This window comes from Budorcas taxicolor, chromosome 1 (genome assembly GCF_023091745.1).
Source record: "Budorcas taxicolor isolate Tak-1 chromosome 1, Takin1.1, whole genome shotgun sequence".
Lineage (NCBI taxonomy): Eukaryota > Metazoa > Chordata > Mammalia > Artiodactyla > Bovidae > Budorcas > Budorcas taxicolor.
In genome coordinates, this window is record NC_068910.1 from 42,582,411 (window position 1) to 42,726,589 (window position 144,179).

The 144,179-nt window shown below is 47.5% G+C and overlaps 1 protein-coding gene across 1 annotated transcript; it reads left to right on the forward strand.

Annotated features, from left to right (window-relative positions):
- Nucleotides 1-45,080: 45,080 nt before the first annotated feature.
- Nucleotides 45,081-102,045, forward strand: LMCD1 (LIM and cysteine rich domains 1). Its single transcript, XM_052636626.1, has 6 exons — nt 45,081-45,416; nt 74,478-74,566; nt 80,700-80,955; nt 85,560-85,889; nt 99,080-99,295; nt 101,394-102,045. Exons 1-6 carry the CDS (start codon nt 45,375-45,377, stop codon nt 101,550-101,552), a joined length of 1,092 nt encoding a protein of 363 aa, XP_052492586.1. The 5' UTR covers nt 45,081-45,374; the 3' UTR covers nt 101,553-102,045.
- The last annotated feature ends 42,134 nt before the right edge of the window (nt 102,046-144,179 follow it).

A 144,179-nucleotide genomic window follows, 5' to 3' on the forward strand; every position in this document is an offset into this window, starting at 1 on the left:
TCAAAGGATACCAAGAAAGACTGAGAAGAGGGGCAGAACCCTGGTCTCGGTGTGGGAGGGGACGAGGGGTCACACAACTTTCCTGTCTCTGCCTTCTCTGCAGCCTGTCCAGTGATGACATGACGGGCTCTCGGGGAGATTAACAGGATGCCTTCTGCTAAGGCTACCGCACTGTCTGAATACAGCAGCCACTTGCCACATGAATATATTAAATATGTATTATTTGAAATTAAAATTTAAAATGCAGGTCTTCGGTTCCACTGGCTTCTAATCCCAGCTCAGGGATTTGGTTTAGGCAAGTCCCATCTCCTCACTGGAGAGTCCTCATCAGAAAATAAAGGAGGGGAGGGCCTGACCAGAGGCTGCAGGGCCTCTTCCAGCGGCAGCATTCTCTGCTCTGCAGTCTTTCTTGGAGGAACTCAAGAGAAGCCCTGTGTGGAGTGATCAACAGACCACAGCACCCTGTAAATCCAGCCAGCATGTGGCTCCACAGACCCAGAGCTGTGCTCCCCAGATCCACCTCCAGAGAAGGGTGCTGTCTCTGGCTCCTGGCTCATGGGGAGCAGTCTGCCTCAGTTGCAGAGGGCTGTTCCCAGGAGCTCCGGCCTCCAGGAGCAGCCCACGACTGAGTTAAGATGCGTATAAAGGCCTGGCCCTTTCTGCATCACAGGGAACACCTCCTGAACCCCTGGGGGGATGAGGGGCTGAAGGGCCTGGAGAGCCATTCATCTTTCCCTCTGCTCCCTGCCCATCCTCTCACTGGTGCTGGCCCCAAAGGAAGGTCACATACACCTGTAAGCACCTCCACATCTGCTACCAGAAAACCCCATCCTGTGTGCGATGGAATTGCAGGGCTGGCGAGGCAAAGTCAGACAAGTAGAATGAACAGATTCTGTGAGATCTGGTGAGATAATGATACCAATAAATAACAACTGTAGGAGCTAGCAGTTACAGGGCACTAACCAGGCGCCAGGCACCGCTCATGTGCTTCACACATGCTCACACATTTAGTGCTCATCACGGTCCAGTGAATTAGGGGCATGGTCACGGATCAAGAAATGCAGGTATGGAGAAAGCTCATGGCCAGGACGCAAGCCCAGGCAGGCTGGCTCCAGAGTCAGTGCTCTCATTACCGGTCTTAAGTATTCACCTCCCTGGGCTTCAGTTTCTTCTTTTGTGACCCGAGGCTTGGCCACAACAACCGCCAAGTGCTACTTCTCCTCCCTGTGTCCACCGTCACGCAGGGCCAGGCTCGGAGTCCCAAATGCCACTGTCGCCCTGACACTCTTGGCACCCCCCTGGTCTGGCTCCAGAGCAAGGGAGGTGGCAGAGGAACAAGAAAGGGCTCTGACACTGCTCCACTCCCAACATCTCTCATTAGGTATCTACCTATGCTTATGCCCATTTTACAGATGGGAAAACTGAGACTTGGAGATGTCAGCCTGTGCAAAGAGGTGGCAGAGTTTGGACCATGCAGTCCATGTGTCTCTCACCACTGGAGTGCCCCTGCCAGGCCAGGCTGCCCCCACACGGTGCTCCAGAGGGAGTGGCTAGGTCCTTTCGGCTGTTACGGAGGCTCATTCCAGAAGTCTCACTCCATCTCATGATCTGACCCTTTGTCCTCTGACTTAGAACTAACTTCCCTCGGAGAAGGCCCTCTAGAACTATTTTCCATGGAATGCCCTCTTCGAGCTGTTGGAAGGATCTGCGTGAGACTGGTTGTCACCCAACACTCTGTTGACATTTCCTTTTTAAAGAACATAACATACATTCTTGGGCTGAACTCAAACATTCTTACACCGTGTTTTGTGTTTTTTTTTTTAAACATTTATGGACAAACGCAGTCATTGGAAATGCTAGGTGGAAGTCCTTAGTTCTGTCTTCCTGTTATGAAGGGCAGAGATTGTCAGTGGTCAATAATCGTAGGAGAAACACTCCCTTTCCAGCCCGAGTTCAAAGGAGGGCTACCAAGCTTCATAATAATGACTGAGAATGTAAATTGAGCATCTAGTGTATTTTAGCTGCTGTGGAAAGCATTTCATGGGCATTTTTTCCATTTAATTTTCATAAGACAGAGTATTGCCATCAGCCCCATTTTACAGATGTGAAACTATAGTTCTTGAGCATTAAGAACATCTCCCAAGATCACAAGTAAATGACAGAGGAGAGCTCTTAACCAGCTAAGGGAATTTAAGTAACTACAGAAGGACTAATCCACCAAAAAACAGTCATGAGAGGCCACTGCCAGTACCCACCAAGTAAGACTGGGGATGGGACTGGCTCTGCAAATATCCTCACAATTATTCACTCATTCATTGTTTATTCAACAGACATGTACTGATCACCTGGAGTGCCAAGCAAAGCCAAAGGAAATGGGGATACAATGGGAACCAAGACTAACACAGTCCCTGCCTTCTCAGGAGCTCACACTTGAGCAGCAGACAGCAAATCAATAGACAATTACAACTGAACAGGAGAAATGAAACATTTAGGTTAACACAAAGGAACTATAGCAATCTGGGAGGAGACTGATATGGACTAGAAGGAGGGAGAATATAGTCAAGGAAGGCTTCTTGGAGGAAGTGACAGCAGGACTAGAAGGAGGGAGAATATAGTCAAGGAAGGCTTCCTGGAGGAGGTGACAGCAAGCTGCTATCTGAAGGACAAACAGAAGCCTGCCAGGTGAGTGAAGCTGGCTATGCTAACTGTCCTATACAGAAACAGTGGCATGTCTGGAGGAAACAGAGGGGGAAGCAAGAATGGGGAGCTGCAAGACCAGGTTGGACAGACGGTGGCAACAGAGGCCTCAGTCTTGGCGGTTGGGTGACAAGCATCATCACAGTCATGCAATGGAGAACTAAGCCTCCTGGTTGTGGCTCCACCCCCAAGCTCAGTCAGCTCCTCTCCAGTTATCACTGGCTTCTAATGAAGATTTGTCTATAGGGAGAGAATGTTCAGATGGGAGTTAAGTTTCAAATGTACATTAATAAACTGACTCCAATTCTTTTTAATACCTAATGGATCTTAAGCGAATCTGGTCATCATCAGGAAGTCAGTCCCCTGGGTCTCCCAGGTGTCCAAGGTCACATAATGAAAAAACAGACACGGAACATGGTGCCCTCCAGAAGATCTAAACAGACATTTCTCCAAAGACACAGGTGGCCAACAGGCACATAAAAAGATAGTCAACCTCACTGATAACTAGAGAAATGAAGTCAAAACTACAATGAAGTATCACTACACAGCAGTCAGAATGTGCTCAGTCACTCGGTCATGGCCGACTCTGCAACTCCATGGACTGTAGCCCGGCAGGCTCCTCTGCCCATGGAATTCCAGGCAAGAATACTGGAGTGGGTGGCGATTTCCTTCTCCATCACTACACAGCAGTCAGAATAGCCACCATCAAAAAGTCTACAAGTAATAAATGCTGAAGACACCTAACAGTTGGTGGGAATGTAAATTGGTACAGCCACTATGGAGAACAGTACGGAAGCTCCTTAAAAAACTAAAAACAGAGTCAACATATGATCTAGCAATCCTACTCCAGATCAAATATCTGGAGAAAACTATAAATCAAAAAGACAGATGCACCCCTATGTTCATAGCAGCACTATATGCAACAGCCAAGACTCGGAAGCAACCTAAGTGTCTGTCGACAGATGAATGAATAAAGAAGATGTGGGGTGTCTGCATGTACACACACACACACACACACACACACGTATACAATGAAATATTACTCAGCCATTAAAAAGAATGAAATAATGCCATTTGCAGCAATGTGGATGGACCTAGAGATTATCATTCTATGTGAAGTAAGCTAGATAAAGACAAATATCATGATATCACTTATACGCGGAATCAACAAAAAGAATGACACAAGTGAAATTATTTACAAAACAGGAATATACTCACAGACATAGAGAACAAACTTATGTTTACCAAAGGAGAAAGGGGGGCAGGGATAAATTGGGAGTTTGGGATTAAAATATACACACAACTATGTATCTAGAATAGATAACCAATAAGGACCTAATATATAAAACTGGGAACTATACTCAATGTCCTGCAATAACCCATAATAGACAGGAATTGAAAAAATAGATACACACACACACATATATATATTTATATATATATATATATATATAAAACTGAGTCAGTTTGCTGTGCACCTGAAACTAACACACCATTGTAAATCAATTATATTTCAACAAAGAAAAATTTTAAAAAGCAAGAACACAGTGCCCTCACTCTCCATGGGACCATCTGCTTGGATCAGATAACCTCTCTCGGAGGAACACTGCTGTCAATTCATGCTGTGTATGAGCATCTGTGCCTATTAGAAATCCTTTTGATTGTGAGCAACAGAAGACACAAGCCAACATCTTCAACAATAAAGCCACTCATTATTCCCCCCATTAGCAAGTGCAGAGGACCCAGAGTCAGTTCAGTAGCTCAGTGATGGCATCCTGGGCCACATTTTCACAACCAACTTTTTGCTCTGCCAATGGTCTCACTATACCTCTCACTGTCTCACATGGAAATACGATTCATCACAAGAAAGGGACTTTTCCTGCCCTACTGTTACTGTTCAAAGAGGCCCCCTCCATGATGATTTCCCTTCATATTTCATTGGCCAGAAATTGGTCCCAAGACCCTTATAATTAGGCAAAAGTAAAATTTTTTTCTTTTTAAAAAGAGAATTGCTTGGACCAGATCCAATATGGGGAATGAAGAAAGTATCACTGTGCCGGGTGGACAGCTCTATGGAAAAGGGCTGGGGTGAATTATTAGGGACTCTGCCAGCCAGGAAAGGCGGGGGCAGGAAAGGAACAGATATCGGTCAATGGTCTGCTGCAGTGGTCATGCCCCGGGCATACAGCAAGAGCTCCATAAATGTTTCCTGAGTGAGGAAAAAGAACAAGCAAATCAAGACGGATACCAAAGGTGAAGTAGCAGAGCCGCTGTGGCCATGTCTTCAACATAACCCTTTGAGTCTGAAGCAATAGGCACCCATTTAAAATAGTCTCGGAGAAGATTAAGTATATTTTACTGGTTCCCATTTTTGAGAAGTCTGACATTGTACTGGCTTTGAGACATGGCTGTATTGTATCCAGGTATTCATATAATATTTTCAGGAACCTGTCTCAGTTCATCTCTGGACTCTGCTTTTCATGGGATGGTCAAAGGCTGCAGGCCCAAGTGCTCCCAGTTCAACAACCCCAGGAGAAAGGACACCATCTTCCCCAATTTTCCAGCCCAAGTGCCTGATCATCTGATGCTCAGTGGCCTGCCTCAGACCAGGTACCATCCCGATCCAACTTCTTTGTCCAGAGGGAGGCTGACTGGTCAGTTCCAGTCACATGTCCACCAGGTCTGGGTCACGTGACTGCCTCCCTTTGGCATTTTCCAACGTTCCTCACAGCTTCCACCTAATTTTTTCCCTGGCAGGTAGGAACCAAGGGACCAGTCTGTGCATTTCAATAGTTTCTCCTCTCCGGGCTGAACAACAAAAATGACTTTCAAGAATCATTCCAAACCAAGAGCAGGGTAGGTGGTTGGGAAAAGAAGTTCATGTTTAATTAACGGAAACTGGCAGTCTTCAAATGATCTCAGTGGTAGAAACCTCATTTAGCCTAGGTTTAGAACAGGAACACTTGAGAGATTATTAATGAAGTTTGCTTTTCATGGCCACAGTGAAAACAGAGGGGGGGTGCGTAATTGATGCCATGTAGTTAAAATGTGGCAATTTAATCACTGGAAGATTTGTTCGGAGGGGAGAGAGTAGGGACAGGGCTAGGGCAGAACCAACCCAGCAGGCACGTTTAAACAGCACACGGCCTAAGGAATCATCTGAGCTGGCTGTCTGCTTGGAGATGGAGTTGGATGAAACACATGACTGAACACATAACACACATGAGTAGGTTTTATGCAACTCAGAACCGACAATCAATGCACTAATTTCAGAAGAATTTCCAAATTGGAGCCATCCTGCATGAGCCTCTACTGGGCATCAAACAGCATCATGTGGCCACATGACAAAGCAAGCACACACTGCGATGTAGCTTTGGCGGGGACGGATTCTTTGACCCAATTTTCCCACCGAGGGACCTTTGCCCTTACTGACTGCTCCCCCGCTCCAGGTGCCCCTCCCCATGATCTCTGTGCAGCTGGCTCATAACTGGTCTTCAGTTGTTGTTTATTCAGTAAGTCGTGTCCAGTTCTTTGTGACCTCATGGACTGTAACGAGCCAGGCTCCTCTGTCCATGGGATTTCCCAGGCAAGAATACTGGAGTGGGTTGTCATTTCCACCTCCAGGGGATCTTCCTGACCCAGGGATCGACCCCATATCTCCTGCATTGGCAGGAAGTTTCTTTACCCCTGAGCCACCAGGGAAGCCCCTGGTCTTCAGACCTCCACCTAAATGTTCATCACAGAGGCCTGACCACAGAGCCAGTTTCCCGATGTGATGTGAACTCTCAGCATCTCGGTAGCTGATGTGTCTGTGGTCTACTGGCACATTCATAGACCTTTTTATGTCCTGGCTTAAGGATGCCCCATACGACAGAGTACTCTCCAGTTCTGGTCGTCATTATGTAGCCAGTGCCTCCACCAGCAACTGGCACTGGTGAAAGATGAATCGATTACCACTGGCATCCCTTAGACATTTTGCCCAGACAGGGACCATGGCTGACTCCTTGCTCCTCTGCTTCCACATCCCTGGACAATCTCATGAATCTTGGCTCCCCACCTTACAGCTATGGGTGCTCTGGAAAACGGTTCACTTCTCTGGGCCGCAGTTTCTTCATCTGAACAGCAATGGTCAGAATAGCATCAACTAACAGAATTCCTGGGACGGTTACATGGGGTCAAGCACATAGAAAATGAAAGGTCCAGCCCCAGCATCTCACTCAGCTCCTTTGGGATTCCAGCATTAATCACACAGATCTGTGGATGTGTGTGTATCAACAGGTTGTGAATTCCTCAAGGGGAGAAAAATATGCAGTTTCTCTTTGTTTTCTAAAGTCTCGCATTTTGCCTCAACCACAGTAGGTGCTCAGTAAATGTTTTGCATTCTGCAAATTAAATTGGTTGCCATTCCAACCTGACCTGGGCATTCGAGGGGCTTCTGTACTCCTTGATATTCAGCTCTCCAGAGAAGGCAAACCCATATGATTCGTGCCTTGAGCAAAACATTAAGAAGAAAGGCTGCCAGCCATAAAAAAGTAATCTTGCCCCCACATTCTCACACCAGAAAGAACTGTTTTCAGTCAAAAGTCTAGTGTGTGCACTCTGACCTCCTAACCCCTGTTTATCAGGGTGATCACACAGAAGGAATAGGAAATGACATTGGGTTGGTTGTTATCTGGGCCTCATCTCTCTCTGAAATGGATGCATCTTCACACCCACTTCTCAAGCAGAGGTCTGTTACCCCTGCCCCCTGCTAAAATTGTCCAGAAAACACAAGACCTAATGTCCTAGTCTTATGCTGCCTCAAATTACAAATGCTTCCCTTGTCTAGCCTCAAGGGCTCTGTCAACTTTAAGATCCTGACTACAGGGTCACAGAGAAGCCAGACATGCTAACAAAATATGATTTGCTTCCCTGGTTTCTGGTGTGTTTGACAGGAGCCTTCAATTCCCAGAGTCCCCCAGACTCCGAAAATTCCTGTCCTGATCCCTAACTGCACCACTCAATGGGGCACCGATCATTTTTTCAGACCCCTAAAGTGGCTCCAGAATCTCATTCCAAGTTCTGACTCCACTTTCCTTTCATCCAACATTATGAATATGCTTCTTTTTTAAAACATATTTTTCTTGGAAAGATCTGTATGTCCTCACTATGGCCTTCCAGATTTCACTGGAGCATAATATGCCCCTTAAAAAGTCAACTGCCACTGCCTGGACAGCTTCGATGCACACGTTTAACAGGGAAGCAACAAGATCCGCTACATTGTTCCAAGATGGTACTGGTGTTGGGAGGGGGAGGTGGTGATGGACATGTGATCCCAGACATGCCATCTGGAAACCATTCTTCATTCAGCAAGTCGTCATTTATTTGGAATATCTGTTCCATGAATTTTAGGCATGTTTTCTCATTCAGTGGGAAAATGGAAGGAATAGGTCATTGAGACCTTTCATTTTTCTCATTCCTGTCATATAAACATGAAGAAACTGTCCTCTCTAAAAATGCTACTAAGTTAGGGCAGCCCAGGGATATTTCAAGCCTGCATTCTAGCCATTTCTCTATGTTTTATGCGGCTTCCTGCTCTCACATTCGATGAAAATAGCTCTTTCCATGGCAACACTACATAGAGATATGGTAGGTTTGGCTTAAAAAAAAAAAATACTGTTTATCTTGAAACTGAACTGAATTCTCCGCTTTTTTCTCTCACTCCACAATCACACCAGTCTTGGCAGACTCTCTTGAGGGCATACGAGGACATATCTTCACCAAGTGATTGTAGTCTTTCTCTAGTCCCCCATACAACATGAATCCTGTGCACGTGTAACTAGGCTTCACTTCTGAGTGCTAGAGTCCAAGGTATTAGCTTGATACTCAAGACCATTTACAACTGACCCTGCCTGCTTCTGCATTTTCATACCCTATCAGTGCCTCTATTTCACTTTACATGCTAACAATACCAAGCTGTTTATCTGGGACCCAAATGTAACCTGGACTTTCACAGGCAGCTTACGATGGCAATACAGTCAAGGTCAACATATCATCACCTTCTCTCAAACACACATGTGCTTATGCACACATATGCACATATACATAGACACACGAATCCACCACCTGTACCAGTCAGACCAAAAAGCGGAATTTTACTGAAGGTCTGTGGAAAGAAGGCCAAAAAGGGGGATTAAGACCATGCATCATTTCACCAAATGTCCCTTAAAAAATATTTTCTCAAAATTCCTTTCCCTATGACAACCACCAACTGTCTCTTTCCCGTCTTGATGCCAAAACTATTCTCCAAGGACTTCCCTGGTGGTCCGTGCCTAAGATTCCATGTTCCCAATGCAGGGGGCCTGGGTTCAATCCCCAGTCAGGGAGCTAGATCTCACATGCCGCCACTAAGACCTGGCACAGCCAAATAAATAAGTATTAAAAAAAAAAAAAAACCTTTTCTCCAACCGAAGTTAACTCCCTCTCCTCACCCCACCCTCAGCTCAAATATTCACTGAACAAAGAGCCAGGCGGCTAGCTGAAAGGTTGAAGTCAGATCATCAGACACACCCTGACACCCAGGCCCTCGTGGTGAAGCCCAGGCCAGGGAGTGACAGGTGTGGACGCTCCTCACTCCCCGTGCAGAGTTCACAAGCACACGAGGCAGCTCCGGCTCGTGAGTGCACGTACCATCCCCTCTTTCCACCACGCCCTTTCCACACTGCCCATTTGACGAACTATTCAAGGCTTCAAGACCTAGGTCAAGAACCACCATCTCTGAGACACCCTGGGAATTTCAGACGTGTTTCCTCAACCAAAGAAGAAATGGAAGTCCCGGAGCTGACCGCTCTGACTTAGCACTGCGGCACGATCCCTGGGTTTTACATTTGTTGGCATGTGCTTTTGCCCTATTATCCCACAGATTCCTTCCAGAAGGAATCCAAATCTCAGCTCAGCACGTAGTATGTGCTCAGTATGTGTTTCTCAGGTGGAAGTGAACTTCTCCCACATAGCTGGGAGATAGGTGGGGTGAGTCTATATAAAAACAGGACTCCACAGATTCTTTCTCCTGTCTGAGACATGGGGTATGCTGCGTGCCCTCTCTAAGCACTCTACCTGCATTCACTCAGTCATCACAAGAATCCTATGAAGTAAATACCGTCATCATGCAGGTTTTACAGATGATGAAGTTGAAATGTTAATTTTCCTTCTGAAGATTTTTATACTGTTCAAACATGTGTCATCTACCCCTGCCTGTAGGAGGATTATATGCTCAAGCATGGCTATGTGACCTGCTTTGTTGTCTGAAAACTAAGACACGGGGTGTGTCATCTCCAAAGCTTTAAGAACACTGGTTTTGCCTTCTTTTCCCTCGGTCCTGTGAACAGCCTCTGTCCTACCACCCTGGGTCCCAAAGAGGACATGCAACGGAAATGCAGCTGACCACTGTGGCCAACGAGAATAAGCAAGAAACACACCTCCGTTGTTGCAAGCCACGGAGATGCTGGGGTCGTTTGTTACCTTCACACACCTCAGCCTGAACTGACTAATGAACTCCACGTACCTGGAAAAAAGTTTACATGTTCCCACATTGATAAAGGAGATTAACATCCATCTACCCACATAAACTATAAATCTGGAATTTATCTCTGGTACCTCTTCGCCTAGCCCTCCTTCCTAAAACAAAATTCGAGTTCTGTCCACCTGCTCCCTGAGTTTCCTGGGAATGGAATGTCTTCACTTCCCCCTTCATCTAACACCGTCTCAGGTCAGGCCACCAGCATTCTCTCCCCGTGTTCTCTCTCTCATCCCCTGAAAAGATGTATCTGAACTCTCCATCCCTACACTGCACCCACCTATTCCTCCCTCCAACTACTGTCCACAGGTGCTCCGCTGAAAGGACAGTGACGATCACATCACCATGGGGCTTGGAAACCTCCAATGCCTCCCCTGGTTCTCGGGAGATGAGTGAAATCCTTAACCTAGAGACAAGTCCCTCCCCACCTGGCTCCCCAGTCTCAACTTATCCCTCTTTCCCAGTTAATCTCAATGGTCCAGCCACCCTGCCCTTCTTTCTACTTTTGGACAAGCATGCTGTCTTCAACCTTTAGAATTTGCATATGCTATTCCCTTACCTGGAGTTTTCCCTCCATTTCAGCCATCATTTTCCATCTTCCATGTTCAAATATCAGTTCCTTGGGGAAGCCGCCCAGGGTCCCCATAGTTTGAGTGAAGACCCTTTATTAAGTGCTTTCACTGGACCATGTACTTCCGTTTCATACAATTTTTTTTTCACAGTGGCAATTTTAGATGTATTTATAGGACTGTTTTCTGAAGCTTCCTCCCCGCCTAGACCAGAAGCTTCATATTAATGAGCATCATGTCACATTCACCTTTCAATCTGGACACCCAACAGTTTCTGAAACACAGAAGATGCTCAAATAACATCTGATGAGTGATGGAATGATTGAATATGGGAAATGGAGACCCTTTCCATTTGGACATTCTAGGGTTCCCTGTCATGCTTGAAAAGTACATGGGCTTGCAACCCCTCTTAAGCCGGAAAAAAGATATCCCTTCCCATTCAATTTGTTGGGTCAGAAAATCCAAGATACTACAGCAGTAATATTTTCGTCCATGTTTCCGATGGTACTTCTTATGTAATCTCATCCACTCAGCCCTCTGGCCGTGAAGATAAGAACTTAAATTCAGGACTGCTCTGGACACTGGCTCTGGATCTAAAACAAACAGATGAATGTGAGTCATGACAAGTAGGGCTATGGATCTGCAGTCTCGAGGTTGACTTGGTCATGAGCTAAAATGGAGCACTCGTTTTTGGAATGGGTACAGATGGTAACCAGAAATGGAACACTCGCTGATATTTTCCCTCAACAAGCAGCCAAAGCTCGGGGCACCGCAGGGGCATGGATGGAACGGTTTCATGTAAACACTATCAGAGGCCCACAGCGGGGCCCCTGTGTTTTTCTAGCCACCGGCGGTGACATTAGCTGAGCCACTGCTCTTACTAATGGCGGTCAGAGGGAGAGGGGCTGAGCCAGCTGCCAAAAGATGCTCTGTAACTGGCAAGGCTCTATTTATTTCACAGGGTTCCAACTTGACTTCTATTAAACAGTCTCGTTGAAGTTCACACAACAGGGGAGCCCAAGCATGAGCGGCATGGTACAGCAAAGAGAACCAAGTTTTGCTCATGTTCCCGAGTTCAAATCCCAGGACAGACACTTATCATTATGTAAAACTGGGCAGGTCACTGCATTTCTCTGAGCCTTAGTATCTTCATCTGTTGGATGGGAAGCAGGGCAAGGATAATTCTTTCTAGGACAATTTAATGCATGAGAAGCACCAAGCACTTAGTAGGTACTCAATAAACATCCACATCTTCTCTCTATCCCTAATCCTTCTACCAAGTATACAGCAAAGTCAAGTCTTCAGCTTTTGTCTATTAAGAAATAATTAAGAGAGTGGCTCTTTGTGCCTCGTACGCTCATTGTCAATGGAAAGAATGAGCTCACAGTTCCTTTAGGAGTATGACAGTCGGGGGTCATTTTATGAAAACCAATGGAACATTATAGGAATGACTAGTAAGTATTTCTCCCTCGGTCACAGAAGCAATTATTATCCATGTGTATATCTTCTTGAGTGTTTCCCAGGGGCCAGGCACTAAACTGAGCAATTGGCATCCTTACCAGGGGTATAACCTTGAGCAAGTTACCCATCTACGCCTTGATGGAATCTAATGTAAAACAAAGATCACAGTGATGCCTTCATCATGAAGCTGCTTTGAAGATTAAGTGAAGTATTCTCTTTCACTTCATATCAGCTTTGATCTGCATGCATGTCAGTCACTCGGTCATGTCCAAGTCTTTGCGACTCCATGGACTGCAGCCTGCCAGGCTCCTTTGTCCACACGGATTCTCGAGGCAAGAATCCTGGAGTAGATTGCCACTTCCTTCTCCAGGGGTTGTTCCTGACCCGAGGATCAAACCCAGTTCTCCCGCACAACAGGCAGATTCTTTACCGTCTGAGCCACCAGGGAGGCCCGTGCATGTTAAGCGGTCAGTAAATGGCAGGCAGTGCTTTCATTCAGAAGCAGGAGCAGGCATGCCGGCCCAAGAGCAGACCGTGTACATTTCCTACCACCTCTGCTCTTCGTGCCGTCACACAGACAGATTCAGGCCCACTGCACGGGGTGCATTTACTCCAAAGTAATCAGCCAACTACAAATAGAAGCTCTTGGTTAGCCAAGAGCTTGTCATCAGCCATTTATCGGAACACCTCTCTAACGATCCTTTCTCTTTTTCCAGTGAAGGAAACAATGCCCTGAAGAAGTAAAGTTACTTACCCAGGGTCACATACTCTGTAAATGGCAGGGTTTGGGGATTCAATCAATTTCATTTGACACCAAATCTCACATTTTTTCCATAATAAATATGGTGACACTTACATTAAAGGAAGAAAAATCACCTTAATAGGCTCCTTCTATATCCTGAGAGTCTTAAAGATAATGGCAATATCTGACTTGTTTTTAATTTAGCTAACACCTTTATAGCAAGCATTTCCTTTTACTCTGAAACAGTGCTTCACAAGTGTGAATGTGTTAAATCCAATGAAGTTGATTTTATTATACTCCCACTTTACCGATGAGATAACCAAGGCAGAGGGAAGCTAAGCAAGTGGTTCAGAGTGACGCAGCAGAACAGGGACTTTACCCGGACATTCTCACTCTAGACTCAGTCCTTGGCCATGAATGGACACTGTGTTTCTGTGTGAACAGGAAGCACTGGTTCAAGCTGCAGCACACAGTCTGCTTCCCTCCTTTGCCCTGGGAACTTTGTGGCCCTTTCTCTTCTCTTCCTTGAAGCAGAGGGGAAATATTTATGGATGCCCCACAGCCACACCACAGGAGCAGAAGTCAGTTTGCTCAAGGGCCTAGCATGTGGAATTCTTCAGTCAGTGAAGTTCTAATTACTCTGTGAGTCTCCATGTTGGAGCAAGCCCTCCTGTGGCTGAAAATGGATGCTGGAGCCTTTGACGGGGCAGCTGGAGTGGGGCATGGGAAAGACCTCCATCACCTCCTCAACTCATCAGGGAAATGTGCAAATGTTCACGAAACTGAAGAAATTGATCATCTTCAATTTGAGGACTGATGTCTTTACCAACTAAATGACCAGAGTGTGTTCAACCCACATGTTTCAGAGGTAAATGAAGCAAGTTCAAAGACATTCCAACTCCCGTCCCTTCTCCCAAGTCCACTGCTGCGACCTCAGCCCAAGCTAATGGTCTCACACTGCCTGGAAGACTGCAGTAGACTCCAGACGGGCTGGTCCTACAGTCTCCCTTGTCTGCCGCCCTAAACTCTGTTCTCTCTAAAGCAACCACACTGAACGTCATCAAGTATAAACTACAGGACATGACATCCCTACTGAAGCCCTCCAGTGGCTGCCCATCACACAAGAATCGAATTCAAACTTTTCTCGTACCCCTGTAGACCCCACAAGATCAGCCCACAGCCAATATCCTCAATTTCATGTCCCTCCAGCTCCAGCCAATGGGCTTTCCCTTTCAGCTCCTCAAACAGGTCAAGTTCCTCTGAACCACAGGCCTTTTGCACTTGCTCTTTCCCTACCTTAATTTTTTTTTTTCTCCACATGATGATATGGGTGGCTCCTTGTCATCATTCAAGGCTCAACTCAAGCACCACTTGCTGGATAACACCTTGCTTCATTGCCCCCATTTAAAGTATTCCTCTGGCGTGTTCCAGCCACATTTTCTTTCCTTCACAGCACTTGTCACTTACTTATACATTTTTGTTTATTGTTTCTCTCCACTACGGAAATGAAAACTGCATGAGAACAGAGACCCTGTCAAGTTCATAACTGTTTCCCCAGTGCCTGAAACAGTGCCCAGGATCTGATAGGTGTTCCATCAGTATTTGTTGAGTGGGGGTGGATGGGATGCACTGGAAGACTGAGATTGATATGCACACATTATTGATACTATGTATAAAATTTAGATAACTAGTGAGAACTTACTGTACAGCATGGGGAACTCAACTCAGTGCTCTGTGGTGACCTAAATGGACAGGAAATCCAAACAAGGGGGGATATGTGTATACATATAACTGATTCACTTTGCTGTACAGCAGAAACACAGCATTGTAAAGCAACTGTACTCCAATAAAAATTAATTTTTAAAAAACAGGAAAAAATGATATCAGTTCAATTGTGGAATGAACTAAAAATACATGATGAAAACAAAACCGGCAAGGATGATGGGCTGTCAGTCCTACACAGCATCATGTGAGACTCTACCTTGGCAGACCAGAGTGAGAGAAGTCGTCTCTCTGCTGCTGGCCGTCCTGTTGTGAGACAGACGACGGTCAGGGGCATGTGGCAAAGGGTCCTGAGAGTGGTAAGGAGCTGAGAGTGGTCCTCCAATGACAGCCAGAGAGAAAACTGGGATCTCATCACTACAACCACAGCAGATGGGCTCTGCCAACTACCCAAGGGAGCTCAGAGGCAATTCTTTCCCGTTGAGCTGATGAGCCTACAGCCCTGGCTGACTCCTGGATGGCTGGCAGGTAAGACTGAGTGTGGGACCAGCGAAGCGGTGCCGGGACATCAAACCCACAGTAACTCTGAGGTAATTAACAACTGTCTTGTCCTAAATAACTGAGTTTGTGGTAAATGGTTTCATAGCAGTAGAAACCTAATACTGAGAAGACTCAAGTCAGTCAATCATTTACAGAACCAAAGTCACCTCCACTAAAGGTGCCTTCTGCAATCACGCCAAACTGAAAGCAATCAGAATTTATAGGGCCTGCAACCAAGAAAGTAAAGAACATGATGCTTTTATTTACTATTAGAGACAAAATCTGTAAACCACTGGCCAACATGACTGTGATGTCCTCTGGTAATCACCATTAAACTGACTTTAATGTCCCTGTGGGAATGTGTCCTGGAGAAGCAGGAGAAAGAAACAGAATTGCTCCACCCCCAGCCAGGCCTGGGAGCCACAAAGTCCCAAAGGATGATGTGTGTTATGGCCAAGGACATAGCAGACTGAGACCCTGAGGTCTACAGGAAAAAGAAGAACGAGAATTTTCTGTTGTGCATCACCCAGGCCCCAGTTACAAAGGGGTGCACAGCCATTAAGGAGCCACTGGTAGGCTCCTGTGTAGTAGCCGCCTCCTCTTCTATCTTTCTGTTTCTCTGAGAACCAGCTGTTAACATCTCCAGATCACTGACTTGCTCAGACAGGAGCTGAAGGACATGCTGGAGCAACTGTCATCTCGGCCACTATGCACTTCAGCCCAGGAGGTTGAGCTGGGCTCGCCGGGAGTTAATGGTGGTGCTGGTGAGTTGGGTTGTGAGCATGAATCAGGTTGAGGTCCAACCACTTCCCCAAATCCCAGGTAAGTTTCACGACACATTTGTTACGGTCCCATGGGGACCATCTTCATCCCTCAGAAGTCATTATAGTCAGTGCCTGGTGTCAGTGGCACCAAACACATGTTTTTGAAGAGAAAGCACAAATACATGCGGTAGCACAGATGGGAAAAAAAGAAAAAAAACTGTCATAACTAGAACCAAGGGGCCTATATACGCCTTGGGATATTTAATATCTCTGTATTGACTAGTTATCTCCATCCAAAACATGGAGTGTTTTCCTCCAGGAGGTTGTGACTCAGCTGCCAAGCTGTGTCTGGTGTGTGTGGCAGGCACACTCCAGCCACACACACTCTGGGTTCTAGTGTCTTCTAGGGGAAATGAAAAGGGGAACACATGTCAAGGAGTTAGAGAGAAGGAGAAGGATTGAACAGCACTCAGGTAAGAAAAGGGGGCACAGAATCAAGAGAGAGATGAGTGGGAATGAAGGAAACAGAACTGGCACGGAATCCAAGGGGAGAGGAATCGCCATCAGTCATACCCATATCCCTTGGGCAGTGGTTCTCACAATGTAGCTCCTGAATGAACAGCATGAGCATTACCTAGAAATGTGTTGAAAGTACAAACTCTGTGCTCCCAGAAATTCTGGAAGGACAGTGTAGAGGTTTGTGTTAACAAGCTCTCCAGGTTAATTCTGATACACGCTGTAGTTTGAGAACCACTGCTCCTAGTTATCCAATGGCCTCACATTGTCTTCAGGCCCCAATCTCTGCCATATCTAGAGGACAGACAGGCTTTATTTATGTTCTGCTCACCTCCTGTCATGGAACTGTATGAGACCTACCTGCCAGGTTCTCCCATTGCTGCTCTTCTTGCCCTAAGCTACCTAATTCACACTCGGGTGTTATTGGCCATTATACACTGAACTAACAGCCCCAATTCTTCACTCCTCCCTGCATTTTATGCCCCTTGCCATGCAGCCATGAAGCTTCTCCACAATTAGACAAATTGTATGACCCTTTCCCTTCTCTTTGGGTTTGGTCATGTGACTTCATTTGGCCAACGGGATGTTACCAGATGCAATACAAGTAGCTTGAAATGTGTTTGTGCAGTTGTGCTTATCCGCTGACATTTGCCATCCCCATGAAGTGGGTTCCCCCAGGGACACATAGACCCCTCCACCTAGCTCCAGAATGAAGCCCTGTGGAACAAAGCCAACCCACCACAACCCAAGTCAATGCACAGAGCTATAAGCTTGTTCTAAGATTCTGGGATTATTTGTTATCCAGAAGAGGTGGCAAGAATACACAGAAGAACTGTACGAAAAAGATCTTCAAGGCCAAGATAATCACCATGGTGTGATCACTCACCTAGAGCCAGACATCCTGGAATGTGAAGTCAAGTGGAACTTAGAAAGCATCACTACGAACAAAGCTAGAGGAGGTGATGGAATTCCAGTTGAGCTATTTCAAATCCTGAAAGATGATGCTGTGAAAGTGCTGCACTCAGTATGCCAGCAAATTTGGAAAACTCAGCAGTGGCCACAGGACTGGAAAAGGTCAGTTTTCATTCCAATCCCAAAGAAAGGCAATGCCAAAGAATGCTCAAACTACCAAACAATTGCACTCATCTCACATGCTAGTAAAGTAATGCTCAAAATTCTCCAAGCCAGGCTTCAGCAATCCGTGAACCGTGAACTTCCAGATGTTCCAGCTGGTTTTAGAAAAGGCAGAGGAAACAGAGATCAAATTGCCAACATCCACTGGATCATGGAAAAAGCAAGAGAGTTCCAGAAAAACATCTATTTCTGCTTTATTGACTATGCCAAAGCCTTTGACTGTGTGGATCACAATAAACTGTGGAAAATTCTGAAAGAGATGGGAATACCAGACCACCTGACCTGCCTCTTGAGAAACCTGTACACAGGTCAGGAAGCAACAAATAGAACCGGACATGGAACAACAGACTGGTTCCAAATAGGAAAAGAAGTACGTCAAGGCTGTATATTGTCACCCTGCATATTTAACTTCTATGCAGAGTACATCATGAGAAACGCTGGACTGGAGGAAGCACAAGCTGGAAGCAAGACTGCCGGGAGAAATATCAATAACCTCAGATATGCAGATGACACCACCCTTATGGCAGAAAGTGAAGAGGAACTAAAACGCCTCTTGATGAAAGTGAAAGAGGAGAGTGAAAAAGTTGGCTTAAAGCTCAACATTCAGAAAACGAAGATCATGGCATCTGGTCCCATCACTTCATGGGAAATAGATGGGGAAACAATGGAAACAGTGTCAGACTTTATTTTGGGGGGCTCCAAAATCACTGCAGATGGTGATTTCAGCCATGAAATTAAAAGATGCTTACTCCTTGGAAGAAAGGTTATAACCAACCTAGATAGCATATCGAAAAGCAGAGACATTACTTTGCCAACAAAGGTCTGTCTAGTCAAGGCTATGGTTTTTCCAGTGGTCATGTATGGATGTGAGAGTTGGACTGTGAAGAAGGCTGAGCGCCAAAGAATTGATGCTTTTGAACTGTGGTGTTGGAGAAGACTCTTGAGAGTCCCTTGGACTGCAAGGAGATCCAACCAGTTCATTCTGAAGGAGATCAACCCTGGGATTTCTTTGGAAGGAATGATGCTAAAAGCTGAAGCTCCAGTAGTTTGGCCACCTCATGCGAAGAGTTGACTCATTGGAAAAGACTCCGATGCTAGGAGCGATTAGGGGCAGGAGGAGAAGGGGGCGACAGAGGATGAGACGGCTGGATGGCATCACAGACTTGATGGACATGAGTCTGAGTGAACTCCAGGAGTTGGTGATGGACAAGGAGGCCTGGCGTGCTGCGATTCATGGGGTCGCAAAAAGTTGGACACGACTGAGCAACTGAACTGAACTGAATAGCTGAACAGCACATTGGGCATCAGTGGATTTTGGTGCCAATCTCCTGGGTAATAGATTTTCCTTACAACAGGTACCTTCTGAAATTCCAGTGTTACATGGCCAAGTAAGACTTTCAGGCCCTTGCAAGGAGACATTGGGTAATACATTTTAAGGGGATCACTTGGGCAGATGGAGAGCTCTCCACTTCTCTCAAGCTGTCTGTGAGCAGGGTCTGCCCTGCAAGACACTGCTGGGTCAGATGATGAGAAAGACACAGAAGGCAGAGTTGGAAACATATTGGAAGGGAAGACAGGAATGAGTTTAAACAGAAAAGAGACAGCAGGTTAGCGAGAGAAAAAAGTGACGAGCAACAAGCATCAATGTATATCTTCACTATGTCCCACTGCCGAGGACCCCCAAAGGGAATCTGTAAGTCTCCCAGCTCCAGGCAAATCCATCCTTGTGTATTCCTGCTTCTGATCGGACCTGCCTGTCATCCGGCTCCTGCTCAGCAAGCCTGGCTACAACAGTGCCAGGACGAGAAACAGTGTTCTCTTGGCAGGAGGCAGCCTGGGACGGTTTGTCTTCAGAGAATTATTCACCCTGGAAGCCAAGCACTCCCACCCAGACTCTTACACCACAATTAATTGTTCCCAAAGCGTTCTCCAGTTGGGGTCATGGCAGTAAAATCCCACACAGTTCTTTGCACTCAGGCCGCATGTGTAACAGGCGAGCTACCAGGGGACAGCCCTGCCCACACACAAACAGCTGAGGTTCCTCCTCGTCATTGGACCATGCTTCCCCACATCTCGAATGATGGTTGCCATGCACACAGCAATGGCAGTTGTTGTATAAGTCAAACCCTGTAAAAGGGGAAGTAACATAATGAGCACTCCCTGGGTACCCAGAGGTGGGGATTTGGCAGTTCTCCACACTGGACTGCCAGTGTCTGAGACAGGCTGTGAACACTCTCTTCTCAACCCCGCTGAATTCAGCTGGTTTGTGCTCTAACAACATTAGCCACCCCGCTCTCATTGCAGGGACAGGGGCTGGCTCCAGCTTCTCAGAAAGAAAAGGGGAAGGGTAACACTGCCGGCTGAGCATGTGCTTTATGCCGGGCAGCACACCAAGGGGTTTACTGAAACTGCTTTAACTCACATCCTCATCCCATGAGGTGGTATCCTCACCCTCATTTTACAAACAAGAATGGTAAATAAAACTCAGGGAGATAATGTCGCATAGCTGTTAAGTGGCTAGCCAGGGCTGGATCCAGACTGAGCTAGAAGCCAGCACCGGCATTTCTGCTGTAACACACTATAGGGATTTGTCTACTGTATTAATAATCATTTTACTATTAACTTCTTAAGAACAAAGACTGGGTCTGTTCTCTCCCTGACCTAAGTTTTACATACACTGTCTCATCTAGTCTTCTCAACACCAGTGTTATCCTCATTTGACAGATGAAAAGGTAAAGCTCAGAGAGGTTAAGCAACTTGTCTAAGATCACACAGCTAAAAAGGGGTAGAGCCAGCATCTGGACACAAGTCTTACTACAAGTCTGAATCCCTAATCAGGTGCTGGTTCCTTGGGTTGTGGATGTCGGTTTGTTATGATCCAACCCTGCCCATTGAGAAATGATTTCAGACGGGAAAAGAATTCTCTAAAGAATGCAGATTTCTCAAAGCCACAAGAGACACCCCAGACCTCTTAGAGACATGTAACCTTGCTAACATCTGCAACTATGGCAACCCTGAAGCTTCAAAAATATTTTGGGAATGAACTTTACCCTCTCACGCAATTGTCCTGACCCAGTCTTTGGAACTCACCTTTGGCAACTGCAAGAATGAAAACAATGACAGCGGTAGGTTTGCATGAGCAGCTATAAAAGCAAGGGCCTTCTTGGATCAGAAACAATATTAAAAATGTATTCCAAAGGGTCACATTTCCCCAGCCTGAAAATATCCAAAAATGGAGATAAAAGAGATAAACTGGAAGAAACACAAACAGCCAGGTTCTAAAACTGTTTTCCCCTCGTTAATCTCAGGTCTTTGTGAGCTCGGAGAGACATACAGGAGTTTTCCACATGGACATGTTAGGGGCTCCCTGCCTGAGCTCATATGATAATAAATGGAACCATTTTTGTTCCTAAAAACTTGCCTTTTAGGTTTGGTTTGATTTTGCCTGCCTAGCATCGCTCCTCCCTTCTGGGAGCACCACTCTCATTTTCTTGGAGGGGAATGACCATCTCCCACTTGGGTTCCCAAAGTCTAGGAGCAGAGAACTCCACTCTCAGTTCCAAGGGCACCTGATGGAGCCAGGTCTCATCTGCTGGCATATTCCGTGGTGCCGACTACAAGAACTGGATCAGGACCTGAAGCTCAGTCAGGCCACTCAGAAGGAGTCCGAGGCTTGTAGGGAAGCTGCCAGAGGAGCGTCCTCCTCGGCTGCCAGTGCAGCTGTGGTAGGTGGGGGGCGGGGATGTGAAGGGGCGGGTGGGGGTGTTGGGGGGGTAGGGGGAGATGGTGCACGGGAAGTCTAAGTCCTGACTCTGTGACCCCTTCTGCCAAATGAGAGGCAACCTCAAGTTCTCCCATGTAAACAGAAGCAGAGACACAGGTGAAGAACACAGGTATGCATACTAGAGGGGTAGGGGGTGGTGGGGTGAATTCGGAGATTGGGACTCACACACATACATATGCTACTGATACTATGTAGAGCCCTCCGTAAAGCTCAGGGAACTCTCCTCAGTGCTCTGTCATGACCTAAAGATGGACTATATGTAACATACAGTTGCTTTACTTCGCTGTAACACGACGCTGTAAAGCAGCTATGCTGCTCTTCAGCCGCTCGGCCGTGACTCTCTGCGACCCCAGGGACTGTAGCACGCCAGGTCTCCTTGTCCCTCATTAACTCCCGGAGTTTGCCCAAGTTCATGTAAAGCAACTCCACTCCAATTAAAAAAAAAATGTTTAAAATGTTCTTACAGCACGTTTGTATGTGAAAAACACACAGCTTGGTTTCTTGTCAGTAGCTACCAGAAACCCCAGCTCACAGAATAATAATGAGATTCTCCTACGTTGCTGATAATTGTGTAAATGGACAAAACCACTTTGGAAAACCGAGACACAGTAGAATGTTCAAAGGCCACACTGTTAACAAGAACAAAAGTCTGGTGATCACCCAAAACCTAGGAGCATATGAGTGAAAGAATCAGCCATGGATATTCCCCCAGTGGATCTGCTATGGCCATCACTATGGATACACCAGGAGAAGGGCGCGATACAGATGACCTCAGCCAGGTATCATGTGGAAACAGCAAGCCCCTCACGTTATACAGCATGTGAGAGCCTGTGATACAAAGGAAAAGAAACTGAAATGAAATACTCATGTGTACATATATATATGTATATATGAATACACATAGAGGCCACACAATTGTATAAACAGACAAAGCTCAGGGTGGTGGGAATGGGGCTCAAAACAATGGTTGTCTCCAAGGGGTGGCACAGGGGCCAGGAGGAGGGACTCCCATGCTGAGGGAGGAGTCTGCGCTTCTTTAAGTTCAGGCCATGAGTGCTCCCTGCGTTGTTAAAATATTTAAGTTTTAGCAGGTTTCGTGAACTCAGAGTCACTGTTAGTCCAATCCTGAAACGCCGAGGACCGATGGCAAAGATGACAATGGTCCCTTCTAGCGGGGACGTGGTGAGGACCCAGCATACAGGCACCCTCTGTGGGGTGGTGGTTGGCGCACACTTATGGTGTGCATGTGGCTGGAAAACAGCTTCAAGTGAGCTAAAGAAAATAAAATTCCTTCCACTCCAACTCCCTCTGCCTCACGGCTCCACCACTGTGAATCAATGCAGCCTTTCCACTCCACTGGGCCTGGTGCTTTTGAACACCACCCAGCTCTTGTCCAGTAGATGACGAGACTCAATTACTTCCAAAATCTTCAGCTGACATTTTTTTGGGTAAAAACACTTTTAAAGGGCTATGACCTGCCTGCACCACTTTCCCTTCTGAAAGAACTCTCCTAGTTGAGTTTCTGGCTCTCTCCTTTTGAAGGATTTCACCCAGCCTGGACATTGGGTTAAAAAGAAAACTGGCTTTCAGCAGGGAAGAGCTGGAGGGGGGCTGGGGGAGCTTGTTGACACCGCTCTCCCAGCCCGCTGTAGGTAAGAGTTTTTCCTCCCACACAACACAAGGAACAGAGAAGTCATTTAAGCTTTTATAAATACCGGCAGGCTTAAAAAGCAAGTCGCCAGCCTTAAAAACATGTCTCTGTTTCCTTTGGCTAATCTGCAAATCCAGTCATATTTTCAGATAAGAAGGTAAACAGAGGGTGGAGGAGATTAAGGAGGCCTATCCCAGGCCAGTATCTTTATGGAGAGACTAGGAGAAGAAATGTTACTGGAGTCTTTCCCTTTCAGGGAAAATGATGGTAGTCAAGCCCATAAAAGCCCCCAAACCCAGAAGGGTTAGTAGAAGTAAAAATCAGGACACTGGTGAATAAGGTGGCAGATCTCAGTCTCGGGGCTTGGAGGCAGAGAATATGGTGAAAGAAGAAACTGGTCCATAGTCTACACAGTCCTAAAATGAAATGAGCTGTCTGGGAAGGCAGCAAGTTCCCATCTCTTAAAAAAAAAATAAATATATATATACACACACACACACACACACACACACACACACACACACACACACACACACACACTCACTTTGTGCTAAGGTCTCTTAGCAAAGATGCTGAGGAATGTTCTGGTGGAAACAGATCAGAAGCTGGAAGTTGGGGAGGAAGAGAGGATGAAATAAAAACTCTCTGAAACTGAAGACAGAAGTTTTCAGGACTGGAATGCAGGCTCACAGCTTCTTAATATTCTCATAGATGTATGCAGCTCAAGATGGCCATTCTCTTACTCTCTGAACATCGCCTGCTGGACCAGTGCCTGCTTCACTTATACCCGACTCACCTGACTGACGGTCCTACATACTTGCCCCAGGCTAGTGACTGGTCTAAGATTAGCCACCATGATGGCTTAACAAAGGGATGCTGAGGGGTATGCGCCTCTGCTCGTTTCCTTGGTAACCTATGAGCCAACCTGACATCAATTTCCCTTATAACTGGTAACCTTCTCCTCCCTGACGCCAGAGCAAAGACTGGCACCACATCCTGCCTACTCTCCGCCACACAGAAGTGTCGCTATGGGATCTTGCTTCAGACATGTAAGCTCCCCCATCCGTTAAACCATGGATGCCTCTGTTGCTGACTCTGGGCTCTTCCTTTGCTCCTGAAGTTGGTCAAGTACAGGGTTTGTAGGCCTGTGGGGTGCAGCTCAAGAGACCCTAAAAAAGTTAAGGCACCAATAGATGAGATAATCTTTGCTCTCCCAACCAAACCCAGGTCCTGGAATTTGATGTCTCTGAATTCAGACTGAAGCAAACAGATATTTCCTAAGACTTAAACATGCACTGAAGGCAGGCTCCGTGAAGCCCAGGATTTCTGCGTTTCCTTCACAGCTGTACCACCACCTCTCCATCAGCCACTGACGTGTACCAGGTACTTGAGGAACATCTGGTGATGCGTGTAGGTGAATGAACCCCAGCCAAAGCCTCTATTTCTTCTTCATCAGTGGCCCATGGACAACAATGTCTACTCTGGCTGGCTGTGGAGGAGGCAGGGCTCCAGTCAACACTCATCTTGGGGTCTCAACTGCACTGATTCAAAGAGTCTCCTCCAAACTTCTAGGGAGGACCATACATCAAACCTAATGTCACCTCCTCATTATTTAATATGATGGGGCAACCCTGAAATGTCTCCACCTCCAAGGAAGGAAGGCATTAACTCTGGTCCCAGACACTAGATTTTTAAAAGGCTTCCACTGTCCTTGACCTCAAACCTTTCCTTGTTGCTGATATTGAAACCTAATTGTGTTGCCGTTGGTCTCTAAGATAAACAAAGCTGTACAGGGGAAATGTTTGGACCTAGAGATTCCTGTTTATTTCAAGTCTGGACTAATGGCCGGAATTGTCAGCACTTCCCTTCATTTCCTTTTAAAGGGCTGTGGCCAGCCCAGAGGAGTGGGTAGCCCCAAACCATGCCCAACGGGCAATTTTCAAAAAGAAATGGTCTCTGGAATACAATCAGTTCTTCCTACCTCTGGAATTTCACCTGGAGGACATGCTGAGGATTGTACCTCAACTAAAGGCTCAAGATCCTAAGAGCTGGGAGAGAAGGGGCAATGATGGCCAGGTTAGGAGAGTAGAGGGAAGGACAAACAGCAGTGGCTAATCTGAACTGCCCTTATAACATGCCCCTTGCAGAATAAAACCTTTTAATTTTGAAAGTGCAACGGCTCATTGACCCTTTACAACAACAACCCTGAGAATCAAGTTTTATTTCCCCCATTTTATTGATTGGAAAACTCAGGCCCCAACAATGACCAAAGTCACCCAGATGAGGTACAACCAAGCTGGGATTTATACTGAGATAAATCTACCCTCTTAACCACCAGTTTGCACTGCCTCTCTTCAGGCCCAGATTCTGCTCCTCTCTCTCATCACCACAGATATCCTTCCCCATCATATAAGGATGGCTTCTGAGTTAAACTGTGACCCCTCAGGCCTAGAGAGAAGAAGGAGTGAACATAGGAAGCGAGGGATTAATATCCGGTGGGATTGTAGAGGCTGGAGAGAGGAGTGCAACTTGACGGGGAAACCAGTGAGCAGGGCAGGGTCTGAAGTAAGGAAGAAGCATGGCCAGGACTGTGCATGACAAACAGTAAGCTGAGGGCTGCGAGCCAGCCCTCACGAGGCCCCAAGCAAGACGGACACCACCGGGCTGAGGCAGTCGTCTGGCCCTGGCTCTTCTGGAAGGGGTGAGCCTGGCAGACCTCAGCCTCGCAGTCCAGCCTAGGGAGCTGATTCCTGTTGGGTTTGGCAGGGAGCCTCTGTGAGCTCAGCAGGAGAGAACACCGAGTGCCCCTGGTTTTCAGAAGAGAAGGGTCTGCGGCACCCCCATCACAGCTGGGCCCTTGCACAGGAGGCTCATCATGCATCCAGCTACCTTTGTTTCTGGTACACGCAGCTTCACATCCAAACTGGAGTCAGGCTCATCCTTACCATGTGGGGCTTACAGATCTGAGGGTGACCCCTACATCATGCTATTTCAAGTGCAGTCCAGAGGCCAGCAGCATCAGCATCACCTAGGAACTCTGATGCAGAATCTTGGGCTGCCCCCAGACTGGCTGAATCAGAATCTTTAAAGTCTGAGAACCACTGCCCTACATGGTACCCCAGCTTGGGGTCAGAATCTCTGCAGCCTCACCTCTCTAATCTGTTTCATGGAGAAACTTCCCAGGTGAATCGGACACAGAATGTGAACCAGGATGGAGGACCTCTGAAATGTCATAAGGACATCATCATTGTGGCATTCAGACCAGATCTTTCAGATGCCTCCCCTACCCAGAAGCATCACAAAATTTTCCTTTGAGAAGACAAGGAAGGTGTCACTGGTTGATGCGCAGCCCATCTATTTCTGGAAAAAGACTGGTGACAGCTTATGAACAGAGCAGGTCAGCTACACCAAGTGACACAATGGACTGCAGGGCAAGTTCCCAAGCCCACCATCCACCAAGCACTTTCTCCACAACTGTACTGTTACACAGAGCTTAAAATCCCACCACTGGTTTATCCTTCTGCTTCTTTTTAAAATCAGAAGCTTTCCTCAGAAGAAAGCACATCGACATTCAGATTCAGCTGCTGATGAGCCTGTTCACAGCCTGCTTCACCCCACGGCAAGCTGTCAGCAAGTCTCGTCACTCAACCTCCAGAGCATAAAATCTTGAAAGTTCCACCTCTCTCCACCTCCAGTGCTGCATCGCAGCTCTGCCAACAACTTCCCAGCTGGTCTCTCTGCTTCCACTTCTGCCTGCCTCTGTTCTCTGCTCCACAAACCACTCAAAGTGGTCACCGAAGGATGCAAGACCCATCAAATCGCACTCCAGCCTGAAGTTAAGCAGTGCCTGTATCCACTTCCTTTGGCTGTTGTAACAGATCACCATAAACATGGTGGTTTATGGAAAAACTTGCCTGCCCCACAGTTCTGAAGGCCAGAAGTCCAACCGTGTTCCCGGGCTGCAGTCAGCGTGGCTCCCTCTGGACGCTCCAGACGAGAATCTGCTCATGGCTTCTTCCAGCCGCAGCAGGCTGTTGGCGCGCCCTGGCTCGTGACTCCATCACTCCACCCACTCCCTGATCGACCACACTGCTTCTCTTCTCCTGTGACAACGCTCCTCTGCCTCCACCTTCTCAGGGAGACGTGGAGTGGCACTCAGGGCCCACCCAGACAATCCAGCGTCACCTTCCCACCTGAAGATCCTTAACTTCACCACATCTGCAAACTCCGTTTCTGTCTGTGACAGATCCCAGGGCCAGGATGTGGATCTCTTTGGGGGACTCACAATTCAGCCTACCACACTGTGCTTCCATCACCCTTGTTACAATCTGACACATTTACTGTGGCTCTTAGCTCCTAGGTGACGCAGCCCCTCCCCGCCCCTAAGATCCCATCTTGCCCCATATTTCCCCTCTACCAGCCCACCCCTCTCGTCTGCTTTTAGATTTTCAAGTAAGTATGTTCCTGCTGCAGAGCCTTGGCTCTTGCAGTTCCTCTTGCTTGGAAAGCTACCCCTGTTGGCCTCATTCAATAAATGAAAGGCTGTCTTGTTCCCAGGAACTCAGGAAAAGTAGAAGCAGCAATTTGAGTAGAGATGAGCTTCGTCTACCTCTCAATACTGCCTAGAGAGTTGTCTGGTTGAAGATGCTCCCATCTAGCCTTCTTTCAGGTGCCAAGTACCCCAAAATGTCCACAGTCCTTGATTACCTGTAGGCTCTCTCTGGCATGGAGTCATTTTAGACAACACAGCCAGAAATGGGATAGGAATAATGCTGGTGGAACCAGTCCAGTCTCCTTGTCCGTGGAGAAAATGAGACCATCCCAGATATAAAAAACCTATTTTGATTTCCTTCTTATGGCGTTTCTTCTTTCAGTGGTCACTGAATACTTGCTGTAGATTCGGGTGGCACCTTCACGAAGGCCACGGCTCATGGCAGCATCCTGCCTTGGAGACAGGAGGCCTGCCCGTGGTAAAATGACCTTTAATTTTCTCCTGACTCTGTGAACAGGTCTATCATTAAATGGAATTTCTAGTGTGCTATTATGATGAAAATGTAAATAGAAGCTCTTTCTTGCCCCCAAAAGAAGGCGTCTTGAGTTTTGTTTAGTTAAACAAACCAAGAACAGTCAGTATATTACAGATAGTGAGTTTCTCAAGAGATCAACTCACTTTTTGCCTAGGTCTTTCTCCATTAGCAGTTTCAGTCTGGCATTCTGGGAAACCCCTTTATCCCAGATAAAATAGAACAAATAGTCACCCTAGTGGTAGCTAAAGGCCTATTCCTAATATTTGAGGAACCCAGGGGAAAGACTACCAGCAGAGGCTTACATATTATATGTCTGAATATACAGAAGTTATAAATCCAGATAACACACTGTTCAATAAAAATATGGTTTATCTTCCTACCATGATAAATGTCTTTAAAACTACCTGGAAGGCTAGGTTTGAATTCCAAACTCTTTGATTCCCCTCTGGCTTCTAGTATGCTTCCATCTTCCTTTCCCTCCCCACACTCTAAGCTGTCTTTACTCACACATGTGCAGATTCTCAAACTCGATCCACACCCCATAAACAACCACCTCCTGGTTCCCTTCACCATTCTCCGTGGAGAACGGCCCCAGAGAAGACACCTGCTCTGCTCTGAAAATGGGATTAAGCTCCTTCGAGCAGTGAATTCTGGGGCCCAAGGAACCTAAACCTGCCCTGGAAGGACTGGGTGACCAGGAAGCCAGGGCGGAGTCCCCAGGACAGGAGCCACTCTTGCCTGTGGGAGTAACCCCTCCACCTTGAAATTAGAAGCCATGGAATGCTTTCCAGTGTCCAAACACACCATCAGGTCCTCCTGAGTGGAGATCAGAGTCAACCAATCCAGGGAAACACAGTATGCACAAAACCTTTTAGATGCCCTTAGACTATTCCTACAAAGAACAAGCTAAAATCCTCAGGAGAGGAAACAAAATTGTAATAATAGTGTGATAAGGGGAAAAAAGTCTATGAGGCAAAAAGAAAGTACTTTGAGAATGGCTCTCTTGCCTGGATATTGATAAGAAAAGTATCACAGAGAGGCTCAACAAGCTCTTCCTGCAGAATCTGTGCTAATCCAGGCTTCTGCTTTCCTTCCGGGGATCTTCTTTGATGGATGAGGCAGACTTAGTTGAAGTATCAGTAGGTTAAAAGTCGTGACCTCTGGAAATGACTCTGCTGCTCTTGCCGCCTTCTTCCTCTGAGTATGGCGAATGCCAAGCCACCAGTATCACATAAACAACAGCACAGAGGTGACTGGATATGAGGTGGTGTAAAAGCTCAGGAAGGTAGAAAGCACCGATGAGGTGGTTACGGTACAGTGTCAAGTTAATCGGGTTTACAAAATACCTCTGCCATTTACCCATGGCTAAGACTCAGGTGAATTCCTTTGCTTATCTGACCCTTCATTTTGCTTCTTCAGCAGAAGAGGGATCCAGATAGCACCCTCCGAATGCGAATGGTACAAGGATGAATAGAGACACAGCATATAAAGAATTCAGCCAGTGGCTGTAACACTAAGTGTTACGCTGTATCACCTGCTGGTACTAACAGGAGGGCAGATGGTGACAGTCACAATACTGCACCAGCAGAGACAGCACCATTGTATGGCGTTTAGGCGGACTAGCTGGATTCTGATGCTCACTGTTTGTGACTCTGGAAAGGAAGGAAGTGTCTTTTTTTTTTTTAATTAAAGTTTAGCTGATTTATAATGTGTTAGTTTCAGAGGTATAGCAAAGTGATTCAGTTATATATGTGTATATATACATATAAACGTGTGTGTGTATATGTGTGTGTGAATATGTGTGTGTGTGTATATATATATTTGTTGTCTAGTTTCTAAATTGTGTCTGACTCTTGTAACCCCATGGACTATAGGCTCCTCTGTCCATGGGATTTCCCAGGCAAGAATACTGGAATGGGTGGCCATTTACATATATATATTCTTTTTCAGATTTTTCTCCATTATAGGCTATTACGAGATATTACATATAGTTCACTGTGCTATACTGAAGGTCTTTATCTCTTTCATATACAATAGTGTGTATCTGTTAATCCCCAACTCCTAATTTATTCCTCTTTAATGGTGAAGCAGTCTCTAATGATGTGGCTTCCCCAGTAGCTCGGTGGTAAAGAATCTGTCTGCCAATGCAGGAGATACAGGTTTGATCCCTGGGCTGAGAAGAGCCCCTGCAGAATGATACGGCAATCCACTCCAGTATTCTTGCCTGGAAAATCCCACGGTCAGAGGAGCCTGGCAGGCTACAGTCCATGGGGTCGCAAGGAGTTGGACATGACTGAGCACACACAGTCTTTAAGGATAGTAAGACATCAGGTAGAAAAATCCCTTTGGGGAAGGGATGATGGATGAACGAAGCCTGTGGTAACTGCAGATACCAAGCCAAAGGGACAGAGAGATATGAGGAAACATGAGCCACTCACATCTCCATCGAGAACATGTGCCCATTAGCAGAGGATCAACTCCCACCACGTGGCGGACACTAAAAGAAGCTGCTGAGCATGCTCATCACTATGTTCACAGATGTAGAGTCTCAAGCTGAGTCACCATAGCGATTCAGTCACATCTCAAGTGATAGAAGGCTGACTCTCGCTGGCAAGCCTGAATCACATCACTACAACTATCTCCATCTCTGGCCAAACTTACATACTACTCAGTGTGTATGTGAATCACTTCTAAATTAAGCACGAAGACTTCCAAATTAGTTCAAACTCATCTAACATCTGGACAGGAGATACATATTATTGAATGGGAGGAGGGGACATAGTGGGGAAAAAATAGAAAGAAGGCTGTGTTCTCTAAGAAAACTATTTTCTTTTGAAACACAGGACTTATTTCTGCAAAAATGACTGACTCACTTTCTTTTTCTGATCATCGAAAAAGCAAGCGTGTGTGTGTAATAGAGTGCTTTACAACCAAATAAAGATGTCATGTGGGCAGTAGGTTCTTACTTCAGTTTGTATTACTCTAGCTACATTTAAAATGCATGCGTGACCATAAGATTGATTTATTTCTGGGCTGGATTGCCTAAGGTCTTTCTGCTGTTACAAACAGCTTCCCGTAAAGACTTCTCAGGTTCTCTGGGATGCAGGAACACAGCTCACCCCAAGATGTTCTCTGACTTGGTCACCGCAAGTCCTTGCTCTTATTCTCATGGGCTGCCAGCCTCACTGCAGAACACTTGGCTCTTTGGGAGTAAGCCAGGAAGGGTCCTCTTTGCCTTGGGTTCTCTTTGCGGTTCTCTTTGCCATGGGTTCTCTCCCTTTATTACAGGATTCCCATTACTGGGCACAAGTAGGAAAAAAGCATCTGTGGTTAGCACCATGTGCTCTGGAAGCAGAGAGAACAGGGCTCAATCTTGGCTCTGCCACTCCACTCTCTGCAACTACAGACAAGTTGCTAACGCTCTTTGAGCCTCAGCTTCTTGATCTGTGAAATGGGGATACTTAAGAGTCCCTAACCCATAGTTACTGCAAGGATTAACTATGACCATCTTTGTTCATCTTAGTTCAGGGCCTGACCACATATCAAAAGCTTCACAAATGTGAGCTCTAATTCTTTCTAGTGGAGGGCTGTCTGGAGTTATTTATTTGTATACCCTGGAAGTTAAGTCACGGGAATCTGATGTTTTAGATGACTGAGAACTGTAATATCCAGCCAAACTGATCATCCTTTCCCCCAGGGCCCTTGCTTTTCCTATTGCAGTGCTCCTCATTCATCACCTTTCGCTGTAATTTCTTGTTTAACGTCTGCCTTTCCCAGCAGAAGATCCTGTGAATTTTTTTTTTTTTAATCACTGTGGGCTGCCCCACACCCGCAGAGCTCTTGATACAGAGTTATGCAATGGCTGTTTGTTGAATGACTGAAAGACTGAAAAATCAATGGACCAATGGAATGAGACCAAATGACCAACTGAACCATAGACCAAATGATTGAATGATCCATCGATTGAATGAATTAATAGACAAATGACTGAAATTCATCATCTACATTCAACTGGATGATCTGAAAATACTTCCCAGCATGACAAAAGACAAGACTGCTAAATACAGCATTTTAACTTGGAAAATCAGGGTCTTTGGGGATGGTACATAAAAGCTGGTTTTGAGTATTTTAAGGAGTTCAATTCTATCCCCTCCATCAGTGATGGGACGGGTGATAATACCCTACTGGAAAACATTACTCATGTAGCCCTCAAACTGCACATCCCTCCCACCCTCCATCATAACCCAGGACCTGCTTGACAGCTTCTGGCTGTGGCATGTCTATCTGTGTCAGATGACATCATGGCCAAACCATGTGTCTTGGGCTGTGAGAACAACTGGGAAAATCAACAGAAAACCCTAGATCTTTCACTGTCTAATTTCTGACAAGGAAGACTCTTCCTTGAAAACACCCCCATCCCTTTTTTTCTAAGTGAACTCATCCCATCTTTCCAAAAAGGCCAGTCAGGGGCAAGGCCTTGCTAGACTCCCTCAGGGGGATTTAGTGTCTTCATACCTTGTTCATCAGCCACAGGACAGGCTCATCTTTCAGAAGCTCTGGAATTCTGCCCACAGACGTCTGGACATCGTGTTGCATTCTCATGGAGCCTCTTAGGCCATACTCAGCCAAAGAAGATGCAAACTGTTCTTAAATGATAACCTGCCTCAAACTAAGGTACTTAACATGACCATCAGACGGTATTTTGATGATCCTATCCTCCTAAGAATCTGTGAGTATAAAGAAAATAACAGAAACACTTACTTAAGGTCACTTTCCTGTTGTAAGGGAGGAAAGTACACCCACATCCAGACTGGGCAAAATCTTAAGGGTCCCTGGGAAGACTTTCTAAGAGAACCAAACATGATAACTACCTACCTGAAACTGAACAAACAATAACTGCCTAATAATTTAATAATAATTACACAGCCACCAGGTATCAAACACCTTCTCCATTCCATGCTCTAGACTGCACGCTTTCTAGACAGCACACTTTCTAGACAGCAGAGCATTTAACCTGCATGGTAGTACTATGACATTGGTATTACTGTTTCCACTTTACAGACAGGTAAACTGAGGCTTCCAGTAGGTGTCAAGCACGTATGTGAACCAGACCTAATTTCAAAGCTCGTGCTCCTACCCCTGCAGAGGCTGAACCACAGCCCACTGAGATAGGAGGGAAAGGTGACTGCCGACAAAGCGGAACAGAAGAGTGGAGTGTAAATTAAGAAGGATAAAGTGGAGCCTAAAATCTAAAGGGGAGAAGGTGGAGAAGACCTCGTGAACACATGACCAGTTTGCTAGCTGATCTATTGCCAACACGTGGGTAAAGGAGAGCCTTCCAAAGAGATTCCAAAGGCTGGAAAGAATAGATGAGTGACAGCCCAGAAGGCAGATGTCAGCCCAAGGTAGCAAGACACCTTGTAACAATGAGAGTTGTCCAAAACTGCTGGGTCTGGTCAGAGAATGGGCTCTCAGACACAGAAAGAGTCCTCGCAGATGGCAGCAAACATCCTGTTGGGTGCCAAAGAGGAGGGGATGGGAGATAGCTCAGAGGTCATGTCCAACTCCCTCTGTTAGCTTTGGGGAGATGCTTAGTAACCATCTGACAAAGTTACCCTCGCAGTTATCTGCCACAGGCATGCAAGTAAAACAGCCTATGCAGAATTGGCCCATTGTGACACTTTCATCGTCCTCAGGACAGAGGAAGCAATGATGGGGAACTGTTATTCTGAATCTACTTGTGATAAACAAAGAACAGGGTGGACATTAGAAGGGACAAAATTCTTGAGAGAGGAAGGAAACTGGGGGTATTACTGTATTGCTTGCAATGGATTGGCTACATTCCTCTATTAAAGGCAGGTATCACCCTCTCAAAGTAGGGTCATCATCATTATCTCACAGCTAGACCAATCTAAGAATTAATTTGCCCATGGCTGCACAGCTCATAATTGGTTCATACTCAGATATGCCTCATTTCAAAATCATCTCTTTTCTCCAAAGTTTTTTCTTTTTCATACTGTGCATGGGAATAACTAAAACCTTTATTAATATGGTTTCCAATAACAATGTGAAAATTGGAATTATCAATTCAATATGTGCTCAAACTACATACTGAACTCAGGGAAGGGGGGATTGGGCACAGCTCTGAAAGCACAGTTCTCAGGACAGGTAGGGTTTGACGAACAGAAAAGGAAAGATAAGGCTGCTGTGTAGAGGAAGACATGGGGAGTAGGTCAGAATGGGCTGCTCAGACAGGTCAATGTAATTACTGAAGAAAGACAAGAAACAGGAAATGGATCAAACCAGACATGACCTCCTTCACAATTCAGTCTCATTTTGGCCTTGAGACCAAGCTATACAACTGGTTCCAAACTGCCCCTCACACAGGTTCACAGACGGGACCTCAGACATTTCAATCTGAATGAAGCCTGCATATGTCAACCTTGCTCCTAAAGGTAACATATAAAAGAACAATTATCTTTTTTTTTAAGAGTATGATTTCAACATGCTAAGAGAAGATATTAACAGGAAATAGGTTCACAAGGCTTTGGAAAATTAAAATGCCAATATGGCAAACTGAATGGAAAACATGATGATGGGAAAAGATGTTAATGGCAGCTTCAACTATACTGATTTTTATCTCCTCTCTGCTCCTTAAGTTCTCCTGGGAAACTTGGGTGCTACAAGGCACCCACCCAACCTCTTGTTCATTAGAGACTTCCTGATGGGCTGAACAGGGCTGAATTTCCCCATTATCCTTAGTGTGTAAAAGTTACTCTAAAATAGATTTTAGGGACTTCCCTGGTGGTCTGGTGGCTAAAACTCTGCACTCCAAACGCAGGGGGCCTAGGTTCGATCCCTGGCCAGGGAACTAGACGCTGCATGGCACAACATAGAGCAAAGATTCCATGTGAAATCGCAACAAGGACCCAACGCAGTCAAATAAATATTTTTTTAAATGGCTAAGTCACTCTGCTGTACACCTGAAACTATCACAGCATTGTTAATCAGCTGTCAGTTCAGTTCAGTCGCTCAGTCATGTCTGACTCCTTGCGACCCCATGAACTGCAGCACACCAGGCCTCCCTATCCATCACCAACTGCCAAAGTCTACCCAAATCCATGTCCATTGAGTCGGTGATGCCATCCAACCATATCATCTTCTGTCATCCCCTTCTCTTCCTGCCCTCAATCCTTCCCAGCATCAGGGTCTTCTCAAATGAGTCAGCTCTTCGTATCAGGTGGCCAAAGTACTTGAGTTTCAGCTTCAACATCAGTCCTTCCAAAGAACACCCAGGACTGATCTCCTTAAGGATGGACTGGTTGGATCTCCTTGCAGTCTGAGGATCTCTCAAGAGTCATCTCCAACACCACAGTTCAAAAGCATCAATTCTTCAGGGCTCAGCTTTCTTCACAGTCCAACTCTCACATCCATACATGACTACTTGAAAAACCATAGCCTTGACTAGATGGACCTTTGCTGACAAAGTAATGTCTCTGCTTTTGACTATGCTACCTAGGTTGGTCATAACTTTCCTTCCAAGGAGTAAGCGTCTTTTAATTTCATGGCTGCAATCACCATCTGCAGTGATTTTGGAGCCCCCCAAAATAAAGTCTGACACTGTTTCCACTGTTTCCCCATCTATTTCCCATGAAGTGATGGGACCGGATGCCATGATCTTTGTTTTCTGAATGTTGAGCTTTAAGCCAGCTTTTTCACTCTCCTCTTCCACTTTCATCAAGCAGCTCTTTAGTTCTTCTTCACTTTCTGCCTTAAGGGTGGTGTCATCTGCATATGTGAGGTTATTGATATTTCTCCCGGCAATCTTGATTCCAGCTTGTGCTTCCTCCAACCCAGCGTTTCTCATGATGTACTCTGCATATAAGTTAAATATGCAGGGTGACAATATACAGCCTTGATGTACTCCTTTCCCTATTTGGAATGAATCTGTTGTTCCATGTCCAGTTCTAACTGTTGCTTCCTGACCTGCATATAAGTTTCTCAAGAGGCAGGTCAGGTGATCTGGTATTCCCATCTATTTCAGAATTTTCCACAGTTCCGCATAGTCAGCTGTACTCCAGTATAAAATGAAAAGTTTTCAAGAATTTTAAAAATTCATGGGGATGACCCACAGAGATGTTATGGGGAGGGAGGTGGGAGGGGGGTTCATGTTTGGGAACACATGTAAGAATTAAAGATTTTAAAATTAAAAAAAAAATAATTAAAAAAAATAAATAAATAAAAATAGATTTTGTTCTAAACAGTTGTCATAATTAGATCATGAGGGTTACTTACAATTAGACAACCACCAGTGTTAAGTGTGTGTTGGGGGTCAGAGGGCTGAAATGCTATTTACATCTATGCTAGGGATTGAGACACTACACTGCAGAGTAATTAAACGTGATGAAATTTAGCTTGACATATGGGGAACAGTCCAAGAAATGGTTGCTGGTTGTTGTTTTGTAGTTTCTATTGCTACCATCTTTGGAGTTTGACATACGTGCGTCCAATTTAAGACTCTGCAACCAGCTACATGACCTTGGGGAAATTATATAACATCCCTGGCACTCAGTTTGCTCTTTGGTCAAAGGGTGACAAGACCACCACCTCAGGAAAGTGTTGTGAGGATGCTGTGGAATGGCTCAGGGACAGAGTCTGGCAGAGTCTTGTTGATGGGAGCTGGAAAAGGGCACTTGGGTTCCATTATCCTGAGCACCTCCCTTGAAGCTGAGCAGCTCCTCCTTGGGTAGGCCATGGCAAACCCTCCCCTGCACCCCCTCCAAGTCCACCCATCACCCAAAGATCAAAATCATTCTCAGGCTAGGAACCCGGAACTGCAGGTTTGCCTCTTCATCACATTCAACAGCCTTTCTCTGGAGTGAGTCATAGCAACACCTCCCTCTCAGGGGGCCAGGCGGAATACAAGTATTTTGCTACCACGCGGTTGCAAATTCCATCGAGGTCAGCGAACTACAGGGGTTTCATCTTAGGAAGAGGGCCCAGATCCGCAAACTGCTCTGGGCTCCCCAGCGTCTCCCGAAAAGAACCTCATCTCCAAAAACTCAAGGCTAGAGTCACGTGAGCTGGGCGGGCATGGGAACAAGGCGCCTTTGGAAAGGCGGTGCAGGCCGCAGCCCCCCATCCACGGCCCACGGCCGCCGTCTTCACACACCAGGTACCGGAGGCACAGGGGAGCGAGGGACGGCGCGCGTCACTGTCGCCCGCCAAAGGAGCCCTGCACGCTCAGTCTTCTCCTCAAGACTCCAGAGCGGCCGGCAGACTTCCGGGGAGAGGGCCGCCAGCTCCCTGTCCTGCTTTTCCAGCTCTCTGGGTTTCCCATCCTAGTGAAGTGCCAAGCCTCAGCGCCTTTTAACTCACTCACAAGCGAAGAGCCAAAATCACGACGTGAGAAACCGCAGGGCGACGCGCATCTCCTCCCGGGGAGGAGTCCTCTCTAAAGCCCCCTTTCGCTCCCGGACGCGTCAGGGTCCTGACTGGAAACACTCGAAGGAGTAACTGAAGCGAGCTTAACGAAAGGGCAGCCAACGAATGAGGAAACAGCAGCGGCCCTGAACCCACTCGGGAGGGGAGGAGGACTCACCCCCGGCTAGCGACCGCGGGATTCCGGGACCCCGCCCGGCCTGAAGGGGCCGAGGGAGACAGCGGCCCCCAGGCCGACAGGAGCTGTGGCGACAGGTGGAGGAAAACGACCATCCAACGCCCAGGCCAACCGGGAGGAAGCCGGGAGATTAAAGACACCCACCTCAGGCCTCAGCCCCTGCCTCCCAGGCCCAGAGCTGGAGGGGGTCACCGGGAACATCCAGAACCATCTCTGACGGCCGGGAGTCCTGTCCCTCCGCCGTCGTCCGGGCTGAGCCCTCTTTCCAAAGCCAGCCATCTCCTGAGGGACCCCACTTGGGTGTGGATCCCAACTAGCTCTGAAGCTTGAGCAGCTCACGTTACACAGCAGAGCTTCACTTTCTCATCTGCAGATAGGATTAACAACACCTGCTACCTGGGGGTGGTCTTAAGGCTTATCCACGTGAAATGCAGACGGCACGGAGCAAATCCCGCGCACCTGTTCTCGTCTTTCCCTGCAATTCAGACATATGCGCGCATGCACGTGCGCAGAAGCGCATGTGCCTGCAGAGAAACGCACGCACGCGTCCAGAAATGCACGTGGGTGCAAACACACGCACACACCGAGGATAGCAGTAAATAGTACACCTACAGAAATTAAATGTGGATATGGTTCAGTCCTCCAGGACAGTAACTAGACACCTGTCCACGGTAAAGGCTGCTTCCTAAAGGACTCACCCAACTCCTGTAACTTAATGCTTCAAGAAGCGCTAAGAACTGAGGGGAGAAGAAGTATTTCTTTTTGAAAAGGGATACCAAACATCTTCACCCCAAGAAATAGCAGATAAGTAAATCTTTTAAACAGATCCAAGAATGAGGATGACAGAATGTAGTTTGTCAATACACTGCATGATAAATTACCACAAGCTTAACAACTTAGAACACTCATTTATCATCCTGCCACGTGGTTGTTGGCAGAATGCACTTCCTTACAGATATCGAACTCGTGGCAGCTCACTTCCTGAAGGCTAGCGGGTCAGAGGTAGAGATTTCCTGACTGCTGGCTCCACCTGTGAAGGGCTCACCTGATTAGGTCAGGCCCACCCAGGAGACTCTCCCTATTAGAGACCTTAATTACACCTGTAAAATCGCTTCACTTTGGTCACAATACTCAGCAAAATCACAGGAGCAGAATCCCACAATCTTTGCCACATTCTGTTGGTTAGAAGGAAGTCACGAGAACCACCCACATTCACAGGGAGGGGACTATACATGGGGCTGGGTAACCTGGCAGTAACTTAGAATTCTGCCCAGTACAGACATATATAAATGAATGTAAGGATATGCTTTGTAAGGTAAGAGGAATAAAGATGGTTAACCTCATTTTTTCAGGGACTTAGAGACTCTTAAATATATTACCCAAATCATAAGCTCGCCTCTGTGACGAAGCTGAAACACACAGGGAGATCTTCTGCACCTAAAATAATGTTCTCTCTCCTCCACTTTTCAAACTGGCAAAGAAGGGAAGCTCTGTTGCACTATCAAGTGGGACACGTAGCTGATGTTCAGAGCTTATTGATCACTTGATCCCAGTAAATGATAAATGAATTGCAAGTGGCCTTGTGCACGATGGCAGCCACATGGCTTTTAGCAGAGCTAGAATCAAATGCAGGGCTCTGGACTCCTGACTCAGTGCTCCTTCACAATGGACAGATCTCATTGTGTCTTTCACTGTCCCTGTCAAAGACAAGCTCGAAGGCAAGAGAATAGCTGGGTCCAGGAATCATGTTTTGTTCTCATCCAGATGATTTGGCCTCACAGGCAAAGCCTTTCTTGATCTAGGAGTCCATCCAAAAATCTGGAGAAAATTAGATAGTTTTTCTAAAATTAAAGTTACTGTAAGAATGGCAGGAAAGAAATAAAAAAATTCAAGTTGTGAACAATTCACATATATATTGTACAAATGATGGGCCAAGCTGATACAAAGTAGAAGGTATTATGTGGTTCATGGTATGTTTATATCAGTTAATACATATTAAAATATACTATGTGGTTCAGGGATTATTGATATCTACCTACTCTTAAGTGTTGGTTGTTTTAAATGAAAACAGTATGCTGAGAACAATCATAACCAAATAGAAGCCATCACTCATGTTTGTGTATTAAAACAACTAAGCCACGCTTGCAACACAGTAAAAACATCATCTTCCTGAGCCATGATGATTGCCGATTTTCTAAACTGGCCTGAAACTAAGAGATCTGGGTTCAGGGTTTTGCTTGGCCGCATATCTAGCTCTGTGATTTTGAGGGAAGCACTCTCCCCTCCCAGCTCACTGCCTGAAACACATGTAGGACACCAGACACTCAGTTGTGGGCCCCCTGCCCCTCAGCCTTACTCTCTCATAAGGAGAGGTTGTTAGTTACCAACTGGGTTTCTCTTAGAACCTCCTGGGTGTCCTTCTTGTGAGTTAACTAGTAAATCAGGTATCCGCACACCCCTGCTTAAAGCTCTGTATAACACCGTGTCACATATGGTAGCCGCAGTCCACACAGAGCTATTTTTTTTCTTTTTAACACTTTTATTTTTTTTAATTTATTTATTTTAATTGGAGGCTAATTACTTTACAATATTGTAGTGGTTTTTGCCATACATTGACATGAATCAGCCGTGGGTGTATGTGTGTTCCCCATCTTGAACCCCCCTACCCACACAGAGCTATTAAGCATCTGCAGTGTGACTGACCTCAGCTGAGATGTCCTGTAAGTATAAACCACACACCAGGTTTCCAAGATGTAGCATGAAAAAAAGAATGGAAAACATCTCAATAATATTTTATAGGGGCTTCCCTGATAGCTCAGTTGGTAAAGAATCCACCTGCAATGCAGGAGATTTGATTCCTGGGTCAGGAAGATCCTCTGTAGAAGGGATAGGCTACCCACTCCAGTATTCTCGGGCTTCCCTTGTAACTCAGCTGGTAAAGAATCCACCTGCAATGTGGGTAGACCTGGGCTAGATCCCTGGGTTGGGAAGATCCCCTGGAGAAGGGAATGTTTTATCGCATGCACAGATGGATATGATACCATTTCAGATATACTGGGTTAAATAAAATATAAACAGGTTACCTTTCTGTAACTGTTTTAAATGTGACTATTAGAAACTTAAATAGTGTATGTGGCTCACATTATATCTCAGAGGGAAAGCACTAATCTACAGTTTCTCACTGTCCTCAGAAAAGAATTTAACCTGCTTAGCAGTATCCAAGGTGATTTGGTCCCCCAGGTTTCGTCACAGACTCTCCTTGTCCCTCATTATTCTCCAACCGCAGTGGCCCTATGATCCCTCAGACACATCAAGCCCATGCCCACCTTAGGGTCTTTTCATGCATGACATCGTCCTTCTGGAATGCTCTTTTCATGGTGCTCGACTCCTTGCCATGCTGACTCAAACTCCCTCTTTCTATTTCATCTCACACATCACCTCAGCCAGGCCTTTCTGGACCACCTGATCTCAAGGGGTCACACAGTCAGTGACTCACTCCTCGTTTCCTGCAAGGTCCTCGCTGCCGCTCTTAGCTACCTCATACGATGATCTGTTCCCCTGCTCTATGTCAGCCTCCCCCCCCGGGGAACAGCAGCTGTGTGAGGGCAGGACGCTTTCTGGCCTTACTTAGTCAGAGTTGGATCTTCAGATCAGGGCTACACCAGTTACGGTTCTCAGCTCAGTGCTTGTTGAATGCATGAATGAACAGGGAAAAGAGCATGAAACTCAGAGTCAAAAATTCCACTTAGGACAAACCCAGTGACATGGAGGATGACACCACCATCTTGCTCCGATTGCTGACTCTTAACCTGTAATCAGTCCACTACAGTCACTATAGGAGGCGGTGTAATAATTAAAAGGACACAGTCTGGAGCTAAAAGCCCTGAGTTTGAATTTCAACTCTGCCACTTGCTGGAGTGTGACGCTGCATGAAGCCCTTGACTGTCCCAAATCTCTATTTTCTCCCAGAGGTATAATTAGAATTATTAGGAAATAATTATCATGGTTGTCTTGAAGATCAAGTAAGATAACAGCAAGACATTCTTGAAGGGGAAGGATTCTTTTATGTACGTGGGTACCCTCAGCACCTAGAACAAGGATTGGTTTAAGGCAGATGCCCCAAAACTACTTGATGGGTGAATAAAATTTCTAAAAATCCCCAGCATCACAAAGCAATGAACCTTGGGGAAATCAGATCTTTCTATTGTTCCAACCTGGAAAAGATACCTTATTTTCTGATACCCCATTTTCCTCCAAACAGAAGCAAAAGGATCCTAGCCATGGAGTGAGGCTTAAGATGTAATAGGTCCTATTTCCTCCATCTTCCAGAAGAATCCCAATTACAATGGCACCCCACTCCAGTACTCTTGCCTGGAAAATCGCATGGACAGAGGAGCCTGGTAGGCTGCAGTCCATGGGATTGCTAAGAGTCGGACACAACTGAGCAAGTTCACTTTCACTTTTCACTTTCCTGCATTGGAGAAGGAAATGGCAACCCACTCCAGCATTCTTGCCTGGAGAATCCCAGGGACGGGGGAGCCTGGTGGGCTGCCGTCTATGGGGTCGCACAGAGTCGGACATGACTGAAGTGACTTAGCAGCAGCAGCAGTCCAGGTGTCCAGACAAAACTGACTATAGATCCCCTGAAACCTTTGTCTTGAGAGTAGCATTTAAAAAGTCAGAGTCAGCATCTTCAGCGGGGGACAGAATAAGTCCCAGAGGAGCAAGGAGCAGCTTTCTGCCCATGACAGGTTCTTTACTAGGAAAAAGGAAAAAAAGACAAGGCCAGAGGGCTTCACAGATAAATAATCCACCTGTCAATGCAGGAGACATAAGAGATACAAGTTTGATTCCTGAGTCAGGAAGATCCCCTGATGGAAAGCATGGCAATCCTCTCCAGTATTCTTGCCTGGAGAATCCCATGGACAGAGGAACGTGGTGGGCTTTGGTCTATAGGGTTGCAAAGAATTGGACACGACTGAAGCGACTTAGCAGGCACGAAAGGCAAGGCCATCCAAGCAGTAGCTTTCGATTCTTACATTCTCAGAAACAGCCACAATATCTGCCTCCTTGATTGAAACTGGGGCCAATGATAAAAATAAGGAGAGGGGAAGAGGGTCTTACTTGGAGCTAATCGTTGTTAAAGCTCATAAAAGTCAAATTATTCCATGAAATGATAATTTTTCAAGATGGGGCAAGGAGTGTGGCTGGGAAGAGAGCGGGAAATGACTTCACTGGGCAGGCTTCTGCCTAGTTTGCAAAGGATAAAGCTTGCCTTTGTTGTTCTCCTGGCTTCTGTTCCCCGTAGCTCTGAAGTATAAAGGCTTCTGGCAGAACATCCCAGTTTCAACACCATTGTTCCTAGGATTTGCTACTGAAAGGGCTATTCACATGGAAACTTCTCCCAGGCCAGGCTTCCGTTGGCTACCATTTACTTACACCCTGGCTTAATCATGCAGCCCACCTAGGAAGTTTGGACAAACCAGACCAGGGATGGCACTTGGCCATCTCTCCAAGTCCCACCTTGCCAACTCACTGCTGATTAAAAGCCAGAAGCCAACCTCCATTCATTCCACTGACATGCTCTGAGCATTGCTCGTGTACTAGGTATTGGAGCTACAGGTAGGGGCAAGTGAGACAAACATTGACGATAGCAGAAATCTATGAAAGAAGAAAAAGATCATTCTTCATGTTGCAAAAGAGGAGTCATACATAGAAAGCCCTTTCTAGAAGGTGAAAAAGGAGCCACAAGCAGGGATCATGGGATCCCAAACTCAGATTTGGGATCACTAAAGATGATGATGTGTTAAGATCCAATTAGAGGGCTTCTGTGTTGGCTCAGTGGTAAAGAATTCGCCTGCCAATGCAGAAGATACAGGTTCCATCCCTGATTCGGGAAGATCCCACATGCCAATGAGCAACTAAGCCCATGAGCCACAACTATTGATAGAGCATGTGGTCTGGAATCTGGGAGCTGGAGCTGCAGAACTCCAAGTGCCCTAGAGTCCGTACTCCCCAACAAGAGAAGCCACCACAGAGAACAGCCCCTGCTCACCACGACTAGAGAAAAACCCACACAGCAATGAAGACCCAGCACAGCCAAAAGAGAAAGAAAGAAAAAGAAGAGAACCAACGGAAGGTGTCTTTAAGGAAAGCACCTCCAAGAAGAGAAAAAGCCCTACGTAGTGACCTGCAGCCCCCCATTCCCTCCACATCGGGCCACGCCATGCATCTGAAGCCACTCTGCAGTCTTACAACCCAGGGTTTAGTCCACTTGAGCCCTGGTTTCCAGCAGAGGGTGACAGGAAGAAAACTTCATGACAGAGTATTCTGTCTGTGAAAAAAGGTGAAAAGGGACTGTGTTTAATCCTCTGTCTAGGCTAGGATAATGGCTCTAGGAACCCAGGTCTGTGGAATTGGCTTAATAGATGTGGGTTTATAGGAACAGTGAGTCCTAGTAGATTTTGACTTATAGGACTTCTGAGATGTTGCAAGAGACTTCATCCCAAGGATATGAGAAAACTTGCTTGTTCAGACCTGCATGACTCAATTAATCTGCAAAAAAAATTTAATTTCTTAGTTTATGGCTCGTTATCCTGAGCACCTCCTACCCAGGTGAAATCTCACCCTCCCTCTCCCCGGTTAAAGCCTCACTGAAAAGCCCAGCTTTGGACCAATGACCCTCTCTGATCCTATTCCCTCATCTCTTAAATGGGAGTGATCATCATCAACATTATCATGTTATAACAACACTTGTGATAATTATGAGATTGTCATGAGAAAATAGGACTCCAGGAGTGAAGATGTACATGTTGGTATTTATAAAATCAGGACAGTGTTCTCTCCCTCCCTGAATCGGGACGATTTATGCGAAAGCAAGTTATAGAAGGCCGATGAATATTTTAGAAACATTAATTTTAAAGAAATCACCACTCACTCGAATCTCACCTCCTCTCTTGTGATTGGAAAAGTTGCTCAGGTTTGGGAAAGGCTAACCAGCTGAGTCAAGCTGCCGCCTACACCACCTACCCACCCCCGCTCCCCTCGCACCCCCCAGGCGACAAGGCAGAAAGGGTGGGCAGGGGAACACAGCTCAGCATTTATTTTTGGACCCAGCTCACTAAAAATACCCCAAGCCTCCCTGTTTGATCACTCTCCCTTTTGACCTGAATGGATCGCGGGGCCCCGGCGGCCCGCCCCACCCTCGACCCGTTGTCCTTTAAAGGAGAAGGGCGTGGGGACGGATTCCTGCCGCTCAGGGACAGATGTGCGCCACCCGGACAGGCGGGGCCGCGGCCTCACTGACGTCAGGAAAGCGCTCAATCGGCCGCAGCCTCCAGGCCGGGCCCGAACACCCGAAGGGTGGGGGGGACCCGCGAGCTGGGATTGGCTGGCCAAGTGCGCCCGCGCCGATTGGCTGGCGAGGTTTTAGAGGGAGTCCCGCTCTCCAATTAAAGGGCCCCGCCGCAACCGGCTGCGCACAGAGCTCCCCCTGGGCCAGCGATCTTGGCCATTCAAGCACAGCTGTCCCCACTGCACGCCCTCGCGCCTAAGCCTGAGCAGCCAGGCGCTGTCTGTCCACCCCAGAAGAGGATGGCAAAGGTGGCCAAGGACCTCAACCCGAGAGTTCAGAAGGTGAGCTGAGATCTGTCTGTACTTAGGCAGACTCCTTTTCCCATTTCCCTCTCCTGTTTGAAGAGGCTTTCCTAGATATATGGAGAAGAAAATTCACTAAATTCCAAGACTTTATAGAAAATAGAATCGTTGGGAATACAGGTTTGAGCCAACAGGCACATACCCCAAATGCTACTCTTAAAAGCCTTTGTGTAAAGTATTTGCAAAGGATCTTGGTTCTTTGATGATGCTAATTAAAATTTAAATAAGGTAAAAAACTTTTTTCTTAAATGTTAACTCTGTGCTTTTGGAGGAGTGGGGAAGGAACCCTACCCTCCTCCTCCAGTGATTGAGGTGAAGGTGGGAAGGGGTAATATTTACTCACAAGGAATCTACCCCCTTTGCTCTCATCCCAGCATTTTCTGTTTTTCACACACACATACAAAGAAAACAGTTTCTTTAGTTGGTGGTGTTGGCAGTGGCGACAGTTCCAGCACACGGGAACTAATTTCTGTCCCCAGGGTCTTCACTTTTCCCTTTCAAGAAGGGCTGGCTGGGAGCCCAGAAGGTCATGGGTGAATGACTGCCTGAGGGGCCTGCAGCTGTGCCTTTAGCCCCAATCCCCGATGGTTACTTACCTGTAGACAGTGGGGGGCGGGGGCAGGGTGAGGGGAGGTTGTCACAGGCTAGGGCTAAGAGGACCTGTGAACTGGAAGGAAGCCCAGAGACAGCCTAGACCAGTGAAGAAACTGAGTCTCAGGGTCACAGAGAGTTGGTTCTGGGAGGCTGTGGAGCCTATGGGAAAGCCTTAGGCATGGAAACCCCAGCTGTGCCACTTTCTAGCTGCACCACAATGACCAACCACGTCCATCACCTTTCTGAGCCTCAGTTCCCTTGTCTCCCATAGAGGGATGTTAGGCCCCGCCTCCCTCACAGCAGCAATAATAGCTACGGTACCCCTTAATGTTCTCTCCCAAAGTAGTTATGTTTAAACTTAAACTCTGATTTCAGGGAAAATCAGAGTTTTGGTCTTTCAAGGCAAAGTCCCCTGTAAACATTTGCTATTACCTGGGCAAGGCGGGATGGAATGAGAGAGGGAAGGAAAAAGAAAAACTATGTCAGAATCAAAATGCAAGTCAGCCACTTAGAGGTGCAGGATTTATGCATCTGATTTATGACTGTACCACTGCAAGGCTGACCTGCCCCAGACTCCCACACAGAGTCCATCGGACCTCTGAATGTGTACACCAGGGCAGACTTCATCCAGAGAGCATCCCTCTGGAATGTTCCTGCCCCCACCCCCACCCCCACCCCCGCTTCACAGTTGCCAGACTGTTCGCAGAATCCAGTCATCTCTCCTTCTCTGGAATTCTCACAACATGTTAGACCTTGGTAAGCTACCTGTCCTGTTAATTTCTACCTACTAGTGAGTCAGGCACGCACTGCTCTTTCTTTTCTACCCATCTTTCTAAATTCCCTGAGGGACAAACCTTTCTTGCTCATCTCTGTTCCGACGCAGGCTGCCATGCACAGCATGACTCAATAAACTATGAGTGAACCAGCTAAGACCATAGTGTTCGCAGACAGTACAGTTTGTGTGTTACTGTTTTCTAACTTGTGGCCGCTCCAACATATTTGTGTATCTGAACTGCCTCCCCAGATTCAGCCAAAGGAAAAGAGTTCAGAGCGAAAGGGGCAGTGTCTCATTGTCCAGTGGCACATCAGATGATTCAGGATTGTTTTATTACAAGCTGATGGACAGTTAATGTGTGAAGGGAGACAGGAGACACGGAACCTCTCTCCTCAGCACAGCCCAGGTCCCAGCTAGGAGGAAGCCTTGTTTTTATTTTCCTTTGCATGGGAGAGTGTGATTATCCGGATTAGAGGTGGAACACAGTCTCCTACTTGTCACCCTCTAGTGCCAACTTCCTTGCCCTGCAAAGGGTTTATTTTCCATTTAGATCCAATTACAGGCTTAGTGAAAGAATGTGGTGGGTATAGATGAAAGGGCGGATATTTTTTACCCCTTGGGACTGTGACAATCAGGAGGAGGGTCACCGTATGGGTGATGAACCCAGGTCCTCCACTCAGAAAGCCGAGGGAAGGGAAGGGAATGGGGGGAAATCTCTCCTTGCTGAGGTGTGTATCGGCGGTTAAATGCTGGGTTGTATCAACAGCATGCTGCAGAGCTTTTATGGCATATTTACTTTTTAAATCTGCAACAGTGGTGGGTTTGCTAACATTTGGCTTCAGGAGGCATAATCACACTTAGGCATTTTGAAGCAATTTCAGAGATTCTTAGAGCTGCAAGAGACCAATTTACAAAATGAGAAATGGTTTCAAATGGCCTCCACGAGGACTCCGCTGCCCTGCACCCAAAGGGAGGGGGGCCACAGGGAATCCCAAGAGCTGGAAAGTCAGAAAACAGTCTTTGAGAGAGAGAACATTAAAATCCCCAAGTTGGGGCAGCCTTTGAGATCATCTCCCCAATTCCAGGCAGACAGGGGTACTGGCCATGGGTCCCATTCTTAGTTCATGGCAGGGTATAGAAACAGTCCCTTCCCTCCTCCCATCTGCACTGAGCCAAATGCTCCCATTGGCTACTCTTGAACCCTGGTTTGTTTTTCAACTGGGAAAGAAGTTTCCTAGCATGGAGTTCTTGTTCCCTGAGAATCAGGAACTAGCCAACATTCCCTGGTAACAAAAAGCCTGGAAGATCAAATGCCCTTTCTCTTGGTGGAATCAACCACCACAGTGGGTGTGTTCTTCTCTGGTTTATTAAGTCATCAATATTCTTGTAACCAGACTGGGGTTTAAATCCCAACTCCACCACCTACTAGCTGTGTGCTCCTGTGTAAACAGATTAACTTCTGAGTCTGTGCCCTCATCTGAAAACTGAGGAGACACTAAAAGAATCTCCCTCCCAGTTCAGTTCAGTTCAGTCGCTCAGTTGTGTCCAACTCATTGCGACCCCATGAATTGCAGCACGCCAGGCCTCCCTGTCCATCACCAACTCCTGGAGTTCACTCAGACTCACGTCCATCGAGTCGGTGATGCCATCCAGCCCTCTCATCCTCTGTCGTCCCCTTTTCCTCCTGCCCCCAATCCCTCCCAGCATCAGAGTCTTTTCCAATGAGTCAACTCTTCACATGAGGTGGCCACAGTACTTAGCTTTCCTTCCAAGGGGCCCGTAGTCATTAAACGAGCTGCTGTATACAAAGGGCTCAGCACCTGAGGGCAAGTAGACTTGGCCTTTGTTATGCTCGGTGGTGGTGGGTATATATTTCAGTGAGCCCGTGATTGCTGAAAGGAGTCTTTTGGTGAATGAGGACACACTTCTTCAGATAACTGGCCCATCTGAAGAGCAACTAATTTTCATTCAGCTGAACAGAAGCCAGCGGCATTGATAACCTAGAACAATGACCGATGACCTTGTCTTCGTTCTAGCCTAACATACAAAATCTGCTTACACAACAGAGATCATCAGTCAGTGAGCATTTCACTCTGGAGTCCTGGAATAGTTAGGCCTGGAAGGAGACATGGAGCTCTTCTCACTTGATAGATATAGAAACTGAGACCCAGAGCAGTCAAGTCCTTTCTCTGAGACTGCTAAGAAGGTGGGCCGGGGCCCGGTAGGCTCTGCAAGAATATAGGCTCTTGGCTGCCAAAGAACCATTTGCAGGAATTTAGAAAGGACTAGAACAAAGAGATCTGAGAACATGTTCACTGCTGCCTGTGTGCCTGCCAGTGGACTGGCTCCAGAGGGTTCTATTTCTCACCCCTCAGCACAATGTCTAAGGAGCATGAAAGGATGGCTCGTCCAAGTGCATTACCAGGGTCAGCTGGGCGTCTCCCTCCACCCTTCTCCACATCACGTCCCTCTTGGCTTTCCTGTCTTCCAGCTTCGCCCTCCCCCCCTGTACTCAGCCCTTCCTGCTTTCACCTCCAGTTCCTGCCGTGTGCAAAGCTGCTGGCACGCTGCCTGGGTGAGCCGATCCAATGTCAACACGGCTCCTCGAGAATTGTCCTTGGCTCCCTCCATCTTAGAAATATATTAAGCTGTCATTTAAAGACTTTAATAGCCAAATCATTGGAGACATGCCCATAGGTGTATAAGCAACTTGGCCCAAAGAGAGCCATATTAAAAAAGAAAGAAAGAAATTATCCAAGTCCTGAAAGCTCTCCCCAGACAGATGGCTGAAGCCATTACTTGTACACTGAAGATGCTTGTCATGCCATACAGACGTATTCGAATATGTGGGGTTAGGGTTGACAATTGATTTGCAGCAATACATCTGCCCCCTGAGGTGGTGGAGGGCAGGGAAAGGTATCTCGCAGATCAGCTCTAGGCTTTACTCTGGCCATCTCTGCTCCAAGACCTTCTCCTGGCCCAGAGCTGACCAACAGTTCTACAAGCAGGACATGGAGTGACTTTGGCATTCCCCTGTGAAGATCCCACAGTTTGATCTCTCCATGTTAACTGGCCAGAGGTGACAAGGGAGAAAAAGAATGAGCTGGATTCAGCAAAGGCTGGGGACCAGGAGGAGGGGCAGATGTGCAGACTCACATGGGCATCTTCCTTTCCTTCCCCTGCCCTGGCTACTTCCGGGGAGGGTTAGATCAGGAGCAGAGAAGTCAGGGAATAGTACCTCTTATAACCCACCCTCTAGGGTCAGCTGGGCTCCAACAGAGAGATGCCATTTGACTTTGCAAGGGAGAATCTTTCTTTTCTACTTGCACATTCAAAATAGTGTGTTTATAATAAAGTGGAAATCAGTCCTGAAAGCACAGACCTTGGCAGTTCTTATCTCCCCCATGTTCATCCAACACCACTGAAATATGTATGATAAGCAGAGTTTTCTGGCAAGGGGTCAAGCTGTCACAGTAACTGCAAGCATTTACTGGTGACTTTGGACAGGTCGCTTTTCCTCAGAAGGGGCGGACTTTGAATGACGGCTGGAAGCTTCGTTCCTCCTGCCGTCCACTGACCTTTTCTGGACCCCAGACTGTCTCCTAAATAACAAATGATTATGGGAAAACAGGACACAAACACCATTCCATTGAGAGCAGAACTGGGGAAGAGCTTTTTGAGACCTCCACAAGGAAGAGACAGCTGCTGCTCTCTAAGTGCCTTCATTTGGAAATAGCCCCCTTTTCCCTTTCATTTGCTGATTAGGAAGATTTGGCTGGCAGCTGCTGCTGTGATCTCACCAGGTGCAGGGCCACCAACCACTTCTACAGGAGACCCTCAAAGTTGTACCATTTCCTTCATTTCCCATGCAGCTTTCAGTCCTGAACCCATTCTTGGAGCTCTGTTGTTCAGTCCCTAAGTCATGTCCAATTCCTTGTGACCCCATGAACTGCAGCACACCAGGCTTCCCTGTCCTTCACTATCTCCCTGAGTTTGCTCAAACTCATGTCCATTGAATCAGTGATGCCATCCAACCATCTCATCCTCTGTTGTCCCCTTCTCCTCTTGCCCTCAGTTTTTCCCAGCATTAGTGTCTTTTCCAGTGAGTTAGCTCTTTGCATCAGGTGGCCAAAGTATTGGAGCTTCAGCATCAGTCCTTCCAATGAATATTCAGGGTTGATTTCTTTTAGAATTGACTAGCTTGATCTCGTTGTTGTCCAAGGGACTCTCAAGCATCTTCTCCAGCACCACAGTTCGAAAGTGTCAATTCTTTGGCACTCAGCCTTTTTTATAATCCAACTTTCACATCCATACATGACTACTGAAAAAAACCATAGCTTTGACTATACGGACCTTTGTTGGCAAAGTGATGTCTCTGCTTTTTAATACACTGTCTAGGTTTGTCATAGCTATTCTTCCAAGAAGCAAGCATCTTTAAATCTCAGAGCTTAGAGTGTATCAATGGCCCAGATCTTCAGAAGCTCCAGAAATGTCTTCTATAAAGCTTTTCAAGAAACAGTGAAATAAGAAGTCTGGTCTCCTATGTGGACCTAGACTATTTTAGTGGCCTAAACTTGTGTTTGGTATTTAGGCCTAAATATTTGATGTGGAATTTCAGTTGGGCTTTCACAAAAACAGAAATAACAGTACAATCACAAAGCTTCATAAAACCCCTAAATCAACCCTTTGTTCACTGTCTGCTCTCCTGTATGAGAAGTGTTGTTACATGTTTTCCCAGGTTGTGTTGGTCTTACTTTCATCATCCATTAGGACTTTTGTCCCCCAAGGATCTGCACAAAGATTCATCTGTTCTCTGCTAGGATGGACCAGTTTGGGGAAAGGCAAGGGAAAGGAAAAAAGAGAGACATCTTTTGAGTACACTCAGGATGCCTGATGTTTTCTCTCGCTTGTCTCATTTAGTCTTTAGGACTACATTGCAAACATAATGATGTCCTTTTTACACATGAGTAAATGAAGACTGAGGGTTTCAGTGACTCGCCTAAGATCATATAATGACAGATTAAGAACTCACACCCATTCTTCTCTGACTCTAAAACTGAAGCTCTTTCCACTGCAGGAAGACACCCGAAGGCTTTTGTCAGAAGCACAAGTCTGGTGGAGAAGGACTAGGATTCCTACTACAGGCTTCACACACAGATGAAGGTCAGCCCACTGCTGACGGTGATTCAGGGATGGCCCAGCATTTGCCAAAGGTTACCAGGCCTCTGTACCTCTCTGATACTTCTTGGCCACAACCAGGTGTATGCTGTCATCCACACCAAGTCAAAGCCATTTCCCAGGTAGAAAAGAAAGACTTCCTAGATCTGTTCCTTCCTGGTTTTCTAGAAGTCTGCTAGAACTGTCTAGAGAGGAAGCTGGTAGAGAGACAATCTAAGGGATCATATAATAGTATCCAGAAATTACTGAAGAAGCAAGGACACTTGACAAAAAAAAAAAAAAAAATCCTAGAGATCCAAGCTCCGGAGCTTCCAGGAAATTCTATCCTGGGGATAAGCTTGGCCTCTGGAATGCATATTCTCTACATGCCTGGTCAGCCTGACTCACGGTCTACCCAATAACCCAGGAATCAGGACCAAGCAAAACACAGCCCGAGCCCCCACTAGGACATGCTTTAAAAGGAAATAAGATTGCTGAGGGAGAAGAAACCAAAGGCTCTATTTGGCAAGTCACTCTTTTCGTAGGACAAAGTTGGCGCCAGGGTCCAGCCCGTGGCAGTTGTTTTAAATCCATATGATATGTGTATGTATTGATTTTTTTCCCCTCCTCTTATTGTAAAATATGGGTTCCTTTGTAAAATAAATCTTTGGAGAAAATGCGAGGCAATCATTAGATAAAAGAGCTGAGAAGAAGCTACTGATCTGCTTGGTCAGTCCCTTCAGGTGGCAGAGGGGACATGGGGGCAATGTTATATCCAAAACTTGCATGTGACGTAGCAGAGAGGCACTGACTCACAGGATCTTGAAAGAATGAAGAAAAGGATATCTTCTCTGTTTCATCACTTCCATGCCCAGGGTCCCCTGACTTCATGTCACCCTCATACCCTGAAAGCTCAGAAGGTCAGGTGAACATTTTGGCTGTGAATGGAGCTTTGGCCACACGGTTTACAGGCCATTTTGAGCTTTTCATAGGTCTGCAACCAAGTTGCTTACTCCTCTCTGGACCTCCAGTTCCTCATCTGAGAAAGAAAGTTAATAATAATTCTATATTTAAGCAATAGTCTAATGAGAAAGTATGTAAAGCACCTGGATGCATAGTATGTTCTCAAAATAACATTTCCTCCTGCTGCTATTGGTATCCTCTTCTCATCAGCCCCAGCACAGAAATCCTATAGGAAGTTAAGTGCTAGAATGTAGAAGACCAAGTTCATCTTACTGATGTCACAGGTGGCTTCTAAGATATCAGATTGCAGGACCTCTTTGTAGCTAAACTTAGACCTGCCCATAAATAGACCCGGGTCACAGCATCTGCAAAAATCAGGACAATGGCAACAATGTGCCCCGGGTGTCCGGTGGCTATGCTTCTAAAAAGTAGTCCTCCTTTTCACGGAGACCATTCGTCGGTCCCAGCTAGGTGGTTTTACCCAGGCACTTGGCCACGCCAAGCCTTGGATGTCTTGCTTTTTAAAACAGCACAGTAGTCACCTTTCTTGATTTAGCAGATATTTATTTAATACCTATTACGTGCCAGGCACTCTGCTGAGCACTCAGTACAAGACAATGAATAAGAAAGTTCTGGGCCCTGCCTTGTAGACTTGAGTCCAGGGGAATGTGTTTCACATGAAAGTATGAGAAGAGGGAAGATCCTCTGGAAAAGGACATGGTAACCCACTCCAGTATTCTTGCCTGGAGAATCCCCATGGACTGAGGAGCCTGGTGGGCTGCAGTCCATGGGCTCACAAAGAATCAGACACGACTGAAGCAACTTAGCACACATGGGAGAGAAGAGCCAAATAATGTCAGTGTTCTTTTTACTCTGTGTTTTCCTTGACCTCCTCCATCTCACAGACACTCAGAGACACACAGACACACCGTTCTTTTTCTCCTCCTTTACTGTCTGCCCTCAGATTTGAGCATTGCACACATCTGAGCCACTCCCAACCCCAGTCATCTCTACAGTATCACAGTGATGTACATATGACAGTTCTGCTCCCAGTTGTTGCATTTTAACAGGGCATTGAGTGAAGAGAAGTCTGGGAAAGGCAATAGCCAGTAAACAGTGGCCCCTTCAGCCCCGTTGCATACACACGTTGGTAGACCAGTTGTCTGTGCTCAGCCCATGTCCTCTGAGGCAGCTCAGCACCCCATGATGTCCTTCATGATGCTGGTGTCAGGGGCACCAAAGGGCAGGAACACAGGGTGAAAGCTCTTGGCTGACTAATGCCCCATAAGAAACCTGCCTTAGGAAGGTAAGCAGCTGTTTGGGCCGTGTGACTAAGAGGCATTTCCACGTACTGATTCACGGCTGACCACCAAGGTGACTGACCCAGCTAGTCCTCTGGCTAGAAGAGTTGGAGGGGAAATGGAGCCCAGCCCTGCCCTCATCCTGGAGGAGAGCCACCCACCTGCCAAGCACACCTGTGCTCCCCACCCCACTTTGGCCCTGTGGTCACCAGTGTCCTTGTTAAGGGGTCTGGCTCTGATGGGGGTAGGGGTCAGCATTTGAGGCTTATTTTAGAGAAAGTGTGGGAGGGAGATTTTGTTTTTACTCTTATTAGTATCAACAGAGGAGAAGGTTTTTTTTTTTTTAACAGGGATCTGTGGATAGAACTGGTGATATCAAGGAACAGAAATGAAGAAAAATAGAGCATCCTTATATACCTAACCTCTAACCAAAATGAAACATTTCTTTTTTTCCATTATAAATGAAAACAAAAGCCCTGGCAGTTTAGCATCCTCTGTGCCTTTTTTTTTTTTTTAAGAAAATAAAGCTATTGAATGTGACATATAAGTTAGAAAAAGATAACTGGCTATAGGCCCTGTGTCCTTCATACTGACAGAAATCTGATATTTTCATATCCTATTACAGCCAAGAGAGATGCTAGGCATACTGCTCATACTCATCCTTGTTCTGAAATAACAGTAATTAAATCCATGACTGGTGTTGTTAATTAATTTAACAAAGGCATGTATGTTACTAAATTACAGATTAGCTTTTACATATTGATATTATTTCAGTAATATTCATTTTCTTTGTAATACTATATATTTTCATTTGTGCTTTTAGAACATGGTTCTGAAAAGGGACACTTTCATATCAGACAAAAGGACGCAAACAGATTAAGACTTCTGTCAAAAAAAAGCTCTGACAATATTCTACATACACACACAAATATTTGCATACATGCACATGTACTCAACCCACATAGTGAGCCTCTTGTATGGAGTAGACAAACAGTTCAAATCCCAGCTCTATCACCTGCTTCCCATTTGGGTAAATCCCATTACCTCTGAGCCTCAGTTTTTTCATCTATAAAATGGGCCTAAAAGTTGTCCTCATGACAATAACCTATAAAGTTCTTAATACAGCATTTGACAGCTCCTGAGTGTGTGTTACACATGAGTTATCATCACTATTGAAAGACCCAATGAAAGTAAAATGTGCAAACATTATTCTGGTGAAACTCATCACCTCCCTCTGATTTGGCCAACTTTAAGAATTCATTCTGTGAAAACACATATTCCATGTAATTATTATAAGTCAGGGGCTGAGCTGGGAAGCAGAGAAGTAAAAGGGAAAGAAGTCCCAGAAGCTGATAGTTTGAGAGATGGAACAGCCAGCCTGGCCACCAGAGGATCAAAGCCTTGATCAGAGGTTCAAATGAGGGAGTGAGGGAGATCAGAGAGGAAGTACTTAACCCAACCTGGGGAGGTCAGGGAACGCTCACCAAGGAGGCGACATCTGAGCTGAATGTTGAAAGACAAGGATGAATGAATATTATACTTGGGTCACAGGCCAGTGTTACGAGTTCCAAGTCTTGACACGCATGTTCTCAGTTTTACTTGACTTCTAACTTGAGAAATATCATCCATCTTCAACTACAGAGAGATACACTCCTACATATCCATCCATCCATCAGGCACATCTTGTAACTTTCTCATCCGAGAACTTGTCCCTCTCGCCTCTCAACCAACACCCTTGGGATGATAGGATAGCACAGCCTGCCAAGCTGGCATGCTTGAGACTCCCAAGCTCAGCAGAGGAGTTACAGCAAGCTCACCCCGACTCCGTTTGAATTTTTACAGGAAGATGTAGATTTGTGTTGTGATTGAAGGGAAAAAAAATAATATCTGAGGATATGCAACATATATGGAAAGAAAGGAACAAAAAGAGAGAGAGAAACACACACACACACACACACACACACACACACACACACACCCTCCCTCTGTGAAATCCAGCATGCTTTGCCTGTGAGCAGAATGTGAAAACACAATTGTGAGGACCACAGGATGGTGTGTGCACCCCAGGTTTTATCCACCTTCCAATTCTGAAGTTATTCAGGTAGTAATTAGAGGAAAAGAAATTCCACAGAGAATTCCTTGGTAAACTGTGAGAAGGAAAATCAGGAAACTTGAGTAAGAATGATCCCTTGCATCAGAACAATTCCTTCAGGTTTCTGACTTGGTCTGAGACTGTGGGGCCCCTTCCTGCCATGATTCTGGGCAGGTAACGCAGCACAATGAAAACCACATGGTTTGTATATTGAAATACCACTGGAATAATTGTTGGCAGTTGCTTTGGGTCAGTTGCAGATGGTATGTTAAACAGGTTGGGGGGGGAGGCGGGAAATGACAGATGATTCCCTGCCAGTTATCTGGAAAATGAAATTATGGGGACAGTCCCTGGGTTTGCAGGGATCTGACAAAGAGGTGAGGTTTGACGGAAAAGCTGGATTTCCTCGTCTGCCCTCTTTCACAGCCTACAGGCGCAAACAGCCCACTGGGAGAACTTACTCTGTAGCAAGATTCACACTAATTAGAAGAGCTGTTGCCGCTTGCCTGGTACCTCCCTTGAACCCTACTAGGTCTCCCGGCAGGTAGGAAGTCACCCGAGAAACACATGCTCTGACCGCAATCTTGACCAACATGTAGGACTTGGACGGTGAATCAGATATGAGAAAAAAGTGGCCACTGCATCCCTGAACTAACGAACTAAGGAAACAGAACCAATGGGTGAGAGGGAGGTTAGGTTCAGAGAGAGATTTTAGCTCGAAACAAGAAAGAGCTGTCCAATAATTAAAGGAATTTTAAAAAAAACTTGATCTTTTGACGATCTCAGTGCTTATAAGTGGCTCTCACAGCATCTGGCCACGTGTTCCATCTCCCATTTAAAGTTGTGGATGGGGTACTTGGACAAAATCATTTTTAAGTCTTTCTGAATCTGAAATGCTAAGACACCCTGAGTTCTAATCCTAGCTCTTCTACCAACGAGCTCTTTCCTGGCCATTTAACTCCTATCCCATGACATCTTTCTTATGCCTACATCCTCCATTCATGAGCTCCTTGAGAGCAGAGGCCAGGCCTTACTTCTCTTCTGTGTCACCCTGGAAAGCCAGGCATGCAGGAAGGGCTCAAAAATATGAATGGACTGAGAAGGAAATGAGATGGAATCAGGATACAGGAGAGAGAAGAGAGGCATCAAAAGAAGTAAGAGCAAGTGGGTTTTCCTTCCTGGCAGAGACAAGGAATCCTGAGGGGTAGACAGGAAGATGGAGAGGAGCAGGGCAGAGGACACGGAGAGACATGGAATAGAGCAGGCTGGACCGTCAACCTCTTCCAGAGCCCCATACACGCTGCTTAATCTAAAACCTTCTGATTCATGGACCACAGTCAGAACTGGCAAGATGGGAAAGTAGCCCGAAGAGTGGGAGGAAGACTCCTAGAGAGTATTTAGGAAGGATCCTAAGATGAAAAGGAACTGAAAGTGAGGGGGAATCAGAAAGGCTCCCTTCCAGACCAGCCTGAATTTTCCATATCTGGTGCCGAATTCAAACTCATCCTCCTTCAAACTCATCTACACAAGGGTACACTTCGAGGTGGCGGATGAGGCAAGCCTTGATTTGCTTCCTGCCTTCAGACAACTAACACAGACCCCCATCTGAACCTTGAAGCGGGCCCCCTGTTTCTGGCGGGAAGCCTCTTGAGAACAAACTCCCATGATTTCCCCGGTCCGGGGAGACAGGTTGGCTGGGATCTCTAAACAACAGCAGCCACATCTCAGAAGGGTTGGCCCTCCGGAGAGATAAGATACAGCAGGACGACTGAAAACTGGCTGAAATTTGGTCCAAACCACTCATAGCTCACATCAATATCTACTTAAAGTTTCTAGTCCTTGATGAATATTTATACCAAAATAGGGCCAGTGGAAATGTTCCATCTGTGTGGATTTTTAAGAGTTTTGCCTTCCCTCAGCCACGTTGACCAAACTCAGGAAAGTGGTGGAATCAATGCCAAGTACGTGCTCTTTGAAGTGCAAGAATAATTCTGAAAAGGCCCTGGACCCATCATATTTCTTCTTATCCTGCAGACTCAGAGTTGGCACTCCCTTCTTTAAAAATGCATAATATCAACACCTCTCAGTGCTTTATAATTTCAGCCAGTCTTTAACACCCTGCTGACTATGACCACTCTTTTGAAAGAGTGGATAAGACTATTCAAAGTTCTGCTGGGTGAGATTGTTTTGTTGGTTGACATTTTCCCCATCTTTTGAAAATCTGAATGGCCCAGTTCATCACTTTAATTCTCCTTTTTACTTTGCTAGTAGAGAAATGGCCCCAGATTTTCTCCTCAGTTTTTTTAGTCATCCCATGCTCCCCAGAACCAAAACACCAGAAACTTGAACCAGTTATGCTCTTGGTATGACGAGCAAAGATAGAAGCCTTGCTCTTATACTTGGCATATGACCTGTACTTACCACACATGGGCTATGTGTCAGGCATTGTGCTACATAGGTTTTTTTCCCCTCGTCTTTACATAAATCCCATTTTACAGATGAGTAAACTAAGGTTCAGAGGGATGAAGTAAATTGCCACTGTGACAGAGCTGATGCGATGAATGGGAATTAAATGTAGACAGTTCAGTCCTCAGCAACCCCCTTCCCTCTAAACCATTTCTCATCTATACCAAACATGTTTATAGGGCTGCACAATGTTGGGCCATGAACTTGTTGGTCACAAGATGAGTGAAGTTGGTACCCAGACATGCATTAACAGTGCTGAACCATGTTAGTCGGAATTTGTCTCCATTTTCAGTTCTCTTACCTTTTGGATTATAACCAGGAGAAAGTCTCCGCCTGGTGCTCATAGGGCTTTAACACCTGCATCACTTGCCCAGTGTCACTTTGAACAGAGAGAGAGCGGTCCTCGGGTTCAGAGCTTTAAAGCAAGAGCATTAGCTAGAATTTAATGGTGTTGGTTCATATTTATTGCATTTTTATTATTACCTCTTATTTTTTCAAAACAAGCAACTTTTTAATGAAATATAGTTGATTTATACTGTATTAGTTTTGTGTGTACAGTGGTTCAGTTATACACACATACGCATATGCATGTGTGTATATACACACACACACACACATATATATATATATACTTTTCAGATTCTTCTCCATTATAGGGTATTACCAGATATTTAATATAGTTTCTTGTGATATACAGTAGGTACTTGTTATTTATCCCTTTTTATATAATAGTGTACGTGTGTTATTTTCAGACTCCTAATTTATTCCTCCCTGCCTTTGTTAACCAGAAGTTTATCTTCTATGTCTGTGGCTTACCTCCTATTTTTTCTAAATTGTAAGGAAAAAGGGTTTTTCAAGAAATATGTTTTTAAAAAGTGATTTTTTTTGAAGACAAATTAAGAGTAAATAACCACAGAGATGGTATACTGAGGATAGGACTCAGGAAAGAGGAACGTAGGGCTTCATAAACATCTAATACTTGATAATCCCTGATCTCTACAGCACTTTACAATTAAATGACCCGCACTGGATTCTTACCACAACCCCATGAAGCTGGTAGGGATTGTGATCCATTTCAAAGATGAGCCATTTAAAATATCAAGGTTCAGAGAGCAGAAACGGCTCACCATGGTCACACAGACAATGAAAAAGCACCCAAGGCTCAGGGTCAAGTCCAAGATCCACGGTGCCTCCCGCAGTGTCCCCAGCACATCATGTCAGGGCAGGAGGGAATAAAGGGGTACTTCAAGGCAAGTAACCAAGGCCCAAAATGCCAGAGAACATCTGTAGAACTTGATGGCTCCCTTGACTGCCTGAGTTTCATAAGTTCCCAGTGATTGTGTACATTCTATTTCATGGACAAGCCTACAGTTGCTCCATTCTAGTTTTGTTTTTTTGTTTTTTGTTTTTTTTTTTACTTTATTTTGCTTTACAATACTGTATTGGTTTTGCCATACATTGACATGAATCCACCATGGGTGTACATGAGTTCCCAATCCTGAACCCCTCTCCCACCTCCCACCTCGTATCATCTCTCTGGATCATCCATGTGCACCAGCCCCAAGCATCCTGTATCCTGTATCGAACATAGACTGGCGATTCGTTTCTTACATGATAGTATACATGTTTCAATGCCATTCTAGTTTTGCTAAAGAAGCCTGACTTTCTCTTGCTAGTGACTCACTTTTTAGATGGTTCCAAAACTGGTTCTCCTGTCAGGAGAACATGTCTAACTTTCTGGGGTACACTAAGGAAGGGATGACACAAACTATAAAAGAGGAAAAGCCAGCTTCTGCCCAGGAGGAAGAACATTTCTTCCAGCAGTTGGCCAGGGTTCAGACTGCAGGGCCAGGTGACTGGATGTGCGGGGAGTCCCTAAATGTGGGACAACCAGTGGGGCTGGATGACCAAGGAGGTGAGTTGGCATTTCCATCAGTCTATCCAGGAAGAGCTTGCAGGAGCTGAACACACTCCTGAGGATGATGCTGTGAGGGAGGGAAGAGTTTGAGCAGATTGATGCATAAGACAGAAGCATCCTGAGAACCAAAGGGAGACCAGAGCCCAGCACTAGAACCCAGGAAAGGGGAGGGCAGCAAGTGAGGGAAGCACACAAGGGCTGGCCAGGCAGGTGGGGTGATCAGGCGAGGCTAGAATTCTGGAAACAACAGGAAACCAAAGTCGATCTTTCTTCTTCCAACTCAAACTACAGACATCAGCTTCAGGTAGAAGATCACGATTGTGTGTTAGCTTTTAATGCACCAAAAAGCAGTGTGCTGTGCTTAGTCGCTCAGTCATGTCCAACTCTTTATGACCCCACGGACTGTAGCCCGCCAGGCTCCTCTGTCCGTGGGGATTCTCCAGGCAAGAATACTGGAGTGGGTTGCCATGCCCTCCTCCAGGGGATCTTCCCAACCTAGGGATTGGACCCAGGTCTCCCACATTGCAGGCAGAGTCTTTACTGTCTGAACCACCAGGGAAGCCCAAGAATACTGGAGTGGGTAGCCTATCCCTTCACCAGGGGGTCTTCCCGACCTAGGAATTGAACCAGGGTCTCCTGCATTGCTGGCAGGTTCTTTACCAGCTGAGCCACCTGGAAAGCACCAAAAAGCAGTGCTCAAAGGAAAAACTGAAATTGTTGTCGAGGAAGCTATTGATCCCCATGTTTACAGAGGCAACACGAGTGCAAGGCACTGCCTTAGGCACTGGTGATGGAGCTATGACCTAGACACACAGGGACCTTGCCCCCAGAGAACTGACAGCCCAGCAGGAAAAAATGACATCAAAGTGTATATACTCACAGGTATACCATCATTAAATGATAATCACAATAGATACAACAAAGAAGTGCAAGATGCAGGCTTTTCTAAGACCCTAAATACCTGCGGGACGAGTAGAAATTTGTTAGGTGAAGGGAGGAGAGAAGGAAGATGGTCCAAGCAGAGGGAAGTGCCTATGGGCTAGCTTAGAGGTATAGAGGAATTTGACATCTTTTCTAGGGCATACAGTTACATGAGTAATTCTAAATTTGCCCCAGAGATAATTTGCTGGCAGGGCACTTGGCTTCTGTATCTCTAATTCTACATTTTCATTCTGTTCCATGAGCTTCAAAGGTGGGACCTGGAAAGTGAGTGACTTGCAAAATGAATGACATCTGCTAATTTCTGTTTCATAAACATGAAAAACTTGGCCTACCTCCTCTTTAAGGTGTTTTCCTTTCTCAGAATCTGTGATTTTCTTGTCTCAGGTTTTCTTAAAGGCTGCATTCAACTCTACAGAGTGTGGACAACTGGTACATTATGCAGGGTTGGAAAATCAAGGAAAGGATGAAATATTTGAAAGTGTATTGACTGTTAGTTTTAGAAACATATGATAGCAATAAAGACAGAAGAGGGAAGTCGTTTATAAGAAGGATCTTGTTTTAAACCAAGAAAATGTCCTGTGAAAGACACCACCCTAAAACACAAGTGCTTTTTTCCATCAAGGCCCCAGTGCTGGCTGAAGGAAACGTTTGTGTCTCAACGTTTCCCTTGTCCTATACATTAACCGTGAGATTCCCAGCAGAATCACTTATATAAGTAAAGCCTTCAGGCTTTTAATAACAGGGCTATACCTTTACACCGCACATTTCCTTTTAAGATATTAAGATTCAGATTGGCAAGATAAAAAAATTCTCCAATATGAGTTGCTAAGTCCCCTCCCACCACCACCACACACACACATTTCCAAAATGAACTCCAATAAAAGTGTATTATCCTTGAAAAGCTCAGTGATGCTGCCATTTCAGGATTCAGATGCACACAGTCACACACACCAAGTTACATCCTTATAGAAGGCTGTTCTTATTTATTTATATTTGGCTGCCCAAGCAGCATGAGCAAAGTTAGTTCCCCCACCAGGGATCAAATCCATGCCCCCTGCACTGGAAGCGTGGAGTCTTAACCGCTGGACTGCCTGGGAAGTCCCGGAAGCTGTTCTTAAGACACCAGGCCTCTAAAATGAGAGATAATAAGTAAACATTGCCAGCCTCAAGCTTACAGTTTTATACTTGAGAAGGAGTCTTTTAAGGGTCCAAACCTAAGAACCATGTAACCAATGAGATCTTCACTTCCAGTGTAACCTCGGGACACCAGGCTTGTTCTCCTTTAGAAAGGGGAGTTGCTAATAAATACTCTATTCAGGGACTTCATTCTCTTTGACCTTGACTCCCCAGGCTACTTGGTAAACCTCTAGATAGGATTCCCAGCAGGACAGGATAACTCCTGGTGGCTTTACTGCCATCTCCCTCAAAGCAGGCAGGGCCTTTCCAAGAAGGAAAAGAGACAACTACAAAGGGGGGAAAAATTGTTGGAGCTTCTGGAAACACTTAGTTGGAAAAGAAATGCCAGGTCAGCTCCTCCTGCTCTGTGGAAATCCCTTTCACAGTGGATGAAATGGTGCCCATGTTCTGGGAACCTGAGTGTCTCAGACGATCCATGAAAGTGTGGGGGTGGCAGAGCAGGAAGGCAGGAGGAACCTCTCCCCTACACACACTGATTAAGCAGGTAAGTGAGCTGCTCAGATGATGGGCAGGCTTTTCTAAAAGTGGGTCATTCTCAAAAACAGGAGAGAAGGGCTGTGCCCCCTGGGCTGTTTTGACCTCTTTGCGCTTTGCGGTGAGCTCTTCACAGTCTCCCGGGCAGGTTCTGCAGCTGGTGCAAAGTGAGCCGGTGTCAAAGGGAAATAAGAATTCAGTCCAAAACAAACACCTATCACTTGAGTCCAGCTGGGTTCCTCATACTGGATTGGCCGAAAGGTTCGTTCAGCTTTTTCCGTAAGATGCTACAGGTGGAAAAACCCAAACGAACTTTTTGGCCAACCTAATACAAAGACTTGTGGACCTGCTTTGGATACAACGTCAGCTATCAACAAGAAGCTGGCTGCCCAAGAGGCTGGTTTGCTTTCCTCCTGGGTCATCATCATTGTCTCTCTGCCAACAGAATATTAAACAAAGGAGTCAGAATCCTGGGTGGGGGCTGACAATGCCCTAGGTTTTCCGTAGCCATCAAGTAGATCCAGCTACCCAGCCATTGGTGGTTCAATTTAGGAGATGGGACTTTTTGCCCCAGTCAGTACTCCTCTTTCTCAAAATGACCCCAAGCCCCATCTCCTTTGAAAGGTAAAAGATACTCTGCAAGTATTTCGAGGCTGCCCCCTTACCAGGGCTCTGGCAGTGCCAGCTGGAGAGGAGCCCGGCCACACCAGTTGTTTCATAGCATTCCTGCAGCCGTTCCTTCTAAACGGCCCTCCTGTCAGGCCCTCCCATAAGCTGCCAACCCTTGGGGAAAACGTCCTGATTTCCGTCTGGTGCTCTCAGCTGCTTTTTTGATGCAAGTGCTAAAAATACAAGAGAGTCAATGTATGGAAAAGGCAGACAGAAAGAAGGAAAAGAAAAAAGGGGTAGATAATCCGCCACCGTGGCTGTCTGAGCACTCGGTGTCCACCCTGCGCTGCCAAGTGATGATGTGGAACAGGCAGACGTTACACACAGACTCGGCCGAGCAGGCTGATAACCGGCACCCGCGACGGCAATGTGTGTGTGCGTGCTCCGTCACTCAGTTGTGTCCGACTCTGCAACCCCTGGACTGTAGCCTGCCAGACTCCTCTGTTGGTGGAATTTTCCAGGCAAGGATACTGGAGTGGGTTGCCATTTCCTTCTCCACCATGATGGCAATAAGACATTTTTAATCAGGGGAAAGCTCCAGGATGCAGCCGGTTAAGCATAGGGTCACCTAGGGTGCAGGGGTGGCGGGGCAGCTGCAGTATCATCAATAGAACCAGCCGCCCCAAAGGCAGGCAGCCTCGGCATTCCTGCTTTTCTGGAACCAACCTCAAATCAATGAGGCTTGTCTGACAAGGGTAGGGGCAGGGGAGGCAAAGGCCGGGTCTTAAACAGAGAAGGCTTTCATCTTATATTTCCCTGGCCACATATGGATTTGCTTTCCGACTTGGTTTTCCTAGCCAGATTAACCCTTATTCACAAGTGATGTGACCCTTGGGAATCTCGAATCATGTCTTCCCCTGGAGGGGAACAGAACCATATAAATTATTACAACTATTAAAAATGTGCCATAAAGGGTTGTGTATGGTGGTTAGGAACTTAAGGGGGGCAGGAGGGAGGACCCAGTCTAGGAAAAAAAGAACCTCCCTGAGGAAGCGATAGGAGGAAATGGACAGTGGTTTCTAGAACTTTCCTGGCACATGCTCATCAAGGAGCCTGAACAGATGACTGGGACGCACTTCAGGGACAGCTGGTGTGGGAGACGCAGAAGCGACAGGCCCCTTCACCCCACAAAGGGTCTGGACCCACCATGGTTTTTGCCTACCTTTCACGTACTTTAGAGCAGGAGTCCCCAACCTCTAGGCCTCAGACTGGTACCTCCTATCAGATCAGCAGAAGCATTAGATAAGGAACAAAGTGCACAATAAATGTCGTGTGCTTAAATCATCCCCGAACCATGCCCCCCACACCCCTGGTCTGTGGAAAAACTGTCTTCCACAGAATTGGTCGCCGGTGCCAGGAAGGTTGGGGACTGCAGCTCTGGAGCATCTGTGAATTCAATTCTCCTTCCTGGCCACCCTGAGTTAAACTTAATTTTACGTGTTAAACATGATGTATTGAGAGAGAAAGGACAGTTCCTGAGCATATATCCAGAGAAAACTCTAATGCAGAAAGATACGTGGACCCCAGTGTTTACAGAAGCACTGATTGCAACAGCCAGGACATGGAAGCAACCTAAGTGTCCGCTGACAGGTGAACAGATAAAGAAGATATGGTACATATATGTGATGGAATATTACTCAGCCATGAAAAAGAAGGAAGTAATGCCATTTGCAGCCATGTGAATGGACCTAGAGATGATCACACCAAGCAAAGCGAATCAGAAAGACATGATATCACTCACATAGGGAATCTAAAAAGTGATGCCGATGAGCTTATTTACAGACTCACACATATAGAAAGCAAGCTGACAGTTACCAAAGGGGGAAGGGGAGGGGGATCAATTAGGGGTTTCGTTCTAGCAGAGAAAAACTACTGTTTATAAAACAGATAACAACAAGGTACTCCTATGCAGCACAGGGAACCATGTTCAGCTCTTTTAAAAAGACAACAATAAAGGACAACATGGTATATTTTGCCCCAAACCCAAATTCATCTAGAGCTGAACCCATACAAACTATCTTAGTGGACAAAACCCAAATGAAACACCATTTCTCACAGGGAGTGAAAAGTACTCTTTAGGGGCATCTGTAAAACTATCTTTGGGACGCCAGACACTCCTAACATCCTAAACTAAAGCCATCAGACTAACTCTCCCAACCACAGCCAGTCCAAGGAATCAATTTCAACACACATATGTAATAGGAAAAATAATTGAGTCTTAACCTAGAATGCAAACTACTCAGCCACTTCTGCAATCAGCTTGTCACCCACCCAATGCTTTCCTTTACTGTCACTTTAAATAGGAATGCTCTTGATAATCAGAAAGAAAAAAGAAAGTTTTCCATGCACAGAATTCTAAGCACTAGATCAGTAGGGCTCATCTCAATTTGTTTAGTCTGTACATTTTTAGCCTCATTACACAATTTAGGAAAAGAGGGTCTAAACCCAAGAGATTTCTTCACATTTGTGCTTGTCCAGACAGAGGAAGAGAAATTCTCAAGGAGCAAACTTGGGGGAGAAACAGTAGATTTCGATACAGCCCCCTGGAGAACATCTCTGCCCCCAGATATGACCTCTAACGTAGACAAGGATGTTGCTTTAGCCTGGGGGAACTCTCTGTGGTTTTAGAAAGCACTTTATCCAAAGTTGTCTCCATGGTTGATACACACGTCATCATGGAGAGCATGGGTGGGACGGCACAGGATGGAAATTTGGAAAAGGGAGCAGCTGCCAGCATTTGGTTCTGCACACTCTCTGCTGCTACCATGTTCTGAGCCAGTCCTCCTAAGGCGGAGGAGGGGATAAAAGACGCTGCCAGGGTCTGGGCTCCACATCCCTGCCTTTCCTCTCCTATTTGGGGAAACAGGGTTCTCATGGCCAAGATCTGAAGCCACAGCCAGGCTGGGCTCCTCCATCTGGCACTGTCACCCGCTCCCCACTTTGGCCCCAGGGTGGGGTAAGGGGAGGACCACCCCTGACCTCAGGCCTGGCAGAGGGTCTCAGGATCCCTGAGAGCCCCTGAGGGGCGTTGGGCCGCCAGTGAAATTTAAAGGAAGAGGAAGGGTGTGGTTTCCCTTCCGTCTGGCTGTGAAGAATGTTACTGCTTTTGGCACAGAAGCCTGTGAGGCAGGCCTGTGCCGGGGCAGATGGGACCAAAATGAAGGGACAACAAAAGTCAGGCAGCCCATAAAACCTCACCCTGGAGGAGTGGTGGTCTGCAAGAGGAGTACAGGATGAGAATACGTTAAGCCAAGGAGCTGAGAGCCTTCAAGTCCAAGTTGAAATAGCCGAGGGCCCAGAACTGAGGCCCGGTTGTTCCCAAACTTGTCTTCATGTTAAAATCCCTAGGGGAACCTTCCGAAATGCCTACAGCCTGTGGCCCATCCCCCAAGATTGGAGCTAAGTTGCTCTGGGATTCAGCCTAGGCTTTGGAAGTTTGAAAAGATCTCTGGCTGATTCTAGGGGCTTCCCTGGTGGCTCAGATGGAAAGAATCCACAGTGCAGGAGACACAGGTTTGATCCCTGGGACAGGAAGATCCCCTGGAAGAGGAAATGGCAACCCACTCCAATATTCCTGCCTGGAAAATCCCATGGACAAAGGAGCCTGGTGGGCTACAGTCCATGGGGTCTCAAAGAATCAGACATGACTGAGCAACTAACACTTTCATTTCATTACCGCTGCTGCTGCTGCTAAGTCACTTCAGTCGTGTCCGACTCTGTGCGACCCCATAGACGGCAGCCCACCAGGTGATTGTAATATGCACTCAGGTTTGGGAACCACTGATGTGACCCCTGGCTACTCAAAGTGTGGCCCCCAGACCAGCAGCACTGGCCTCCTCTGGGAGGTTGGGAGGACCATGGAATATCAGGCTCACTCCAGATCTGCTAGACAAGAATTTGCACACTGGCCAGATCTCAGGGGATCTTTCTGCTAATCACAGAGTCGGGTAACTTGAGAAGCGCTGGTCCACGAGACACAGCCAAATCGTCTTACTCAAGTGCAATCTTGTGGCACACGCCTTTCCTCCTTCCTGGCATCGACTGCACTTGTAATTGTATCAGTATATTCAGGTGAGTTATTACAGAAGCCAGTGTTGTCGTTCAGTCACTAAGTCGTGTCCAACTTTTTGGGACCCCCATGGGCTGCAGCACACCAGGCTTCCCTGTCCTTCACTTTCACCCAGAGTTTGCTCAAACTCATGTCCATTGAGTCAGTGATGCATCCAACCATCTCACCCTCTTTTGTCCCCTTGTCCTCCTGCCCTCAATCTCTCCCAGCATCAGGGTCTTTTCCAATGAGTTGGCTCTTCACATCAGGTAGCCAAAGTATTGGAGCTTCAGCTCATGTATGTGAGTTATTACGGAAGTCAGTGTAAGGGCCCCAGAATACCTAGAGATAGTTTCTTGACACTGCCTATAGTGTATGGGTTAAATTGAAATGTAAACGTGGGTCACAGCATAAGCACCAGCTCCCTGGCCTGGTCCTAGCCATTTGTGACCTGTAGTCATTTCAGGCTTTCAGGACAGGGCAGATAAACTGGGGGAAGCCAGTGCCCAGTGCTTCACTCACACAGGTACTGCCCATGGTTCTGATCCACTTTCTCCTCTGGCTGCCACCTCTCCCACTGAAGCCTGTCTGATGCCCTGAGCATCTACACTTTATTTCGCAGAACAAGGTTGGCTGGTAGAAATCCTGGGACCAGGGTGATCATGACCTTGTCTTACTGCTCCCCGCTCCTAACCCTTCCAGGACATCCCACCCCTACAGGAGTGCTGTCCATCTCTTTGGACCCGCATAGTCCAAGGCCCCGAGTCAAGGCAAGACTCATGGGAGGCTGTCTGGGGTCTGGAGACACCTGGTGTGGTTGGAAGCTGCAGGATCTGAATCCAAAGACATGAGTGTGGATCATGTTCTGAGTGGTGTATCCTAACAGTTCTGGGAGCTTGTTTTGCTCATGAGCCAAATGCTAAATCTTGACATCTTAGGCTGATTGTGAAAACCAAGTAAGAGAAGGGATGTGAATACACTTTGTAACCTGTAAAGTGCTGTGCCTGGGCCGTAGAACATGAGATGAGAGCGTTGTCAAGAAGTGAGGCCTGCCTGGTTTCATGTCCAAGCTCCACCACTCATTGACTGTTGGATTTTGAAGGGGAGGTGAAACCTCTCTTAGCCTGTTTCCTCACCTGGAAACAAGGTTACAAAAAGTGCCTCCTGTGGGTTCATCAAGAAGCTTAAATTAAATATTATGCAAATGCTTGGCATATGCCCCCACATAAGGTATACTCGGTAAATGCTAGCTATAATCATAATCATTAGGAAATATAAAACAGTTTTTTTTAAAGGTATATATCTTTTTTTTTTTTGGCCGTGCCACATGGCATGTGAGATCTTAGTTCCCCGACCAGGGATCAAACCCACATCCCCTGCGTTGGAAGCACAGAGTCTTAGCCACTGGACCACCGGGGGAGTCCCGGAAAAATAAAACACTTTTGCTTGAAGTTGTAATTCAAATAAGGATTGACTGAGGACACCAGCCTTCCCCAGAGGGGCATTCTGAATGGGCAAGGTGCTTCTCCTCTCAGACTCACGGCCCTCGCATCACCTGATGACTGGGAATAATGACTATCCCCCACAGGGCTGGCATCACTGTTAAGGAAGACAGTGGTTTCATAAGGGAAATCGCTTTGTGGGCCGTCGAGCTGTTTTTATTTGGAGGTTGTTGAGGGTAGTCGAGTACCTTTCTGATCATGTTCCTGTTTATGATCTCAGTTCTTCTGGACCTTCTCATAGCTTCACCTTTTCCCCACTCATCTCCATCCTCTCTCCACCTCCTCTCCTGGGACCCTGGGGGAAAGGGATGTTTTTAACAAAGCACGTTGACCAGTAATGTTTTATAACAACACAGGTATGCTTATAGAGTTTACCTGTAAAAGACAAATCAGAGGAGTTGCTTTGGAATAGAATTTAGTATCAGTTCAGAACATCCCTGCTCAAAGAGCAAACCCACAGATAGTCAGGAGGGCATGTGATGGTGTTAAGACATAGTTTTCAAAAAGGTAAGGTCAGCATTCTTGTGCAACTATAAAACGAAACTTAGCAAAGATTATATTCAACTCATGATATAGTGAAGGAACCAGTAAGATATTTAGAGCAGTCCAAAAAGCATTTGAGGAGCTAGGGGTTCATGAGCAATTTAATGTTAGGACAAGATTGATAGGTACAGAACTAGTTGATATCCTACATGACGATGAACCATAGCCTTTGGGGCTGTCTTTTTCAAAATGACAAAAACTATCTGCATGCGTGTCACTACTGGACAAAAATCTACATGGCCAAGTGTAAGAAGAGCACAGAGGGAACCTCCCTAGATCCTCGCGGAGGCGGGATGGAGAGGGAACACTCAGGCTTCACCATGTGACATTAAAGGGTGTGCCACCCCCATTTCTGCCTTACATCCAAGTTTTGGATTTTTTTTTCAACAATTTTGGTAAATACTTTTTTCACTTCACTTACGTGATGCTTATAATGGCCCTGTTGGGGCGAAAAGGTCAGGGAAAACCTGTTTCCAGAGGAGAAAACTGAGTTAGTTACACAGGAGAGAGAGAAGCTGAGCTAGGAGGAGAATCCTGCTTCCTAATTCCGAGTCTGGCGCCCATCCTGAAACTCCATCTCACACTTGGCCTTCTCAGTTCCCCCTCGTCTCAGCCGCGTGTTACTCTCAGTGGCATTTGTCTCTTTTCAGACTTCCCTTGGGCTTCACTAAAGGTAAAGGAGGGAGGGAGGGAGGCACCTGCGGCCCCCCACCCTTTACACCCCAGAGGGCTCCTGGTCTCATCCCAGTCTTTTTAAGTCCCCGACACAATTCAGTGGCACAGCATCAGGTGAACCACATCCTGCTATCCTGAGCCAAAGAAAATTGTCCAGACACTTTATCCCCTGCTCAGGAAAAAGGACAGAAAGGAGGCCGCATTCCAGGAACCCATTTTTTTAAGTGGTGGCTTCTTTCAAGCTCTGCTCTTCTCAGCTACCGTGAGCTACTTTGCTATCTTTCATCTGCAGCTGCATCCACATCAGAGAAACCTACTGTTTACAAACCAGAATGTCTCATTTGAAACACTTGCTCTTCCCCCACATCAACAAACAGGAGACTCATTTTCTGTGTTGGGGGTGAGCTGGATCTGTCTGGCCCCTGGCTGGATGGCATGCCTGCCCTGGACAAATGACTGCTCGCTGTGTTAAACAGGCAGCCAGGAAATTGGCAGTGAGTGTGGTCCAATGGCCCAAATTGGTTTCTTCCTTGCAAGGCCATTTATTTTTCTCACCCACGGACTTCTGTTGCCATAGAAACCATCTCACTAGCAGGATGGAGACACAGGCCAACCCTGCTTTCTGCACCGTCAGAGAGGCAATGTTTATAATCATGAACCGAAGAAGGGAGTAAGAAAGTGTATGGGGTAGGGGCTTCCCTGGCAGTCCAGGGGTTAAGACTCCACACTTCCAATACCAGGGGTGTGGGTTCGATCCCTGGTTGGGGAACTGAGATGCCACATGCTACAGAGCAAAGCCAAAAAAAAAAAAAAAAGGCAACTATACTCCAATAAAAATTAATTTTAGAAAAAGAAACTATATGAGGTGTGCAGTTTAAAAAGTAGTTCCTCTATCAAGTTTCCAAGAACTCTGAAGCAGGTAAAACAATTTTTTGAGAATGTCTGATTCAGAGCATGTTTATACAGGGGTACTGACAACAGCAAACATTCAGAGTATAATAAGTGCATGCTAAGCCCTTGAGTGCATGGCCCATTTAACCCTCTCAGTGACTCCACACACCTGAGGGGTGCTTACTGTCCCCGTGACACAGACAATGAAGCAGACTCTGCAATGCAGTCACTGACCCAAGTCCAGCAGAAGAAAGGGACAAGACTGGGATCAAAACCAGCCCTCTGACCCCAAAGCCTGGACCTCCTGACTTGAAACAGCACCCTTCTCTTCATCTCTCTTCATGTCTCTGTTGTAGCCTCGCTCTTCAAAGGCGTTGGACCCCACTGTCCATCCAGTGTCCGCCATTTTTGTTTGATCATTTCATGCTTTTTGCCTCCAGCCATAAGCCCCTCTGTAACATCCCACACAATGAGGGTTCCACAGAACAGGATACAGGCCACTCCGATCCAGGCCAGTTTTCTCATCTCACAGAGGACTAATGTAGGCTGGGCAGGGAAGAAGTCGCCTCTAGCTGCACAGCTAATAAATGTCAGAGTTGGCACCAGAGGGCCAGCCCCTCGCCCTGCAGGCCAGAACCCGGCTGCAGTGAGCTGCCTTACACCACTGTTTCTAAACTAGACCTCGAGCCAGCAGTTAGCTCTCCTGGCCAAGCACTAGGACTAATCCCCTTGTAGGATGGCTGTTAAATCAGCCAGAATAACAACAGTGCTCAAGCGGGCAGGGTAATTCACCAGAGAGGAAACACTCCCACAGAGCTCTCCTGTTTCAGGCTTTGTTGCCTCGGGGGTCGATCTGAAACCATCCAATGATGAAGCCTGATTCATAAATTGTTTACCTCTGCCCAAAACTTCAAATGACTTAAATATTAAGTGTAAGGGGACCATTGTATTTCAACTAGTAGAATCCAACAGGTCAGAAATGAGAGGCAAGGTTTTCTATGCCAACAGCTTTAGGGAGCAAAGTTACACCCATGAATCAAAGTTCCCTGGCTCAGACAATGAGATGGCAGTGAGCATCATCTTGGTTTTCCATTTTAACATGAATCTAACACCAAATAGGCACAGACATGAGCATGCAACCCTCCAAATACATGCCACATGACTCTTAACTCCCTAAGTTATAAAGGTGTATTAGAACAGCATAGCGTGTGAAGACATGGTGTGTCAAGTCACCAAGCAGGTGGCGTGGAGCTGGGTGTTATTATGAGATGAACTAGTGGGGGAGCAGAGAAATAATGTGAAGAGTAACTGTTTCTTTCCATGTCCATCTTTGAATTCCAACACTAGCAATGATGGTAGCCTCACAACTTGTCTTTTTTCCCACTTAGAAGCAGAGAGGGTAGAGGCATCATGCCCTAAAGAGCATGCTCAGACTGTGACACCCTGCCATCCAGCCCTTTTGTACCTTTCTGCCCTTTCACACCTCCTCCTTCTGCTAGGAATTCTCTTCTCTCTCCTGCCTGCATACATTGCGCAGCCCCAAGTCTGAGCCACCTCCTCCAAGAAGCCTCCCTGATTTCCCACTCAGGTTAACCTTCCTCTGTGCTCCTAAAGTCTATGTGCAAAATAATAGCAGCTACCATCTGTGGTGCCTAAGGTGTTTGGGCACATCACATGCATTATCTCTGTACCCACTTGACAGGTAAGGAAACTGAGGCTTAGTTTGTCCAAGGTTACGCAGCTGCTAAATCATGAAGCTGAGTTTGAAATCCAGGTCTCAGGCTCTGAAGTCCATGTGTTTCTACCACACAATAGACAGCTTCTCTTGCCTCAAACTTACCCCTTCCAGGAAGTGTGTGTTTCTTCATCTCCCACTAGACTGTGTGTCCCTCCAGGGCACCACAAGTCTCACAGTGTATCCCTGTGCCTGGCACATAGCAGATGCTAAATAAATGCTTCAGTGAGTCAACAGTTCGTGGAATGAGAAGCTTATCCCTTTATCTTACTGGTTGATGGAGCAATGCTTCTATAAAATCCTAGTACACATGGCCAGTCCCGCCAAGTCAGTCCCCATCCCCAGCATAGAATCAAGTCAGTTTCTCAGCTGCCAGATCCATTTGCTAACCCACTGCTTCACGTCCTATGAACCTCCTGGAAATTTCCTTCAAATACAGATTCTGATTCAAAAGGGCTGAGACCCTCAGAGGTAGGGCATTTCCTGCAAGCTTCTGGTGATGCAACCAGTTTGAAGATCACATTTTGGAGTCTAAACGCATCAGCCAACAGCAGTCAATGCACTTTGGTTACCTTTGGCTGGTAATGCACAATAAAACCTGTCTCCCGCTTTGTTCTCTTTCCAAAGGATGACCAGATTTCAAATGCTTCTGACTGTCCATGATTTAGCAAAATATTTAAGTTATGCTTTGAGCTATAAACATTTGGCAGCTTGAACATTTGTTTGTGCCTGTAGCTTTGGTTTAATCACACCCTATCAATAAATCACAAATAAATGAGAGAAAAGAAACTCACTAGAAGATTCCATTCCAGTGACAAGTGGATCAAGGGAGTGGGTGAGGGTGGGAGAAAGAAGCCCATGAACCCCCAGTGCATTTTTATGAGAAGGACTCCACCCTTCCACACCTGCCTACCCTGTGGCCACTTTCCCGGCTGGTCTCCTCTGTTCCTGGTAAACAGTAAAGCCATGGCTTATTCATCTCGAGCCCTTTGAACCCCACACAATTGCTTTACCAGCATGCCAAGTCTTTAGAGGTCAAGCATCTCCGGTCCAAGACGTTTGGAAGGAACACACCCTCTTCTCTGTCTCCTTTTCCAGATGTCGCTGGGCCAGCAGCAGTCAGCAAGAGGTGTGCCTTGTCTGAGATGCAAGGGGACGTGTTCGGGCTTCGAGCCACATTCATGGAGGTAACGGAGTTTGTCAGGAAAGGCTCTGCCTGCCTTCATTTCTTGGCTGTCCTTTCTGGGAACCCTGGGACTGCTTATGGTGCATGGGTTGTTGGCTGACTGGCTTGGGAGTGAACGCATTCTTGCTTGGCTTAATTCAGAAATGACAGAAAAGCTCTTGAGGAGCCAAGATGAAGAAGGAGTTCAGGCTTTATAAACCATTTCCAGGTGGAGGCGAGGATGCTCGGGGAAGCGGTGGGCAGTTGTTAGCTGCTGCCTGGTCCACGCTGGGTAGACCCCTCTCTCCTGGGGTTCAGTGTGTGGGCTTCATCCTCCCCTCCTGCACCATCAGCCCCTCGGGATTCTGATCTCAAAGTGCCCTGGGGACCGAAATAAAAGTCCCTGTGTCTGCAGCACTTGAAAGCCAGGGCCTGGTTTCACGTCCATGCAGGAGGGCGGTGAGATCTAGTTTGGACTTGGATTCACGGCATTGTTCGTTTTGTTTCATTATTTTTTCACTGAGGACTCACAACAAGAGGTGTTGCTGCTATTCTGCACAAGCCTCAGGCACTGTTCACATCAGCATCTGTGTAGCTGGCACCCCCTGGAGGTGTGCAGGGCACAGTCTGAGGGTGCCATCCCCCTAGCCCTGGGAGAGAGTGGCTAAGCTCTATAGGGCATGACAGCTTAAAAGGAGCTTTGGTCTCCACTGCCAGAGGGTGGCCTTGGACACTCAGAGAGGGAGCCCATCTCAGGAGGCGTTTGTCTCAGAGAAGTTGATTTCCACTGTGAGGTGGCAGTAACAAAAATATACACTGAGCTGAGCTACATCTCTTCTACTTGAATGTTGAAGTAACCCTGAGCAGGAGGTGTTAGTATGTCCATTTTACAGATCAGGAAACTGAGGGTGGGTAATGAGCGCCTGGCGACTATGGAGCAGACTTCAAACTCAGGTCTGTGAGTAAAGCCCCATGCCATGCTGCCAGCCATTCTGCACAGAGTCCTGACGTCCAAGATTGTTCCTGACTCTACTCCCAGACACTCCCCCACTTCAGAGGAGCTCATATGGGCTTCCAGATGCCAGGGACCATCTAGGTCCTCCAGTCCCGACTCCTGTCCCCTGCACTAATTCCCCCCACAGCTAGGACGTCCTCTCCCCACACATCTGTTTTGGCCATGTGAGCTCTTTCTGGCCTTGAAGAGGGTCTGCCTGCCCGTCGTCTCACCCCGCCGGTCCTGACCCTGCCATCAGGGTGTCAGAGGACGAGGTTGGCGCTTTATCAGTTCTCCCTGAAGACAAGAGATGGTGCCTCCCTTTCAGAGTTCTTGGGGCCAGGGGATAGTGTTCCCTAAATGTACACATGGAGTCAGTTCCTTCCCTTCTTTCAAGGTGCACAGGCCCACACTCCCTGTTGTCAGGCCTCTGAGAATGGGTGTTTGGTATATTCTCTCTGGTTTCCTAGTTGTTTATAGCAGGAGGGCAGTTCTGGACACTGTTCCTCTTGGCTGGGAGTGGAAGCCTCTCAGCATCGTTTCCATCCTGACATTTTCTCATCATCCTACCGGTTCCCAGAACATCAAGTGAACTTTAATTGAGAAATACAAACTTCAGCCTCTAGGTCCTGCCTGTCCAGGACACAAGCCACATGGCCTCCCATGACAACTATTTGACTTGGCCCTGGAGACAGTCTGTCGTGAATGAATGTCATTGTGTTCCAGTCAATCTTCAGTGAGGGCCACTGAAACTCACCTTCCTCACCGTGCTCATGTGTCCCCAAGTAATCGCCTGCTTCCAAATCTTGTATAAAAACTGTTCATAGGCCATAGGGAAGCAGCTGATGGACTGAATTTGCCCAGTGGGCTATACATTGCCAACCCCTGGTGTAGACAAAGCCTGATTTTACAGATAAGAAACTTGGCAGGCGCCTGTGGTAGGCTCGTGTTCAGGCTGAGATTATATCCCAATGTCATGCCTCTTCTGCAACTTCACGTTACCTGCAACAGGCTGAAGAAATGGCCATTGTGGCACTACTGAGGATCTCTCTAGATGCGTGTATTCCTCCGCAACCTGGGTGCCTGGAAAGAGCAGGAATGGGACCAAGGAGGTGTCCTTCTCATCTATAAAGTCCCAGAAATGAGTCTGGCAACAAAAACAGCACAAATAAAGGAGAAATAATGTTGACACAATCAAAGAACATCTCATATTTCTCCGCATTTTCCGTTTCAAGGTATTCTGCATCCCAACACCTCTCATAGCATCTACGTGAACCAAAACTGCCAAAGGGCAGCTTCCTCCCCCAGGCCCAAGTACGGAAGGTGTGCGGATGTCAGAGGAGCCCATGGGACTCCGGGCTTCCCTTCCCTTCCTTCCTCTTCCTCCTCTCTCCACTTCTGGCTCTGCTGCTGCCTCACCCCCAGAGACCAAAAGTGCCCTCACCAGTCTCCTTAAAGAAGGCGTCTCCGCCATGCCTGGCACTCAGAGAATACTATTGGTCACGCATGTGCACACGTGCTCATTTGCTCGTCATGTTCGAGTCTGCATGACCCCGTGGACTGTAGCCCGCCAGGCTCCTCTGCCCATGGGATTTCCCAGGCAGGAACGCTGCAGTGGGTTGCCGTTTCCTTCTCCAGGGGATTTTCCAACTCAGGTCTCACATCTCACTCAGGTCTTTCCACGTCTCCCGCGTCACTTGCGTTGGCAGGTGGATTCTTTACCACTGAGCCACCTGAGAAGCCCGTTGGTCATGAAAAACTGCTCCAATTGCATAAAACAAGCAACCCGTTCTCATGAGAATGAAAAGAAAAGGCTTCTTGCATTTGCTACCTACCATCTTTAGGGTGCTAATTTATCTTTAGAGATAATTTCCCTGAAGTTATCATTGAGCATGTTGATTTTACGATGTCCCAAATGACATGCAAAATGCCGGGCTGGATGAAGCACTAACTGGAATCAAGATTGCCGGGAGAAATATCAATAACCTCAGACATGCAGATGACACCACTCTTATGGCAGAAAGTGAAGAGGAACTAAAGAGCCTCTTGATAAAAGTGAAAGAGGAGAGTGAAAAAGCTGGCTTAAAACTCAACATTCAAAAAACTAAGATCATGGCATCCAGTCCCATCACTTTGTGGCAAATAGATGAGGAAACAATGGAAACAGTGACAAACTTTATTTTCTTGGGCTCCAAAATTACTGCACCACCATCATGCTGATGGTGACTGCAGCCATGAAATTAAAAGACACTGGCTCCTTGGAAGAAAAGCTATGACAAACCTAGATAGCATATTAAAAAGCAGAGACATTACTTTGCTAACAAAGATCTGTATAGTCAAAGCTATGGTTTTTCCAGTAGTCATGTATGGATGTGAGAGTTGAACCATAAAGAAAGCTGAGCGCCAAAGAATTGATGCTTTTGAACTCTGGTGTTGGAGAAGACTCTTGAGAGTCCCTTGGACAGCAAGGAGATCCAGCCAGTCCATCCTAAAGGAGATCAGTCCTAAATATTCATTGGAAGGACTGATGCTGAAGGTGAAGCTCCAGTACTTTGGCCCCCTGATTCGAAGAGTTGACTCACTGGAAAAGACCCTGATGCTGGGAAAGATTGAAGGTGGGAGGAGAAGGGGACGACAGAGGATAAGATGGCTGGATGGCATCACCGACTCCATGGACACGAGTTTGAGCAAGCTCCAGGAGTTGGTGATGGACAGGGAGGCCTGGCGTGCCACAGTCCATGGGGTCACAAAGAGTTGGGCATGACTGAGTGATTGAACTGAACTGACTGAAATGGCAGCCCACTGAATGCAAGCTGGAAGCTTCTCCTCAAATAATGCTTAAAAGGCTGTCTTTTCTTCTCCTGAACACCACACTGTACACCATGTGTTAAAAATAAGAAGCAAGCCTTGCACTGAAGAAACGTGTTTAACCTTCTATAGCCTGCTGTCCTCCAGACTCGTCACCGATGAGCGCTTCCCACGTGCCACATCCTGACTCCCGGGGGAACCGGTCCAGGCAGCAGAACCACCCCAGAGTGGATGCAAGTCGCGTGGCCCACACTGATTCTACCTTGCGTTACAGTTTCCACCCGCTCATCTTTCTCTCTCCCATCCCCACTGCAGTCGCCTTGAAGGCTGCGACGGGGCCTCCTTCTCTTCATCTCAGGCTCCACCTCAGCACTGCCAACAATGGGGGCTGGATGGTTGTCTGCCGTGGAGGGAGCTGCCCTGTGTATTATAAGATGTTTAGCAGTGACCCTGGCCTCTACCCAGACGCCAGAGCACCCCACTGGGACGATCAAAAATGTCTCCGTGGTTTAGTCGCTGAGTCATGTGCGACTCTTCCGACCCCATGGACTGTAGCCTGCCAGGCTCCTCTGTCCACAGGATTCTCCAGGCAAGAACACTGGAGTGGGTTGCCATTTCCTTCTCCAGAATGTCTCCATGCTCAGCCATAAAAAAGAACAAAATAATGCCATCTGCAGCAACAGGGATGGACCTAGAGATTGTTGTACTGAATGAAGTAAATCAGACAGAGAAAGACAAATATCGTATAATGTTGCTTAAATGTGGAACCTAAAGAAAAAGGTACAAATGAACTTATTTACAAAACAGAAATAGAGTCACGGATGTAGAAAACCAACTATGGTTACCTGGGGATAAGGTTGGGGGAGGCATAAACTGGAATACTAGGACTGAGATGTACACACTATGATATATAAAATAAATAACTAATAAGAACCTGTATAGCACAGAGAACTCTACTCAGTACTCTATAATGGCCTATGTGAGAAAAGACTCTAAAACAATCTTCAAAAAAAAAAAGAGTGGATATATGCCCATCCATATGTTGAAACTGATTCACTTTGCTATACAGCAGAAACACAACAGTGTAAATTCACTATACTCCAATAATTTTTTTAAAAAGTGTCTCCAGATATTGCCAAATGCCCCCTGGGGACAGTTCTGACCGTAGTTGCAAACCACTGATGGAGAGCATCAGGGTAAGCTTCCCAGAGCCCCACAATCAAAATTTGTGCTAACTGATTAAATGCATCAGTCTCCTGAGTTTTGAAGAGAAAAGGAGGCTTCCTCTGAGCAGGCCTGGCTGTGAAGTGCTCAGGCCACTGCCCTGACATCTTCCCGCCGAGCCCTGCCCTGTCCCACCACAGGTCGTGGGTCAGCTTACTTGACCTAACCAGCTCTACATCGCGTGTGTTCCAGCATCTGAGATGCAGCCTGCCTAAGGGGACCCGGCCAGGAAGGGAGGGGAGCGCTTTTCCTCTCACTCTGGGAATTCTGGATAGCTAAACCTTAACAGCATGACACAAAGCTGCCAACTGCTTTTGTTTTTAATTGTCAGAGGGAAGCATCAGGCTTTCAAGTCAGCCTATGAAGCCTCCCCAGGACACTTTTTCTTCTTCCAGCCCCAAGACGAAGGCTTGCCAATGGATGTCAATCTCTCTAGCCCGAGGGGTTTAAGCTCATCCTCTTTCCCCCCAGGTCCTGTCCACCAGTTTCTTAAAGAAAATTTCCAGCTGTATTTTAACTTCAGGATGAGTGCTAAAGTGTTTACAAATTGCTGAAGCTCTGAGACTCATGAATCTTGGGAGACAATTTCAATAATTCTTTACAGCAAGAATCAGCAGACTTTTTAAAATAAAGAGCCAGATAGCAGATATTTTAGGCTCTGCAGGCCTCTGACCTCTTTTGTAATTACTCACTTGCTGTTGCCACCCAAACGCAGCTACAGACCACTAAATGAATGGGCATGGCTGTGTTCCAATAAAACTTTATTTACAGAAGCAAGTTGTGGGCCAGGTTCAGCCCACAGGCTGCGAAGATTCCTGACCTAGAACATCTCCAATGATGAACCAGCCTTTGCCACCCCAATGTGGTGGAAAATTTCTCAAGAGAAAAATTGTGCTGTTCTTTTTACCAACAAAAGTCATACCAAATTCCCCAGAGATTGATAGGAAGACATTGAGGTGCTGATTCCAAAGGCCTTTTGGTCTCCGGTTACCATTTGTCTGCTGCTAACCTTTTCAAGTTACTAAAGTTAAACTTTGCGCTTGCTTTCCAAAGCGTAGAGGCTGCCAGTGGGAGACTCTGCCTCTCTTTTCTGGAGGTTGATCTCACTTGTCCCCATCCCACCCCTCAGGAAAATATGCAAGTCATGCAGATGCAGCCAAGAGGACCACTGCTTGAGCTCTGACCTGGAAGACGATCGGAAAATTGGCCGCTTGCTGATGGACTCCAAGTATTCCACGCTCACAGCCCGGGTGAAAGGCGGGGACGGCATCCGGATTTACAAGAGGAACCGGATGATCATGACCAACCCCATTGCCACAGGGAAAGATCCCACCTTTGACACCATCACCTACGAGTGGGCTCCCCCTGGAGTCACCCAGAAACTGGTAAGACAGCTTCCTGCAACCAAGTGGTTATTTCCCTTCTCTTGTAAATAGGAGTCATGCCATGGGTTCCTGAATGTCAAAGACAAGGGAACACAGGTGCAAGGTTATAAGAATGGTAGGAGTAGCTATGGTTTCATAGCTGCTCCTACCTCTGGGATCTTGAAGTGAAAACTATCTGGGCCTCATTTTTCCTCATCCATGAAATGGGTAGAGGTGTTCATGGGAATTCCAGCTGCAGTACACAGTTGCTTATGGTTCCCTTTGGGCTCTCTGCTTCTGAATAGAGGATGCTTTATACTTCAGAATTCTCAGAGTGCTTGTCTTCATCCACAAGTTGTTCATTTTCCCTCAAAGTGGGCTGTGATGTGCCTTTTGCAAGCCTAGGGGAGAACACAGGAACACTCCTCTCTTCTCCCTAACCCCTGGGCTTGGAAGGGAGTTATGCCAGTTTACTTTACATAACTCTGGGGAAATGGCACTCAGAGAAGGACAAGGCCTAGAGAGAGCAGGTGACTTGCACAAGTCACCCCCCTTCAGCTTCCAACTAAAAGGACCCAAGGGAAGTCCCCATGAACAGGCCTCACCCCAGACAATTAAGTTGGTAAGCTCCAGACAGCAGGGTCAGAATCATCAGACATGAGAATTTAAATGAACATCCCACGCAGGTCCCTTCAAGACCCAGAGCAGTGGACTAGCACCCCTCAAATTTCCACAAGTGCAGAAACTATCTGGAGAGCTTGCAGAAACACACCCAGCAGGCTCGGGGCTGGCGTGCCAAGCTCCCAGGTCATGCTGAGGCTGCCAGCTCCTAGACCACACCTGAAGTAGCAAGGACCTGGGTGATTTCTGCAGGTTAATGAGATTTTTAGAAGCCCTACAAGGTTAGCAATGCAGACCCGCCACTGAATCCCATCCCTCCTGGGAGAAAAGAAGTGCCTTTCCAGTCCTGTGTGGCCTGGCCCTGCAGGCACCTCCCGCAGTTCCTGCCATGCCCCCTCACTCAGTACCGGGCAGTGCGCTGACCTGCCTTCCTGCCCTGGACCACTCTAGGCTCCTGCCCTCCCCCGGGTTCGCACATGCTGTTTCCTCTACTCGAAACATCCTTTCCTGGCTCTCTGTATAGCTGGGTCCTTCTGTCAATCAAGTCTCAGACGGGCCTCACCACACTACCCCATCTACAGCTGATGTCACTCATCCCACTAGACATTTTTCTCCCTCTCTCCATTCTCCATGGTCTCCTTAGAAGATCTTTTTTAAAATTTATTTATTTTTTATTGAGGGATAATTGCTTTACAGAATTTTGCTGTTTTCTGTCAAACCTCAACGTGAACAGCCATAGGTATATCCTTAGAATCTCTTATTTCAAGCTGTCCTTGTCTCATGCAAGCCTGTGCTTCATTATCACCCAGAGCATGTGTACATGTGTCCTGTGCATGGTGCATCCTTTGCCTCACACTGCGCAGAGCGTGCAGCGGGCTTGATGAGTATTTGTGCCCAGGTGACCTCCCAGCCAGTTACACACCATGTGTGGTCAGTGAGTGGGCTGGACCTGCTCCGTAAAAATCCTTGTGACTGGCCCACAAACAGAAGCACAGGAATTGAGAATAAATATCAGGAAACCTCTGTGGCAACTGACACCCAAGTGCGTGATGGCCAAACAAAGCTCTCGTGTGCACAGCCTCCCGTGGCCTGAGAACCGTCTCACCAGGCACAGTGAGCCCACAGATCGTCCTGCAATTCAAACCACCCAACAGAACCCCCAAGCAAACCTTGATTCTTTACCATAGAAGGTTCAAGTCTGGAGTTTAAGGGAGGAGGGGTACAGAAATCCCTTCTAAATAAAGCAAAGAGAGACAAAGTTCTGGGTGTTTTTTTTAATCTTTGCTTTTTGAGAAGCATACTTTCAAAGAACACTTCAGCATGCATGAGATGCCTGAGCTTAGCCACCTGGTGAGGTAGGAGTCAGTTTACCTGTGAGGGGACACAATGGTTCACTGCCCTTTGCCACACGAGGGGATAGGCAGGGGCAGGTCAGGAGCCACAGAGGGAGGCATTGAACAACAGCAGTGCCAGGTTCCGGTGGTTCCGAACACAGGTCTGCCTCCAGCACCCGGGCCTGGGTGAGCCATCACTGGGTCTCCAAGATGTTAGTGGAAACTAAAGCAAGAATCTCATAAAAGAGCCGGCTGTGGGCGACAGGAACTGGCTGGTGAAAACCTCAAATGCTTCGGCCCCAGCCTAATCAGAGGAAGGCATCGTCGGGCCGTGATTAATGCCGGCTCATAAAACCGCACGGGATAAAGGCCCTTCTGTCTGCCCTGTGTCTGGCCTGCCTGAGCAAGTCGCATTTCTGAGATTGGATGACTCTCCTCCCACTCACCCTTCCAACTTTTCCTTAAATTACCAAGTGATCGGGACTGACTACATTTTGGAAATGGCCTGAATTTTGCTCTTTATCACCCTTCCCAACCAGAATAAAAACCAGAGAAATTCTTGAGCTTTTAAAGACTGAAGTCATGATAAACCTAATTGCTAGTATTTATTGAGTACATACTGTGTGCCAGGCGCTATGCTAAGAGCTATACATGCATGGAAAGTGTTAGTTGCTCAGTTGTGTCTGACTCTTTACAACTCCACGGACTATGGCCCACCAGGGTCCTCTGTCCACGAGATTTCCCAGGCAAGGATACTGAAGTGGATTGCCATTTCCTACTCTAGGGAATCTTCCCAACCCAGGGATAGAAGAACCCAGGTCTCCAGCATTGGCTGGTGGATTTTTACCGTCTGAGCCATTTGTGGGGGGGGGGGGGGGGGGGTGCATTACTGCTCCCATTTTACAGAGGAGCAAACAGAGGCTGGGGAGGAGTCCATGCAGGACTGGCACTCTCATGTGCCATCATCTACCCCTGAACCCAGGGCGACACCACGGCTCAGCCTCCCACTGCTCAGTTTCCCACTGAGCCCTACTGGGCCTCAGCATCCTTCTCAGCACCTCACTCTAGGCTGCCAGGACTGACCAGGACCGCGTGGAATGTGAAGCCCATTTACCGTCCTTGTCTGACAGCTGGAGAAGATAGAAAAAGGAAAACCAGGACTGGGTCTTCTGACCTTGGAGTCCGTGTGTGTCCTACTGCCCAACCCTGGGAAAGAGCACCTTTCTCCTCCACTTTTCTTTCTGATCTTTTGATTTCTCTCCTGGAAAAGCCTGATTCTGGGAACCTCTTCCCCAAGAATTCTCTACCAGAGAGCAAAGCACCAAATGATTCAGAAAGGTCATCCAGTCTTAAACCAAAGATTGGTTTAGGACCTAAAGCAGTCTTCCCAACTGACCTGAGAAAAGGCCTCTTGCTAAAGGTTTTGGGAACATGACCTTGGTTGGCTTCCTGGAGAGATCACTGATTCTGACCCAATCTCTCTTTCCATTGCCCCCTTCCCACGTCCATGCCAATTGATGGCAACTGTCTGAGAGCTATGTTGAGGTGGGTTCTGAGACCCTCATTGGGGTTGATTATTAATGTCTGCCATGTGTGAGTGAGTACGGAGTGGTAGCATAGGCCTCAAGCCAGCCAGGATCACGAAACACAACCAGATGCTGGGGCCTTGTCAATGCAGAGGCAGAGAGCTGGTACCCAGCTGGGGCTTTAAGCTGCAACAGGAAAAGTAGGTCTCTATCTCCAGGATGCCAGCCAGGCACCCCTTAGCTCTGCAGGTCACACACACAGTCTCAACCACAGGGTTGATTTATAAAGTCAAGCAGGGAGGGGTGCAGGCCCTAGAAGGTGGGAGCCATACAGAGATCCAGGGCCTGGGCATCCTGGCACCAGGCAATGCTTCCACAGAAGGCAGCAGCCACGGCCATGGGCATCAGGCCATCCGGCGGGAGGGTTAGGGTCAGGGTTGGGCACAGAGGTGGAAAACAGAGGATAGACAATTTGCGTTTCACACTTTCTCAAGCTGTGTGGCCTTGACCTTTATCTCCCCATACCTGAGACCCACCCAAGTGTAAGATTTCTACTCATTTTAAAGAAAAGCAAGCCAGAAAACTAATGAAAGGCCAATCAGACAGTTATCCATGGCCATATGTATAGTTAGATGGCCTATCATCTTATCCCAGCCATATCAGTGTGGAAATGTTATTGACCTGAGACCTTGTCGATTCTACTATTAGAAGGGGCCTTTGCATATTTTAAAATTAATAAACCATGAAATGCCTTCTGCCTATAAGGATTTAATTATACTTTGCTAAGAAAAGCGATTTTAAATGAGTTTTTTTTTAATGAGAAGCATTGCCATGAGGTAAATGAGGTAAAAATCTTCAGTTTTTAAGGAAACAAAATCCCTGTTGCAGAGCCAGCAGATGTGAAATGAAAGTCTACTGAAATTATCCCATTCTCATCAAGCATGTGAAGCTGTAGTTACGACTTGGGGGAGAGTGGAAGCTTGTTCAGGCCTCTCATGGCTGTTCCCCAAAGATTCACCCCTTTTCTTCCTTGAGACTAATCCTTGGGTTCTCCAAAACCTGGAGGAGCCCAGGTCTTGCCAGGGCTCAGATTTCCCATGCCCGGCTGCATGGGAATCACGGTGCTGGGCCTCCCCCTCCGCAGGGCCTGCAGTACATGGAGCTCATCCCCAAGGAGAAGCAGCCGGTGACCGGCACCGAGGGCGCCCTCTACCGCCGGCGCCAGCTCATGCACCAGCTCCCCATCTACGACCAGGACCCCTCTCGCTGCCGTGGACTTTTGGAGAACGAGCTGAAAGTGATGGAAGAGTTTGTGAAGCAGTATAAGAGCGAGGCCCTGGGTGTGGGCGAGGTGGCCCTCCCCGGGCAGGGCGGCTTGCCCAAGGAGGAGGGGAAGCAGCAGGAGAAGCCTGAGGGAGCCGAGACCGCCGCCCCGACCGCCAACGGCAGCATCGGTGACCCGTCCAAGGAATACGTAAGTCTGTCCCACCCCTCCGTCCATCCACCCATGCATGCCTCGGGTCTGGATGAAAATGCCCAGGTCGGGGCTGCAGGGTCAGGGCCCCAGCTCCAGGCCCTGTTCCTTCATTCCTGCGTTCATCTATGGTCGTGGTCCAGACGCGGTCACAGACAAGCAGAGCCTACCAGCTCAGAGAGAGGGCATCTCTCCTTGCTCGATGGTGAGGGTGGGCTTGGGGGTGGAGGGGAGGCCCCCTCTGGCCTTGCAAGAGTCACTAGGAGTCCCCTGGGCCTTTGGGCTCTTCATGGGAGGCCTGTGTTGCCTTCAAGAGGTAAGCATGCCCTATAAGAGGTGAGAGTCTCAGAGCATGGCAGTCAAAGGACTGAATGAAGTGCCAGGTGGCGATGGTGTGGTACTGCGGAGCTGGCAAGGTCAGCGGAGGCACATTTCCTGAAGAGTCACGCCCTCCATCCATCCATCACTCAGGGATCCATTAGCCTGTACTGTCTGCCGAGATCCAGGAAATTAAACAAGCAGAGGACCCTGTCCCCATACTGGGATGTCATAGACTTAAGACTTTACTCCAAGGGCCATAGAAAACAGTGGTGGGCTTGAGACTGGGGGCCACATGGGGCTATCTGCTAAGTTTCATGGGACCCCAACCCTAATCCCCATCAGTCAAGAGGCCCTGTGACTCTACGTGACATTTGGAAATACAAGTCCCAATCCATCAAGCAAATCACCTGCCTTGCTGGCAACAGGCAAGAGTCACCCACATGAGCCAGGAACCCCAGGGAAATGCCCACCCAAATGATGCTGTCACTACGTCAAGAAGGGGGTCTCTCTTCTCTGTAGTAACTCACATTTGCTATCCAAAACCTGCGTTCTGTCTTTCCAACGACCACCCGATGGGCACATTCATTTGGGATTGCTATCCAATGAACTCGAAGACAAAAAAATGAAACTGACTTTCGCTAGCACAAAGTAGTGCTGGTGTTGAAAAGACCTGTTTCTCAGGAAGAATTCACACCCCAGGAGTTGATTTTTTAAAATTACATGCAGTGACCATGTTTTCAGAAACCAGCTCCCTCTCCAGCCCTGCTCTCTATCCGCCCTCCAGTAGCCATCGCCTCTTAACAGCTAAGTACTGTGGAATTCCAGATTGAAAGGCAGCTTCTTGAAGTCTGTGACATCTCCCAGTTGCCATTCCCAGGAGAGAAATGCTGATCTGAGAACGTATTTCATCCTGGATTCCACATGTTTGGACAGCGTGGAAGTAGGGCAGAGGCAGCCTAAGATCCCAGGTCCTTGGCAACAGTCAGCTCTAGAAAATAGCTCTGACACTTTAGAAGCTTTTAAACAAGACCAGACAGTAAATAGGGAATCCACAGGAAGGTGATATTGGTGGGTTGGGCTGGTTAGGGAAGACAGACTTTTCCTTCCTTAGTAGTTGTTGTTGAGTCGCTCGCTAAGTCGTGTCCAACTCTTTGTGACCCCATGGACTGCGGCACGCTAGGCTTCCCTGTCCTTCACTATCTCCCAGAGTTTGTTCAAACTCGTGTCCATTGAGTCGATGATGCCATCCAACCATCTCATCCTCTGTCTCCCCATCTTCCTCCTGCCCTCTATCTTTCCCAGCATCAGGGTCTTTTCCAATGAGTCAGTTCTTCACATCAGGTGGCCAAAGTATTGGAGCTGCAGCATCAGTCCTTCCAGTGAATATTCAGGATTTATTTCCTTTAGGATTAACTGGTTTGATCTCCTTGCAGTCCAAGGGACTCTCAAGAGTCTTCTCCAGCACCATAGCCCCTTCCTTTTCCTAAACCTGATCTTTATTAGATAACTAATTGTGTCACTAGTAGACTCACTTCCGTCACCCCCTCTAGACACTGAGGTCCTGTCTTGTCCGTCTCTGTAACCTAGGGCTACAAATCAAACCACCCCATCTCTGCAGCAGGTACCACTGATATACAGAGAAGGTGCTTGATAATTATGTGATGCCTGAATGAACGAATGCTGAAACTAAATTGATCCTCTAAAGATGGGGACCACTTGGGTGGCTGTTTTGCTTGAGAGGACACTGAGATTTCACGTTTACATGCCTTAATCATCTTCTGTGTGCCACATGCTATGTTCAGTACTTTCAGGTCTTGGATTAATTCAGACCGTTACCTGGTGGGTGGACCTCACAAGCCCCCTGTTATAGGTGGGACTTCCCAGGTGTCACAAGTGGTAAAGACTCCACCCGCCAGTGTAGGAGATGCGAGAGAGGCGGGTTCAAGCCCTGGGTCAGGAAGATCCCCTGGAGGAGGGCATGGCAACCCACTCCAGTATTCTTGCCTGGAGAATCCCATGGACAGAGGAGCCTGGCAGGCTGTAGTCCACGGGATGGCAAAGAGTCAGACATGACGCTTTGCACACGTGTTACAGGGGAGGACTCAGGGATTCAGAGAAGATAGGTAGCTTGTCTGAGGCCCCGTTGTTTCTGGCGGGGAGGGGGTGGGCAGACTCCGGATCTGATACTCTTTCTACTGTGTGATGCTGAATATAAAACCCTGCCTGTTATCTGTATTTAACTCAGTGTTTATCTCCTCAAAGCCAAGGAGCAAATTCTATTAAGGTAACTAATATCCTGCCAGGCTGTAGACAGTGGGTCCCTGGCAGCCCCACCCCAGGGGGCAGCATATCAAGGGGACGTGGGTGCTGGCCGGCCTCTGTGCCGGGCTCCTCTTGTTCTCATAAAAGGGCAGCAGGACAGCCTCCAAAGCCAAATGTCAGGCACAAACCTGACTTTCGCTCCCCTGAGGAGGGAAGTGAACTTGGCTAGAAGCCATCGGGGCATTCAACCTAAGAACCCGGGTACAGGGAGGACGCATAGAACTGACATTCGAAATCAGTGCTGCGTGAAAGAGGAGGCAAAAAGAAGGACATGTGACATGTAATACACTGGAGTTACGATTGTAACATACCACGCTTTGTCAGCCTGATGGTGAGCATCAGGACTGTTGCTGGCAGCTGCCATTCAGTGGCCTTTGCTGAACCAAGGACAATGCTAAGCAGGCGAGCATCTGATGTAGAGCTCCCAGCCACCCAGCCACAGGAGGTGAGGCTGTGGGGTTCAAACCAACCTCTGTCAGCCCCCAGGCCCATCTTCCTGTTTCCCAAAGCTTATTGCCCAGAAAGCTCATGGATATGAAGCTATTAAAGGGCCATGTGGCCATGTAAAGGGGACGTCAGAGTGGACAAAATGAACTGGGTTTCTTTCAGGCTGGACTTCTCAGAGCCTTCAGAAAACTATGGCAATGTCTAAAAGCACCTTGCACCCTGGCTAAAATCCAGCAGCCTGGGTCCCACCCAAGACTAGTGGGTGCAGGTGGGGCCTGAGAATCAGCATTTCCAACAAGTCTCCAGGCGGATGCCAATGCTGGGCTGGGGACCACCCTTTGAGAACACTGCTATAGAGGGTTGAAAATGACCTGATGTATAAACTCAGCCAAAACGATACCGCCAATCTGTTAACACAGTGAGGGTCCTCCAGATGCTAACCCAGGCATGTTCTAGACGTGTGCGGCCTCCCCGCTATGCCCGACTTCGGGCGTCCAGCTTTGAGAACACTGTCAGCACTCTCGAGTTCCTTGAACTACCCACGGGGAGTTCAGGGAACACTTGCAGATAATACAGGCCCCCACTCTCTCCCGGCCCTGATCGCCCCAGCTGGGACCTCACAACACTCTGCTCTCAGCAGCCAGAGGCCAAGAGCCCTGCTGTCTGAGCTCCCGCAGCCTGCGCCCCACGGCTGTCCTCCCCGGTGCTCGCTCGGCTCCGTCCTGAGGCTGGGCAGCCTGTTACCGTGACGGCCTTCCTCGGAAACCTTGGGAGGATCCCGGACCGTGGCAACCCCAGGGTCGGACTGCCGACTCCTCCCTCCACCAGACTGACCAGACCAGAGGAGCATTCCCGCCAAAGCCTGTTCCAGGTCATCCTCATCCATATGGAATCCCCGCCCACGGGCTGAGTGCTGGGTGAAGCCGGAGAGCAGCGGCATGGTGGGAGCAGCAGGTCCCTGGAAGCACCACCGTGACGCTGTGCTTAGGAGAGGTGGCAGCATGGGAAATGCCCATGAGTCAGCCCTCTTCGTGAGGAAGAGTCACACAGGAAAATCCCAGGTTCCAGCTTGCCCACTGTCGCTCTCAAAGCAGACCCTTTAAACCACTGAGGCCAAGTAACCCCCCCCCCAATATTCAGCCTCCCTCTCTCTCCCTGAGTTGCCCCACTACATGTGCCTGGAGTGGACAGGAGGGCTGTCATTGCACAGCAGTCTCATTCATCTCTTTGAATCACCCGAACAACCGGTGAGAGAGGGTGGGGTTGTTATACCCATTTTACAGATGTGGAGTCTGAGGCCTGGAGAGGTTAACTGGCTTGTTAGTGAGATCCCAGCCCAGGTCCTTCTGCGTCACCACCCTGTGGGGTCTCGGCAGGGTTGGGACAAAGCAAAGGCCCGTGCACTTCTGTTTGTTGGTGTGAGTGGTGATGTGTGGACTCACTGACAGCCCAGCCAGCAAAGAATTTGGGGGCAAGTCAGGAACAAGAGAAGGGCTTGTCTGGCCCACTCCAATCCCACCTGCAATGGGTTCCCAGGGGTCTTGGGGGCTTTGAAGCATCCCATGGTCAGGAAGCTGCCCACCCCAGCAGCCTGGACTACTCCACAGCCGCAAGGCATGGCCCCACATCCAGCTCCCAACCCCTCCCACCTGGATGGATCCCACAGACACCGGACCTTGATGTGCTGACCGTGAACGGCTCTACCAGACCATTGCCCTGCATTTACAGAGCCTACTGGATATGTTCTCGGAAATTAAATATACAGATTTCCTGGGCATGGTCATCCTGCCCAGGAATTTCCTCTCTTCTCTACACCCCAAACTTGTAACCAAAGAAAGAAGCAAGCAAGCCAGGACATAGCATTTAATGTCATCTCCGCCCTTCCGTATTTTTCATTCTTGCCAGGAGCCCCCCAGCTCCTGCCTCACAGGCCAGACCATGGCCCCAGAGAAGATTAAAAGGAGAACAGACTGAAAGAAGCGAAGACATTTCTGGAAGTCGTAAAGATGTGTTCCTCAGGTCGCAAATGACAGTGGACCTCCCCCGACCCCGTTTCCCCACAAGAATGCACAGAGGAGGGACCGGAGGCCTGGTCCCCTCCCTCCCGTGGGCCAGCCTTGCAGATGGAAACTTACAGCAGCTGGCAGCTCAGCCCAACTCCAGCCCCGATGGGGACATATTTGTGGGCAAGGGACTTCCAAAGCTTGGTCAGAGCAGATGTTTGGCTTGTGGGCTGGCAGGAGAGCCAGTCTCTCTCTGCACACTTGAAACCACCACCCCATGCCTGAGAGCCCCATCTGAGCTGAGGACTGAGGGTCAAAGGCCTAAGAGGCAGCCCTCCCAGTTGCCATGGTTACCCGGCTCCTCCACATCCGCCTGCCTCCTCCTTTACAGCGGAGATATTTTAATGACATTAAAGGAGATTTTTCTTTTCCACAGAAAATTCCTTTCATCCCACTTTTGATACTATAAATACTTCTCCGTGTTGCCACATAAGGCTTCGCAAGTATCTTGCCCCGCCCTGCCCCCCTTGAAGTGGGCTGCGTAATAGTCCATTGACTAAAACAGGGCTTTTATTTTCCTGTTGGAGGTTACTTGGTGACAATGATGACACAGAGGGTGGTGGTGTCTGCCACTCACTGATGGCCTGTGTCGTGCCAAGCACCACACCAGGGGCTTCTCATGGCTGTTTTATTCAATTCTAAGAATTACTCGACAAGATAGACTCCCCCGCGCAGCCAGTCATCTAACTGGTGACCACTGAAGCCGGAACTGGAGCGCGGGCCAGCCTCACTCCAAACCCTGCACAGACTCCAAACAACGGAAGCTCCCGCACTTCCAGAGCTCCCAGGGGCCTGGGCACCACGTGAAGCTGCTGCAATGGAGATGGCCCCATGTGAGCCTCGTCCCCACTCTCCCCCTATAAGGACACGCTTGTCAAAGGGGGGCGCAAGAAGACCCCAGGCTGACAGTCTCTCTTCCAAGTGTGGCATTTAAGAAGGCTCTGTGGCTCCCACCTCCCCCTTCAGCAGACCACCAGTGAGGGAGACTTGGTTACACGCCTGACATTCTACCTTGCTTGGCAAAGCGCCCCCTCCCCAAGGACCTGGCTGAGAAGATGTGGGAGGCAAAGCACGGGGTGGCTAAGCACTTCCCAGCATCAGGGCCCACCTTGTGTCACAGAGGAGGACACTGAGGCTCAGACAGGTGGCTGAGTCATCCAAGGTGCCCCCAGGATGAACCGATGCTGGGACTTCGCACAAAAGCCCGGGACCCTGACCACCGCGCCTGCACCATCCCAAGCAGTCTGCACCTGAAGGAACCCGGGAAGATGCCGGTGTGGGGGCCCAGAGCACAAGGGGCTGAAGATGCCCGCCACAACACCGGGCCAGGAAAGAGAGCAGAGAGATGGGGCATGGAACCAAACTACTCTGGGATGCACGAGGTTGCAAAGCCAAGATGGTGAATAATCGCCATAAGAGGAAATGGGGAGATGCTGTTTATGAATAAATTGTTGAGTATTTGTGTTGGAGGGAACCCAGCGCCTGGACTCAAGGCCCTTGTGTTAATATTTACTGTGTTATAGTGGCGAGCTTTTCACGAGGTAATCTGAGTTTAGACTGGGGAGGCCTTTGGATAAGAGCCTTCCAGAAGGGAAGGGCATGATTGGGGCAGAACTGCTGACCACCCTGACAGAGAGGCTGTGGCTGGTTTGGAAGGTTCTCGGTGTCTGCAGACTCGTCTTCGAAGGCTAGTGTGTCTCGTCCCTGGAGGTAGTTCTCTGGCTGTAGGACCTGGGGCCACTGGCCTGGACCTGCTGTTTCCTGAAACGCTTTGTGTGTTGGTTACTTCCACTTCAGAAGCCTGAATGACTCTGCGTGCCCACGTGTGCTGGTTCTGTTACCTGGGGCCACACAGCAAACCACCCCCACCCCCCCCCCCCGCCCCCGCCAGGAGGCAGCAGCTCAGAGCACTGATGTCTGTTTTGCTCACAAATCAGCAGTTCGGGCAGGGCTCAGTGGGCTAGCCTGTCTCCGGCCATGATGCTGGGAAGACGGAGAAGGCTGGGGCTGGACCATAGCAGGGGCCTTGGCCTCTCCCTCTATCTCTGTGTTTTCTCTGCGTAGTTGCCCTAGAAAGGGGGCCTAAGGATTTTTTCCCAGTCCCCCACCTCTGCCCCGACCAGAACTCACAAAGAAGAGTTGGCGGAAGCTGAGCTGCCTTTTATGTCCTGCCTCGGGAATTGACAACATCCCATCTGCCACATTCGGTTCTACAGAAATGAGTCACTAAGGCAGGACCCGTGTGAACAAAGGAAACAGACACCACAGGTGGGAGAAAGGTCCACAGAGCTGCCAGCATCATTTCCACACATCACAGTGGATGGAACCCAGCCCTACAGGGTCTGAGCTTTGGAGGCAACTGAACCTAGCATGCTCCTGTGCTTTCTCAAAGCAGGTGTTTACAAAGACCCAGAGTACAGAATAGATAAAAGCCTTTCATTGAGACCCTTGTGATAAATACTTTCACCTTTTGAACAGGGACAGGGCGAAACTTCAGCGTGAAGAGACGTTCACGGGAGAAATGTCATGTATGTTCTACTTATGACAGGTCTGGGGACTTCCCTGGTGGTCCAGGGGCTAAGAATCCATGCTCCCAATGCAAGGGGCCTGGGTTTGATCCCTGGTCAGGGAACTAGACCCCCCCATGCTGCAACTAAGGGTTTGCATGCTGCAACTAAAGATTTCAAGGGCTGCAACGAAGACCCAGAGGAGCCAAATAAATGAATACATATTCTAAAAAAGAAAAGAAGAGAAAAGAAAGGTCTGTGCTGCAGCTCCTTTCCCCAAGGGATGACAGTCTGAAAACTAGGTTACATGGCAACCAGTACATGGACAGATTCCCATGAGGAAGCTCTGATTTTAGCCAGTTGGGAGTCTGAATGAGAACCCACTGACATGCCAATGATCAATGTTCTTCTCTGCTCCTTTTAACCCAGTCCCAAAGGACTTCTACTGGACCACGCTGTCTCCTCCAGAGGGGACATCGCCTGGGAATGACTATTATTGAGCTTTCTTCAGAACAGTGTAGAACTGAAGCATCCCAGGAATTCAAACTGGCTTTTGCGCCAACTGAACCTTACTGGTGATGTCATTTTTGCTGAGTTTATATATAAGGTCATGTTTAAATTCTCTATGGCAGTGGTTCGTGAACTGTGGTCCCCTGATTACCCCAGCATCCCCTAGGAGTCTGCAGATTCCTTCCCCACTCCCAGATCTACTCATCAGACCCTGCAGCGTCGGGGAGGTGCCGCACCTCCCTGTCTGGAACCGGAGGGCACGGTCTTAGAGGGGGTACGATGGGAGAGGGAGACGAGCAGGCCTGCCAAGCCAGGCACTGGTTGTAGCCGCGTCTGGGGTAGTGACAGGATGGAAGTCGCCTGACTCAATTCTCTGGCCTTGTACAGAGAAAGAGAACAGACATGGAAAAACACAGAGCCCACAGGTGGGAAGAATGACCTCCTCACACTCCATGTGCTCATGGTCCTACTGAAAGGAACCCAAGCCTTCAAACCAGAAGCAGATCCTGCCTGAGACATCATTGTCATCTTAGGAAATGGATTTAGCTCCTCCAAGCCTCAACTTTTTATAAATAGGGCTGGGTAGGGATGACAGTCGGAGAAGGCAATGGCAGCCCACTCCAGTACTCTTGCCTGGAAAATCCCATGGATGGAGGAGCCTGGTGGGCTGCAGTCTATGGGGTCGCAAAAAGTTGGACACGACTGAGCGACTTCCCTTTCACTTTTCACTTTCATGCATTGGAGAAGGAAATGGCAAGCCACTCTAGTGTTCTAGCCTGGAGAATCCCAGGGACGGAGGAGCCTGATGGGCTGCTGTCTATGGGGTCACACAGAATCGGACACGACTGAAGAGATTTAGCAGCAGCAGCAGCAGGGATGACAGTAGATTTTTAGCTAATTAGTACTAAACCCTTATAAAGTTCATTATTCTAGGATCTCACTTAATCCATGTAACAGGCCTGTGATGTTCTGAATATCATTAGTAGTATTTTCCATTTGACGGATAGAAAAAACTAAGGCACAGAGAGGTTGGTTAACTTGCCCAAGGTTACACAGCTAGCCACCCCCCCCCCCCCCAAAGCATCCACTGCAGTTTAGAAACTGTAATCCTCAGTGCCGAGGATGACAGAATAAGTTTATGCAAAGAAAGGCAGACCCCGGATCACAGGACCCAGGCAGGCTGGGCCTCTGGACTCTTGGTTGCCAAGATGACCCTGGTGCTGAGGGGCCGCCAGATTGATAGCGCCAGGACACTATCAGATCTCTCATCCTTTGAGGCCACAGGGAAGGGGGCATGGGAAACAGTTCAGAGGCAAGAAGAAATTGGTTCCTGACGCATGTTGACAGGACTTACTAATCAAACATCATGTTTTCATAAAATGGCAGTGACACTGTTTGCTTTAAAAAGGATCAGCTTAAAAGAAAAAGGACTGGCTACTGGTAATAATGGGGTGCAGAGCAGGAATGCTGGGGGACAGAGAGAGAAAAGACACTCCCCAAAGAGGCCCTGACAGAGCCCTTTCAGACAGTGCTCCCAGAATTCTCTCCCACGGCATGAACCAGAACTCAGCACTCTTGGCTTCCAGAAGCAGCACGGGCTCCCCATTACCTCCAGAGTGAGGTCCCAACCCACAGTTCAGAGTCACCCGTGATTACCCCAGACTGCCTCTCTGACTCACATCCCTCTGCTTCCTTCAGTGGGTCGCAGGCACCTGCCAGTACCACCACTTCCCCCCGCCCAGACACACCCAGGTGCATTTACATCCCTTCCTCTTCCCACCTCTGTGTTAGCAAAACAGCTGGAAATTAATTTGAAGTTGGGAGCCCCACTGATGTTGCCTGGTGATACCTGACCAGGCATGATGGATGGACAGAAAGCCCTTCTGTGTGGGAGAAAAGGGGCTGGAAACTTCATTCCGTGAAATATGGAAGGACAGATGGATAGGAAACTCACTTGGTTCTCAACAGCCCTCACCAGACAGCTGACACTTCCCAGCCTTGCTTAAGAGATGTGACAGTCAGTGAATGTGGGTCCATTATCTGGGTTTCCTGTGAGGCCGCACAGGTGGCTCAGTGGTCAAGAATCCACCTGCCAGTGCAGGAAATGTGGGTGCAGTTCCTGGGTGGGGAAGACCCCCTGGAGGAGGAAATGGCACCCCACTCCAGTGCTCTTGCCTGGAGAATCCCATGGACAGAGGAGCCTGGCGGGCTACCGTCTGTGGGGTCGCACAGTCGGACACTACTGAGCGGGCATGCACAGGCAGGCTCTGATGAGTTCCAGGTGAGCTGGGGCTCAGTCACGTGTGAAGGGACAGGGTTTCACTCTGGGGAGGAACTCACACATCATTCTTGTGAGCGTAAATGAAACCACAAAGCCAGTATGGTCCAAGGCACGTCGACAGGCAGCCAGGACTAATTAATCAAACACATTCCTATCTGGGCACGCGCTCAGCCACGGCTGTGCTTAGGGACCACTCTCAGTACATGAGCTTATTTTTGTCACTTGGTTTTCTTTCCCTGATTATCACCATTTTAATTTTGTTTCTTCTTCATTTAAAAGAATATATTAAGCATACAATTAAAGCATATAAATAAGACAAAGTGTTTAGGCTTTGAATATATGCCTACTCATCTTTACATAGCAAAAAAATAAATAATCTCTATTTGGGCTGACATATAATTAGTGCTTAGTAAGACAGTATGTTCATTTCAAGCCATGGGTCAACAAGCATTTCTATAGAGGGCCAGGTAATCAATTAATTAGGTGTTATGGGCCAAGAGTTAAAATCAGTGATATCACATAAGAACTTTCTGTGGGAAGAGAGAAAATAAATGTCCACAACTTTTTGAAATTCAAAATAAAGTAGGATAATTAAGACAGGCTTTTACAATACATGTTGTATTAGTCAACTCGGGCTGCTATAAAGAATATCATAGACCAGGGGGCTTAAACAACAGAAATGTGTGTTTTTACAGTTCTGGAGGATAAAAGTTCAAGCTCAAGGTGCTGGCACAATTGGGTTCTGGTGAGAGCCCTCTTTCTGGCTTGTAGAGGGCTACAAGCCCGCCTCACATGGCTTTCCCTGTGAGTACTCCCAGAGAGAGAACAACAGAAAGAGAGCCAGGCATCTCTGGTCTCTCTTCTTCTAAGGACACAAGTCCTGTCTGATTAGAGCCCCACCCTAATGAGCTCGGTTAACCTTAATGAACTCCTTAAAGGCCCTACCTCCAAATACAGTCACACTTTGGGGTTCAACATATTAATTGGGGGAGGTGAATCATTCAGTCTGTAATACAGGTCTGCTCATGAAAAATGGAATTCTTTGGGGGCAGAAAAACATGCCACTAAATTGGAGTTCAAACGTAACATGCATTTGAAGCTGATGGTTCCTACAAGAGCAGGCAGAAGCCGTGTTTGCCGTAATTGGGCCAGCACTGATGGAAGGGCCACATAGTGGAGTAGAAGGAACCTCGGGTTTGGGGTCAGGCTGGGCCTGTGCTGAAATCCCAGCTTTGCCTCCCGTCAGCTGTTGCTGCTCGACAGTGACTGAATCTCTGTGAACCTGGGTTTTGCCGTGTTTGGGGGGTGGGGGGAGGGGTAGGGGGGGAGCAGGACATACAGGTCTCCCTAAAAGGAAAATAACTCGAGAAGGGAAAGTAACTCTCTTGGGTTTCCATAAGGGTGTCCATCAGGAGAGAAAACACCCAAGCATAATACTGGATAGACACCCGCCCCAGGGAGATGACAACCAGTATCACCCTCATCACTGGAGTTCTGGGGAGTGGGCGAGAACTCCAGAACAGCTGGAAAGATGTTACAGGTTGAGGATGCCGTCTGGATAGGATGTGATGAGGACAGCCGTTTACCTCTGTGGTAAATACCAAATATTTGACCAGAACCTCTCCACGGTTATTAAAAACAAGGCGAGTCTGAGAAACCGTCGTAGCCCAGAGGAGCCTAAGGAGACAGGGTCGCTATCCATGATGCAGGATCCTGGATGGGATCCCAGAAGAGGAAAGGGACCTTAGGTAAAATCGAAGCACATGTGGAGAAGGTTTGGACTTTAGTTAATAATAACTTATCAGTACTGGTTACCTGACTGTGACGAGTACACCATATTCATGTAAGAAGCCAAGCAAGCAGGACAGTGGGTGTGGGGTCTGCAAGAATTCTCTGCACTAGCTGCACAGTTTTTTTCTGCAAATCGAAAACTTCTAAAATTCTAAGTTTATTAAAAGGCAACCCTGCACAGGTAAAAGTGCAAGGTGGACCAGTGGGTTTTACTGTGTTGAAAACAGGGATGAAAGGCTGGTTGATATGGTTTCAGACTCTGCATTAACTTGCTTCTGAGGAACGACCACTTGTCAAATTTTGATTAATAGCAAAGAAAAATAGTTCAGTTATCTGGAAGGGCTATTTAAAAATGCCTTCTTTTCTTTTTCAATTCCTCAGAAAACCACATAATGCAAAAGATGAAAAGTTAAAGCCATCACAGGAAGTGAGAAATTCTCTACTGAGCCAGTCATTAGAGGGCTGCAAAAGTGTAAACAAGGCCACACTCTGACTCCATGTTCCTGTTTTGGAAAATACAGTTATTTCTAATTACAAATATTTATATTGACATGTTGTTGGTTTTCTATTTTTAATGAATTAATACGTAGTTATTTAACTTTTTCCTAAGTTATAATTTCCCATATGGTAAATACCATGAGCTGTTAACCCATATGAACAGAAACTCTTGGAGGTTCTCAGTAATAATTTTAAGAGTTTAAAGACCCTGAGAACAAAATATGTGAGAATCATTGCACTAAACAAATATTCCAGTCCTCACAACTCCCTGCTAGGCAGGCAGTATTATCATTCCACTTTGCACATGAAGAGACTGAATAGCAGAGAGGCACCATAACCTGCTCAAGGTCACCCAGGAAGCAGGGGACTGGGGTTGACACTGGCACCCGGGTCATGATGCACTCCTGACGACCTTGTGTCCTGGGGCTCCGCCCCCGCCCTTCCTTCCAGGTCTGTGAGCTCTGCAAGGGGGTGGCGCCCACCGACAGCCCTGTGGTCTACTCAGACAGGGCAGGCTACAGCAAGCAGTGGCATCCCACCTGTTTCGTGTGCACCAAGTGCTCCGAGCCGCTGGTGGACCTCATCTACTTCTGGAAGGACGGGGCGCCCTGGTGTGGCCGTCATTACTGCGAGAGCCTGCGGCCCCGGTGCTCTGGCTGCGATGAGGTGAGGACCTGTGGGGGGTGGATGGTGGGGTAGGCGTGCCTCTGACTGCAGGAGAGGACCCCAAGGCCCAGGAGGGTGTGGTTTCACCAATGATGTGATCCACAGGTAGGAAAACGGGCTCAGAGCCCCCTTCACACTCTTGGCCTCTGTTTTCCCATCTGCAAAATGGGCAGAAATTAGTTCCTGCCCCCAGGTCTGTTGGGATGGGTGGGACACAGAGCACCTGTCAAATCTTATCCTTGGCAAGGGCCCCGGCACTTAGTCAGTGCTCAGAACATCATGGGGTGCGCCCTGAGGCAGACAGAACACGTTCACACCTGGCTCTGCATATGGGCCCCTAACTCCTGTGTCACAGTTTTATCACCTACAAAATGGGAGGGTAACAGTGCCCACCCCGTGCAGTTGCTGTGAGGGCAAACGAGATCATGCCCAAAAATTCTTGGCATGGGCCCGACCTAGTGACTAAAAAAACAGAAGCTGCCGTGAGTCTTAGAATCAGGTAATACACGATGAGACGACAGTACTATTGTACCATGTAGCGTCAACATAACACAAGCCAACAGTCAGAGATGCTAGGAAAGGGGTGCAGCTCTCCAGTATGGGTTTAGACTAGAGGCACTCACAGGTGTGTGAATAGTGACAGTAGCAGTCATGACGGTAGCAGCTACTGTCTGCATGCCCTCGGTGACGGCAAACTCGCTACCTTCGCCTTTGGCACACATAAGGGTCAGAAATGCCTTCTTCACTTTGAGCTAGGATCTCCGCCTCCCACCTTCCACTTGTTGCTCTCTGTGAGAAGTTCAGTTCAGTTCAGTCGCTCAGTCGTGTCTGACTCTTTGCGACCCCATGAATTGCAGCACGGCAGGCCTCCCTGTCCACCACCAACTCCCAGAGTTCACTCAGACTCACGTCCATTGAGTCGGTGATGCCATCCAGCCATCTCATCCTCTGTTGTCCCCTTCTCCTCCTGCCCCCAATCCCTCCCAGCATCAGGGTCTTTTCCAATGAGTCAACTCTTCGCATGAGGTGGCCAAAGTACTGGAGTTTCAGCTTTAGCATCATTCTTTCCAAAGAACACCCAGGACTGATCTCCTTCAGAATGGACTGGTTGGATCTCCTTGCAGTCCAAGGGACTCTCAAGAGTCTTCTCCAACACCGTGAGAAGTTAAGACCCTGTAATCCTCCTACATTGTTAACTGTGTGAGCAAGAGCATTAAGAAGGGAAAAGGGTTGTGAGCAGGCCTGGGCCCCAGCTTACATTTTAAGGGCCACAGTATGCTCGCGGTAACCCCTCCTCATCCTAATGTGCTGTAGACTTTTACGTGATGTGCTGTTAACATCTTACAACAGCCCTTTAGGGGGAGGGAATCACTATCTCCTTTTGACATCTGAGGAAAGTGTAGCTCAGAGGGGTCAGTGCTAATCACACAGCCTTGACCTTGACTCAGTTACCTTTCCGAGTACTCCATCTGCAGCAACACTTGGAACACTCATAAAACCCCCTGGGCTGGGTGGTGTTTATATCCCCACCCTACAGATGTGGAAACTGAGGCACAGGGAAGTTGAGAAATTTGCCCCTAGTCATGCAGCTGTTATATATTTAAATGAACATTCACACCTTGTCCCTGTTTGACCACGAGATGAGAAGGCACATTGAACCAGTTTGCTGTTCTGCTCTCTGGTTCCTCACCAGATCGCACAGATGTTCCAAAGTTTATTTTGTCCCAAGCCCAAGTAACGCTGGGTGTGCCTACTCTTGCAGACTCGCCAATGGCCACTTGGCTGTAGTGAGGTGGTCTTCACCAGCTCAGAGCACAACTGGGCTTTGGATTTGACCCACAGAGCATCACAGATGCCAGATTCATAAAACCTGCCAATAGTGGAGGATTGTTGTGTTTTTTTTTTTCCGTCCGAGATGCTAAGATGCAACCATGATCTTCATCAAATACCATACTTACTGCCTGAGACTTATGTCAGGTTTCTCCACTGAAGCATTTAAAGGACAAAACAAGAATGGGGGAGGAGGGACCACCATCTCACATGCCCTGTCTCCTCGAGATAGAACCTGAGTTGTACGTCTTCTGCTCCCCCCCGCCAGATAATCTTCTCAGAGGACTACCAGCGTGTGGAAGACCTGGCCTGGCACCGAAAGCACTTTGTGTGCGAGGGCTGCGAGCAGCCGCTGGGTGGCCGGGCGTACATTGTCACCAAGGGTCAGCTCCTGTGCCCGACATGCAGCAAGTCCAAACGCTCCTGAAGGGCTGACTGCCCACGGCCGGAACCCACAGGATCCTGCTGAGGAGGGGAACCCAGTGCACCAGGGCCATCCTAAGGGTCTGGCGAGACAGCTAGCAACAAAAACGTCATCTTTTTTCCAGTGGGAATATATATATACACATATGTTCTAGGTTGGGTGGTGATGGATCCTTCAGGGTCAATAGTTTCAAAGCCAAAGATGTTCTGAGAAGTCTTAGGATGCAGTTGTTTTGTTGTTGTTGTTTCCTTGCTGCCAACAAAAGGCATCCTGCCAGGGCTCTAGGAGGAGTTTCCCAGAATGCAACTCTGAGTGATCAAATCCTGTGGCTGTAGGGTGTGCGTGCTTCCTCATGAATGTGGAGGCTCCTCCAGGAGCAGCCTGGGACCCCAACGATCTTTTGCTGCCTCCTTTTCAAATGGAATTTGAATTTTAAATAAAAAACAATGTTGGCATGATAAATATACCAATAAAAGTTTTATGAAGTTCGCATACACCTTAATCTCATTATTTCCATGTGGCCAGCATTTCAGGGTATCTGTTTTGCCCCAAGACCCTGAATGCTGGCGCTGGTGGCAAAAGCCTCTGAAATGCTGGCGCGCCTCTTCTTCAGCTGTGTCTCATCAGACTTCTTTGGGGACTGTAGGTCCTCAGGGCAGGACCCCCATGACCCTGTTCCAGGTAGCCCCAGGGCACTGATGGAAATGAGAGTGCTGTTTCACGGGAACCTAAAAGCAGCCTCCTAGAAACTTAGGAGCAGCAATTCAGTGCTCTCAGAGCTGAGGCAGGTGATGAGTGAGCCCCTCTGGGAGTGAGACCAGGTAGAGTGTTCAGAAAGGGCCACCTAAGCTCAACCGATGGGTGCCACGTGGGACGTGGTGACCAGTGCAGGCCGACCTGAGGAAATGAGGACTTCATGAGAAATCACTCCCTGTTGTAAATGCTGCCAACCAAACAGACTAGCTCATTGGCTAGTCTCTCTTTTATGACCTCGGTGCACTTACAGCCTCCAAATTCAATTCCTTCCCACAGTTCAGTTCAGTTCAGTTCAGTCGCTCAGTCGTGTCCAACTCTTTGCGATCCTATGAATCGCAGCACGCCAGGCCTCCCTGTCCATCACCAACTCCCGGAGTTCACTCAGACTCACGTCCATCGAGTCAGTGATGCCATCCAGCCATCTCATCCTGGGTCATCCCCTTCTCTTTCTGCCCTCAATCCCTCCCAGCATCAGGGTCTTTTCCATTGAGTCAACTCTTCGCATGAGGTGGCCGAAGTACTGGAGTTTCAGCTTTAGCATCATTCCTTCCAAAGAAATCCCAGGGTTTATCTCCTTCAGAATGGACTGGTTGGATCTCCTTGCAGTCCAAGGGACTCTCAAGAGTCTTCTCCAACACCACAGTTCAAAAGCATCAATTCTTCGGCACTCAGCCTTCTTCACAGTCCAACTCTCACATCCATACATGACCACTGGAAAAACCATAGCCTCGACTAGACAGACCTTAGTTGTTTCAGGAAAAAAAAAAAACACATTTCCCTCTCTCCTAGGGATTAAGTGTAAAAAGACCCGAGTCTTAGTAGCTCACAGTCCAGTCAACCCTGGCCTCTCTTTCTTAAACTGCCCATCTGTTGCCCAGTGTCTGTGCCTTCACCACCCAACTTCCACTCACACCCTCTTGGCTGCAATAGCCCCATTCACGGGCTCTGCAAGCGCGATGAAGCTATGGCCATGCCCTTCCCAGGTGGTTCTCTGTGTCTAGCTCCTCTCTCCAGCCACCCTGCTTCTCTTCCATGTCCACCTTTTCAAGGAGAAGCTTCCAGATGCATTCTTCCTGCCTCCCAGTTGCCTCTGAAGAACAAAGTCCTCACCCTGACATGTAAGTCCCTCCAACACTTGGCTTAACTGTCTTTCTGGTCGTAAAACCTTTCTTCCTCTAGATTTCAATTTCCTTCTTTCTCTTAAACATTCAGAAACTCCTCTGGATCAAGACCTCCCCATCTCCCCCCATCCCTTTTCTGTGCTGGTTCCTTGAAAGCCAACTCCTCCCCACTGAAATTCTGTCCTAGAAGGTGCTTCTGAAACATAACCTTCTTCTCAGCCCTTCCTGTAGCACCAATGGAATATTCACTCATACATTCCCTCACTCATTCATTCATTCACAAATATTCACTGAGCACTATAGAGTTCCAATTCCTCTGCTGAGTACAGGTAGGGATGGTGCTCACAGAAAGAACAACACCCCTGGACTTACAGGCTGTGCAGGGAATGGGCCTTGGGCAAATATTCCCACAAGCAGATTTAAAAGTACTGCTGCTATAGATGCTATAGCTTCCCAAGTGGCTCAGTGGTAAAGAAGCTGCCTGCCAATGCAGGAGTCACAGGAGGCGCAGATTCCATCCCTGGGTCAGGAAGATTCCCTGGAAGAGGAAATGGCAACCCACTCCAGTATTCTTGCCTGGAGAATTCCATGGACAGAGCAGCCTGGCAGGCTCCAGTTCATGAGATGGCCGAAGAGTCAGACACGACTTAGCAACTGAGCACGCGTGCACGTACACATGGATACTATAAAGGCGGTGGCGGGGAAATGTGTCTCCATAAAGCAAATGAAAGAGATTGGGCCTAATCAGGGATGTCTGGAAAGGTGCTCCTGGGAAAGCGACATGTGAATTGAGATCTGAAGAGGGAAAGGAAGATGCTAAAGCTGGATGCCTGGGTGGCGTGTGCAAAAGCCCTGCGGCTGAAGCAGCACCAGTTTATTCAGCACCTATTTATTGCTGTTGGAGACAGTGGTGACCACAGTCCATGGAAGGTGTGGCAGGTCCAGAGAGGGAGCACGGATGCTGAGGCACAAGGGGGTCGTCAGCTTTGTGGGCAGCAGACAAGACCCGTCTCTGTCCTAAGAGCAACAGGAAGACTGCAAAGAGTTTTCAGCAGGAGTTGGTGATGGCTGGACAGAGAGACCACGGGATACATGAAGCCCCAGAGCGATGCCTGCCTGAGTTTGTCCTGGCACCTCTGTCCACACTATTATGGACAGGAGTGATGCCCCCCACAGACCCTGGTGGACACCACCCAGAGCAAGCTCCTGCCTTCCCAGTGTCCACTAACGACATTGACCTTGTACTTGAAATACCTGAATCCCCTCTGACACCCCTTTCTGATGGGCACTCAGTGCAGCCCTCTCTCCCATCGCCTCTTCCTTCCATCCCCAAGGCTGTACCTCACCTTGTATGTTTTCTGCCCAGATTGACAATGGTTTCCTAGTGAGTCTTCCTGCCACAAACTCACCCTGTCCACACACTGCTCAGCTAGACCTTTCAGAAACACAGCCTCGCCGTGCAGTCTCCTCTACAAAACAGGGGCACACACAGGAGAAGGTGGAAAGCTTTGTGGGCTTCCCTGGTGGCTCAGCTGGTAAAGAATCCACCTGCAATGCAGGAGACCTGGGTTCAATCCCTGCATTGGGAAGATCCCCTGGAGAAGGGAACAGCTACCCACTCCAGTGTTCTGGCCTGGAGAATTCCATGGACTGTATAGTCCATGGGGTCACAAAGAGTCGGACATGACTGAGCGAGTTTCACTCCTGGCTTTGTAGTCAAACGTCTTAATGTTCCCGGCCCCAACCCACCCTACTTCCCGCTCTCCTTTCGGAAGCCAGATGCACTCACCCCAGCTTCCCCCATCTCTGCTGGCTGCTCCGGCTGCTCGCTTTGCCCAGAGTTCCCCACACAGTGCCCTATTACTGCCCTGTCCATGGGGCTGCCAGAGCTGAACAGGATTCTGCACCAGAATTGGAAGGACATGTGCCCTAAAGTGTTATAACTCATGCATGGTTTATCCCTATGTCAGCAGGAAGAGCAGCTGTCACGCTCACCACTGCCATTCTGCGGCCTCACCCTCCCTACAAGACTGCTGTAGGTGCCCTTCCCCTTCACCTGTGTTCCCCAAAACCTCTAGGCTTACAGCGATCACCGCACTGACTCTGTTGTGCTATAAATGATGGTTAGAGAAAGGCTCCCCTTTGTGCTTCTTCAGACAATACATACTGTCATCTTTGGTCTACAATCCTTAGAAAAACACTTAGCAACTAAATCAAAGAACAAACTGCAGAGGGCCCTGGGATGATTCATTGTTGCTAATGGCTGCTGCTGCTGCTAAGTCACTTCAGTCATGTCTGACTCTGTGTGACCCCATAGATGGCAGACCACCAGGCTCCCCCGTCCCTGGGATTCTCCAGGCGAGAACACTGGAGTGGGTTGCTGTTGCTAATGGCAGTGGGTTCCAAAAGCGCCTAAATCAAATATGGGAACTTCAGTTTGAGGCAGACATTGCTGGCTCCATTTCCTTCTTCTTGGTGGGGACAGCCCATTCCCATGACATACACTCATTCTCCCAGCCTCTTTGGCAGCTGGAGGACAGGCATGTGACTTGTGCCAGGCCAGTGGGGCTTTGCCATAGGGAAGCTACTTAAGAATGCTTTCTTCCTTGAGGAAAAGAGATGCTCTGGAGGAAACAGTCCTACTTTCCTTTTCTTTTGATATAATTTCAAACTTCGAGTCTCAAAAAGAGAACAAAGAACCTGACTTCTTGAACTATGTGAGAGTGTGGCTGACATCATGCCCCGTTGCTCCTGAATCTTATAGTGTGTGATTCCTGCAAACAAGGACATTCTCCAACCTAGGCGTGAAATAACATCAAAAATAGGTATTAACATTCTACCTTCGCATTCTCAGATCTTGGTCACATTTCACCAGTTGTCCCAATAATGTCTTTTATAACAAAAAGATCCAGTCCAAGATGACATACAGCAGTTACTTAACTTGTCCCTTTTAGCCTTCTTCAGTTGGGAAATAATCCCATTTCTTGCCGTGACAGTTTCCATCTTAACATCTTAAATGATTAAAGGTCACTTAATGAGTAGAATGTCCATCAAATTGGGTTTGAGAATTGATATTCTCTTATAATTAGATTCAGGTTATGCTTTTTTTTGGTAGGAAGCCCACAGGAGTGATGCTGTTTTCCTTTCGTTGCATCCTATAAGATAATACAAGATTTTTACTTGTTCCGTTAGTGTTGATATTAACTTCCAACACTTGATTATACTAGATTCTTCCATTATAAAGTTACTCCTTTTCTCTTTGTACTTAATGACTATTTTGTGGGAAGATACTTTGAGACTATGTTAATATCCTTGTTCCTCATCAAAATTCCACGCACTGCTTGTCAGCATCCATTGAGGTTTCTTGAATGATTTAATTATCACTAAAACAGTTGCCAAATGCTGATTTTTTTCTAATTCAATCATTCCTCCCATATTTATCAGTTAGCATTCTACTATAAGGAAAAGCTTTATTTTCTCCCTGTTTATGTATTCATTCATCGTTCTGTCAGTTTGGAGTTGTAGATGTCTATTTTATTAAATTGCTTATTATCTATTATTCTCATTACTACTTTTGATGCTCAAACGGTCCCAAATATGGCCAACAAAAACTTTTACAAGTGGGCTGTTATACTCTTTCGACAGGTTGCCATCATGCCTCGAACATAATTTTACATTCTGGCACCACAAGGAGCTCTCAGCTCATTTTATGCTTTTCCTGCCCCAGCTTTGGATAGCTTTGGATTCAGCCGTTTCTCAGGAAGCCGTTTCTCATCTTCTTAAGTTGGGTGCTGTCAGGTGGGAGCTCCCGGCACCATCTTAGAACCGTGAGAAGACAAGTGAACGAAGTTAATAAACTGAGGGAGATGCAGCTGAGGCTTAAACAGTACCTAGATCCTTGGTTACGTCATCAAGCCAGGGAACTCACATGAGACAATTTGCTTCTACTCTGTGCTGGGCTACACATTCCTTGTCTGATACCTTTCCTCACCATACAGTTTCTCATTAGTGACGTCTTGTTCACTGTAGCCAGAAACCATGTGGCTAGTACCCAAGATGCCTCACGCTCTAGCTTGACTGACACATTTCTGAAGCCGTTACAGCCCCTGGTTCATCCGGACGTTTAGTCAAGTCTGTCCGGGGGGACACAGGCGATAGTGGCATGAGTACTTGACTCTCTAGGTTATCAGACTTTGGCTCCAAAAGCTTAGCTTCAAATCTGAGACAGTTCCATGGAAGCTGAGAGGGGGCCAATGCATGCAGACCGTTCACACTTCCCTGCCTTTAACCTGAGACCGGAGATGATGCTGCTGAAGGCAGACGTGTGCTTGCTCCTTCTTCTCAAGCACGATGTGTGTCCAGCCAGATTCTACTAGTTTCAAGCAAAATGATCTCTTGGACTGATTCCCTCGGTACTATGATGATAGAATCTGAGGGTATCAGCATAATGAGTTTCTTTGGTCTGAGTCTGGAACAGCTTTGGTTCTTGAACAACAGGAAGGATTTGGACTTGCAGACAGAAGAAATATTATCCAGGCCTCTCTCGCAAGTGAGGGAAGTCCAACGCAAACCAGTTGAAACAACAACAATGAAAAGAAAAAAACTGGAGGGAATCCACATTCTAGAATCTACTCTCTAGCTGAGAATCTGCTTCCTTTTTCCATCTCTCACCTCTGTTTTCCTCAGTGTCGACTTCATGCTCAAGCAGGTTCAGCCAGAAGCAACAAAGTTCATATTCGTCCTTGGAGCCAGTTAAGCCTAATGAACGGGCTCCCTTTTCTGGGCTTTCTGGAAATGGCCCAACATGGGTCATGTGACTAATCCCTTGACCAATGACTATGCCCAGACAGGCAGGGAACCTTGATGGGCAGTGCCCTGATTAACCAGCCAATCCCTGAGGGGAAAAGAAGGGATCAGCCACCCCTAAATCACATAAGTCAGGCCCCTGTAGAAAAGACAGGTCCCATTAGAACTGGAGGTGACAAAGGAAATCCTTCTGGGCAAAGAGAGGGAGGGTGGATAAAACTACAGGACCAAAGCACAGAGAAGGAGCACTTCGGGAAGTTAGAAGAGAACCAAGCCAAGGAATCTAAGGACGAGGCCATCCCAGGATTGGGGAATGCAGACTCCTGGGAGGCGTACAGCAAAGGGCCAGGGAGGAAGCCAAGTCACAGAGCTCATCTTGAAGCAATTATCGTGCTACTAAAACTCTCATTTGTCCTGGTATTTTTTTTAATTACTGGCAAAAAAAGACAAATGTTTTCAAAGGGCCAAATAAAATGGTATTCCCTAAAGGAAATGTCTGCAGGGTTTTATTGGGACCTTTTTATTTTTCTTTTCTTCCATGAAAGATGATGGAGACTTACTAAGCTGTTTTTATGGGAAAAGTTTAATAAATGTGAAGGATGTACATCCACAAGCTCAAATATGGAAAGTTTTAAAATAGAAGAGTGACACAAGCAGCTAATGATCCCAATATGCTAGACCATGCAGACTGCTGGCACAGGTTCCGGTTTTTAATCAAATATATAAATTATGAAATATTGTTGCAAAGAACCCCAAGTCTTTGCCCTACAAGGGAATAGTTTGTGCATCGTTTGACAGGAGAGCTCCACGAAGTTCATCTTCAGCTGATAAGGGGAGAGGGAACAGGAGGCGACGGGTGGGCGGACATCCTTGGCCAATGCAAGGGGACCACGTGTGCCAAAGTGGGACAGAGGAATATGCTCCCACCAGAGTCCCAGGCCAAGGAAGACGGTGTTTATTCAATACAGTGCCTGTGTGGTCCCCTCTGCAGGAGAGGTGTCCGTGACATCTGGGCCAGGACTTGCAAACACTAAGCTTTCAGCATTTTTTCCCTCCCCAAATGCCACCCGTCTGCCACCTCCACATCAAGGCTCAGCGGAAATGCTCCCTCCTCCAGGAAGCCCTGCTGGCTCCTCCAGATGTCCAGAGCCTCAGATAACTGTGTGACTGACGTGGCCCTTGACCAGACTCCATGTGTCAGACTCCAGGTTTGTCTTCAGAAAAGGCGACTCACTCACTCATTAGTTCATTCTTTGATCCATTCAGTCACCACGCCTACTAAGAAACGGGCACTGTGCTAGGCCTTAGAAATACAATAGTGGATGAAAGAGACATGGCTTCTGCACTGACAGAGTCAAAATCTATCAGAGGAGAGCCAGCAGTAACACCATTATCCACTCAGACCTGCATCCTAGCAGAATTCCAGCTTGAGCTCCTTGCCAAAGTCTCCCCAGCCTCCTAGAAAACAGGCCAGCAGTAGGCCTGACCCTCCTCACTCAGTCACCAAATAGATCCTACATGTCGGGCAGCTCAGCCTGGCTACCGACAGCACAGGGGTGGCAGCTAGATGCCTCAAAGTTAAAACCACCTCCACTGTGTCGCTTAGATAAGTCACTCCACTTTGTTCCCAAGTTTCTCCTTTATAAAATGGGGGTAGTAATAGCATTTCCTTTATAGGGTTGTTCTGAAAATTAAATGGGAGTATGCACATTAAAAGATGTAGAACAGCTCCTGGTCGACAGTAAGTGCTCAGTAATTACCGAACTAAGTAAGTGTTGCTTGTATTACCCAACAGTGGATCCTGGAAGAAGACGGCTGAACTGAAATCTCCTCTACTCTTAGAAAGAGTGTTTTTTCCTTAATTTTGTATTTTTTTAAAAAAAGTTCATCAGCAAACTTCCTTTTCTTATTTCTAATCTCTGAGACCATCTGGTAAATGCCCAAATAAGACCTGCATCCCCACTGAGAGAGCTATTTTAGCATCCTGCTACACCTGCACACACAGAGTTGTGGATGTCGACACCCCCTCCTTGCTAGTGATGTCTGTCGACCTCTTCAAAGCCAGGTGATGCCGGCCCTGTGCTTGTGTCATGCGTGTTTTAAGAATGGTGAGTGGCAACCATAAAAAAAATGAATGAAGCAACGCCATCTGCAACAACATGGATGGACCTAGAGCTGATCATACCAAGTGAAGTAAGTCAGACAGAGAAAAGCAAAGATCACATGATGTCACCTCCATGTGGAATCTAAACTACGACACAGTGAACTCATCTGTGAACAGAAACAGACTCACAGACACAGAGAACAGACCTGTGGGTGCCAAGGGGCAGAGGCAGGGGAGAGGGGTGGGTTGCGAGTTTGAGATTAGAAGATGCAAACTATTACATACAGAACAGATAAACAAGGCCCTACTGTAGAGCATAGTGAACTATACTCAATATCCTAGGATAAGCCATGATGGAACAGAATATTTTAAAAAATGCAAATGTGGGTATAACTGAGTCATTTCACTATACAGCAGAAATTAACACAACTTTGTAAATTAACTATTTAAACATTAAAGACAAAAACATTTAAACATTAAAATTCAGTTAAACATTAAAAACAAAAACAGGAATAGTGAGTGGCTCTGCTGACCCCCAGACTCACAACGAGTTCCACAAAATCTTAAGGGAATACCTGGGAAAAGGTAGGGGAAACATTCCTCTGAAAATGCCATACATTTTTATGTCTCACCTAACTCAGTCGAGGAGTGAAAACAGCTCAGGAATTGAAATCCCCAAAGGCCTCTGACTTAAAACATGGAGCCCAGTATTCACTGCTTGGAGAAGGAAATGGCAACCCACTCCAGTATTTTTGCCTGGAGAATCCCATGGACAGAGGACCCTGGCGGACTATGGTCCATGGGGTCGCAGAGAGTCAGACATGACTAAAGCGACTAAGCACGCATTCACTGCTAACACCAGGAAGGTGACATTCTTGAGGAAGCCCTCTCGGATGTAGTGTTTAGAAAAATTGCCTGGGGAGATTGTTAAATGTGGGTTCTGATTCAGTTCTGATCGGATGGCATCACTGACTCAATGGACATGAGTTTGAGCTAAGTTTCAGAGACAGTGAGGGACAGGGAAGTCTGGCGTGCTCCAGTCCATGGGGTCGCGAAGAATGACACGACTTAGCGACTGAACAACCGATTCAGTAGTTTTGGGATGCGGCCTGAGACTCTGCCCCTCTAACAAGCTCCAGGTGGCGATGCAGTTGGTCTAAGGACCACCCCTGGTGTAGCCAGGCTGGAGCATGTTAGAAAGGCTGATCTGCGGCCAGGCAACCTGACCCCATGCCTGAGAAGGGAGGCAATGGAAACCATGGAGTAGAAGCACTGTATCAGGGTCACGCTGCAAGCTCAAGGCAGGACCACCACCCAGGCCTCCTGGCTTCAAAGCCAACAGCCTTCCCAGAGCTGCTCACCAGGGATGGGATTCCAGTGCCTGCGGGGATCAGGTAATGAGGCATATCCGTGGAGCAGGCCACCTGCCAACAGCAGGGGCCAAGCTGCTTGTGTGGCTGCCTGTCACTTCCCTTTCTAACACGCCAACAAAACATACCTGTTGCTACAACTGCTCTGAAGGCAGCCAGTTTGCATCGCCCCAACCTAAGGCCAGGATTCAGCAACATGTTTCTGTAAAGGGCCAGACGGCAAGTATTCTAGGCTTTGCGGGCCACATGGCCTCTGTTGCAACTGCTCAACTGCGCCATGGTGTCGGGTGAGTAGCCACAGACAACACGGAAACAAGCAAGCACGCCGGGTGCCAATGAAACTTGACTGGAGGTAGCTGGATTTGGCCAGGGAGCCAGCGTTCACTCAGCTAATTACACAAACAGGGTCAGGGGGCGGGGGGAATGCTCTCTATTTTTCCCAACTATCCCTTCTAAAAGAGGGTTTTTAAAAATGCAACATGCATCTTTCTAGTGGGTAAAGTGCTGTCCTCTGTGAGTGTGCAGGGACAGAGAGTGGAGGCTAACTATCTCGTTTTCTTGGTTCTAAAGTACACATGAAATGAAAAGATGACATTCCTAGTATGGGGACTTATCTCGGGGTGACAAGTGGTCGAGTTCTGCCCTGCAGCCCCGTACAAAGTTGTGAGCTGAGTGAATGGTACGAGCGGTGAACAAAAGCCCCTGGAGGACACGGCAGATCATCGTGGAGGACGCCCTCCGCTGAGGGTCTACTCTAGGCCACGAGGTTCTCCGGCTCTCATCACAGCACAGCAGGGTGTGACGAGCCCGAGTTCTAGGTCAGGGCAACCAGCGCTTTTCCATCTAGGAGAAATCGTATGGCCAAACTTTGGTAAACGGATGGGATTCACGTGGAACCCGAGACTGAGAATTTCATATGCAATGGAATGCAACTCAGCCACGAAAAAGAATGAGATGATACCAATTGTAGCGACACGGATGCAACTAGAGATGGTCACACTAAGTGAAGGAAGTCACAGAAAGACAAACATCATACGATGTCACTCACGTGGAATCTCAAACATGGCACAAATGAGCCTATCCACAACATAGAAACAGACTCACAGACACACAGAACAGACTTGCAGTTGCCCGGGGGGGGATGGCTGGGAGGGAAGGACTGGGGTTTGGGGTTGGCAGATATAAATTATTATATACAGGATGGGTAAACAACACAGTCCTACTGTATGCTGCAGGGAACTACATTCAATACTCTATGATAAGCCATAATGCAAAAGAATATCTGTATGTGTATAACTAAGTCACTTTGCTGTCCAGCAGAGATCGGCACAACATTGTACCGATCAACTACACTCCAATTAAAAACAGAAAATTGTAATTTACTTTCAGAAGTTACATGTCTCCCTGCCAGCAACTACCCGAAACCCCCCTACTATCCCCAAAGTGGTTTCCCTACCATATATGACTGGTGTAACTTTCCTAACTGGAGGAGGAAATGACAGCCCACTCTAGTATTCTTGCCTGGAGAATCCCATGGACAGAGCAGCCTGACAGGCTATAGTCCATGGGGTCACAAACAGTTGGACATGACTGAGCAAGCATGCAACTTCCCTAAAGGGAATCAATTCTGTAGGTGCTGAATTATCACAAATTCCAAATGAGCATATGGGTCTGAGGGAATGAGGCATGATTATACCTATGTATTCATCGTTTTTTAAAGAAAACATTTTTTAAAAATCTAAAGATTATTAAAATAGAGGCCTGGGAGAAAATACCAAGCATTCTAGATGAAACGCCCACAGCCTGAAATGAAAACGCCTCATGCTGGAAGGACGAACAACAGTTTACGTGGCTCCAGAGACACGTCCTCTGAGCTGCCGTGAAGTCAGAACATAGCTGGCAGCCTGCCATGGCCTCAGAGGCCAGTTTTTCCTCTAACTCTGATTTCTTCTTCCATATTCAGAGTCTCAAGTGCCTTCTGATGGGTACACGCGTCTATTTCAGTTTGGTTGTTGTCAGGCTGTCCATCTGTCAGTCAGAGTGAGATCTTCCAGATTCTGCCCAAATCGAGACTGCTTTCTGTTGCCTGGCGAGGGAATCCCACAGGAGAACGCACACGTGGCCCTGAAATCCCGCCATCGGCTTCATACAGAGAGCGACGTGGGGATCCATCTCACGCTGGGGCCGGGGCACTGTTCACTCCAAGAAACTTCCTTCTGTTCCGAAGGCAAACCCAGTTCCAACCATTAGGACACCATGTGGTATCCTCCATGCCAGGAAACTTGCCAAGAGAAAAGGAACAGTATTTAGAATCGGTGAATCTTGTCTGTTCCATTTATAATGGAGAACCAGAGAAATTTTCTATCATTCTTTAAAATTAGATGACTCTTATTTAAAAGGCTAAGTCATCTGCAGGCCCCTGGGCAGCGGTCTGAATGACTACATTAGAGGTGCAGGCCCCAGTGGTCTTCCTGTCAGTGGGGAAGAGGAAGAAGGTTTGTCACCCTGTCCCCACCCACCCCAGGTAACTGTGTAACGTGCGAGGGCATGCTCAATTGCTTAGTCATGTCCGACTCTTTGCAACCCCATGGCTGTAGCTCCTCTGTCCATGGGATTCTCTAGGCAAGAATACTGGAGTGGTTGGCCATTTCCTACTCCAGGGGCTCTTTCCAACCCAGGGATCAAGCCCACGTGTCCTCCATCTCCTGCACTGGCAGACATATTCTTTACGACTGTGCTACCTGGGAAGCAACTTTGTAATAGGGAAGAACAAATCTGACTCCATGTTGAATCTGTTTCTTTTAAAGTTTGTATTCTAATACTTTTGCCTCAGTTAAGAATGCTACCTATAGCCTGAAATATACAGGATAACCCATTCTCAAGGGTATAACACTTTTTCATTCATAAAGAGGTAAAAAGCTGCAGAACAGAGAAAACATTTGTCTTGTTGGAGATTTACAGGAACATCATGACGTGTTCCTAGGTAAACAGCTGCAAGAACAAAGGATTCCAACATCAAGAAACTTGCAGCAACCAACCGTAGCCCTCCCTCGTTCTCCCTTAAAAAGAACTTTGCCGGACTTCCCTGGTGGTACAGTGAATAAGAATCCATCTGTCACTGCAGGGGACACAGGCTGAATCCCTGGTCCAGGAAGATTCCACAGGCCTCAGAGCAACTAAGCCTAGGAGCCACAGCTACTGAGCCCGAGTGCTGCAACCACAGAAGCTCCCATGCATGCAGCCTGCGCCGTGCAACGAGAGAAGCCACCACGACGAGAAGCCCGCGCACTGCAACTCGAGGGTAGTCGCCCCTTGTCGCAACTGTAGAGAAAGCCCACAAGCAGCAACGAAGATGCAGCACAACCGAAAATAGACAGCTGGAGAGATGAAAAGAGCTTTGCTGAAACCCTGCGCAGATTTTGAGCCTTGGAGGGCACAAGCCTCTCATCTCCTTGCATGGGCCTGCAAAAACCTTTCTCTACCTCAAACTCTTGATGTTTCAGTTTATATGAGCTCACTGTGCGTCAGGCACATGAACTTGCATTCAGTAATAACCTGAGGCCAGGCAATGTTGCAAGAAAAAGTTTAGGAAGGGGAAGCACATGACACTCCAGCACCAAAAGACCCATCAGAGGAGTCAGTCCCAGTTGTTACATAGCAAGAGGAAGTTTCTGAGGTTCCTGATGACGAGCACACCACTCTGCACCCATCTCTCTGTGACCTGGGATCTGGGCCCCTGCCAGCAGGCTAGTGCAGGGAGGGGAAAATTCTTTTTCATTGGCTGGGGCCCACCAATCAAACTACTGAAAGAAGGATTAACAAAAGGAAAAAATCTTTTAATTGCATGCCTGTGCCCAGGAGGTGACAAAGATACAGCTCAAAGAGACAGCTAGATGAACAAGATTTCTAGTACACATTTCAGGCTCAACAAAGGAAAGGGGGTTTGGGCTTCGAGATGCAGCAGCTGGTCAAGTTGCAGGAAGGTAACCAGCAAAAGTACAGTAAACTAGGGTTGTTTAGGAGGGTTTGTTAGGCAGGTTTAAGTCTAAGCTTTCTCTGTGAATGAGAGTGATAAAGAGTCCCCCGCTGATAATATAGAGACAGGGAATCATCTTTACAAATAGAAATTTCTTGTGAATCTAAATTTCCTCCTATGCCCTGTTTTTATAGGTTTTCCTGCATTTCCTGCTTCTCTATGAACTTCAGTTCATTTGGGGGTGGTGTATTCCCACAAATGTCATTAACCTAGGCTTTTTCTAGTCAGGGCCTTCTTTTTTGGGGGGGGGGGGGGGTTGGTTCTAGATAGGGGATAACAGGAAACTGGCCCAGAAGGCAGAAAGCTGGAGCTCAGTTCTGGGCTCTCCTGCTCCCTGCAGGCTTTTCTCACCTCAGTATCACCTCCAATACAGGCAGGTGATGGCCGAGAGCATCCCTCCCACCCACCCTCGGCACTGCTGCGGACCGAATGAGAGATGGGATGCGAATGGTCTGTGTATATTGTAGAGTACTAGTAACGCACTGCCTGCTTCTCTGATATTCTCAGAAGAAAACATTGGCTTTCTGCTAATCCGGTTTGAAAAGAACATTCTCTCGGCAGCCCCTGATGGCCTAACTCAGGCATGTGCAAACACTGTCCAAACGCTCTATGTCAATAAAATTTATACAGCTTCCTCATACATGAAATAAAGGAAAGCAGGGCCATAAGCATGAGCAGGGGGAAGGCAGCCAGAGACCCACCCAATCCACGTATGCACTCAACTGACAGCAACTGACGAGGCCTCCTCACAGACCCCAGGGCTCCCAGGAAACACGGGGGCGGGGCGGGGAGGGGCTCTCGACACTAAGGCTCACCCTTGAGGCATGAGCAGAAGCCAGACCCCCCTCCTTCTGGAAGTTCCTTAAGGAAGGGCATTAGGAGAGAAGAGAAAGCAAAAGAGACCATTTATTTGACTACACCGTTCAGGTCTGAGGGCAGGAAAGGGAGGGTCACTGGGGCAGGGGACTCTGACAAGGCCAATGGTCTGAGACAAGGCTGGCAATCTGGGCCCAGGTTGGAAAGGTCACGTTCATGACTCTCCTTCAATTTCTGTCAAACTTAGCCTCTCACTACATGCTGCAAGTGGAAACCACCACCCCAACTCTTGTCCAAACAGCCCACATGGTGATGGATGGGAGGCGAACTGAGGGAAGTTTCCACACGTTCGATTTGCTTAACCAGCCAAGCGGTTGGAGCTGCACTGTGGCCCCAGAGCAGCTGGTTTCCAGGCCAGCTTTAGGGCCCTGCAGGTAAAGGTCGGGGGCCCAGCCCACCCGAGATGCTGACATCAGGAAGGCACCCAGCCTTGAGGAGGACCTGGAGCTTCTCTGGGGGTCCCCTCTTCTGTCTGACCTACCACAGCCTCTGTCAGGAGACAACAGATCCTAGACGCAAAACACGGTGTGTCTCTCAGTCTTAATCACTACAAGGACTAGCTCTTTCCTGCTTTTCCCCTAAACCGACTGACTCTGTGGCTCTTAGGAAAGCAAGCTCAAAACCACTGTGTTTATTTCCTTGACTGTCATTGAAGATTGCCAGATATCCAGTGTGGAGCTGAGGAAGATTATTCTGGGCGAAATGTCAAAACTGTTCAAGTAAGCGGACCTTACTATATTGTATCAATAATACAGCTGAGAAACAGTGTTTCTGGGGACCCTCACACAGCCGGAGTTCTGCCTGCACTGCAGGTTACTCATCTCCTTTTTGCAGATGATGACACTGGCTCAGGAAGGTTATGGAACAAGCCTCGGGTCACTTGGCAGACAGCCGGCAAACCAGGGGTGATGATAACCTGGGTGGAAGGGATTTTACTTGTGAGGAAACTGAGGCCTCGGGACCACACAGCTGGGAAGTAACAGACCTGGGACTGGCCACCCTTTTCCTGGTTCCTTGTCCTGAGGCCTTTGACCTCCTCCGTAAAAGCAGTGCTAGTAACCAGGGAAGCAAGCAGCAATTACTAAGGCTGTTTTTGCCACTATTTTTGTTGTTTTCCTTGTCATTTTTTGCCTAAGGTCAGAGAAGTTAATTGAGGTTGGCCAGCAAAGGAGGAATTGGTCTGGAAAAAACACTCCTATTTTTGTTTTATTGTAACCCTGCCCATATATTTTGCCTGCAGGGCAGGCAGTTTAAAGGCAAACAGAATCCCGCCACCCCAATTAGTTTCAACCACAATGGCCTGATTTCCGCAGGCTCAGAGAAACCCTGTGTGAACCAGGGTTTAACTGCAATTCAATGAACTGAGAGGCAAAGATGACCTCCATTCTCACAGAATCCACGTTAAAATATTGGCTGGCCTGGGAGACACTCGAGAAGTTTAACTGGAGGTCGGACAGACAGATCACGGCCCTAGAAGCGCTCCCCGGCTCAAGGCAGGGGCCAGGGTCCTGGCACTCTGTTCACAGACAGGGAAACTCAGGGTCCAAAACAATCTATCATGGGCTCTTCCCCAGCACTCAGGGTGAAGCCTGACTCTGCCACGTCTCAACAAGGCTCCACAAGGGGCCACTTTAGAAGAAGCTTTGCTGGTTTCAGAGCAGAAGAGAAATGTTGAAGGGAAAGTAGAGCAGGTCAGAAACCCCACAAAGAGGCCGGCGTGTTGGGGGTGGGGGGCTCTGTCCCAGGTTTGTGAGGTCTGGTGTCTTGTGCTGTCTGCTCTCTCTACAGGGAATCCCTGAGGATCCACCCCAGGGTGCCCTTACTGCCCAGGCTAGCACCTGGCACTTGCCTCCCAACTGGTTTGCACCCCTGTCCCCACATGACCCATTCTTCACAGCTGGTGCTGACATGCTGCTCACAGCCTGGTGGGGCCTCCCATAGCATCCAGTCCAGTCTCTTTTCTGTGGTTGGGATAATTCAGTGCCTGCCAACCTCCCGAATCTCACCCTCCCTCACCCCGACCTTCACTCATTAGGTTCCAGCCACACAGGCCTCCCGGCGTTGCTGAGCTATAACAGTCCCAGGACCTTTGCACTTGCTGGGTACAGGGATGCTGCCTCTTCCCCAGGTCATCACACACCAGCTCCACGTTGCCATCCAGCATTGACTCAGATGCCAGCTCTACAGAGACACTGCCCCAACCACCTGATCCATAAGGCCCCTCCCCAGTCACTCTACGTCACATCCCTGCCTGTGACACAAGAACTTCTCTACACCGACTAAGGGAAGACCCTCCTCTGTCCAACTCAGTATGCTCGCTATTCATAGCTCACTTCTGTGACCAGACTCACCCATTCTCTGACACCAGCTGAGTGTCCAACCATTCACTTCTGACACTGATCCCACAGGCTAAAGCCTCAGCCCCACAACACTGCACCCACCCCAGGCACCAATCGTGTGTCCCCAGTCGTCACCTGTACTTCTGACCAATCAGACATAAATCAGGGTTCTCACGACCGCCTCCATGGGTTTGATAATTGGCTAGAGCAGCTCAGAGAACTCAGTAATGCTTACAGGTTTACTATAGGACACGATGAAGGATACGGATGAATAGTCAGAGGGACACAGGGTAAAGTCTGGAAGGGTCCCAAGTACAGAGTTGGAGAACATCACTCCCACCCCGCCCGACACATGGATGTGTTTACTACTCTGCGAGCGCTCCAAACCCCATGATTTAAGGATTTTTATGGAGGCTTCATCACTTGGACCTCATCCCTTATTAACTCAATTTCCAGCCCCTCTCCCTTCTTTCTAGATTGGGGGAGGGAGCTGAAAGCCCCAAGCTACTAATTTGGTCAGGATTTGGGCTTTCTGGTGACCAGCCCTATTCAAGAGCCCAACCAGGGAGGCCTCATTAGAACCAAAGATTTCCTCTCACCTAGGAAATTCCAACGGTGTTAGGAATTTTGTGTCAAGAAGCAGGAGCAGAGACCAAGACACATGTATTTCATATATGACTTAAAAATCTATTTTCTTGTGTACAACATATAGGAGTGGGTCGTGTTTATTTTCTTCGTTTCTTCTTATTTTTCCACCAGAATGTAAGCTTCATGAAACAGGGGCCTTGTTCATGCTTGATCCCTCAGACTGTCAAGAGTGTCCAGCACATAGTAGGCACTCAATAAATCTGGCTGAATGAATGAGGAAATGCTTGACAGAGGAATGAACAGCCTACATTTGAGCTTGCTCCTGTTCTGTGCTCCCATGCTGGCCTGAAATCTTCTCCACAGCAGAACCATGTCTGTTTCATGCAGAGACGGTGTCTTTCTATTAACTGCATTTTCTTACTGTCTGTATTCTTGACTGTCTCTCCCAGGGCTGGTCACTCCTTAGAGATCTTAAACAGCAGGCCCTTGATATGGAAACCAATCTTACCCTGCCCCTCATCTATCACCTTTGATCAGACTCCTGCAATTTGAGACACTACTCCCCTGCCCTAAGTCACCGCCAGGCTGCAAGAAGGGACCCTCCTGTAAGTCCAGAGCTCACATAAAATTCTCCAAACTACCCAGCCCTAGACAGCTCAGCTTATTCACCCTGCCTCTCCCATGCCTTCCTGTGAAAACCACAATAAAGGCCCCTGCCCACTCTTCCTCCTCTCTCTTCCTGCCTCCTGAGGACGCCGGCGTTTCCCTGCATAGCCCCCCATGGCATTATGAGTCCCTCCTCTTGGGAATGAGCAACAGACTCTCTTTTCAAGGGCTGTCCTCTCCTGACCTGTTGGCCTCATGACACATAAATAGTAATAAGACCTACATCTGAATACAGTCTCCTATCCGCAAACACAGAGCCTGTGCTTAGTCGCTCAGTCGTGGCTGACTCTTTGCAACCCCATGGACTATAGCCCAACAGGCACCTCTGTCCATGGGATTCTCCAGACAGGAATACTGGAGTGGGTTGCCATGCCCTCCTTCAGGGGATCTTCCCAATCCAGGGATTGGAACCAGGTCTCCCGCATTGCAGGTGGATTCTTTATCACGGAGCCTACAAACCCCATGCAAAGATCACACAGGGCCAGGAGTCCTGCCTACCCAGCCCACTGCTCTACCTCCAGAGCCTAGCACACTGCCCAGCACACAGCAGGAGCATAAAAAACATCAACTGAATAAATGAATAATTTGGCTGAGGGCCTACAAAGTGTCAGGATCATCCACATCTCAGAGGATAGCACAGTGGGGGCAAGCACCGAAGCCTGGGGAAACCCTGTTCTGCCACGTCCCAGCTGTGCAGACTTGGACAAGTTACTTAACTTCTCTGCACCTCAGTTTACCCACATAAAAAGTAGTACAAAATAATGCCCTCAGAGAATCGCTGTGAGTGTTAAATGCATTCATTTAGGCAGAGAACAGAGAGCTGCATGTGGCAGACGGTCATCACCACAGACGTAAGTACCTGCCCTTGTTTTCTCTGCCAACCAGCTCTAAGAAGGATGGATACTGTTTCTATGCTGGAAGGAAGAGACTGAAGTGAAGAAGTGGCGGGACTGTACTTTGACCACTCACTGTGTGTTAGAATCCAGGCTTCCTCCAGTCAGGATGGAGAGCTGGGCCTCCTCCCACCGTGGGGCCCACAGCCCACTCTTGCTCTTGCCCGGCCCCCTTGGGCTGCACACACAATTCATTCAGTGCAATAACCTGGGTTCCAGGAGTTCAAATTAAGCTACAATTACGCCTTTGAAATCAGGACTGTATTATGCTTGGCATAGAGCTGTCCAGTGGGACTTCAGGCCATAGCACCCCCTCCACACCAGCAAGAGTTTAAGTATTTTTATTAGTTGCCAATGATGAAAAATTGTGAGATTCCACAGAGAATATCTAAACGTCCATATTCTGCAGGAAAAAAAAAAAAGAAGGGCTGCACTTATCAGAGTTCAGAGACCCACCTCTCCAACTCCACTGACCCTTTGTTCACGTTCACTCAGACTGTGACACCCTCAAAGGCTCCTGCTTCCACCCTCTCTAATTCTCCCTTCAGACACCTCCCAAAAAAGCATTTTACCCCACTGCCCGTGGCACAAGACTCTTTAGAAGATATCAGGGTTAGCATGTCATGCCCTTGCTCTAACTTCCTGATTCTTTGTTTCTCTACAACTTCATGTCTACACTCCTCATTGGGACATTCCAGGCCTCTATGGCCCAGCCTCTGGGTACTCTTCCAACCTCATTTCTTTCTATTTCCTTCAGAGCCATCTTAAACTATAATCCTATCCTAACAGGGCAGACAGACAATGAACAAAGAAACAGATGAATGAGACTGTGGAGATATGAAAGAGCTGAACAGAGCAGTGTGATAAGCTATAACTGTGGGTCACCTAGAGGTAGAACAATCTAGGAAGGCTTCTCAGAGGAGGTGGCCTTTGAACCGAAACTCCCATGAATAGAGTTGGTACCAATGAATCTTAAAGACGGATCTTCATCCAGCCTTCATTATGAAGGATTTCAGTCCTTCATGTATCCCTGTCTCCATATTCCTAGCAAGGCAACTTGGCTTCCCTCCAACCAAGGAACAAAGTCTATTTCCCTATTCCTTGAATCTGGACTATCCTTGGGACCTACCTACTTTGGCCAACAGAATGCAAAGACCATTCTTTCCTGGTCCAAATGCTTGGGCATCTTTGTTGAAAATCAGTTATCATACATATGTCTATTTCGGACTCTCTTCCATTCCACTGGTCTATGTGTCTACCTTTCACCAACACGACATTGTCTTGATTGTTCTAATTTTACAGTAAGTCTTGAGACCATGAAGACCTAAGTTTCCCACCTTTGTTCTTTTCCAAAATAGTTTTGGTTGATTCTAGGTCATCCTCATTTTCACAAAAACTTTAGAATCAGTTGGTCAATTCCTACAAAAGTGCCTACTGTGATTTTGATTGGGACTATGTTGATCACTTTGGGAAAAACTGTCATCTCAACAAAAATGAGTATCTCAAACCATGATTATGGTATACCACTCTATTGAGGTCTTCTTTAATTCTCTTCTTGCAGATGACCTCCATTGTAAAAGTCTTGGCTATTTTGATGAAATGTATTCCTAAATTGTTAGTGGTAATATAATTTCTAAAAACTTCATTTTCTAATTGTTTACTGCCAATACATAAAAACACAATTGACTTTGATTAGCCTTAACCGGAAGCCACATACATCTACCCTGAACATGCATTTTCACTGTTCGGCCAGAGACATGTGGAGAAAATGGGGAATGTAGGGGTTCTGCCTCCAGCTCTCTCTCCTGCCCAGGACTTCACTGTCAGTCTTCAGTAGCCCCCCAGAACCAAGCTCTGACTCCCTGGCTAAAGATATGGCAGGATTTCTACTGGAATTTTAGGTACGGTTTATTGCACCATGACTGCACACTACCTTCAAGCTAAAGCCATAAACGCTGCAAACTACTCAATGCTGGGTCACTTCTTCCAAGTTTTGACCCTCTCCAAAATCTACTCACTCTGTGCACTTTACAGAGTCTTCAGGTCCTGAATTTCTATCTTATTCAGAGCTTATAGTTATTCTCTGAAGGAGGATCAGTCTGTTAGGAGCCTAGTCTCCCATCCCATAAGTGCAACTCCTTATTGATTTTAACACCTCTGATAGAACAAAAAAATTTAAAAAGAAACGTATAAAAAAAAGAAAAAGAAAATAACAAGTGTTGGCAAGGATGTGGAGAAACTGGAACCCCTGTGCTTTCTGGTAGGAATGTGAAACGGCACAGCCACTGCTGAAAAGTTTGGCAGTTCCTCAAAAAGTTAAGCATAGAACTATCATACCATCTAGCAATTCTCCTCCTGGGCATATAGCCAAGAGAATCAAAAGCTGAGACTCAAGGAGACACTCGTATACCAATATTGAAAGTGACGTTATTCACAACAGCCAATAGATGGAAATAACCCAGTGTCCATCAACAGATAAATGAGTAAACAAAATGTGGTCTAGATACAATGGAGTAATTTTCAGCCATAAAAAGGAAGGAATTTCTGGTACATGCCGTTTGCTAGAGCTGTCATAACAAAGTACCACAGACTGGGTGACTTAAACAACAAAAATTCATTTTCTTCAGTTCTGGAGGCTTGAAGCCCAAGATCAACGTGTCAGTAGAGCTGATTCTTTCTGAGAGCTGTGAGGAAAGGCTTTCCTTGGCTTTTCGATGGTCTTCCCTCTGTATAAATCTGTATCCAAATTTCCTTTTTCTGTTAGGGACACTGGTGACGCTGGATCAGGTCCCCTCCAGACGACCTGATTTCGGCTGAATTACCTCTGTAAAAGCCCACTCCACAAACACGGTTACTTTCTGAGGCACTGACCGCCAGGACTTCAACATATAAATTTTCACAGATGGAGGGAGGAGGGACACAAAACTCAGCTCTAACATACAACAACATGGACCAAACTTGAAAGTAGTGAATGAGCCAGACACAAAAAGACAAGCATTACGTGATTCCACTCACATGCGGTGCCCCAGACAGTCAGATTCACAGAGACAGAAGTAGCAGAGAGGCTAACTGGGGCTGAGGGGAGGGTGAATGGGGAGTGAGTGTGGAATGGTTATACAGATTGTCTCTGGGATGATGAAAAGTTCTGTAAATGGATAGTTATGATAGTTGTACAATATTTTGAATGTACTTAATGTCACTGGGTTATATGGCTAAAACGGTAACTTTGTTAGGCATGTTTGACCATAATAAAAAAGAATACTTCTATACAAAATCTATAGGAAGAAATTACTACCCTGTGTTTCTTGCACATCTGCAAATGGATGGAGTAGTAGACAGCATTTCTATTTTGCTTGTTTTCTGAGAAGAAATTTTAATTTTCTGTTTTTTCCCCTTTGTACCTCACCACACTGACACCAAGTGACACCATTATTTTAAGACAAGAGTGAAAAGTGAAAGTCACTCAGTTGTATCCAACTCTTTGCAACCCTGCAGACTGCATAGTCCATGAAGTTCTCCAGGCCACAATACTGGAGTGGGTAGCTTTTCCCTTCTCCAGGGGACCTGCTAAACCCAGGGACTGAACCCAGGTCTCCTGCATTGCAGGAGGATTCTTTACCAGCTGAGCCACGAAGAAAGCCCAAGAACACTGGAGAGGGTAGCCTATCCCTTCTCCAGCAGATCCTCCCAACCCAGGAATCGAACTAGGGTCTTCTGTATTGCAGGTGGATTCTTTACCAACTGACCTTTCTGGGAAGCCCTTAAGACAAGAGAGAGGTTGTTAAAAGCAAAATTAGAAAGAGCAAACAGTTTCTGAACAAGTCTTTTTAAAATGAAGTTAAAAGTTAGATCTTCCATTGAAACACTGGGTCCATAGCCCAGGGGGAAATAATTTATTTAATTTCAATAGTTACTTGAACTCTCCCAGGGTGATCAGCTGGGTGTCCTTTCACCCCAGTAAGAGTCCATCTTTTGGACTGCAGACTCAGAAGAATGATTTCTCTCTGGGTCAAATGTCATTGTTACCCATTTAGAACACAAAATGTCGTGGTCCCGGGAGTTTGGCACATGAAGACAAACAATCTGTGTTTTGGACAGGATATCTGGTGCGAGGCATTTTCACTTAATATTCAAAACCACCTCGAGAGAATTATAGCAATCCTTACTGAACAGATGGGAAAACAGGCCTTGGTCTTCCTTCAGGAGCCTACACACAGCAATGGAAAATCAATGTATATTATAAACTATTTGCGGAAAAGTTGTAGCCTTTCCTCTGATGGCTCCAAAATAATTGCCTTTTCTTTCCACTGGAGAAATAAGAGGCAAAGGAGATACATATAATATATCTGTATGTATTGTAAATCTTAAATATTTGCTTCATCACCTTATAAACGATGTCACTTTAGGCAAGTTACCTCACTTTCATACACTTAGTTTTTCTCTACTGTAAAATTAGAGAAAATATTAGAATTTGACTGGAACTTAGGAAGCATTCAATAACTATTAGCTAGTATTATTATTATAAAGGTGGTTATTCTTATGTTCTCAACAGTGTATCAAGGGCCATAAGCATATTATGATGTTTCCTCTCTTTCTACAGAGAGATATCTATCTATCAGCACCGATCTATCTCATCTAACTCAATCATCTCAGCAACTCTGCAGAACTGATTCTCTCAACCCGGTCGTATCACAGGGGAAACCGAGGTTTTGAAACATTAAGTACCTTTCCCAAAGTTTGCACAGCTTATTGGTTTAGACATTCAGGGTCAGGGTTAAGGAAAAACTGTGGCTTTGAAGACCCAGTTTCAACACTGGTTTGTGACTGTCACTGGACCTTCTCCAACCTCTGTTTCCTCTCCTGGAAAATGGGAAACACTGATCCCTCCCTCCTCTACGTCCTTGCTGTGGGCACCATCCGAGACTGGCGGCTGCGACACCAGGGGTCACAATGAAAGAGTACTCAGGCCTCCTAGGAGGCCCACGTCTGTTCCATGCCAGGCAACACTCCCAGTTCCTAGTACCTTGAGTGGGACACAGTAGGCACCCAATTCAAAGAAGCCAGAAAAATGGGCAAATTAACTGTTTTGCTCCAAGCAGAAGATTCCTGAATAAATCTCCAAATCCCAGTGATCCTGCGGTCCTCAGAACAAGAGCCTGGGAGGATGATCAATCACCATGTCTGTCCCAGGTCGAGCTGTGATTCCAAAGAGGAAAAACGGATCCCAAGTTCTGGAGGTGGGGCGTCGGGGCAGAGACCCCTTTATGTGAGCAGCAGTTGTGGCAGAGGGAGGAAGGGTTGCTATCTTTGCAAAGGCCCTGGGTGCTGGTGCCCTGCGTGCTCACAAGGCCCGCTCCACAGAGAGGGGAAGAGTCTCTGGATGCCTCACAAACTGAAGTTCACATTGAAAGTAAGTGCCAGTTTCATTCACGACCTTATTTTGGCAGTTCAGAGCTCAGCCACCCTTTCAAAGTCCACGCTCAGGTCATGTAGAAGAGCATCCTGAGTCACTCACTGGCTGCCCTGTGGCCATCCCTGTGTTCAACTTGGGTTTTTCAACTCCTCTCAGCAGAGATTAAAGTCTCATTTAGTTTCTACTATATCCTGGAGGATGCATGTATCTGACAATGAGTCATGCCTAGAAAAATGAAGAAAACCCTCCAGAGGCAGCCATTTATTTGTTTGCAGATAAAGCTACAAAAGAACCTAATTAAGGCTTTTATTTTTCATTTAGGTTCAATTTTGAAACACTCCATTACCAAGAGCCCAAAGGAATCTGCTTTCAGAGTCCTAAGGACTTGAGCAGCTAGACTGGAAACAAAAGGAGCTGGGAGTCAAAGAAGATGCAGGCTGCCTTGCAGAGATGGGGGCAGAGGTCCTGGAGTTGAAGAAGAGCCCCCTGTCACCAGAAGAGTGACTCCTGGTCACAGAGACAGTCACTCACAATATTATGACACCCACACAGCCCACGGTGCAAACTTTACTGCAAGTTATTTTTGAAAACTGTTTCAGCTGCAAGGTGCTTGGTCCATCAGGCCTCAGTCTTCTCATCCATAAATGGGGATCATAATGCTTGCCTACATCAGAGTTGTTCTCAACAGTCCAGTGATATGATGAGCAACAAGCAACTTTCACAGCCACTGCTGTGACAGAGGTGCTGCTATTAACCCCACTTTACCCATGAAGTAAAGGGGCTTCCCTGGTGCCTCAGATGGTAAGGAGTCTACCTGCAGCGTGGGAGACCCAGGTTCAATCCCTGGGTCAGGAAGATCCCCTGGAGAAAGCAATGGCAACCCCCTCCAGAATTCTTGCCTGGAAAACCCCATGGGCGGAGGAGCCTGGTGGGCTACAGTCCGTGGGGTTGCAAAGAGTTGGACACGACTGAGCCATTTCACTTTTCACCTTACCTGTGAAGTAAGAAGCCTTAAAGAAGGCCTCCAAGCATATGAAAGATTAAATAATTCAAGTCTCAGAAGCATGAATAGAATTCCCAATTATGTAATTTGAAACACACACACACACACACATATATGTAAATTCACACACTGAGATGAGTTTAAGTCAACTATAAAGTTAGACGGTACTGTCCCCAAGAGCACCTTCACTTCTGACACTTCTGACACCAACTGCAAACTCAGGGTGGTTCCCAAAACCCTCATGCTTGCTAGAAGAGCCCACAGAACTCATGAAAACTCAGATTCACAGTTATGGTTTATCACAGGGAGAAGATACAGACTGAATTCAGCCAAGAGAAGGCGTGCATAAGGCAGAGTCCATGAGAAAGGTCAAAGGTGGAGTTTCCACTGCCCACTTTGCACGGGGTCACCGACAGTTTACTCTCCTGACAGTCACATGGGACACCACGCACAGAGTGTCTCTAGCAAGAGACACTCACCCAAGCCGCAGAGTTCGGCATGTTCACTGCGGTGCCATTACACGGGCACAGCTGGCCGGCTGATCTATCGGTTCACTGATTGACTGCCCCACGGTTGGCTAATCTGCAGGTCAGCTAGTAACTGCACGGCCCGAAGCCCGCACTCTGCATCACCCAGTTGGTCTTTCTGGCATAGCCAGCCCCACCCTCAATCACCCTGTTATATCCAGCTGACCCAGGGAAACAAAGATCACCTTCCAGGAGCCAAGGGCAAAGGCCAGACCTCCTTTGGAGCGAGGCTAAACTCTGTACTACATATACACACATATATTTGCTTGTACTTACACAGATAAGTATATAAATGCCTAGAAGAAAGACTAGAAGGAAACTTACCCACAGGGAATAGTCAGAATAGAATGAAGTGTAACCCAAATGTTTCACTGTTGTTGTTTTTTTTCTATATTTCTCTATTTTTTTTAACTCTTTTCTGGTGAGAATATAGTCACATATTACTTATGAGAATAATTACCTTTAAAACTTCAGAGAATAAATAAAAAGAGAAAAGAAAACAAAGTCTGTTGTGCCCGCCGAGCTGGCAGTCTAAGGCATCAGGTCTGAACTGCTTTCATCCTATAAATAGGATGAAATCTGCTGACTTGACCTGGTGTGGAATGGCCTGGGCTGACTGTGTCACAGAGTTTGGAGTTGGGAAATCCTAATGAAATGGTGCACAGCCGGGACCCGGGAGGAAGGTGAATCCACAAGAGAAATGACCTTCGGACAAAGGCCCACTTAACGTGCAGCAAGGCTGCATGCTAACTGGCAGCCGGGCTGGGCTGAGTCCTGGGAGGAGACAAGGGGAGTACAGTGTTTGGGATGGTGGACATGGAATTTAGATCTTGGCCTTAGAAACGGGTGAGAGAGGTAAAGGTCAGAGAGGCAGGAGCAATCATCCCCACCTTGATGTCCTCCACCCCAAATCTGACCCAGGAACCCAGGAGGAGTCAGTGGGAAAGCCCCGAGCCCCTCCTGTGTGGCACCCCATGGCACCGATCTGTCCTCCTCTCTCAGCCACACCAAAGCTCTTCCAGCTCAACACCCCAGAAGCTCCCTGATTTTATCCAACCTCACAGCACAGGTCAGGACAGGCCCCGGCCCACGTGTCCTGGTCATCTTCAGGATAAGCTCCCAGACCCCTGCTCTGTGGGGCCCAGCTGTCCCAAGCAAAGGCAAGGTCTGAAAAGACTTCCTAACAAAACCTAGCAACAAACACAGAATTACATGCATGAGAAACATACACGAAAATCATTTTGAAAACATAATTCAAGCACCCTATGGAATCTATATGGGTCATGTTCTCTAACTCTTTTTTCCCTTTTTAGAAGAGTAGGATTCTTTGAAAGAGTTCATAGTGCTATTAGAGGCATAACAATGAAGTTATAAATATAATGTCTGTTCTATACCGGGTACCACACTAACTCAATTAATCCTCACAATTAAAAGTTGCAAAGTGCTACCCCCATTTTACAGATGTGGAAAACTGAAGTTCAGAGAAGTTAAGAGGTTCAACATCACACAGACAGTGGAAGGGAAAGTCATGATACAAGCCCAAGGCTGATGTGAGAATTTGTACTCTTCCCAGAAGGGCCTAATGGTTCCTGGCTCTCTCAGCTCAGAGGCAGTTCTGGTTCAGTTTATCACAATGAGCTGTAATTTATCAGGCTTTGTTGCCAAACTCAGCAACATCTTGAATCCCAAAATGACCTGGACTGACTTTAAGCTCACCTATTACAGGGACACATTTTCCAAACCAAAATACAAGCTCAGAGTCTAACAGATGAATTATATTCTCCTTCAAGTGTGAAATCAATGTGGGAAGGTGTCATTGGACACCAAAGTATGATGATTCCAAGGACAGGTCAATGGTTTATGAAGAACATAGGGGAGAAAATCAGGCACTGGGATTACCCAGAAACTCCATGTTCCCATAGCATCCTGTGTGCACCTTGGGCCCACCTCTCACCAGATGCTGGTGATTGACATGCGTCTTGCCCAATGGCTTGCAACCTGGAGGACAAAGGCACCTGGGGCAATGTTGAGTTCAGTGAGGGTACTGAAAGACAGGGGAAAAAGGAAAGGAAGTCAGAGAAAGTGGGAAAGGAAGGAAAGATAAGAAAAGTAAACCAGAGAAATGTAAGACCTACAGTCACTCTAGTTATAAAACCACTGAGTCCAGTCCCTGGAAAGGGTTCCAGGGGTAAACAGACCTGTAGGTAGGAGGCTCCCCCTTCCCTGCAGCTGTCACTCCTGAGGCAGCCCTTCCTGGTGACCTCAGCCAGCAGCCTAGAGACTCCAGAACCTGCTGACCAGCCCCCAGGACCACACAGGCAGTGCTGCCTGAGGATCGCCTCCCTCAGGTTCCCAGGGCCACCTGGAGACCCAGTCCTCCACAAAGGTGATGAGGACCACCAAGAGCAGGACGGGTGATCAGGCACAGAACAATCCCCATCCCTGCTTTAACACTGTGACAAGTCACTTGCACAGGGGTCGTGTGAAGACACAGTCTATCTGGATCACAATCGAGCTCCCCCAAGCACCCTGTGAGTGGATCAAGAAATAGGAGCCAGATGATGGAGCCTGTAAGGTGTTGAATGGCCACCCCCTAAAAGGGCACTGACTGATGGCTTCACTGAAGCCTGACAGGGACGCACGTGTCCAATCCCACAGGTCATGCTTCTCAGCGACAGGTGAGCACAGTGTGGGGAGCACAGACCTGAGACGGGCTGCCAACTTCTAAGAGAATTAGGACCCAAAAATATCCAGACAGCTTAGAGCAACAGCATGGATCCAACAAGGCGAAACTGTAATGGGACAGATGCTTGAGAGCCCTGCACTTGGGCCCCGAGATGCAGCTGCCCAAATCCCAGAGGGGGCTCAGCACTTGACAGCCGCGGGTGTGAGGAAGTCGTGGGGTTGGCCATGTGTCAGGAGCAGGGGTGTCTGCCAAGCAGGGCTGTGACGGTGGCTGTGCGAGAGTTGGAATAAACACAGTGCCTGGCTCCTCTGCTCTAAGCAGCGCCTCCGAGGTCCCTCCACTCTCAGAAGGACGGCAAAGAGCTAGTACTCATCCAGTGGAAAATGGTGAAGACAGTGGGGCAGACGGAAGCCATGTCATATAAGCAACAGTAGAAAGAGCTACGTTTAGCCTAGAGAAGCAGCTCGGGGGGACAGGAGAGCAGCTTTCCAATATCTGAGAGGCTTTCCAATACATACGGGCTGCCACAGGGGAAAGGGATTTCAGCAGGTTGGAAGTGGCATCAAGGCAGACTGGGCTGTGCAGAAGTCAGCTGCAGTCCAGCAGTTTGAGGTGTCTCCAAAGAGAATGAGCTCCCCATCATTGGAAGTCATCAAGTACCAGCAGAATGACCACCTCTTGGGGTACTGGGAAGGGTATCAGCCAGCAAAGATGAACCCTGTGGGCCCTTTCACCTCGAAGTTAAGCCTTTCCTGGGAGACCTTAGGAGGAAAGACCTATCTCTCTAGCAGGGTGTCTCTAAGGGCCTTTTCCTTAAATTCTCTGCTAAAGGCAGGAGCCAAGCGCTTTCAACAGCTGCCATCCCACTGATTCCTTTTCCTAAATTAGGCTCCCTGGGGCCTCACACCGGCTGGAGCCCAGAGACAAGGACCCTACGTGCTCCAGAAAGTAACTAAGTCCATGATATCATCAGTGACTTGTCCCAAGAACACCGAAGCCCCAGGGGCAGAGGGCCAAGGTTCCTCAAATTACCATTCTTGTGGCAGATTTTGGCCTTTTGTCCCCATGGGCTGAGGTCTCTGCAAGGCGACGCATGCCAAAACGGTGCCCGAAATAGAGCTGAGAGCCGGGACACAGGCTGGCACCCAGGAAGGGGACATCCATCCAAGGACACGAGGGAGGTAGCCTCTAACATCCCTGCCCACTTCTCCCTCCACTGTTGTCTGCAATTTTCTTTGCAATTAGCCAAGCAAAGTCAGGGATGGGAGACACTCCTCCCCACCAACAGGAGGGGGACAGGAGACACCCTGAGCGGGGCAGGGATGGCGAGTCTTGGGCCTCTGATCAGCTCCCCCAGCGGATGAGCAAGTGCTCTCAATGTGGTAGGCATCCTGCTACAGCTGTCCATTCTACCAGTGGAAAAGGAAAGGGCTAATAAGCCAACAGATACTCTCTTGAGTCGCACTGGAGGCAACTAGAGTCCAGAGAGGTTCAATGACTTGGCCAGGGTCATACAAGGCCTCAGTTCAATTCTTAAACAGAAATGTCAGGTCCGCAAGGCCCAGAAGCACCAAAGAGGCCCTTCTACTATCTAATCCACCAGCTCTCTCATCTCTGGATCCTCTTTTTTCAAGGAATCAGAATGTGTTGGGAATCAAAATTCCTAAATACATAGAAAATGTAAAATCTCTGGGTGCCTAAAAGAGGTGGGTGGGATCTGAAGGGCTGACAATCCCCTGAAGAGATTGGGGCTTCCAAAGACAAATTTAGCTCCTTCTCAAATTTCCATCTCGGGATGACTGTCAATCTCGGGAACATGAGAGAAAAGATGGAGATAGGCAGGGGCAGGAGAAGAACATGAAGTCACTGCCAAACTGGGCACAAAGCCTCAGCCAAACAAACCAACTTTACAGAAATATGTGCATCTAGTAGCAATTGCATTTAGTTCCAGCTAATACACTAGGAGGTATCTGTGGATGAAATAACACAATTCTAGGGTTTCCTTCCAAATAACCTAGTGGGATTAACAGAAGCAGAGGAGGTGATAAGAGATGAAATGAGACTGGCCCTGAGTTAGTAATTGCTGAGTCCGGGCACTAGATATCAGGGGCTCATTATACTTAACATTCTCTCTACTCTTGTACATGATTAAAATTTACCCTAAGATTTAAGAAGGAGACGTTGCCAATATTTTGAGCATCCCTGCTAATGTCATGGCCTAGAAACAGAATCTGTAAAGGATGCAAATATTTTCCCCAAGGTCAATTCTGGTGTCCGTGATTATGTTAGCGCTTATTAGTCTTTCTGGAAGGCATATGAGCACATTCCTACTGAGCAGGGCAGGGACTGAGAAAAGCATGCTCATTAAAGACACAACCAAAGAGCTATTCATCCTCACTTTTTTTCTTTCCAGGAAGCCAATAAGCTGGTTTCAGCCTCCTTCAGGGGAAGGAATTGTCTCTGCGGAAGCTCCTAGAAGGTGTGGGGGGTTTCTCATCCCTTTAATTGCTTCCTGGTGACCTCAGAGCTGGGCTATTGTGCCCTGCCTCCAGTGATGTCACCAGCGAGCCTGCTTTGGAGATTCCAGCAACCCCTCTGCAGAGCCGGGCCTATCCAAACCCAGTTGCTCAGATGCCTTCTCTAAATAGAAGGCTTGTGTGATGAAGCCTCCCATCTGCCTGCTTGAGGAAGCCACCAGGCCACACCAGTTAATCCTGAGCTAATTTTTACCTGTGTCCACCTGTCAACGTCAATTCCCACAGGTCCTGAATAATGCAGTCACGTGGTGTGCTGACGGGACAGCCTGACTTGGAGACAGGACTGTCCATGGTCTGGGGTGAGTTCCACTGGAAGTTCAGGGATGGCTCTGGTGGTCCACAGACCCAGCATGAAAAGACCCAGGCCCACACGGCAAGACATTTACCTCGTGCTACTCTCAATTCTCTCTGTGTCACACGGGTTACTGCAGGAGAAAGTAACCACTGACATTCACTTTGCTGCCATTAAGTCTTTAACAGCCTTCTATTAGATTGGTGCAAAAGTCATTGTGGTTTTTGCATTGTTGAACTTTGCTGTTTGATATCAGAATACATTCCTAAATAAATGTGGTTATGTTACATATCATTTTAATGCATGTTTCTCCCTTCATTTTTTTTTGATAACGACTTATTACTTGCTATTTATGCTTCTTTTAGACTAATGAAATGATGTTAGACAAAAAGGAAATTCAAATGGTTTTCTTATTTGAGTTCAAAATGGGTGGTAAAGCAGTGGAGAGAACTTGCACCATCAACAATGCATTTGGCCCAGGACCTGCTAATGAACACACAGTGCAGCAGGCATTCAGGAAGGTCTGCACAGGAGGCAAGAGCCTTGACGATGAGGAGCACAGCGGCTGGCCATCGGAAGTTGACAGTGACCGGCTGAGAGGATCGTCGAAGCTGGTCCTCTTACAGCTACACGAGAAACTGCTGAAGAACTCAACGCCAACCATTCTACGGTCATTCGGCATTTGAAGCAAATTGGAAAGGTGAAAAAGTTCAGTAAGTGGATGCCTCATGAAGCTGACCAAAATTCCAAAAAATTGTCTTTTGAAGTGTCACGTTCTCTTATTCTACACAACAACAAACTAAATGGTGACATGCGAGAAAAAGTGGATTTCATACAACCACCACGGACAACCAGCTCAGTGGTTGGACCAAGAAGCAGCTCCAAGGCATTTCCCAAAGCCAAGCTTGCACCAAACAAAGGTGATGGTCACTGTCTGGTGGCCAGCTGCCTGTCTGATCCACTACAGCTTTCTGAATCCCGGCAAAACCATTATGCTCAGCAAATTGATGAGATGCACTGAAAACTGCGATGCCTGCAGCCAGCATTGGTCAAGAGAAAGGGCCCAATTCTCTAGGACAACATTCGACTGCACGTCACACAACCAACACTTCAAAAGTTGAAGGAACTGGGCTACGAAGTTCTGCCTCACCCTCCACGTTCACCTGATCTCTTGCCAACTACCACTTCTTCAAGCATCTCGACAACCTTTTACAGGGAATGCACTTCCACAACCAGCAGGAGGCAGAAAATGCTTTCCAAGAGTTTGTCAAATCTTGGAGCACAGATTTTTATGCCACAGGAATAAGCAAACTTATTTCTCATTTGCAGAAATGTGTTGACTATAATGGTTTCTATTTTGACAAATAAAGATATGTCTGCCCAGTTACAATGATCTAAAACTCCTGGTCCGAAATTGCAATTATTTTTTCACCAAGTGAAAGTGAAAGTCTCTCAGTTGTCTCTGACTCTTTGCGACCCCAAGGACTATACAGCTCACGGAATTCTCCAGGCCAGAATACTGGAGTGGATAGCCTTTCCCTTCTCCAGGGGCTCTTCTCAATCCAGGGATCAAACCCAGGTTTCCCACACTGCAGGCAGATTCTTTACCAGCTGAGCCACAAGGGAAGCCCCAAACCAAGAACAAATCTCAGGTTTAGGGTCCTTGCAGGAAACAAGATCTAGCTAAGACTGAATGACTTTGATTTCCATCATGTCTAATTCTGCAGCCACTGCCCGTGTATGGACATGACGCTGGCTTCCCATGGACAAGGAAAAGAAATGTTCAGTTCAGTTCAGTCGCTCAGTCGTGTCTGAGTCTTTGCAACCCCATGAATCTCAGCACACCAGGCCTCCCTGTCCATCACCAACTCCCGGAGTTCACTCAGACTCACATCCATCAAGTCAGTGATGCCATCCAGCCATCTTATCCTCTCTCGTCCCCTTCTCCTCCTGCCCCTAATCCCTCCCAGCATCAAAGTCTTTTCCAGTGAGTCAACTCTTCGCATGAGATGGCCAAAGTACTGGAGTTTCAGCTTTAGCATCATTCCTTCCAAAGAAATCCCAGGGCTGATCTCCTTCAGAATGGACTGGTTGGATCTCCTTGCAGTCCAAGGGACTCTCAAGAGTCTCCTCCAACACCACAGTTCAAATGCATCAATTCTTCAGCGCTCAGCCTTCTTCACAGTCCAACTCTCACATCCATACATGACTACTTGAAAAACCATAGCCTTGACTAGATGGATCTTTGTTGGCAAAATAATGTCTCTGCTTTTCAATATGCTATCTAGGTTGATCATAACTTTCCTTCCAAGGAGTAAGCGTCTTTTAATTTCATGGCTGCAATCACCATCTGCAGTGATTTTGGAGCTCAAAAAAATAAAGTCTGACACTGTTTCCACTGTTTCCCCATCTATTTCCCATGAAGTGATGGAACCAGATGCCATGATCTTCGTTTTCTGAATGCTGAGCTTTAAGCCAACTTTTTCACTCTCCACTTTCACTTTCATCAAGAGGCTTTTTAGTTCCTCTTCACTTTCTGCCATAAGCGTGGTGTCATCTGCATATCTGAGGTTATTGATATTTTTCCCGGCAATCTTGATTCCAGCTTGTGCTTCTTCCAGCCCAGTGTTTCTCATGATGTACTCTGCATAGAAGTTAAAGAAGCAGGGTGACAATATACAGCCTTGACGTACTCCTTTTCCTATTTGGAACCAGTCTGTTGTTCCATGTCCAGTTCGAACTGTTGCTTCCTGACCTGCATATAGGTTTCTCAAGAGGCAGGTCAGGTGCTCTGGTAGTCCCATCTCTTTCAGAATTTTCCACAGTTTATTGTGATCCACACAGTCAAAGGCTTTGGCATAGTCAATAAAGCAGAAATAGATGTTTTTCTGGAACTCTCTTGACTTTTCCATGATCCAGTGGATGTTGGCAATTTGATCTCTGGTTCCTCTGCCTTTTCTAAAACCAGCTTGAACATCTGGAAGTTCATGGTTCACATATTGCTGAAGTCTGGCTTGGAGAATTTTGAGCATTACTTTACTAGCATGTGAGATGAGTGCAACTGTGTGATAGTTTGAGCATTCTTTGGCATTGCCTTTCTTTGGGATTGGAATGAAAACTGACCTTTTACAGCAATAGACAAATGACATTTACAGAATGCTTCCTAAGAGCCAGGCACTCATCAGTGAATCCTCCCAACACTTAACAAGCAGAGATAATCTCACCCAGCCTATCCTGCACATAATGAAACAGACTGGAAAAGGTTAAATGACTTGCTCATATTTACACACCAACTCAGTGGTGGAGTCAGGATTCAAACCCAGGTTTGCCATCAGAGACCAAGCTCTTAATCACTAAATTTTCCTGCCTTTAATGCAATCAACCACTGATCTAGCTTAGACCTTCAGCATGTCTTTCCTCGTTGTCAATATGATTGATACCTGATCAGTCTTCCTGCTTCCTATCAACCACTCATAGGCCCACAGGAACCAGGTCATCCACTGTTCAGTCACCAGCTGGCTCTGTGTAACACTCATTCTGCCCCAGACTCACCTGTCTAAAATCTCCCAAATGGGCTTCACCACTGGATCGTAAAAACTCCCTGCACCTATTAGGGCCCATTGATGGAAAACAAGATAAAGATTCTAGGTCTTCAAGGAAGGAAGAAAGGCAAGGGCAGGGAATATATGGGAAAGACACTAAGTAGCTCACTTATGCGAAGCATGGAGCCAAAGATATAGTAAGCACTCATCCCAAGTTTGTTGGGTGGAAAACTGAAAGACAGAATAGTGACCAAATAGGGCAAGTTGCTTGGTGAACATCATTTGTTTGTAATCCAATTTGGAATTGCTTTAAAAGCCCCTAGCAGATGAGGCTGTGGGCTACACATACCTCTTACCCACTACTGCCATCTGTTTCTGAGTTGGAAGGATTCCCAGAAAACCTTCATAAAATCACAGGTAAAATAAGTAAAGCACCAGCCTAGAACCTAGAGATTTACACATTAGTCCTGGCTCCACCACTCACTGGGTGGCATTCTTGGGCTCAACACGTCTTTTTTCTGCCTCAGTTTCCATGTTTGTAAGATGGTCATGCCTAGTAACTCCAAGTTCTCTGTGCTCAGAGGGGAAAGTGGTGGAGTGTCATTGTGTAAACCCTGAGTAAGTCCAAACACAAGCTCTGCAAATCAACATTCTCAATCATATTTTGGAACTAATATTAAAATAAACTCTACCCAGCCATGGGAAATAACGGGGCCATGATGGCAGCTATAGGAAGAGGGCTTTGTTCGAGGGAAAGGCAGTCCTGGGTTTCCAAAGCTGCTGCTATTATTATAGCTAAGTACATTTACAGCACCAGGGCAGCAGAAGGAAGTTGACAGTTAAAGATGAATGAGCTGGGACATAGCCACCCTCCAGCAGGTAACTGTACAGGAGAACATATATTTTGGATGTGTGTGTGCAGAGACATGAACACATGAGTGTGTGTACACTCAATGGAAAAGGCCCAGCAAACCTTCCAGCAGTGACTCACTCAGAGGAATGTGGAGGAAGCTGAGACTTTGAGGGGTCCTGCTGCTGCTGCTGCTAAGTCGCTTCAGTTGTGTCCGACTCTGTGCAACCCCATAGACAGCAGCCCACCAGGCTCCCCCGTCCCTGGGATTCTCCAGGCAAGAACCCTGGAGTGGGTTGCCATTTCCTTCTCCAACGCATGAAAGTGAAAAGTGAAAGTGAAGTCACTCAGTCGTGTCCGACTCTTCGCGACCCCATGGACTGCAGCCCACCAGGCTCCTCCGTCCATGGGATTTTCCAGGCAAGAGTACTGGAGTGGGGTGCCATTGCCTTCTCCATTGAGGGGTCCAGTATCTGCTTTTTATGTGGTCACTGATTTTTCATCAGTGGTCGCTGCAGCCCAGGGGTCCTGTTTCCACAGCCAGGGTGTGCCTGCTCTCCCGTCAAACCCCCACCCACGAATCCTTTCTACCACACATCCTGCTGCTTCTCCTCCACGGGGACCAGCTGCCCCTCCCCGGTCTGCCGGTGGCGGCTGCCCTGAGTCCACAGGAGGCAGGTGCAGACACGCTCCTCCACGTGAGCACAACACACAGTGTTTTTTGTTCTAAGTGGATTGGCATGAACCCACCCTCAACCTGCCAAAAATCTCCTGTGTGCTTTGGGCTCAAGCCCAAGGTCATCATATCACTTTCCAGGGAGCCACGGAACTGGACCCGGAGAGAAGCAACATCTGGAAAGCAGAAAACGGACACATGTTACTCTTGGAACCAAAGCAGCTTTCACCCACCACACAACAGGCGCCAGGCTCACCTTCAAGACCAATACCAACAGACCAACAGACGCAGAACCTGGGGGAGGGGCCAGGACCTGGGGCAGGGCCAGGCTAGCAGCAGGGGGGTGGGGAGAACAGGCCCTGAAGAGAGGCCTACCAAACTCCCCATAGGCAAAGCTACTTTGAGATCTGCACCTTCCTGGGTGACTGGCAGGACAAACAGGGCTAGTAAAGATTCTCTGCAGGGCCTCAGTATACAGCAAGAGTCTTTTAAAAATGTATATAATGTTGCACACAAACCCTGTACTCACAATTTTGTGTTTCTGCGTTTACATCTGACATCTCCTCTGGTGTCTGATCCTGGATCAGGTGCCCTCTTTTCACTCCAGCTCCTTCGATGCTGCCTTCTCCTTGACGTGTAACCTTGAACCACTTAGAACCTCGGTTTCCACACCAACGAAATGACTACATCCAGTAAACCTCAATCCCCCACTCTCTGTGTGTCTTATGACTCTGGCTGTTCCCAGTCTCTGTGGAAGGAGGACCATCCCATGAAGGCCGAAGGGGTCTCAGCCCCGATGACGTCTCAGAGCCACTCTGGTATTCTGAGATTGCCATGTCCAAGTGACCATGGCCACAAGGGGCAGCAGGGCTGCCGGGACACCCCTGGAGAGCTCCTGTCTGTGTCTGCTGTAACTGAACCCAGCTCTTCGCTCGTCTGAGTGCACGCGATGCAAAACTCAACCCTTTACAGACTGCCAAGAGAAACGCACTGACCCCAGGTGGGTTGGTCAGAATCTGGCAGGAAACAGCCAGGGTGATCAAAACGAGCATCATTTAGGCAATGTTTAATCGAGGGACATTTTGCAAAGGTATGGGCAGGGTGCAGAGACACCCCAGGAGATCATGTGCCTCCCTGCCATCAGCACAACCCCCAGCACAAGGTGATGGGGATACAGGAAAACAAATAGCTTCCCCACTACCACTGCTCTCCTCCATCTCCCTGAAGCCCCGCCCAGACATAAATGGGGGCACCCCACTGGCCAAACCCAAAGCTCCCTGTTGCCCAAACCCAAAGAAAGCCAGAGGGCAAGGAGCCCATTGCAGGATGGCCTCACAGGGCGAGGGAAGTAGAGAAGAGACACTGCCCACCGCACACTGGGGGATTTCTTAGTAAATTTTACTGGCGACTCATGTGTTCACAGGGAAGGCAGGCCCACATCACCCAGCACCCTGGACTTCCCTTGAGAAGCTCCCCTCCTGACTACCTGAATCCTCAGGCCCTCTCCTCTCAGCAGTGCTGTTTCTCCCCCTCTCTCCTGCCCTTCCTCTGCCTGAGGGTCAGCTTTCAAAGGCAGTCACTCCCTCCCCAACTTCAAACCCTAACTTCACACCTCTCCCTCCTTCACTATGCAGAGCAATTTACAGAGCATCCTGCCCTCTGGTCCAAGGGGTCATCCACGTCTGACTTCCCAACCGTACAGCGCCCTCCCTGAGAGGCCATCTGGCAAATCATCTTCTTGTCTCAATTCACGTTTCTGTCATTCGCACTGTGCAGTTCAAACTCATTATCAGCTGCAAAGCCTTGTTTAGGGAGCGTTGCAAGAAAAATAATTTCCCCTAATTGATCTGGATAAACATGTGTCTGTCAATACAAATCCCATCCCTTCACGGATCATTTGCTGTGTCTCCAGCTATCTGCCCCAGGGCAATGCTAAGGAGGCTGGATCCATCTTTGAGAAAGCTCTCTGTGAGTCAAGCTGAAAGAATGGAAAAAAATAAGCAGATGCTTCAAGCCAGGAGGGTTTTCATGCTGGCATGATCAGTTCTGGTCTGCTCCCCTGCAAGAGTCCAGACTCCCTCATCTCCACCAAGAGTCACTGCCCTGGAGCCCCGGCCCACACCTGCCCATCACTGCACCACACTGGCCCCGCAGCCTGGCTTGTCTGCATTCACTCTAAGTGCGGAGGCTGCTTTCTGCTGCACCTGAGGACAGCGTGTGTCACTTAGAGGAGACTGGCCCTCTGTCCTCCTAAGCACCTCCCCCCTTGGAGGCAGATGGACCATCAGTGGATGCTGCTCATGGCAGGAAAGAAGGAAAGTTGGGAGCCTGATTTTCCTCCCAGTTACTTACTGAGCTGAGGCCAGTGTAGACGGAGCACCTCCAGCCCACGCCTTGCATCCTCAGAGGGCATCTGCACCCGGGTCTTCATCAAGTCCATGGGGGACATTGAACAGGCACAAGCTTACTGTCTCTGGGGAAAGAGGTTGGCTGCGGGATGCCTCATGTCCAAGATGTGCACAAATCCTGCCCTGGTTGTTGGTTGGTTGGGTGTATAGATTCCCCAACCCCTTCTGGGAATGGCACCCAGATTTTCCTAAGGGAACCAGCTGTTCTGAGTTCTGGATCCAGGAGGTTTCCACAGGGCAGGTCCTAAGCCCTGGGTCCAGACCTCTCCAATCAGCTCATTTAATCCGCCAGCTGTCAGCTGCTCTGCTCACTCGCAGGAGGCCGGGGCCTCGCCCCGTCTCGCACACACTGAGAAGCACACCGCCCACACCGGCACACCGTCCACACCGGCACACCGTCCACACCGGCACACCTCACGTGCACCCAGGACTGAAAGGCAGACAGCGCGATTCTAACTTTCCTGTTATGTGACTGTGGGTGAGTGATTTAAATTCTCTGTGCCTCAACCTGCTCACCCATAAGACAGGGATAGAAAATGTCCCTCCTTATAGAAAAAAGGGAACCTTCCTACACAGTTGGTAGGAATGTAAATTGGTGCCACCACCATGGAGAACAGTATGGAACTTCCTCAAAAAACTAAAAATAGAGCTACCATATGATCCAGCAATCCCACTCCTAGGCTTATATCCAGAAGACAAAAATTCTAATTTAAAAAGACACATGCAGCCGATGTTCATAGCAGCACTATTTACAACAGCTAAGACACAGAAATGTCCACTGACAGATGAATGGATATAGAAGATGTGGTGTGTATATATATGGAATATTACTGAGCCATAAAAAGAAGGAAATAACTCCATTTGCAGCAACATGGCTGGACCTAGAGATGAGCGTACTAAGCAAAGTAGGTCAGACAGGAAAGACAAATATCACAAGATATCACTCATACTTGGAATCTTAAAAAATGATACAAATGAGCTTACTTTTAAAACAGAAATAGACGCAGACCTGGAAAACAAGCTTAACGTTTACCAAAGGGGAAAAAGCAGGGGAGGGATGAATTACAATGTAAATAACATACACACACTACTGTATACACAGGCCTACTGTATAGCACAGGGACCTCTACTGAATATCTTGTAATAAAACCTATAATGGAAAAGAACGTTAAAAAGGATAGATGTGTAACTAAATCACTTCGCTGTACACCTGAAACTAATATGACAGTGTAAATCATCTATACTCTAAAAAAATAATAATAATAAAGTTAGAGTTAAGACTTCAAACAAGGAGACTGCTTTTGCTAAACAACACAACACAGTTTAGGAATACCTTAAATAATCAATAATAAGTGTTGGAAGATTAAATTAATAATGTTGAAGAAAAAAAGTCCCTTCTTCCTAAGATTGCTGAGATTTAGGGTCTAGCTTCCCTGTAGCTCAGATGGTAAAGAATCTGCCTGCAATGCAGGAGACCTGGGTTCGATCCCTGGGTCAGGAAGATCCTCTGGAGAAGGGACCGGCAATCCACTCCAGTGTTCTTGCCTGGAGAATCCCAGGGATGGAGGAGCCTGACGGGCTACAGTTCGTGGGGTTGCAAAGAGTCGGACACGACTAGGTGACTAACCCACCCACATACAAAAGCACATGATAAACTTAGTAAAAGCTTAACAAAGATTTGTCATAATTATTCCCAGTGGCAATCAGTGAAAAGGCAAAACGGGATTGGGCGGAATCACAGCACCTGCCAAGGCCAGATGAGACGAATCCCACTGGGCCCTGTCACATGAGCGCGGTGGGATGAGACAACACTTCTGCTAATGTGACAAAGTTCTGACACTGGGCTGGGTCTCCTGCATGTTTGGCCATGAGCTCCCAAGGTAGATGCTTGGATTTCTACTAGGTCCCTGGGGACATCTGGAAAAAAAACAGTCAGGAAGTACAGTATCTCTCCCTCTGATTTCTTCCAGGAACCCAGGGCACCACCAAGGAGGGCAAGGATCACACTAAAGGGCTGTCCAGCACCCAGGGAGGGGCATGAGGAGGAGCAGTGAGTGGCTGAACTACCTGCCGTCACAAGACGGGAGCCCACTGCCTGGCTCAGAAGGCGTCACCAGCAGGCCTGGGGACAGGAGTAACAAAGGCATGTGTCTCCTGTTGCGCCTACCACTGTCCTGATCACACCTACCTCCCCACCAAACCAGACACAGCATGGGCTCTGGAGCCAGACCGCCCATGCCCATGTATCCAGATACCCGAATGTGGGAACTGGATTTAACTTCTGCGGGCCTCAGTCCCTCCTTTGTCAAGTGGAGTTGGGGTTCATACGTCCCTTGCAGGACTCTCATCAGAGGACACATCAGGAGTCAAGAACAGCATCTGACACATGGGTGGTACTCCCGAAATGTTCACCATTATTTTGAAGACAGGGAGTCCTCAAGGCAATATCAGGGCCTGATCCACCTTTGCTTCCCTGGTCCCTTAGGTCCAACAGCTAATGTGCTGACCTGCAGCCCTAACTTCCAGTCTGGCATCCCAAGCCTGCTTTCCTAAATGTCCCTACTGATTTCCATGGTCTCTTTTCGGAAGAAGAAAGCAGTTTTAACTGGAGTCAACGAATAATGGAAGATATTCTGCATCTCTGAAGAAAATTTCTGGGGCCACATCGAGTTCCCCGATAGCCTGAGGACTGCTGAGAGACCCTCACAGGGTTCTGGGGCAGGCTCACCAGTGCAGGAGAGACCCTCCGAGGTGTCATCTGTGTGCGCCTGCTGCCCCCTGGTGGACAGAGCCAAAGTGAGCAGGAAGTCTTCGAAACGATGTAGGCCGTCCTTGCCACTCCTAATAGGAGGAATATCTACGCAGTGTTTTAGTTTGCAAAGCGCTTTTCCGTTCAGCATCTTATTGTCGGTTGCTGTGTTTGTGCTGGTCGCTCAGTCATGTTCGACTCTTTGCGATCCCATGGACGTAGCCCGCCAGGTTCCTCCATCTGAGCCTTCAAACAACCCGCAGGGAGGGAGGGCAGGAATTCTCCCCCACTTCACAGACAAAAAAACAGGGTTAGAGAAGGTAAGCCCACAGCAAGCTAAGGAATGAAATTTCAGGCTCAAAAATCTGATCCCAAAGCTATTCTTTTGACTC

What these genes read in the sequence shown, in the direction of transcription:
- LMCD1 (XM_052636626.1), top strand. Translation starts at nt 45,375, where the DNA reads ATGGCAAAGGTGGCCAAGGACCTCAACCCGAGAGTTCAGAAG. An exon ending in TCAACCCGAGAGTTCAGAAG is followed by an intron (nt 45,417 to 74,477) that starts GTGAGCTGAGAT and finishes CTCCTTTTCCAG; the next exon opens with ATGTCGCTGGGCCAGCAGCA. An exon ending in GGTGCTCTGGCTGCGATGAG is followed by an intron (nt 99,296 to 101,393) that starts GTGAGGACCTGT and finishes CCCCCCCGCCAG; the next exon opens with ATAATCTTCTCAGAGGACTA.